We start from the raw sequence: 118,218 nt of genomic DNA, 5'->3' as shown, positions 1-118,218 counted from the left end.
TCATTAATGCGTTTGAGCCAATCAGTTGTGTTGTGACAAGGTAGGGGTGGTATACAGAGTGGTATAGCCCTATTTGGTAAAAGACCAAGTCCATGTTATGGCAAGAACAGCTTACATTTGCAAAGAGAAATGACAGTCTTTAAAACATGAAGGTCAGTCAATCTGGAAAATGTCAAGAACTTTGAAAGTTTTTTTTGAGTGCTGTAGTAAAAACCAAGCGCTTTGACAACTGGCTCTCATGAGGACTGCCAAAGGAAAGGAAGACCCAGAGTTACCTCTGCTGCAGAGAAGTTCATTAGTTACCAGCCTCTGAAATTGCAGCCCAAATAAATGCTTCAGAGTTCAAGTAACAAACATTTCAACATTAACTGTTCAGAAGAGACTATGTGAATCAGGCCTTCATGGTCAAATTGCTGCAAAGAAACTACTATTTAAGGACACCATTATGAAGAGACTGGCTTGGGCCAAGAAACACTAGTAACGGACATTAAACTGGTGGAAATCTGTCCTTTGGTCTGATGAGTCCAAATTTGAGATTTTTGGTTCCAACAGCCATGTCTTTCAGAGATGCAGAGTAGGTGAACAGAGGATCTCTGCATGTGTGGTTTCCACTGTGAAGCATGGAGGAAGAGGTCTGATGGTATGGGGTGCTGTGCTGGTGACACTGATTTATTTAGAATTAAAGGCACACTCAACCAGCATGACTACCACAGCATTCTGCAGCGATACGCCATCCCATCTGGTTCGCGCATAGTGGGACTATCATTTGTTTTTCAACAGGACAATGACCCATAACACACCTCCAGACTGTGCAAGGGCTATTTGACCAAGAAGGAGAGTGATGATGCTGCATCAGATGACCTCCACAATCACCCGACCTCAACCCAATTGAGTTGGACTGCAGAGTGAAGGAAAAGCAGCCAACAAGTGTTCAGCATATGTGGGAACTTGATTTGTTTAACACTTTTTTTGGTTACGACATGATTCCATGTGTTATTTCATAGTTTTGATGTCTTCACTATTATTCTACAATGTAGAAAATAGTAACACGAAAGAAAAACCCTGGAATGAGTAGGTGTGTCCAAACTTTTGACTGGTACTTTACAGTTGAAGTCGGAAGTTTACATACACTTAGGTTGGAGTCATTAAAACTCGTTTTTCAACCACTCTGCAAATTTGTTGTTAACAAACTATAGTTTTGGCAAGTCGGTTAGGACATCTACTTTGTGCATGACACAAGTAATTTTTCCAACAATTGTTTAGAGAGATAATTTCACTTATAATTCACTATATCACAATTCCAGTGGCTCAGAAGTGTACATACACTAAATTGACAATGCCTTTAAACAGCTTGGAAAATTCCAGAAAATTATGTCATGGCTCTAGAAGCTTCTGATATGCTAATTGACATTATTTCAGTCAATTGGAGGTGTACCTGTGGATGTATTTCAAGGCCTACCTTCAAATTCAGTGCCTCTTTGCTTGACATCATGGGGAAGAAAAAAAAATCTGCCATGACCTCAGGAAAAAAAAAAACCTCCACAAGTCTGGTTCACCCTTGGGAGCAACGACTGAAGGTAAGTATAAACACCATGGGACCACGCAGCCGTCATACCACTCAGGAAGGAGACGTGTTCTGTGGCAGCATCATGTTGTGGGGGAGCTTTGCTGCAGTAGGAACTGGTGCACTTCACAAAATAGATGGCATCATGAGGAAGGAAAATTATGTGGATATATTGAAGCAACTTCTCAAGACATCAGTCAGGAAGTTAAAGCTTGGTCGCAAATGGGTCTTCCAAATGGACAATGACCCCAAGCATACTTCCAAAGTTGTGGCTTCCACTATTGTTCTGACATTTCACATTCTTAAAATAAAGTGGTGATCCTAACTGACCTAAGTCAGGGAATTTTTACTAGGGTTAAATGTCAGGAATTGTCTAAAACTGAGTTTAAATGTATTTGGCTAAGGTGTATGTAAACTTCCGACTTCAACTGTATATATATGTGTATGTGTGTGTATCGAAAACAGAGTATATAGAAGTGCCTCCATAGTACTGCATACTTGTTTACATTGGTTGACGCATGTGCAGTCGTCCACCACTGCGCACACAGTATGTAGCTACAGGAGCAGTGAGATTTTAAACATACTGACAATCTAGCCAAGGAGGTTAGGGAAATGAATCACAACATCACGTGTGAGGCACCAATCCAGTCTAACAAGTATGTCTCCATTTCTTTCTGTTTCGTAAAATAAGTTGATGCAACCTAGACGATAACACATTCAATTTGACCTCTGGCTTCTAGCTAAATACTGTTAGCTACCTTACTTGCTATCTATTCAGATATTTCTGTTGAGAAAGTCAGTCAGAAGAGCTGTCAGGTGACCTGCCCCTTAACAATGTGCCTCTTAGCAACCAATCAGGGCCCAGGACACACAGGCCAGAGAGCGTTTGAGAGGCTGGTTTATGTTACCCCTAGACCACGTGTCAAATTTATTTCACAGGGGCTGAGTGTCTACAGGTTTTCGCTCCTCCCTTGTACTTGATTGATTTATTAAGGTTACTAATTAGTACGGAACTCCCCTCACCTGATTGTCTAGGTCTTAAACAAAAAACCTGCAGTCACTCAGCCCACCATCGAATGAGTGTGACACCCCTGCTCAAGACTCTCAGGATCCGGTAGGGAGAGGAGTGTACAACTTGAAAGGGTTGTGAGATAATAGTTACCAGCAGGGAATTCGTGACAATGGTTTTAACCATGTTTTGAGGCTGCATAGTGTTTGTTTACGATTCCTTTACAAACATTGGAGTGAAACAAGCTTATATTTTGGATTCTGATGGTGTACAACAGTTGAACTAAGCTCATGAGGCATTTATAAATTATCCTTCAAGAATCAATGGGCACATTTCATTAATTCAAAAGTCCAACAATGGATGAAGCAACTGTAGATTACCCCTTTAAGTTAGGTTTTCCCAAACTCGGTCCTGCCCCCAATGCATGTTTTGTTTTTTGCACTAGCACTACACAGCTGATTCAAATAACCAAAGCTTGATGATGAGTTGGTTATTTGAATCAGCTGTGTAGTGGTAGGGAAACTCTGCTTTAAGGGTTTATAAACTGACATTATGAAAATGATATAATACTGCCAGTATGTTTTAGTATTCTCCCTGACATTCACCTTTCTGTCCCTACTCATTTATCAACAACATGGACGAAAAAGCAACATGGGACCGATTCTACACAGAAAACAAAAGCTAGACCTTTGAATGGTTCTTTGATTTTGACGCAATCCGGCACTTCATCCTGCCCATGCCACATTCCCAACTCGGATGCCTTACTTAGCGTCCTCGACATGGGCTGTGGTACCTCTGGCCTAAGACCCTGCATACACAAAGACTCTCCCTGGCCAGTGCAGATGACCTGTGCTGACATCTCCCCTATTGCTGTGCGCCTAATGTAGGAACACAGAGCAAACAAAGCCATGCAACCTCAGAATCCTTCCTCGAAGATGGACTTGGTTCTGAGAGCCTGGACCTCATTCTAGACAAGTGCACCATAGATACCTTGCTACAGTCTAGGGAATGGGGAGCCAAGGTCAGCCAGGTGCTAAAGCAGTACCTGGAGGCATTGAGGAACTCTGGGTCTCACCTCTGGTTTTCAGACGATGACCCTGATGCCAGGATGTTGTGGTTGGAAAAAGAGGGCTGGGAGCCAGGGGTGATGGCTGCCAATGTGGGAGTGCAGGAGGAGGAGGAGCTAAGGGGAGTGACATATTACTGCTACCACGTTAACCCGTCCTATAGCACAGTAGCTAGTTGGTTGTTGAAGTCTGTCTGTTGTTCCATTGAGGTATAGTCAGTATAGTATAATAAGTAATTTCTTGATACAACTGACCGAGTCTCTTATCTGGACATTTCTTTCTATGTCTACACAATATGAAGAGGTCTTGTGAAGTGCTAGCTGTCCACTATACTATGAAACTATTACTGTATTTATTTGATTTGACCTTTATTTAACTAGGCAATTCAGTTAAGAACCAATTCTTATTTACAATGACGGTCTACCCCGGCCAAACCCTAACCCGGACTGTAGACTGGCCTTTGAAAAGAAATGATTCAGAAGGACAGTTCAATGCAAGTATTTAACGTTTGCGATGGTAATGTGTACATACAATGCTCAGTGTAACTGACTTGTAACATGGTCAGTAGTAGATTATTTTTGTAACTTGTGTTTTACCCCTTTTTCCTACACTAACACAGTCCTTTTTTGTATTTATGAATTCATTTGAAAAAAATCAGCTTTTTATCTCAGGTTAAAAATAAGCAATAGTTGTGTGAAATTCTCATAAGAAAATGAAAGACAATGTCCTTTAGGAATATTTTGTAAGGTTTTTGAAAATGCTGTAGAAGTTGGCAGCCTCTTCAGTCTCATCCAGTAAAGCGCCCTGACAGAATTTAGGAGGGAAGAACTCCCGGGGGTCCAGGATCCCAACGACAATGTTGAAGAAGCTGTGAGTAAAAAAAATGAAAAGATTATATAATTATAACATAATGGATATCTGTAGATTTAACAACAGTCAAATCCATGCTTGAGGGGAGTTATGTGTTAATCATTCATAATGCTTTTATTATTATACAATTATGGATTCTATGTTTCCATAAGTATCACACAAGCGAAATGAAGACATTCTTTTGATTGCTTTCAGGAACACATAATGGACTGAGGAAGTTTCTCAGAACGAGGATATGGAACAAAGACTACATAGACCATGTATTGATGTCAAATATGACACTACACACACACATTATATATATATATATATATACAGTACCAGTCAGAAGTTTGGACACACCTACTCATTGAAGGGTTTTTCCTTAGTTTTACTATTTTCTACTTTGCAGAATAATAATGAAGACATCAAAACTACAAAATAACACATATGGAATCATGTAGTAACCAAAAAAAGTGCTAAACAAATCAAGTTCCCACATATGCTGAACACTTGTTGGCTGCTTTTCCTTCGCTCTGTGGTCCAACTCATCCCAAACCATCTCAATTGGGTTAAGGTCTGGTGATTGTGGAGGCCAAGTCATCTGATGCAGCACCATTACTCTCCTTGGTCAAATTCCCCTTACACAACCTGGAGGTGTGTTATGGGTCATTGTCCTGTTGAAAAACAAATGATAGTCCCACTAAGCGCGAACCAGATGGGATGGCGTATCGCTGCAGAATGCTGTGGTAGCCATGCTGGTTGAGTGTGCCTTTAATTCTAAATAAATCATACAGTGTCACCAGCACAGCACCCCACACCATCAGACCTCTTCCTCCATGCTTCACAGTGGAAACCACACATGTGGAGATCCTCTGTTCACCTACTCTGCATCTCACAAAGACATGGCTGTTGGAACCAAAAATCTCACATTTTGACTCATCAGACCAAAGGAGAGATTTCCATCAGTCTAATGTCCATTACTCGTGTTTCTTGGCCCATGCCAGTCTCTTCTTATTATTGGTGTCTTTTAGTAGTGGTTTCTTAACAGCAATTCGACCATGAATGCCTGATTCACGCAGTCTCTTCTGAACAGTTGATGTTTATGATATGTCTATTCCTTAAACTCTGTGAAGCATTTATTTGGGCTGCAATTCCTGAGGCTGGTAACTCTAATGAACTTCTCTGCAACAGAGGTAATTCTGGGTCTTCGTTTCCTTTGGCGGTCCTCATGAGAGTTTGTTTCATCATAGCCCTTGATGGTTTTTGTGACTTCACTCAAAGAAACTTTCAAAGTTGTTGAAATTTTCCATATTGACTGACCTTCATGTCTTAAAGTAATGATGGCCTGTCTTTTCTCTTTGCTTATTTGAGCTGTTCTTGTCATAATATGGACTTGGTCCTTTACCACCCCTACCTTGTCACAACACAATTTATTGGCTCAAATGCATTAAGAAGGAAAGAAATTCCACAAATGTACTTTTAACAATGCACACCTGTTAAGTGAAATGCATTCCAGGTGACTACCTCATGAAGCTGGTTGAGAGAATGCCAAGATTGTGCAAAGCTGTCATCAAGGCAAAGGGTGGCTACTTTGATGAATCTCAAATATAAAATATATTTTCATTTGTTTAACACTTTTTTGGTTACTACATGATTCCATATGTGTTATTTCATAGTTTTGATGTCTTCACTATTATTCTACAATGTAGAATATAGTACAAATAAAGAAAAACCCTTGAATGAGTAGGTGTGTCCAAACCTTTGACTGGTACTATATACAAAAACTGTCATATTTAATTCACTGCCCAATAATAGACACACTAACCTTGAAAGCATCCAGCCGGTCTTGTCCGTGTAGTATGCAGAGCTGACAGGTATGCACCCAAACTCAGTGAAGGTACTCACCCACTTGTCTTTACCTGGTGATGAAATTGATCCAAAGTCAGAAAGCCACAATCAGGGAGTAGAAATGTGATTTGAGAACAGAATCACAAATCTGAATTGCCATGCAACAAATAGTTGCTAGGAATGTTTCTTGGTATTCCCTCGGAGAGAGGAAGGCCACAAATAAGAGGCAAGTATTTAACAAACGGCCTTGTCCATTTCCTTACCACTTGGGGTTGCAACTTCTCCATACCAGGTGTTGACCAGCAGACCTTGTCCTGGACCAGAGGAGCTCCCTAAGATCACCTGGCCCAGCAGAGCAGCATCGGAAGGGATCTCCATAGGGTGGAAGTCCTCCCTTTTCAGCCTCTCCTTCTTACAGGTTTTGTTCCTGTGGTTAATCGTATACATGACACCCTGGGAGAAGTCAGAGGAAAAGCTGGTTTGTATGATGTTTGAATTGCAACATTTACCTGGAGCCAACTCTGCAAATAGCACTGCTGGGTGATATAAAAGTCATAATCAATCAAACAATAATACTCTTAGCAAAAATGTTTATCTTTAATTTACAATCTGTAGATTTGATTTGATTTGATTTGGATCTCTTTTCGTCCCCATTTGGACTCATCTTCCAGGAGTCCTTAAACATTCAAATACAATTTAGAATACGAACACATTTTCACATATAACACACTACTACAAACATACATGATATACTAACATAATAACCCAATGAAGAATCAATATTTTGTAGATTCAGTATTCATCTACTATAGTCCCGCAACATGTCTATGTATTATATTTAAATGTTTTTAAAATAATGTTTAAATGTATATATTGAAAGGTTTCTGGTTTGCTCAGATAATTTATTCAATTTCTTTATTGCTCTAAATCGAAATGTTATTTTGCCTATTTCTCTTTTCTGTCTAGATAACGCATAGATGGTGGACAATCTATTCCTAGTATTTACGGAATGTCAGTCTCTTACCAAATGAATACCGTTGTGAATAGAAGTTGGCCGTTTAAAATTATGTATATTATGAAATAAAATAAGCATGTTTTTTTCAATTACCTTGTCGATTGATGACCAACCAAGAACACTGCGCATGACTGCAACAGAAGAACCATATCTCCACCTTAAAACAATCCTTGCTGCTTTGTTCTGTGCAATCTGCAGTCTCCTAACTTCACTTGATGATGCATTTCCTCAGACCACAGAACAGTAGTTCACCTGATTCTCAATTAATGCTTGTGTTATTTGCTTAAGAATTTTTCCTGGTTTTAATAATTATTTTACATAGATAATTATTTGAGACGACCATGAAGAGCAGTTGTCTAGCTGCACTCCCAATAGGTTGGTTTCTGCCGCTTCTTCAATTTGAACTCCTCCCATACTTAATTGTATCCCATGCTGTTTTGGAAACTATGAGAATAGAACAATTCAGAACTTTTGTGAAACATCACGGCACAGTTGAAAAATAAATGACAAATATAAATCAAAACGGGATGTTCTTCAGCTATAGATGGGAGGGGTTGAAGTTAGCTGAAGTGTGGGACTAAAAACAAACAAAAGATAACTATTGTAAAATATACTGTGTCCGTAAAATACAGTATGTATAAACTAGAAGTAGAAGCCTGAGTGTTGTTGTCCATTAGTTTACTCCAATTAGGGGAGGGGTGGCAGGGTTAGGTGAAAATAATAAAGGAAAATATATTAAATATATATTTTATATATATATATATTTACTAAAGAAATATATAAGGGATTGAAAACGATGCAGACAATCACATTGATTGAAGCCACAATCTATCTGCAATATTAAAGCTGCTCTACCCCCCACCACCCTGCCCAAAAACTAACAAAAACAAATTCTGCGAACCGTTACATTTGACAAAATGAAGACGTTTTAATATGAAAAATTGTAAATTTACAGCTCACTTTGAGCAAATTTTGGAATTTGCAATTAACTCGATTAAAAACACTTTATCGTTTGACAGCCCTAGCATGACTTGGATTTTTGTGTACCGGTATGTTGAATAAATGGCTGTTGTGAATACATGGTTATTGTTGTGAATAAGTGTTTGTTACCTCTCTGAAGAGCAGAAGGGCATCAATGCCAAATGTCTTGTTCTCATAAGAGCCAACCTCCTTGAAGCGGATACGCTTGAGCATCGCATCATAGGTGTATTTTGCATTTGCATAAAACTTCTCATTTGCCTGAAAGGACAGGAGTGTGACAGGGATTATTATAGCAGAGTAGAAAATTATTATGGCTGAGTATATCAATATTATAGCAGATTATATCATTATTATAGCAGAGTATATCATTATTATAGCAGATTATCTCATTATTATAGGAGATTATATCATTATTATAGCAGATTATATCATTATTATAGCAGAGTATATCATTATTATAGCAGATTATATAATTATTATAGCAGATTATATCATTATTATAGCATATTATATCATTATTATAGCTGAGTATATCATTATTATAGCATATTATATCATTATTATAGCTGAGTATATCATTATTATAGCAGATTATATCATTATTATAGCAGATCATATCATTATTATAGCAGATCATATCATTATTATAGCAGATCATATCATTATTATAGCAGATCATATCATTATTATAGCAGATCATATCATTATTATAGCAGAGTATATCATTACAGCATATTATATCATTATTATAGCAGATCATATCATTATTATAGCAGATCATATCATTATTATAGCAGAGCATATCATTACAGCAGATTATATCATTATTATAGCTGAGTATATCATTATTATAGCAGATTATATCATTATTATCAAATCAAATCAAATCAAATCAAATTTTATTTTTTTTATTTTTATTTGTCACATACACATGGTTAGCAGATGTTAATGCATGTAGCGAAATGCTTGTGCTTCTAGTTCCGATGCAGTAATAACGAGCAAGTAATCTAACTAACAATTCCAAAAAAAACTACTGTCATACACAGTGTAAGGGGATAAAGAATATGTACATAAGGATATATGAATGAGTGATGGTACAGAGCAGCATAGGCAAGATACAGTAGATGATATCGATACAGTATATACATATGAGATAAGTATGTAAACCAAGTGGCATAGTTAAAGTGGCTAGTGATACATGTATTACATAAGGATGCAGTCGATGATATAGAGTACAGTATCAACGTATGCATATGAGATGAACAATGTAGGGTAAGTAACATTATATATATCATTATTATAGCAGATTATATCATTATTATAGCAGATCATATCATTATTATAGCAGATCATATCATTATTATAGCAGAGTATATCATTACAGCATATTATATCATTATTATAGCAGATCATATCATTATTATAGCAGATCATATCATTATTATAGCAGAGTATATCATTACAGCATATTATATCATTATTATAGCAGATCATATCATTATTATAGCAAATTATGTAATAATTGCCATGTTAATACAGTATTTGCTTTTATTTTTTATTTGCTTTGCTTTTTTTGTGACCAAATTAATATTTTTGATTTTGTAATTTTACAAGTCAGGATATCAATATATATATTTTTTATATTTACAGCCATATTTATGTCAAAATATTCCTTCTGGTATTATCATCATGGGAACTCCATAGCCATGTATTCCCGCCTACTGTGGAGAGACAAAGCACAGACTTACCACAGAGAGGGCTCCGGTCAGAAGAGGGGGAGACCCTGAGAGAGGGAGGGGTGTGAATTAGTGAATTATTTATCAATTTTCTTGTGTTAAATGCACAATTTAGCCATAAAAAGGGACCTATACACTATAAACATAGAAGAAAACATCTACCAACTTTTCCAGCTCTGCTCTGCCTACAGTACAGGTTGTGTACAGTACAGGTTTTAAATCAGGGTTATACTGTACACAGTGGCTAATCTTTGACTGGAGGCATCCATTCATAACACTGCAGCTCTTAGGTTTACTACTCAATTTACAACACAATTGCTCTCTCTCTCACACACACACACATACACACACTCTTTCTTTTACTTACTGCATGTATGAGGTGCCTGAGCCAGGCAGCCCACTACAAGGCACATCAACAACATGAAGGTCCTCATGCTTCCAAATGTTCCACACACTCACTCACACACACCAATAAGCAGACTGACTGCTGCAGGAGCGCTTAGTCACTTCCTTATAAACAGTACGAAACTGAGGCTCCAGATCCTAGGGCCAGCACTGGATTCAGGTTTTCCTTTTCACCAGAGAGGCCCAGAAATCCCTGTCCTATGAGACCAAAGAATAATATGTTTCCATAGGCCAGGCTAATGCTGCGTTCATAACCAAGTGGGAAGTGGGAATTTACCACATACAACTGAGAAAAATCCACTTCAATGGCCCTCCAACTGGTAATTACTAGTGGGAAACTCGTCTATCATCCTGAGCACCCACTTCTCCCACATGCTCCAATCTGATGTCACCTACTTAGGGAATTACCTCGATACCATCATTTTCTGCAATTAAATGCAACATCAAATATGTATTCATAAAATTAATCTATGAATATGTTTTTTGGACACTAAAATTAGTTTACAAGCATGATAGCTGTACTTTTAGTTTAAGGTTTACACAGCTTGTGGAATCAGCGTTTCTCAACGAGTTCAAAAGCACAGTAACAAAAAACAAAAACATGGTATTTACAACTTCACAACTGGTAAAGATGGCATTTCATATGGCTTTTATGGTGTGATAGGTACGTTTCTACAAAAAACACCTTCCTATGAATACTTGTTTGTGTCACAGTTGGTCGGTGGCACCCATATTGAGGAGGACGGGCTCGTGGTAATGGGTGGAGTGGAATCAGTGAAACGCTATCAAACACATCAAACACATGGTTGGATGCCATTCCATTCGCTCCATTCCAGCCATTATTATGAGCCGTTCTCCCCTCAGCAGCCTCCACTTTGGACGTACTGTCAAGGCAGGTGCTATTGTACCTGTTTCCCTTCAAGCAAATGAGCTGGTGCCACAAACTAATCAAAACAATCATTTTGATTGTGTAAATAAACTTGATCGGTATCTCAAAGTCCCCCCAACTGTAAGTACTGTATTTCGGGGCTTGTTATCTAAATAACCATTGTTGAAGGAGGAAGCTAGTAAAGCCTGTAATGGTCAGGAATAAAACAGGTCACGAGTGCTAATAGCAACATCTGTGACATCACGGTCATATGATCTCGAGAAGGTGGGCGAGTCACCTGATGCAAGGAACTAGACCATCTGAACGTATACCTCATGAATATTATACAAGCCATCCTGGGTTGTATTCATTAAGGCACACAGCTGAAAGTGTTTTACAATGTTTATGCAACAGAAAACAAAATGAGCGTTTCTTATTGGACAAGTCTAAGTAGTCCCTCTCTGTTAGAGTCAGTTTTCTTCCATTTGGTGCTTATTGAATACAGCCATGGTGCACTAAGAGAGATGTTACAAGGTACCACTGAATTAACAAATCATTTGGAGACTCATTTGTTTGTTGTTAATGTCAGGCGCTAAACTGGTTTATCTAAACAGAGCGTGGCACTACTTCCTTGTTTGGTTGAACCGTTCGAGCTACAATCCATCCAATGTTTGGTTTAGACAGCTGAAAGGAAACACAGTAACACAGTAGCAGTTTCTGTGATCTGATTGAATACAATATAAACTTCCATTGAAGAGTGTTAACATTACACACCCACCTTCCCTGCTATATGCCTCCTTCCTCAGCAGAAGACATGGGAAGCAGAGTGGCACACGGGAAGCGTGCTGGGCTCATAACCCAGATGTCGATGAATCAAAACCATCCTCTGTTATCCAGTTGGATTCTAGCTATAAAGTGCAAACAGGGATGAAAAAAGCCTCCTTTCACGGGCAGGCCTCAGACCTTCCCATGCAGATTCTTTTTCACTACTTCTGACAGTTCATACAGTTATTTCCTGTTTAACCGTGACCTAGTGACCGAATGGATAAGGCTCTGGCCTCCTAAACCAGTGATGGAGACTCATCATCAGAGTCTCATCTGGGATGGATGAAAGCAGAGTGGCGCAATGGAAGCGTGCTGGGCCCACGACGCAGAGGTCGATGGATCATCCTCTGCTAAGCAAGTTTTACTTCAACTAGCCCATATCAACATCCATTGAAGCATTTCAACATTACACACCCACCACCCACCTTCCCTGCTATATGCCTCAAAAGACAAATAAAACAGATCAATGTCAAATGAAATCAAACATGTAGACGCTGAGATTCCTAGTCTTTTTGTAGGCTACAACAGAGAACAGACCTTAGGTGATAAGCACCTAGATACAAGAGAGTGGATTCAAGGGTCACAAAAACACTTACAGTACATTGAATTTTATTTGAAGATACAGTACAGGCTGAATTTCAACAGAATCTCAACAGTTTTCTGTGGTGAGGTCAGTAAAGGTTCAGACAATTCTCACTTCCAGAAATGGAATCACATGTCACTGAATGTGTTTCACTACACTGCTGTTTTCACCACAGGGTCAACCCTGCTGTACAGTCACCTGAGACATATGCTGACACACAAACGCACGCACACACACCGCACCGCACGCACGCACGCACACACACACACACACACACACACACACACACACACACACACACACACACACACACACACACACACACACACACACACACACACACACACACACACACACACACACACACACACACACACGCCTTGCACCTCCTGTCCATTTTAGCAGTGTTGTTGCTGAGCTTCACACAGTCGAACAGCATGAAGGGCTCCACTGTCACACAGTCCACCACCTCATCCCCTCCAAAATCTGAAACAACAACCACCAGCTGTCTAAGTTGGGGAAAGTTCACTTCTTCGAAATAATATTTTTTTCAATACGATCACAGTGAAGTTTTTAAAAAAACTTCTAGTGTAAAGCACACTCACTTTGTATGAAATAAAGATGAGCAATAATGACTCTATACTGTTATTGTAAATGAGAATAGAATTTAACACTTCTACAAGAATGTGGATGCTACCATGGTTATGGATAATTCCGAATGAATTGTGAACAATGATGAGTGAGAAAGTTACAGAGGGTCAAAATGATTCTCCCAAAACCATTACTGGTCATGGCGAGAGGTACAACATAATCTGAAACACAACCAAAACCTATTGCAACCGCATCCAACAAGTTTGCAGAGTCACAACTTTGACATAGTCATTGTGTGCTAGGAATATGGGACCAAATACTAAACCTTTGATTACTTTTATAAGAATATTTAGGGGTGTCAATCATTTTGACCCCTACCTTTTGGAGAAAAAAGTATTACTTGTTAAACAAAATCTCTCCCTCTCAGCAATTAGTGTTGAGATAAAATAATATAATTTCATCCAAAATTATATACAGCATAAAATATAGTTCGGTATTTGAATTATTTATTTTATACAGTCATTATTGTTCATCTTTACCAGGGGTGTCAATACTGTACATAAACATCTATTTGATTTGGTGAAGTCTGGCTTCAATATTCATTTAAAAAGTCAATCAAATTATTCCTATTTTGAGTGGGAATAATTGTGTGTGTGGGTGGTGGTGACATCTGGAAAAGTATAGCAACATTTCATTTTGAACTGTGTTATTAGCGTGGCCGGGCGGGTCATGTTTCGGAGGACGCATGACTCGACCTTCGCCTCGTAATTCGGGGAGAAAATGGGTGTAAATGTATTCTTTGGCTTGTAGCCATACCACCCTGAACATTCCTGTTAACTGGAACTACAGGGGCCTAGCCTGAACCATGGAAAACAGCCCCAGACCATTATTCCTCCTCCACCGAACTTCACAGTTGGCAATATGCATTCAGACAGGTAGCGTTCTCCTGGCATCCGTGATTAATCATTCCAGAGATCACGTATCCACTGCTCCAGAGTCCAATGGCGGCAAGCTTTACACCACTCCAGCCGATGCTTACGCATGGTGATCTTAGGGCGGCAGGGTAGCCTAGTGGTTAGAGCGGGGAACTAGCAACCGAAAGGTTGCAAGTTCAAATCCCAGAGCTGACAAGGTACAAATCTGTTGTTCTGAACCGGCAATTAACCCACTGTTCCTAGGCTGTCGTTGAAAATAAGAATTTGTTCTTAACTGACTTGCCTAGTAAAATTTAAATTAAAAAATTAGGCTTGTGTGCGAGGGCTGGGCCATGGAAACCCATTTCATGAAACTCCCTGGCAAACAGTTCTTGTGCTGACCTTGCTTCCAGAGGCAGTGTTGCAACCAAGGACAGACAATTTTTATGCGCTTCAGCACTTGGTGTACTTGTTCTGTGAGCTTGTGTGGCCTAACACTTCGCGGCTGAGCCATTATTGCTCCTAGACATTTCCACTTCACAACAACAGTACTTTTGATTGGGGAAAGCGCTAGCAGCGCAGTAATTTGACAAACTGACTTATTGGAAAGGTGGCATCCTATGACACCACTTCCTGTGTGGGTGGAGGAAGAGGAAGTGACCCGAGTGGAAGAGTTGAATCCTGTCTGCGCACTGAGGCTTGCTCTGGGACCATTTCTTTCCCCGGTCTTGCTTTTAGGCTCTGACCTATTGTCCAACCCATCGTCACTAAGCTTAAAGAGATTGTTTTGACTGTACAGATACTCCATGTTTTCCTTATGCTGAACACTGCTATCTTTGTTGCCACTATTGTCGAGGGGAGACCCAGTGCTGTTCACAGACAATTTTTCAAATAAAGACCCAATGCTGCTACCAAAGATTTTTATGACTATACCAAGATAGACCACAGCCAGTCATTTCCAATGGGAACACATGAGCCATAGTGGGCAGAACAAGCAAGGAGGGGGGCAGAGCTAAGCACAAGCTAGCAAGATCCTATTGGCGCATTCTAGCATCATCTGCATATTTTCGTTAGGAAACGCCTACTCTGTGAAGTGCGCATGTGCAATAACTCAATTCTCCTTTGCACTCCTTCTAAAAAAAATGCAATTTAAAAAAAACTTTTGCAAAGGTTAAAGTTTACAAACCTTAGTCCACTCTGTTCATAACATATTCTAATTTTGGAAACAGAAAACTGTATTGAGATCAAATGTTTCATTGATGAGAACATTTACAGAATGTCGGCCAAAATCCATCTTGTTCAATCTTCTCCCACTGCCCGCCAGTGGGCTTCCTCTCACTGCCCGCCAGTGGGCTTCCTCTCACTGCCTGCCAGTGGGCTTCCTCTCACTGCCCGCCAGTGGGCTTCCTCTCATTGCCCGCCAGTGGGTTTTCTCTCACTGCCCGCTAGTGGGCTTCCTCTCACTGCCCGCCAGTGGGCTTCCTCTCACTCCCTATTTGGAAGTCAGTGGAAACACCAAGCGGATGCTTCACATTTAAACATCCAGTGAAATATCTGTCTCATTACACTGAGGCATGGTACTGCCTGAACATCCCCATCACCTGGGAGAAACCATCTAGAGTGAACCGCACCACTCTTTCCTCCACAACGTATCTGTAGCTGTCCGGGATGAACCACCCCTTGTCTGGGTTCAGGAATGGTTTGACCCACAGTAGATTCTTTACCTGGGTTATCAGACTCTCTTGGCTTTCTGCATGGCAATAGGCATACCAATCTGGCTTGTTCCACTGTCTTCTGAGGGGTGCCCAGCTACTTGTGATTGACAGACAGGGAGTAGGCTGCCTTGAGGAAGGTTTGTAGCTCCTGTTTGCTAGTGACCATGCCCTCGTCTGTTTTGGTGGGTTGGCCAAGTGTTTGTCCGACGGGGGCATTTTACCCACACAGGAGAGAGACAGGGATGAGAGAGAGAAAGACATAATAATGACATAATATCAAGTAAAATGTTAACAGGCAGTCGTGCTACAGTGCTCACCTATAGCAGTAAGCTCCAGCCTCTCTAGAATACTTATTTTCTTACTTATTCAACACAAGCGCCAAAAAACAACAACCACAAAACAGAGAAAGAGAGGACTCAAAACATTGGTCAGCGCGTATAGCGAGGCATACTGGCTGTACATCACTGCCATTTTGGCTGCCTCAGCTGCTTAGAGGAGATGATGGCCACTGTCACCAAGGAAACAGTGCTCCAGACATAAATACATACACTAAGGTCATGCAGGGGTCAGAGATATTAGAAAAATATCATCAATATCATAATATCATAAATCATCAAATTTATGCTGATGTCAAAGTGTATCTTTAGGACACAAGTTATTGCATTGGTTAAGACTGAGTGCTCCACAAGTCAATACTGGTCTTAAACACATGGAAGTCTAAATGTGGACCCAAAGTGTTTGAGATGCCATCAGTCCAGCAACTGTGGGGCATATATTTTGGGGGTTTGGGGTTTTGGGAACTCATATTTGAGGCATTTTCACATCTACAGTTGAAGTCGGAAGTTTACATACACCTTAGACAAATGCATTTAAACTCAGTTTTTCACAATTCCAATTTCACAATCATAGGAAAAATTCCATGTCTTAAGTCAAATAGGATTACCACTTTATTTTAAGATTGTGAAATGTCAGAAAAATAGGAGAAAATTATTTATTTAAGCTTTTATTTCTTTCAACAAATTCCCAGTGGATCAGAAGTTTACAAACACTCAATTAGTATTTGGTAGCCTTCCACAAGCTTCCCACAAATAGTTTGGGTGAATTTTGGCCCATTCCTCCTGACAGAGTTGGTGTAACTGAGTCAGGTTTGTAGGCCTCCTTGCTCACACACGCTTTTTCAGTTCTGCCCACAAATTTTCTATAGGATTGAGGTCAGGGCTTTATGGCCAATGCAATACCTTGACTTTGTTGTCCTTAAGCCATTTTGCCACAACTTTGGAAGTATGCCTGGAGTCATTGTCCATTTGGAAGATCCATTTGCGATCAAGCTTTAACTTCCTGACTGATGTCTTGAGTTGTTGCTTCAATATATCCATATAATTTTGCTACCTCATGATGCCATCTATTTTGTGGTGTGCTAATGAACACAACCCAGAATTCGCAGGATTACGAGGCGAAGGTTCCCCTATCTAGAGGTTTCCTCCAAACATAACGATGGTCATTATGGCCAAACAGTTCTATTTTTGTTTCCTAAGACCAGAGGACATTTCTCCAAAAAGTATGATCTTTGTCCCCATGTGCAGTTGCAAACCGTAGTCTGGCTTTTTTATGGCAGTTTTGGAGCAGTGGCTTCTTCCTTGCTGAGCAACCTTTCAGGTTATGTTGATATTGGACTCGTTTTACTGTGGATATAGATACTTTTGTACCTGTTTCCTCCAGCATCTTCACAAGGACCTTTGCTGTTGTTTTGGGATTGATTTGTACTTTGCGCACCAAAGTACGTTCATCTCTCGGAGACAGAACGCTTCTCCTTCCTGAGCAGTATGACGGCTGCGTGGTCCCATGGTGTTTATACTTGCGTACTATTGTTTGTACTTTCAGGCGTTTGGAAATTGCTCCCAAGGATGAACCAGACTTGTGGAGGTCTACAATTTTTTTTTCTGAGGTCTTGGCTGATTTCTTTTGATTTTCCCATGATGTCAAGCAAAGAGGCACTGAGTTTGAAGGTAGGCCTTGAAATACATCCACAGGTACACCTCCAATTGACTCAAATGATCAATCATCAATTAGCCTATCAGAAGCTTCTAAAGCCATGACATCCTTTTCTGGAATTTTCCAAGCTGTTTAAAGGCACAGTCAATTTAGTGCATGTAAACTTCTGACCCACTGGAACTGTGTGACACAGTAAATTAGAAGTGAAATAATCTGTTTGTAAACAATTGTTGGAAAAATTACTTGTGTCATGCACAAAATAGATTTTAAATATAATTTTTTGTTTGTTTTATCTTTATTTAACTAGGCAAGTCAGTTAAGAACAAATTCTTATTTACAATGACAGCATACACCAGCCAAATCCGGATGATGCTGGGCCAATTGTGCACCTCCCTATGGGATTTCCAATCACAGCCGGTTGTGATACAGCCTAGATTCAAACCAGGGTGCCTGTGGTGACGCCACTAGCACTGAGATGCAGTGCCTTAGACCACTGCGCCACACGGGAGCCCTAAACATGTAGAAAGCCTATCTTTCACATAGTTCAGCTCTCACATTTAAGTGTAGGCAGTCGTCCTGTGTAAGTGACTGCGATGTGCTAATAGGAATCCACTGTTTCTGTCATACCCGTTTTTATTATCGTTGCAATTTTTTTTATTCTGTCCAGTGGTGATTTTAGCATGTCAATCTTGGTGGGGCAAACTCCACAAAAAGTTTTCCGATGCATGCCAGCAAAGTCACTACGCAACACAACACTAAGCAATACATTAGTTGCACCATAACGGTGACAAACAGTGCCCACAAACTGTTAGGGACAACATAAAGCTGTCCCTTTTCAGCACCATGGAGGGAATCCTTGCCACCTCTGCACCTGGCTATCAGCGGAGCCTTGTCTGGCAGAAAAACAGTTAATTCGGCCTTATTTACTGCCTTTAAAAAAACATAGCTGATATGGCTGAATTGCTTAAACAAATGTGGTTTCTACTGACAATTGAGACGTACAAACTATGGCATAAGGGAATGACGAGCGGATAAGAGGCAATCCATAATTTCACTTAAGACATTATAGAGCGAGCTAGGACGGACGTAGTCAATATAACTATTTGTTCAGCACTTTGAAATGTACATCAACCAAATTTAAAACATGGATTGTTTTTACAGTATTCTCCCTGTACACCAGGTCAGAACAGTAGGATAAATGAAGGGGCCATATAAGCAGACAATGGTAGCTCTTACAATATTCAATGATTACATTTCTCTAAAACAGGCTATAGGCTACATGTGCACCACCAAGTCAGAAAAGTAGACTAAGTTATGAGGGGGGAAGGGACCAAATGATTAGGGTGAGGCACATGGGCTACTAACAGCTTACTACACAACATATACTTTGTAATACTTTCTTAGCTACAGTATACATATCTCCCTTGCATATTACATCATTATGCAGCAGCATTCAGGGCTCCCAAGTGACGCAGCGGTCCAAGGCACTGCATCTCAGTGCTAAAGGCGTCACAGAAGACCTTGGTTTGATTCCAGGCTGTATCACAATTGGCCGTGATTGGGAGTCCATTAGGGTGGACCTTGAGCCTACTTGGATGGGCAATTCAAATGTAAATCTGTGGCAACACCCAAAGGGCTTGAATTAATTATATATACTACCAGTTAAAAGTTTGGACACACCTACTCATTCCAGGATGCCCTGTCTCGACGCTATAACCCCTATAACCCCATGGTACAGAACAAGACTCCTCGGCAAGCTCTGGCTGGTCTTCTCCAACCACTGCCTGTCCCTCACCGTCCCTGGTCCCATATATCCCTGGATTTTGTCACGGGTTTCCCCCCGTCTGAGGGCATCACTGCCATCCTGACTGTGGTCGACTGGTTTTCCAAAGCCGCCCAATTCATTCCTCTCCCCAAACTACCCTCGGGCAAAGAGACGGCCCAGCTTATAGTGCAGCATGTCTTCCGGATCCACAGACTCCCGGTGGACATGGTCTCCGACCTGGGTCCGTAGTTCTCGTACCAGTTCTGGAAGGCGTTCAGCTCGCTCATTGGGTTGTCGGCCATCCTGTCTTCCGTATCCAACCCCAGTCCAACAGCCAGTCAGAGCGAGCCAACCAAGATTTAGAGACGACACTTCACTGCCTAGTCTCCGCCAACCCTACCACCTGGAGTCACCTGTAGTCAGTACGGGTTGAGTACGACCGCAACACCCTTCATTGCTCTGCCACGAGTCTTTTGATGTTCGAGTGTTCCTTGGGATATCAGCCTCCGCTCTTCCCTGAGCTAGAGGAGGAAGTCAGCAATCCCTCTGCCCAGATGTTCATCCGCTGCTGTCGCCGTACCTGGAAGAGAGCCAGGGCTGCTCTGTTGAAGACCATTTCCAGGTATAGGTGACAAGCGGATTGCCACCGGACCCCTGCTCCACTCTATCGGCTCAGGCAGAGGGTGTGGCTCCTCCGGATGGAGTCCCATAAACTTTCCCTCCATTTCATCGTTCCATTCCCCATCTCTAGAGTAATTAGCCCCACTGCTGTTTGTCTTTTGTTACTCCGTACCCTCCTTATTCAACCGACTTTCCATGTGTCTAGGATTAAGCCCGTGTCTCACAGCCCTTTATCTTCTGTTTCCAGGCCCACCCCTCCTCCCTGTGTCATCGATGGCCATCTGGCGTACACGGTGAGCCGCCTCCTGAGTGTTCGACCACGGGGCAGGGGTTTCCAGTACCTTGTTGACTGGGAGGGTTATAGCCTGGAGGAGAGGTGCTGGGGACCCGATAGAGACATCCTGGACCCAGCCCTTATCGCCAACTTCCACCGCCAGCACCCTGGCCAACCAGGTATGCGCCCAGGTAGGATCCCAGGTATGCACCCAGGTAGGAGGCCAGGTGGCGCCCCTAGAGGGGGGAGTACTGTCACACCCTGATCTGTTTCACCTGTCTTTGTGATTGTCTCCAACCCCCTCTAGGTGTCGCCCATGTTCCCCATTATCCCCTGTGTATTTATATCTGTGTTCTCTGTTTGTCTGTTGCCAGTTCGTCTTGTTTGCCAAGTCAACCAGCGTTTTTGTCTCAGCTCCTGCTTTTCCCAGTCTCTCTTTTTCTCGCCCTCCTGGTTTTGACCCTTGCCTGTCTTGACTCAGAGCCCGTCTGCCTGACCACTCTGCCTGCCCTTGACCTTGAGCCTGCCTGCCGACCTGTACCTTTTCCCCACCTCTGGATCATTGACCTTTGCATACCCTGACCCTGCCTGCCGACCTGTACCTTTTCCCCACCTCTGGATCATTGACCTTTGCATACCCTGACCCTGCCTGCCGTCCAGTACCGTTGCCCCACCTCTGGTTTACTGACGCCTGCCTGCCTTGACCCGTCTATTGTCTGCTCCTATTGTATTATTAAACCATTGTTAATTCAACATTGTCTGCATCTGGGTCTTACCTTCTTACCTGATAGCTGGGAAGAGACACACACCGGCACACGCTAACTTACTCACTCTACACACACATACATTGTAATGTAATATTGTGGTATTGTAGATGTTTAGTGGTAGAGTAGTGTGTAATAATGTATTGTAGATGTGTAATGGTGTAATAATGTGTTGTATTATAGATGTGCAGTGGTAGAGTAGTGTGTAATAATTTGTTGTATTGTAGCTATGTAGTGGTGTAATAATGTGTTGTATTGTAGCTATGTAGTGGTGTAATAATGTGTTGTATTGTAGATATGTAGTGGTATGTAATAATGTGTTGTATTGTAGCTATGTAGTGGTGTAATAATGTGTTGTATTGTAGCTATGTAGTGGTGTAATAATGTGTTGTATTGTAGATATGTAGTGCTATGTAATAATGTGTTGTATTGTAGATGTGTAGTGGCAGAGTAGTGGTTTAATAATGTGTTGTATTGTAGATGTGTAGTGGCAGAGTAGTGGTGTAATAATGTGTTGTATTGTAGATGTGTAGTGGCAGAGTAGTGGTGTAATAATGTGTTGTATTGTAGATATGTAGTGGCAGAGTAGTGGTGTAATAATGTGTTGTATTGTAGATATGTAGTGGCAGAGTAGTGGTTTAATAATGTGTTGTATTGTAGATGTGTAGTGATGTAATAATGTGTTGTATTGTAGATATGTAGTGGTGTAATAATTTGTTGTATTGTAGATATGTAGTGGTGTAATAATGTGTTGTATTGTAGCTATGTAGTGGTGTAATAATTTGTTGTATTGTAGATATGTAGTGGTGTAATAATGTGTTGTATTGTAGATATGTAGTGGTGTAATAATGTGCTGTATTGTAGATATGTAGTGGTGTAATAATGTGTTGTATTGTAGATGTGTAGTGGTGTAATAATGTGTTGTATTGTAGATATGTAGTGGTGTAATAATGTGTTGTATTGTAGATATGTAGTGGTGTAATAATGTGCTGTATTGTAGATGTGTAGTGGTGTAATAATGTGTTGTATTGTAGCTATGTAGTGGTGTAATAATGTGTTGTATTGTAGCTATGTAGTGGTGTAATAATGTGTTGTATTGTAGATATGTAGTGCTATGTAATAATGTGTTGTATTGTAGATATGTAGTGCTATGTAATAATGTGTTGTATTGTAGATATGTAGTGCTATGTAATAGTGTGTTGTATTGTAGATGTGTAGTGGCAGAGTATTGGTGTAATAATGTGTTGTATTGTAGATGTGTAGTGGCAGAGTAGTGGTGTAATAATGTGTTGTATTGTAGATATGTAGTGGCAGAGTAGTGGTTTAATAATGTGCTGTATTGTAGATGTGTAGTGGTGTAATAATGTGTTGTATTGTAGATATGTAGTGCTATGTAATAATGTGTTGTATTGTAGATATGTAGTGCTATGTAATAGTGTGTTGTATTGTAGATGTGTAGTGGCAGAGTAGTGGTGTAATAATGTGTTGTATTGTAGATGTGTAGTGGCAGAGTAGTGGTTTAATAATGTGTTGTATTGTAGATGTGTAGTGGCAGAGTAGTGGTATAATAATGTGTTGTTTTGTAGATGTGTAGTGATGTATTAATGTGTTGTATTGTAGATGTGTAGTGGTGTAATAATGTGTTGTGTTGTATTGTAGTGGTAGAGTAGTGGTGTAATAATGTGTTGTGTGATGTACTCTTTTATTTTACCCTTACCAGTTTGGGTGATGTAATTGCCTTAATTTTGTTTGGACCCCAGTAAGAGTGGCTGCTGCCTTGGCAGGAATGAACAGGGATCCATAATAAACCCAGGAAGAGTAGCTGCTGCCTTGGCAGGAACGAACAGGGATCCATAATAAACCCCAGGAAGAGTAGCTGCTGCCTTGGCAGGAACGAACAGGGATCCATAATAAACCCCAGGAAGAGTAGCTGCTGCCTTGGCAGGAATGAACGGGGATCCATAATAAACCCCAGGAAGAGTAGCTGCTGCCTTGGCAGGAACGAACAGGGATCCATAATAAACCAAGGGAGAGTAGCTGCTGCCTTGGCAGGAACGAATAGGGATCCATAATAAGCCCCAGGAAGAGTAGCTGCTGCCTTGGCAGGAACTAATGAGGATCCATAATAAACCCCAGGAAGAGTAGCTGCTGCCTTGGCACAAATGAATGAGGATCCATAATAAGCCCCAGGAAGAGTAGCTGCTGCCTTGGCAGGAACTAATAGGGATCCATAATAAGCCCCAGGAAGAGTAGCTGCTGCCTTGGCAGGAACTAATGAGAATCCTTAATAAACCCCAGGAAGAGTAGCTGCTGCCTTGGCAGGAACTAATGTGGATCCATAATACACACACACATAACACACACAGACACACAGAGACACACACACACACACATGTATATATGCACTTCAATGCTCCTCTCCTGTGCTGTTCTTTCCTCAGGTGTTCTGTGAGCGGTGCCGACCCACTACCCCCACCCCCTCTACAGTCAAGTGACTATCTGAGCTGCTCTGATCCACTACCCCCCCCTCTACAGCCAAGTGACTGTCTGAGCTGTTCTGACCCACTCTCCAATCTCCATAGACAACCATGGGCAATAGAATGGCCTTACTGAAGAGCTCAGTGACTTTCAACATGGCACCGTCATAGGATGCCACCTTTCCAACAACCACTGAGTGTTGAAGCGTGTAAAAATGGTCTGTCCTCAGCTACAACACTCACTTCTGAGTTCCAAACTTCCTCTGGAAGCAAAGTCAGCACAAGAACTGTTCGTTGGGAGCTTCATGAAATGGTTTCCCATGTCTCAGCAGCCGCACACAAGCCTAAGATCACCATGCGCAATGCCAAGCGTCGGCTGGAGTGGTGTAAAGCTCGCCGCCATTGGACTCTAGAGCATTGGAAATGCGTTCTCTGGAGTGATGAATCACGCTTCACCATCTAGCAGTCTGAATCTGGATTTGGCGGATGCCAGGAAAACGCTACCTGCCCCAATGCATGGTACTAACTGTCAAGTTTGGTGGAGGAGGAATAATGGTCTGGGGATGTTTTTCATGGTTCAGCCTTGGCCCTTTATTTCCAGTGAAGGGAAATCTTAACGTTACAGCATCAAATCAAAAAAATCAAATCAAATGTATTTGTCACATACACATGGTTAGCAGATGTTAATGCGAGTGTAGCGAAATGCTTGTGCTTCTAGTTCCGACAATGCAGTAATAACCAACAAGTAATCTAACTAACAATTCCAAAACTACTGTCTTATGCACAGTGTAAGGGGATAAGGATATGTACATAGAGATATATGAATGAGTGATGGTACAGAGCAGCATAGGCAAGATACAGTAGATGGTATCAAGTACAGTATATACATATGAGATGAGTATGTAAACAAAGTGGCATAGTTAAAGTGGCTAGTGATACATGTAATTACATAAGGATGCAGTAGATGATATAGAGTACAGTATATACGTATACATATGAGATGAATAATGTAGGGTATGTAAACATTATATTAGGTAGCATTGTTTAAAGTGGCTAGTGATATATTTTACATCATTTCCCATCAATTCCCATTCCCAAGTGGCTGGAGTTGAGTCAGTGTGTTGGCAGCGGCCACTCAGTGTTAGTGGTTGCTGTTTAACAGTCTGATGGCCTTGAGATAGAAGCTGTTTTTCAGTCTCTCGGTCCCAGCTTTGATGCACCTGTACTGACCTCGCCTTCTGGATGATAGCGGGGTGAACAGGCAGTGGCTCGGGTGGTTGTTGTCCTTGATGATCTTTATGGCCTTCCTGTAACATCGGGTGGTGTAGGTGTCCTGGAGGGCAGGTAGTTTGCCCCCGGTGATGCGTTGTGCAGACCTCACTACCCTCTGGAGAGCCTTACGGTTGTGGGCGGAGCAGTTGCGGTACCAGGCGGTGATACAGCCAGCCAGGATGCTCTCGATTGTGCATCTGTAGAAGTTTGTGAGTGCTTTTGGTGACAAGCCGAATTTCTTCAGCCTCCTGAGGTTGAAGAGGCGCTGTTGCGCCTTCTTCACGATGCTGTCTGTGTGAGTGGACCAATTCAGTTTGTCTGTGATGTGTATGCCGAGGAACTTAAAACTTACTACCCTCTCCACTACTGTTCCATCGATGTGGATAGGGGGTGTTCCCTCTGCTGTTTCCTGAAGTCCACAATCATCTCCTTAGTTTTGTTGACGTTGAGTGTGAGGTTATTTTCCTGACACCAGACTCCGAGGGCCCTCACCTCCTCCCTGTAGGCCGTCTCGTCGTTGTTGGTAATCAAGCCTACCACTGTTGTGTCGTCCACAAACTTGATGATTGAGTTGGAGGCGTGCGTGGCCACGCAGTCATGGGTGAACAGGGAGTACAGGAGAGGGCTCAGAACGCACCCTTGTGGGGCCCCAGTGTTGAGGATCAGCGGGGTGGAGATGTTGTTGCCTACCCTCACCACCTGGGGGCGGCCCGTCAGGAAGTCCAGTAACCAGTTGCACAGGGCGGGTTCGAGACCCAGGGTCTCGAGCTTGATGACGAGCTTGGAGGGTACTATGGTGTTAAATGCCGAGCTGTAGTCGATGAACAGCATTCTCACATAGGTATTCCTCTTGTCCAGATGGGTTAGGGCAGTGTGCAGTGTGGTTGAGATTGCATCGTCTGTGGACCTATTTGGGCGGTAAGCAAATTGGAGTGGGTCTAGGGTGTCAGGTAGGGTGGAGGTGATATGGTCCTTGACTAGTCTCTCAAAGCACTTCATGATGACGGAAGTGAGTGCTACGGGCGGTAGTCGTTTAGCTCAGTTACCTTAGCTTTCTTGGGAACAGGAACAATGGTGGCCCTCTTGAAGCATGTGGGAACAGCAGATTGGTATAGGGATCGATTGAATATGTCCGTAAACACACCAGCCAGCTGGTCTGCGCATGCTCTGAGGGCGCGGCTGGGGATGCCGTCTGGGCCTGCAGCCTTGCGAGGGTTAACACGTTAAAATGTTTTACTCACCTCGGCTGCAGTGAAGGAGAGGCCGCATGTTTTCGTTGCAGGCCGTGTCAGTGGCACTGTGTTGTCCTCAAAGCGGGCAAAAAAGTTATTTAGTCTGCCTGGGAGCAAGACATCCTGGTCCGTGACTGGGCTGGTTTTCTTCTTGTAGTCCGTAATTGACTGTAGACCCTGCCACATACCTCTTGTGTCTGAGCCGTTGAATTGAGATTCTACTTTGTCTCTATACTGACGCTTAGCTTGTTTGATAGCCTTGCAGAGGGAATAACTGCACTGTTTGTATTCGGTCATGTTTCCGGTCACCTTGCCCTGATTAAAAGCAGTGGTTCGCGCTTTCAGTTTCATGCGAATGCTGCCATCAATCCACGGTTTCTGGTTAGGGAATGTTTTAATCGTTGCTATGGGAACGACATCTTCAATGCATGTTCTAATGAACTCGCACACCGAATCAGCGTATTCGTCAATGTTGCTGTCTGACGCAATACGAAACATATCCCAGTCCACGTGATGGAAGCAGTCTTGGAGTGTGGAATCAGCTTGGTCGAACCAGCGTTGGACAGACCTCAGCGTGGGAGCTTCTTGTTTTAGCTTCTGTTTGTAGGCAGGGATCAGCAAAATGGAGTCGTGGTCAGCTTTTCCGAAAGGAGGGCGGGGCAGGGCCTTATATGCGTTGCGGAAGTTAGAGTAACAATGATCCAAGGTTTTTCCCGCCCTGGTTGCGCAGTCGATATGCTGATACAATTTAGGGAGTCTTGTTTTCAGATCAGCCTTGTTAAAATCCCCAGCTGCAATGAATGCAGCCTCAGGATGTATGGATTAAAGTTTGCAAAGAGTCAAATAAAGTTCGTTCAGAGCCATCGATGTGTCTGCTTGGGGGGGAATATATACGGCTGTGATTATAATCGAAGAGAATTCTCTTGGTAGATAATGCGGTCTACATTTGATTGTGAGGAATTCTAAATCAGGTGAACAGAAGGATTTGAGTTCCTGTATGTTTCTGTCATCACACCACGTCTCGTTAGCCATAAGGTATACGCCCCCGCCCCTCTTCTTACCAGAAAGTTGTTTGTTTCTGTCTGCGCGATGCGTGGAGAAACCCGCTGGCTGCACCGCCTCCGATAGCGTCTCTCCAGTGAGCCATGTTTCCGTGAAGCAAAGAACGTTACAGTCTCTGATGTCCCTCTGGAATGCTACCATTGCTCAGATTTCATCAACCTTGTTGTCAAAAGACTGGACATTGGCGAGAAGAATGCTGGGGAGTGGTGCACGATGTGCCCGTCTCCGGAGTCTGACCAGAAGACCGCCTCGTTTCCCTCCTTTACGGAGTCGTTTTATTGGGTCGCCGGCTGGGATCCATTCTGGTGTCCTGGTTGAAAGGCAGAACACAGGATCCGCTTCGTGAAAGTCATATTCTTGGTCGTACTGATGGTGAGTTGACGCTGATCTTATATTCAGTAGTTCTTCTCGACTGTATGTAATGAAACCTAAGATGACCTGGGGTACTAATGTAAGAAATAACACGTAAAAAAACAAAAAACTGCATAGTTTCCTAGGAACGCGAAGCGAGGCGGCCATCTCTGTCGGCGCCGGAAGTTGTGACATTCTAGACGATTCTGTGCTTCCAAATGTTTGGAAACAGTTTGGCGAAGGCCCTTTCCTATTTCAGCATGACAATGCTCCTGTGCATAAAGCCAGTGGTGTAAAGTACTTAAGTAAAAACATAGTAAAATATAGAAAGTAAAAGTACTACTTACAGTTGAAGTCAGAAGTTTACATACACTTAGGTTGGAGTCATTAAAACTTGTTTTTCAACCACTCCACAAATTTCTTGTTAACAAACTATAGTTTTGGAAAGTCGGTTAGGACATCTACTTTGTGCATGACAGATACATTTTCCAACAATTGTTTACAGACAGATTATTTCACTTATAATTAACACTGACACAATTCCAGTGGGTCAGAAGTTTACATACACTAAGTTGACTGTGACTTTAAACAGCTTGGAAAATTCCAGAAAATGTCATGGCTTTAGAAGCTTCTGATAGGCTAATTGGAGGTGTACCTGTGGATGTATTTCAAGGCCTAGCTTCAAACTCAGTGCCTCTTTGCTTGACATCATGGGAAAATCTAAATAAATCAGCCAAGACCTGAGAACAAAAATTGTAGACCTCCACAAGTCTGGTTCATCCTTGGGAGCAATTCCAAAAGCCTGACGATACCACAAAGCACACATCAATAGTACACAAGTATAAACACCACGGGACCACACAGCCATCATTCCGCTCAGGAAGGAGAACGTACTTTGGTGCAAAAAGTGCAAATCAATCCCATAACAGCAGAAAATGACCTTGTGAAGATGCTGAAGGAAACAGGTACATAAGTATCTATATCCACAGTAAAACAAGTCCTCTATCGACATAACACGAAAGGCCGCTCAGCAAGGAAGAAGCCACCGCTTGCGTTCAGCCACAAGAGCATTAGTGAGGTCAGGCACTGATGTTGGGCGATCAAGCCTGTCTCGCAGTCGGTGTTCCAATTCATTCCAAAGGTGTTCGATGGGGTTGAGGTGAGAGTTCTGTGCAGGCCAGTCAAGTTCTTTCACACCAATCTCAACAAACTATTTCTTTATGGACCTTCCTTTATGCAGTGGTTGAAACAGTACCTTATGGTCATTTGAGTTAAAGTAAAGATTTGTTAGAAAATTACTCAAGTAAAAGTGAAAGTCACCCAGTAAAATACTACTTGATTAAAAGTCTAAAAGTAGTTGGTTTTAAATATACGGAAGTCTCAAAAGTAAATGTAATTGCTAAAATATACTTCAGTTCAAAAGAAACAGCATGAATCATTTAAAATTCCTTATATTAAGCAAACCAGATGGCACACACAAAAAACAAAACAATTACGGATAGCCAGGGGCTCACTACAACGCTCAGACATAATTTACAAATGAAGCATTTGTGTTTCATAAGTCTGCCTGATCAGAGGCAGTAGGGATGACTCTTGATTAGTGCGTGAGTTTAAATATTTTCCTGTCCTGCTAAGCATTTAAAATAAATATGAGTACTTTTGAGTGTCAGGGAAAATGTATAGAGTAAAAAGTACATTATTTTCTTTAGGAATGTAGTGAAGTAAAAGTAAAAGTAGTCAAAAATATAAATAGTAGAGTGAAGTAGACACGCCAAAAAAGTACTTACAGTTTAAGTCGGAAGTTTACATACACCTTAGCCAAATACATTTAAACTTAGTTTTTCACAATTCCCAACATTCAAACCTAGTAAAAATTCCCTGTCGTAGGTCAGTTAGGATCACCACTTTATTTTAAGAATGTGAAATGTCAGAGTAATAGGACGTACTGACAAATTCTCTAAAATGACGGAGGCAGCTTATGGTAGAGAAATTAACATTAAATTCTCTGGCAACAGCTCTGATGGACATTCCTGTAGTCAGCATGCCAATTGCATGCTCACTCAAAACCTGAGACATCTGTGACATTGTGTTGTGTGACAAAACTGCACATTTTAGAGTGGCCTTTTATTGTTCCCAGCACAAGGTGCACCTGTGTAAGGATCATTTTTGATTTAAATCAGCTTCTTGATATGCCTCACCTGTCCATTGGATGGATTTTCTTGGAAAAGGGGAAATGCTCACTAACAGGGATGTAAACAATTGTATGCATAAAATTTAAAAGAAATACACCACATGACCAAAAGTATGTGGACACCTGCTCGTCAAACATCTCATTCTAAAATCATGGGAATTAATATGGAGTTTGTCCCCCCGTTGCTGCTGTAACAGACTCCACTCTTCTTTCCACTAAATGTTGGAACATTGCTGCAGGGACTTGCTTCCAGGCCGGTGTTAACCTGTCACCTGAGGGCAATGGGTTGATCTAGGTTTGAAATTGTGTTCAAAGACCATCGATAATGGACAAGGAATTCATCTTCGTTACAAAGTATTATGATTTATTAACCATGTGGCAAAATAGTATATTGTCTTTAATTGAGTAGGCAAATATACATTCATGTTTGGAGCTCATTCATTATTTCAATTTCTCTTCATACATGAAGGTTTCCTATCAGCTACATATTATAAAATAATTTTAAGAAACACTGAAAACTGATATTAAAAGGCTACCTGGGCTGTAGAATGACCATAGATCTATTATGTGTAGGGAAAGGAGGCTGTAGTGTATTGGGTAGGGTAGGCACCGGGGTTCGGCTCAGACTGCGGCTGGGTCACAGGGGTCATTAGAAGTACTTGATAGGGTTAATCAGAAGTACTCGATGGGGTCGCTGTGGGCTTTGGACTCCTGCAGGCTGGTCAGCTCCAGTTTGCTTCCGGCGTGTGGCAGCATTTTATACACGCGCAGGTGGACATGGTCTTCACCACCAACATGAACCTGTAAGACACAAGAGAGATGAGGTCAGAGTCAGGCAGTTGGACACAGTGGTAAGAACAGAGAACAGGTCAAATCAAATTGGTCACACACACATTTGCAACAGTATAGATAGCAGATGTTATTGAGAGTGTAGCGAAATGCTTGCGCTTCTAGTTCCGACAGTGCAGCAATATCTAACAATTCCACAACTACCTAACACACACACACAAATCTAAGTGAAGGACTGGAATAAGAATATATACATATATGGATGAGTGTTAGAGGTCTCTAACAACTGACCAGTTACATCCATCCATGTCTCATGGAACATGTGAAATGGAATCCAGTATCAATGCACTGAAATGCAGTCTGTGTCCACTGGCCACTTGGCTTACAGTGTAACAATGTAGGCTACTGAAAGGGTACTGTCAAATAAACCACCCTCTTTAGTTACACATTACAGTGCCCTTTTTACTGGGTAATTATTCCTGTAATTAAAGTGTACCATGTATTGTAATGACCCATTACTACACTATTTACCCTGTACTAGCGTTACATAACCTTTATTTAACTAGGCAATTCAGTTAAAAACAAATTCTTATTTACAACGACGGTCTACACCGGTCAAACCCGGAAGACAATTGTGTGCCGCCCCATGGGACTCCCAATCACGGCCAGATGTGACACAGCCTGGATAGGGCTAAGAAGTGTGTACTGTAGGGCTGTACCTTAGGGCTGAGGTTAGGAAGAATGAGTAATTGCAATACTTGTTACACTGTAATTACATACCACAGTAATAAGGGGACAGTAATGTAAAGCGTTACGTAGCAAGAAATAATCTGAAACCTTGATGAAGAAGTTGGTCCCTGCCACCAACTGAGTCTTGTAAATTTTCGCTGTGAAAACGTCAAAATTCCTCCCCGTTTTCTGCTCTGCATGCGGCTTCATCTGTGGGCAAAAAACATGGTTATCTTTTAGTAGCTACAATTTTAGTAGACTACATTTGGTGGGGAATGGCGTTCATTACTCGATCTACACAGACAGTCCCCTTTCCTCTCTCACCTCATCACAAATCTTCTGCACCTCCTCAGTGGCATCCTTTGGCCCAGTTGTTCCTCCACACAATGGCATCTTTACTGTCAGACTGACCGAACACCGTCACTGAAACTATCGCACGTTATACCAAATACCACATTCGCCCACTTAAAAACACCAAAGACAAAACCAGAAGTCACATGTTTCACCGGATATTAAATCTGAAGCATCCGGTTGAAATGTCCACTCCCCACCAAATAGAGAGAGGCTATTCGGACCATTGAGGTATACGGAGAATATATCGACAAGCCTGGTGCTCAGATTGATTATTGGAGAGAGATTCTATGCTGCTAGTTTTATGTCATGAATATGTAGATCCACCTCGAGCGAACTGCGATATAAAGTTTTTTTTTCTCAAAGTTGCCGGGATGTCACGTGTCCTACTCATATCAGTACACTCTAACAATTTAAGCATTACGAAACGTTTATTCGATCAAATACCCCACGCGTAAGAAATAAGACATACATTTTTTTGTTTACCAAATTCGACACTCATTGACCTCCATACAAAAACTCCTGGCTTGGTGGGCGAAATAACTGCCAAGCGACTGCTTCATAATTATAGATCCGGTGAAATCGGTCTCATTGTCCTTTCTGTGCGTATACCAACACAGTCTACCCTTAATATGCTACATGAACAAATAAGCACAATGTTTTTCGGTACTAATAGCACAAACTCAATAGCAGAGGCCTGATGCCACGCCCCTTCTTAATCTCTAAACGCGACGCGCCCTGAGTTTGTGCTGTTAGTACAAAGAAACAACTGCTTATTTGTATGCACATATCTATTTTACGGTGAGAACGCGAGGTAAATTATAGGACAAGAAAATACAAATAATCTAGTATTCACTGTATTTCGGTCGGCATAACTCTAAACTCTTAATTTATTTCAATCAGTTACGGATATTGGTTCATCTTGTAGACAGGGAGTGATATGTATTCGCTTGGCCAACAGTATCAAAGATGTTCTACAAGATGTTCTCACCTATCTGTGACAGTATCTTGTATTCTAACGTTAGCAACCCTAGGGAACATTGGGCTTAGATAGCTGTTTGCCGTTAATTATGTAAAATGTTTTCAGTAATACCAAATCGTGGAAGCACATGGAAATACATTTATTTCATGACTTAAAGGAGTCACCTGGACAAAAAAGGTCTAAGGCCTCGCACTTTACATGCGTAAACAAACAACTAAATAGGTACATAACACTTAGCATGTCTTGAGGCCTTATACCTTTTTTGTCCAGGCCTTGGGTGAATTATGTTGCCTCTGCTGTACCTCTAGCCATTGGACAAGGGCAAGGCTAGTGGTAAGAGCAGCTGACTGTCTCTTTACAGCTCACACTCTCAGGTCAGTTCCGGTACCTATTTAGTTTGTGTTTGTTTACACATGTAAAGTGTAACAATTTTTTTTCTAAAAAGATAACATATGCCAGTCCTGGCTGCCTCATGTTAATTGTATATTATTGTAATCAAAAGTCACAGCGGAGGACATGGACCTAACCGGAATAGGTGACCATATTGCAGCTAATGGCAGGGGTGAGTATCCCCCTAAATAGAGCTTTACCCTGGGGCATCTGACCCTAAAACAGGGTTTCTCCACCACCACCCCCAGAAGTTTCACATTTTTGTTTTAACCCCAATGTAATGATGTGCACTTAGTTGGGAAGCAAGTTCAGGGAGTGAGTGTTTCAATAAATAAACACAATGATGGTGACAGGTGTGCGCCATAACGAGCAGCCTGGTGACCTAGAGGCCAGAGGGGGAGCACACGTGACACCTAAACAGCCACGCCTGATTTAATTTGTCAAAGGCTTGATAATTAGTTGACTAATTGAACCATGTGTGCCAGTTAAGGGTTAAACATGAAGTGAAAACGTCTGGAGGGGCCGAGGAGAGGTTTGGGAAACCCTGCCCTAAAGGAACCCCAAGGGAGATGCCAAGAGCGAAATCTCACTTGGGGGATTTCTCAAGGCTAGGATCGTTACACTACTCCTTCAGTTCAGAAAACACAACCTGTGCTTCTTTATCACAAATCCCTCACACCTTAATTAACAGGACATGCTTTTGACCCTCAAACACTGTCCTTCTTCTGCTCATCAAATCAAAGTTTATTTGTCACGTTCGCCGAATACAACAGGTGTCACCTTACAGTGACATGCTTACTTACAGGCTCTAACCAATAGTGCGGCCCGTCAGGAAGTCCAGGATCCAGTTGAAGAGGGAGGTGTTTAGTCCCAGGATGCTTAGCTTAGTGATGAGCTTTGAGGGGACCTTGGTATTGAACGCTGAGCTGTAGTCAAGGAATAGCATTCTCACATAAGTGTCCCTTTTGTCCAGGTTGGAAAGGGCAGTGTGGAGTGCAATAGAGATTGCATCATCTGTGGATCTGTTTGGGCGGTATGCAAATTGGAGTGGGTCTAGGGTTTCTGGGATAATGGTGTTGATGTGAGCCATTACCAGCCTTTCAAAGCACTCCATGGCTACAGACGTGAGTGCTACGGGTCTGTAGTCATTTAGGCAGGTTGCCTTTGTGTTCTTGGGCACAGGGACTATGGTGGTCTGCTTGAAACATGTTGGTATTACAGACTCAATCAGGGACATGTTGAAAATGTCAGTGAAGACACCTGCCAGTTGGTCAGCACATGCCTGGAGCACACGCCCTGGTAATCCGTCCGGCTCCGCAGCCTTATGTATGTTGACCTGTTTAAAGGTCTTTCTCACATCGTCTACGGAGAGCGTGATCACACAGTCATCCGGAACAGCTGATGCTCTCATGCGTGCCTCAGTGTTGCTTGCCTCACAAGTGAGCATAGAAGTGATTTAGCTCGTCTGGTAGGCTCGTGCCGCTGGTCAGCTCGCGGCTGTGCTTCCCTTTTGTAGTCTGTAATAGTTTGCAAGCCCTGCCACATAAGACTAGCGTCGGAGCCGGTGTAGTATGATTCAATCTTAGTCCTGTATTGACGCTTTGCCTGTTTGATGGTTCGTCATAGGGCATAGCAGGATTTCTTGTAAGCTTCTGGGTTAGAGTCCCACACCTTGAAAGCGACAGCTCTACCCTTTAGCTCAGTGTGAATGTTGCCTGTAATCCATGCCTTCTGGTTGGGGTATGAACGTACAGTCACTGTGGGGACGACGTCCTCAATGCACTTATTGATGAAGCCAGTGACTGATGGGGTGTACTCCTCAATGCCATCGGAAGAATCCAGGAACATGTTCCAGTCTGTGATAGCAAAACAGTCCTGTAGTTTAGCATCTGCTTCATCTGACCACTTTTTTATAGACCGAGTCACTGGTGCTTCCTGCTTTAATTTTTGCATGTAAGCGGGAATCAGGAGGACAGAGATGTGGTCAGATTTACCAAATGGAGGGTGAGGGAGAGCTTTGTACGCGTCTCTGTGTATGGAGTACAGGTGATCTAGATTTTTTTCCCCCTCTGGTTGCACATTTAACATGTTGATAGAACTGATTTAAGTTTCCCTGCATTAGAGTCTCTGGCCACTAGGAGCGCCACCTCTGGGTGAGAGTAGAAAATGGTAGGAGGGGGTATTTACCTGATGTTGGGTTGAAGCCAGGTCGCTTGACCCTAAGGAAATCACACTACACACAACAACCCCGAGAGAGTAAGGGCCTCATCAAGGCTAACGTTGCGCCTACTTGTCAGGCAGCATGACTACCTTGTTAGGACATTTCTAACTAGTACTAAATGCAGTAGTAATAAACTGACCAATTTTAGCTGGCTCACTGACTTCAATTTCAATTTGGGATTAAATACAAAGTGGTGCTATAAAACGTTCAAATCCTCAGACCGACTGACTAACCTCAGCCTCTGTCTTGAAGGCATGAACTCTTAGGTTGCATGTTTTGAAAATAGATTTAAAAATGTTATATTACTTCCAAAATAAGAGGAACCACAGCTAATGTACATTTAAACCACATAGTTATGCACATGTAGTCTAACGACATATACAGTTGCTTGCAAAAGTGTTCACCCCCTTGGCATTTTTCCTATTTTGTTGCCTTACAACCTGGAATTTGTTTAGGGGGTTTGTATCATTTGATCTCTGATTAATGCCCTCCTTGCTTGGTCTGTGAGTTTTGGTGGGTGGCCCTCTCTTGGCAGGTTTGTTGTGGTGCCATATTCTTTCCATTTTTTAAATAATAGTGCTCCGTGGGATGTTCAAAGTTTCAGATATTTTTTTATAACCTAACCCTGATCTGTACTTCCCCACTACTTTGTCCGTGACCTGTCTGGCATGCTCCTTAGTCTTCATGGTGCCGCTTGCTTAGTGGTGTTGCAGACTCTGGGGCCTTTCAGAACAGGTTTATATATACTGAGATTATGTGACACTTAGATTGCACACAGGTGGACTTTATTTAATTAATTATGTGATTTCTGAAGGTAATTGGTTGCACCAGATCTTATTTAGGGGCATCATAGCAAAGGGGGTGAACACATATGCACCACCACTTTTCCATGGAACATTAAAAAAAAAAAAAACATTTTTTGAAACAAGTTACTTTTTTCATTTCACTTCACCAATTTGGACTAGTTTGTGTATGTCCATTACATGAAATCCAAATAAAAATCAATTTAAATTACAGGTTGTTATGCAACAAAATAGGAAAAATGCCAAGGGGGGTGAATACCTTTGCAAGGCACTGTACAGTACCAGTCCAAAGTTTGGACACACCTACTCATTTCAGGTTTTTCCTTTATTTTTCCTATGTTTTGGGTTCTTGAACCAGCAATCCACCTCTCTAATCTCCAGGCCAGTGGTTCCCAAACTTTTTATAGTCCTGTACCCCTTCAGACATTCAACCTGCAGCTGCATACCCCCTTTAGCACCAGGGTCAGCGCACTCTCAAATGTTGTTTTTTTGCCATCATTGTAAGCCTGCCACACACACACTATACATTTATTAAACATAAGAATGAGTGTGAGTTTTTGTCACAACCCGGCTCATGGGAAGTGACAAAGAGCCCTTATAGGACCAGGGCACAAATAATTATATAATAATAATCAATAATTTGGCTATTTATTTAACCATCTTACATATAAAACCTTATTTGTTCATCACAAATGGTGAATAACTCACTACAGGTTAATGAGAAGGGTGTGCTTGAAAGGATGCACATAACTCTGCAATGTTTGGTTGTATTGGAGAGAGTCTCAGTCTTAAATCATTTTCCACACACAGTCTGTGCCTGTATTTAATTTTAATGCTAGTGAGGGCCGGGAATCCACTCTCACATATGTACATGGTTGCAAAGGGCATCAGTGTCTTAACAGCGCAATTTGCCAAGGCAGGATACTCTGAGCGCAGCCCAATCCAGAAATCTGACAGTGGCTTCTGATTAAATTCAATTTTCACAGAACCGCTTGTTGCAATTTTGATGAGGCTCTCTTGTTCAGATATTGTTAAGTGGACTGGAGGCAGGGCATGAAAGGGATAACGAATCCAGTTGTTTGTGTCATCCTTTTCGGGAAAGTACCTGCATTATTGCGCACCCAACTCACTCCGGTGCTTAGCTATATCACATTTTACATTGTCTGTAAGCTTGAGTTAATTTGCACACAAAAAAATCATACAATGTTGGAAAGACCTGTGTGTTGTCCTTGTTAATGCAGACAGAGAAAATCTCCAACGGTTAATGTGATTGGATGTTAATTATCTGACTAGGCTACCTGTATTTGACATGGTGTTGTTATTTCGCTGAACACTAGATGGTTTCATTTTTTTGGGGGCAGTGAAACGAGGCTACTCAGGCGAGAAAACAACCTCACCCAAATGTTTAGCCCTGTTGGAAAATATAAATGGACTGTTTGAAAATGTGAAGAATTTTTAAATAAAAATATATATATTTTTGTATTTTAAAAAAATCAATCAATCACATTTTTATTGGTGTAACCCCGACGGCATTGTGCGTACCCCAGTTTGAGAATACCTGCTCTATGCTACTTACCACACCTTGGTGGTTTGATTTGATGTCTAATTTTGTGATATCATCTTGCAGTCTGACTCTCTATGTAGTGTTGAGAAGGGCTTCTACGATGGTGTCTTCCTGGAGGAAGACGATGACGTCATCCTTCGTCAAACATGTCCATACAAAGACCAATCATGTAATTATTCTTACAGTTTCAATAGCTTTAATGTCACTCAGTTTAGAACTTTTTTCTTTCATTCCTCTCACCTCGTTGTCTAGGGTTACATTGAAAGGAAAAACCAGCAGACACTAGGCCCTCCATGGAATGAGTTTGACACCCCTAATGTAGACTAACCTACCCGCAGAGCCTACTGCACTATATGCCTATCTGCGAACTGTTGGCTAGAGCGCCCGTGCCAAGACCAGAGGAGGCACATTTGCTCTTTAATGCAACAGTTTGTGAAAAAAAAACTATCGGTAGAGTTGAAAATGCAATAGAAACACATTGAACATTAGATTTTTATTCGGGACATGAAAACTCAAGCGACGTCATCACACACTGATTTTTATCTGCAACAAGTCGGTTTGGTGGGAAAATGCACATATTTTCTTTCTGCAGATTTTTAGAATATTCACATGAAAATCTGTCTGCAATTGGATGGAAACCTAGCTGCTGCTAAACGATATGAGTGGTGTAGGTAAGTGATGAAGTGAAAACCTATAGGAGGATAGCTCTCTACGAGGTGGGATGAGCATGAAATGACAACAGGCTGTTCAACACTGAGCCATGCTGACTGACAGATGGCGTGGATTGGTACATGGCAATTCAGTCCCACATCATGTGTTATCACATATTTGGCTAAATGATTATCCATAGTTGCCTCTTTTGATCCAGCCACAGCAGTCTGTAAATGGACTGTTACCTTGGAGACAACATTAAGATGCTAAAACTTTTACATTCCAATTGATCTTTGCCGGTGACATTTTCTCACATCTTATATATATTTTTCTCTCTCTCTCTCTCTCTCTCTCTCTCTCTCTCTCTCTCTCTCTCTCTCTCTCTCTCTCTCTCTCTCTCACATGCCAGGCAGCTGTTCACCAACTAATTTTATGCCTTACACAACTCAGCACATATAGTATGTATTGCTCCACCTTTTTTTTTTTTTTTTTTACCTATGTCTGGATTCTACAGGGATTTTAAATTGGGACTGTAACTCCATACTAAATCTAATTCCATCTCCTGTATAGTTCTGCCCTCTCTATAGATTATGCTGATGCCCCACCGTAAGAACCTGTAGCTCTTTACTGGTTCTGTGGGAGGTGACGTGGCCACAAATCAGTGCCTGGGACACCTTACAGTGCTACCACTGTCTGAACAACAGCCAAAGGGTGGTCAAGACATCTACTGCAACTTCATCTTTAGTGTGTCTGCTCTGCTGCACCTGGGAGATAAAGGTATGGCACCACACTCCCAACAGTCACGTATGCTTAAACATACTTCATTGTTTGTGTGTTTCTTAAAGTGGCAATCAGCAGTTGAAAGTATAAAAAAGCGGTGTCCCCGCCTGCTTCATTAAAAAGCTGAAGGATGGGGCTGAAAAATGTAGCCACTCTCAAATTCATAGAGCTGTGGATGCAAGGACTGACCATCACGCCTCCTTCTCAAAGCCCATTGGAGGAGACGACCCAAGGTTCCTCGCCTCACACCTCCTCCAATGGTTTTTGAGAAGGATGCGAGTGGAGAGGATGTGAGGAGTTAAGCAGAGATGAATTGGGACAGAGTTCATGTCATTTGTTTTGGTGGAAACAGATGTTGAATGATACATTTATTCTGTTTGCACTTATCTTCTACTTGTGCTCTTTCCACAGATGGCTCTGGCTTGCTGATGACATCTGATCTGATCTGACTCCTTGCAATTTGACTCCTGTATTACTGACTATATTAAATAAAACTTCCAATGCCAAATTGAAATATTTTTTTGATTCTGTAATTGATAGACAATGGTACTTCCCAATCAGACAATTACAAAAATAATGAATCTGTTTTCCTCAGTGCAATGTTTGGTGAATGCATGGTGTTGTTTTCTCCTCAGTCCTCCTTTGAATGCTGTGTGTAGTGATTCAGTTCTAAACGACCATCATCGAGTTCATCAAATCAAATGTACATTGTCAAATCAAATCAAATGTTATTGGTCACATACACATGGTTAGCAGAAGTTAATGCGAGTGTAGCGAAATGCTTGTGCTTCTAGTTCCGACCATGCAATAATATCTAACAAGTAATCTAACAATTTCACAACAACTACCTTATACACACAAGTGTAAAGGAATTAATAAGACTATGTACATAACAATATATATGGATGAGCGATGGCCGAACGGCATAGGCAAGATGCAGTAGATGGTATAGAGTACAGTATATGCATATGAGATAAGTAATGTAGGGTATGTAAACATTATATAAAGTGTTGTTGTTTAATTCCGTAAAACCTCCATCCGAGATTTCGGGAAAACCAGGGAATTTAAAAAAAAAAGTTCCAATAATTTTGCAAGGTTAGTCATGCACATATCCAGTTTTTTTTTGTTAATGCCGGTGGGGTGCTATGATGAGGCATCGCCAATAGGCGGGACTTTGAGACAGTGGATTGAGCTAAACCATTGCATTGTGAACCACATTGCAGAGCACACGTGAGTTAGTACGGCTCTAGCGATCAACAGAAATGACAGTAGCCTAAGCCGCAACAGGCATCTATTTTAACTTGGTGCTAAGTGCAGGCGGTAGTTCGTTGCACGGGCAGAAATGTGCATTTGGGACCTGTAGCATCAACTCCAACGGATCGCCTTTCTGAAACTTATGACTTCATTTTTCGCATAATTTTTTGCGTCTTTTTCCAAGGACTTGCAAGTGCATGCATGGGCTTTATCGTTTGGTTTAGGGGCTACCAAAAAGGCTATACCCTAACAGTTAGATCATCGGAACAGCCAGCCTACATGGTCTGGTAATTTGTTTATTAAAGGTATCCTGGCACACAGTCTGACATTATTGACTGGGCAGACATTTCGTGTGATGGGACTCTCCAAACTCTGAAGGTAAGACATCTATCTCTAGTCTACAGCAGAGTGCAGGGTTATACACCTGTGATGTAATGCGTGGTCCGCGTTATTTTATAACTTTTACACATGACTGATTTCTCGTGGTTTGGACGGCTCTTGGCATCATTTAACTCACTTTTCTCTTTATACCTCATAAGGCGAGCTTGTGGAGGGTTATTTGAAAAGAGGCAAGCTGTGACGCAAGTTATATTTGAATAGTGTTTTCTTTTCCAATGGCTCTTTCAATGATCCCCAAGTTGCGCAATGCTATTTGAGCAATAATTTGATATGATTTACGGGCAATCGCGCAAGAGAGGGTTAATCATGTAAACTCATGCAGTGGGTATGTACTGTGCTTCATACATCATAACCACACACATTGCACCATGTAATCAAATCATCAGTGAGCAGTAGGCAGTGACGCGTTATTGCATTCTCTAGCAAACCGCACCTTTGTGGTTTTCACAGTAGCCGAGTACCAGGGTGAGAGTATTCTCACGCCTATTGGATGAAATAGATAGGCTATATTTGTGTATGAGACAGACAGGGTTATCATGTTAAGACTGCCATAGATAATGTTACCACAGCTGTTTAGTCTGGGCTGTCTATTCTACCCCCTGTTGTAATTAGTGAGGTACAATAGCAGCTATAGACCTCATTACATCATTGTTCAACACGGAGAAACTAATTGTATGGCTATTCATCTATACTGAACAAAAATATAAACGCAACATGCAACAATTTCAAAGATTCTTCTGAGTTAGAGTTCATATAAGGAAATCAGTCAATTGAAATGAATTCATTAGGCCCTAATCTATTGATTTAACATACTGGGTGGTGGCGCATCCATGGGTGGGCTTGGGAAGGCCCACCCACTGGGGTGCCAGGCCCAGCCAATCAGAATGAGTTTTTACCCCATTACATGATCTGGCAACAGCTCTGGTAGACGTTCCTGCAGTCAGCATGCCAAATGCACACTTCCTCAAAACTTGGACATCTGTGGCATTGTGTTGTGTAACAAAACTGCACATTTCACAGTGGCCTTTTATTGGCCCCAGCACAAGGTGTACCTGTGTAATCATCATACTGTTTAATTAGCATCTATGCAACACCTGCCAGGTGAATGGATTATCTTGACAAAGGATAAAATGCTCACGAACAGGGGTGTAAAAAAAATTCTGTCACAAACCATGAGAGAAATATGCTTTTTGTGCGGTATGGAACAATTCTGGGATCTTTTATTTCAGCTCATAAACCACGGGACCAACACTTTACGTGTTCCGTTTATATTTTATCAGTGTATGATTGAATAGCGAGGTAAAACGAGGCATTGTTATGACCTGGTAATATATCTTGCTACACTAATATCACTCATAGTCCTACATCATATTCGAATCAAATTTAATTGGTCACATACAGATGTTAATGCAAGTGTAGCAAAATGCTTGTGCTTCTAGTTCCGACCGTGCAGTAATATCTAACAAGTAATCTAACAATTTCACAACAACTACCTTATACACACAAGTGTAAAGGAATTAATAAGAATATGTACATATAAATATATGGATGAGCGATGGCCGAACGGCATAGGCAAGATGCAGTAGATGGTATAGGGTACAGTATATACATTAGAGATAAGTAATGTATGTAAACATTATATAAAGTGGCATTGTTTAAAGTGACTAGTGATACATTTATTACATCCAATTTTTAATTATTGAAGTGGCTAGAGATTTGAGTCAGTATGTTGGCAGCAGCCATCCCATGTTAGTGATGGCTGTTTAACAGTCTGATGGCTTTGAGATAGAAGCTGTTTTTCAGTCTCTCGGTCCCAGCTCTGATGCCCCTGTACTGACCTCGCCTTCTGGATGATAGCTGGGTGAACAGGCAGTGGCTCGGGTGGTTGTTGTCCTTGATGATCTTTTTGGCCTTCTTGTGACATCGGGTGGTATAGGTGTCCTGGAGGGCATGTAGTTTGCCCCTGGTGTTGCGTTGTGCAGACCTCACTACCTTCTGGAGAGCCTTACGGGTGTGGGCGGAGCAGTTGCCGTACCAGGTGGTGATACAGCCCGCCAGGATGCTCTCGATTGTGCATCTGTAAAAGTTTGAGTGCTTTTGGTGACAAGCCAAATTTCTTCAGCCTCCTGAGGTTGAATAGGCGCTGCTGCGCCGCCTTCACCACGCTGTCTGTGTGAGTGGACCAATTCAGTTTGTCCGTGATGTGTACACCGATGAACTTAAGACTTACTACCCTCTCCACTACTGTGCCATCGATGTGGATAGGTGTATGCTCCCTCTGCTGTTTCCTGAAGTCCACAATCATCTCCTTTGTTTTGTTGACGTTGAGTGTGAGGTTATTTTCCTGACACCACACTCTGAGGGCACTCACCTCATAACTGTAGGCCGTCTCGTCGTTGTTGGTAATCAAGCCGAACTACTGTAGTGTCGTCTGCAAACTTGATGATTGAGTTGGAGGCGTGCATGGTCACACAGTCATGGGTGAACAGGGAGCACAGGAGGGTGCTGAGAATACACCCTTGTGGGGCCCCAGTGTTGAGGATCAGCGGGGTGGAGATGTTGTTTCCTACCCTCACCACCTGGGGGCTGCCCGTCAAAGTCCAGGACGCAGTTGCTCAGGGCGGGGTCTCGACCCAGGGTACAGGGTATAAGCACACGTGCAATAACTATTAGGTCTGTTATTCATAAGCGGTTTTGAGTGCTGCTACCCACCACTGATTACAGCATAGAAATCCCTATAAACAGTGATATGAATCAGCTATGAGCATTAGTTTACATTCCAGTCTGTGCACCATGCTATGTGTGGCTCCGCAGGTCAAACCCAGGCTTACTTTGTTTGGGTATCGATCCACCGGCCTCATTAGTGGGTTTTGACCAGAGCGACGCCCCATCTTGACAAGGCTTCGCTCCAACGCTTAACTTTTCCGCGTCTCCAACGCTGCGCTTGAAATATGCATAAAGTTCAACCTTTTCTACCGCTCCGCTAGTAGGGTCCTTCGCCGCTCACCTTCCCACAATCCTCTGCACATTTTCTCTGTGTGCCCTTGTTGAAAATGAATGGGGGTGGAACTTCTCCTGAATTCCCGTTTGGAGAAAACCCTGCATTACTCTGTGTGTGGGAGCTCAGACAGGGGCGTGGGCGGCCTGACTCCACCGGCTCTGTCAGGCGCTTTCCTCCAACCGCCCACAGAGCAGCGGGGATTAGGACAGGGCCTGGTGTTCTGGATGTTTTTTTGTTCTGCAGCCTCACTGATTTGACCCGCTAGGATGTTTTCTGTCAGACTTAAAGCTGCAATATGTAACTTTTTGGGCAACCCGTCCAAATCCACATAAAAATGTGAGTTATAGATCTGTCATTCTCATTGAAAGCAAGTCTAAGAAGCGGTAGATCTGTTCTATGTGCACAATTTCTATGCTTCCCGTTTTCTATGCTTAAGTTTCATGTTGGCTTCTTTTACTTTCGGTTTTGTTCACCAGCTTCAAACAGCTGAATATACAATACTTTTGGTTATGGAAGAGATATTTAACAGCGGGTAGATGGTACATTGATTATCTACACTACACTTGCTTGTTTTGTCACATTAACTGAAATTCGGCGTTGTAACAACCAAAGCCTTTAAGGCTTTGACTTGTAAGTCTGTCTGTCTGGGGTTTTCAATAAAGCCTCTGACAAAGAACATTATAGCAATACAGTGTGATGATGAGAGATATACACTATATGGCCAAACGTATGTGGACACCTGCTTGTCGAACATCTCATTCCAAAATCATGGGCATTAATATGGAGTTCATTCCCCCATTGTTGCTATAACAGCCTCCACTCTTCTGGGAATGCTATCTACTAGATGTTGGAAAATTGCTGCAGGGACTTGCTTCCATTCAGCCAAAAGAGCATTATTGAGGTTGGCCACTGATGTTGGGTGAATAGGCCTGGCTTGCTGTCGGCGTTCCAATTAATCTCAAAGGTGTTTGATGGGGTTGAGGTCAGGGCTCTGCAGGCCAGTCAAGTTCTTCCACAATGATCTCGACGAGTGGTGGAAAAAGTAACCAATTGTCATACTTGAGTAAATGTATAGATACCTTAATAGAAAGTTACTCTAGTAAAAGTGAAAGTTATTAAAATACTACTTGAGTAAGTCAAAGTATTTGGTTTTAAATATACTTAAGTATCAAAAGTAAATGTAATTGCTCAAATATACTTAAGTATCAAAAGTAAAAGTATAAATTATATTAATCAAATCAAAATGTATTTGTCACATGCACTGACTAAAACAGGTGCAGACCTTACTGTGTAATGCTTACTTACAAACCCTTAACCAACAATGCAGTTTTAAGAAAAGTAAAGTTAAGAAGATATTTACTAAATAAACTAAAGTAACACAATACAATAACGAGGCAACAGTATATACAGGGGATACAGGTACCGAGTCAATGTCTTGGGGAACAGGTTAGTTGAGGTAATATGAGGTATAATATAATATTGAGGTAATATGTACATGTTGTTAGGGGTAAAGGGGCACACTGTTTTTAAAATGTATGGATAGCCAGGGGCACACTCCAACACTCAGACATTATTTACAAAAGATGCATTTGTGTTTAGTGAGTTCACCAGAGGCAGTAGGGATGACCACGTGTTCTCTTGATAAGTGCATGAATTTGACAATTTTCCTGTCCTGCTAAGCATTCAAAATGTATGGGTACTTTTGGTTGTCAGGGAAAATGTATGGAGTAAAAAGTACAATATTTTCTTCAGAAATATAGTGGAGTAAAAGTTGTCCAAAATATAAATAGTAAAGTACAGATACACCAAAAAACTACTTAAGTAGTACTTTAAAGTATTTTTACTTCAGTACTTTACACCACTGATCTCAACAAACCATTTATGTATAGACCAAACTTTACACTATGCATTCGGGCAGTTAGCATTCTCCTGGCATCCGTCAAACCCAGATTAGTCCCTCGGACTGCCAGATGGTGAAGCGTGATTCATCACTCCAGAGAACACATTTCCATTGCTCCAGAGTCCAATGGCGGCGAGCTTTACACCACTCCAACCGACGCTTGGCATTGCGCATGGTGATCTTAGGCTTATGTGCGGCTGCTGGGCCATGGAAACCCATTTCATGAAGCTTCCGACAAACAGTTTTTGTGCTGACGTTGCTTCCAGAGGCAGTTTGGAACTCGGTATTGAGTGTTGCTACCGAGGACAGACGATTTTTACCCAGGGTGTCCACATACCATGAGGTGTATATGTACAGGTCTTCTAAAGTCAAACCTCATCAGCTTGTTCTGGTGAGATTCTGTTCAAGTTGCATGACGAGCTGAGTGTGTATGTTGTTGATTAGCTGCTGCAAGTATTTTAATATTGGGTAACATGCTTACTCTGCTCTTTTTGCGAATCAGTTTCTGATTGAGAGAATTGCGCCATCATGTAAAATATGTTTTTATCCATCCACTGTCCTTGCTCCCTTTAGTAACCACACATAGTATGCAGCACTTTCAATACAAAATCCCTTTGCAAAATCAAATCAGACAACTGGTCAAAGAGCATTAGCTCAGGAGTTAACGCAAGTCTTCAGATCTCAGGCAAGGTAACGCATTGGCTCATTCACTAATTGGCTACCCTGTAACTATTCCCCAGGTCATTGCTGTAAATGAGAATGTCTTCTCAGTCAATTTACCTGAACAAATAAAATAAGGGTTAAATAAATCCATAAAAGCACCTCCATTACATGTGGCATGATAGAACCTACAAAGAGTCATTTGATTGATGATCCACACCTCAGCAGCAGGAACAAAAGGAATTCAGCAAGGGTGGGTGTGATGTGCAGTTAGAAAATAGATCTCTCCCCGTATAGACAGTAACTCACCTCCTCTCTCCCGTTTCTGCAGGCACAATGCCTCTCCCAAAGCCTTCTGTATACATGCTTAACATTTTGCTTGTCTCCAGAGGTTCCTAGAGCAGCCAGCGACCTCTGACTTGCGTCAACGCCGCCATGCCCCAGTGCCTTGTTAGGCAAACTGGCCTTAATTGGATTCTTTGTAAAGGGCTAATTTATGCCAAAGGACTGAGATCTGGTTAGAGGAGGGATAGAGGGGCGAGGGAGAAAGAAAGTGGTGGTGGTGGGGGGGGGTGGTAGAGAAGGAAAGAGAGGGATTTAGGACTGGGGGAGAGTGAGAAAGAGAAGGATGGAGGAAGGAAGTACAGAAGCTGATCAGTAGAAAGACAGAGGAAGCAAAATCAATCTCAGGAGAGCAATATAAACCAACAAGGAAAGTAATTACAGGGAAGCAGCTAACCAGAGGCATGCAGTCGCATCACTGGGGTACGCTTCACTGCCTCCTCTCCTACTCTCTCCCTCTCTCTCTTCCACGCTCTTTCGTTTTTTCTTTCTTTCTTTCCCTTTCTGTTTCTGTCCCCACCCCCACACACACATTCCTGAGAGGACCTGGGCAATTTCATCCTGTCAGTGCTCCTTTCACCTTAAAGGGCAAAGATGGAACGCCTGGGAGAGAGAGACACTCGTAACAGCTAAAGGTCAGGCTGTCCATAATTAAAGCAGCCAGGTGATACATAGTCAATGAGGTGGCTGGGAGAACAAATGGAACGACAATGGGTGACTACACAGGAGTATCTGCCCTGTTGAGTAGTAAAAGCAGAGTATTGATGCTTATTCTGACTAGAGTGCACTGTCTACATCCAGTATCTGCAACAGGTGTGAGTGTATACACTTCACTTGTTTAAATGAATTTACCATACTCCTGTAATAGAGCGTGTGTTCGTACATTTCATTATTCCTGTTGTGACCTCAGTTTATGTCTGTGTCCACAAAAATACACACAGAGACCCTTCTATTGCTCAGTGTTTATCTAATAGCTAGATACAAATGTAGACTTTTCAGAGTTATCTTCATTCCTATCATGCCCCAAGTCTCCATCTTACACACAGCCATAGTAGAGATGGAAGAGCAAGCAAGACACCCTACTCTGAGTTTTTTTTTTGGTTCAATGAAAGTCAATGAACTAAGTAGACCAGACCCAGCTGCTATTGCATTGGTGTCTATGGGAGACCCACCCCATTAAGTAGACCGGAACTGACAATTATTTTCAATGGTAAACAGCCGGAGTGAACTATCTTCATTTATCCACCATCTTTGGCCCTAGTACTAACACGGTAAGTGGTGGTTTTCCTCTCGGTTTTGGGGGATGTGTCATAGAGATAGATTGAGGACTCTAGATGGATATAACATGGAGATTGATGTTCATGGACATTATTGAGTCCTCTATCTATCTCTATGGGTAATTCATTCACTCTTTACATAATTCATTGGCTGCTTGGTTGATATGAAACCGTTATTACTTACTGTGAATCAAATAAAATGTTATTAGTCACATGCGCCGAATACAACAGGTGAAATACTTACTTAAAAGCCCCTAACCAACAATGCAGTTAAAAAATACGGATAAGAATAAGAGATAAAAGTAACAAGTAATTAAAGAGCAGCAGTAAAATAACAATAGCGAGACTATATACAGGGGGGTACTGATACAGTCAATGTGCGGGGGAACCAGTTAGTTGAGGTAATATGTACATGTAGGTAGAGTTATTAAAGTGACTATGCATAGATAACAACAGAGAGTAGCAGTGGTTTAAAGTGGGGGCGATGGGGGGCACTGCAAATAGTCTGGGTAGCCTTTGACAAGATGTTCAGGAGTCTTATGGCTTGCGGGTAGAAGCTGTTTAGATGCCTCTGGGACCTAGACTTGGCGGCCCGGGACCACTTGCCGTGTGGTAGCAGAGAGAACAGTCTATGACTAGGATGGCTGGAGTCTTTTACAATTTTTAGGGCCTTCTTCTGACACTGCCTTGTATAGAGGTCCTGGATGGTAGGAATCTTGGCCCCAGTGATGTACTGGGCCGTACGCACTACCCTCTGTAGTGCCTTGCGGTCGGAGCCTGAGCAGTTGCCATACCAGGCAGTGATACAACCAGTCAGGATGCTCTCGATGGTGCAGCTGTAGAACCTTTTGAGGATCTCAGGACCCATGCCAAATCTTTTCAGTCTTCTGAGGGGGAATAGGTTTTGTTGTGCCCTCTTCATTACTGTCTTGGTGTGACGGCACTATGCTGTTGAACGCTGAGCTGTAGTCAATGAATAGCATTCTCACATAGGTGTTCCTTTTGTCCAGGTGGGTATGGGCAGTGTGGAGTGCAATAGAGATTGCATCATCTGTGGATCTGTTGGGGCGGTATGCAAATTAGGGTGGGTCTAGGGTTTCTGGGATAATGGTGTTGGTGTGAGCCATGACCAGCCTTTCAAAGCACTTCATGGTTACAGACGTGAGTGCTACGGGTTGGTAGTCATTTAGGCAGTTTACTAGAGGTCTACCGATTCTGATTTTTCAATGCCGATACCAATTATTGGAGGACCAAAAAAGCCGATACCGATTTAATAGACCGATTTTTATTTATTTATTTGTAATAATGACAATTACAACAATACTGAATGAACACTTATTTTAACTTAATATAATACATCAATAAATTCAATTTAGCCTCAAATAAATAATGAAACATTTTCAATTTGGTTTAAATAATGCAAAAACCAAGTGTTGGAGAAGAAAGTAATATGTGCCAATATGCAATATGTATGTGCCATGTAAAATATGTGCCATGTAAAAAAGCAAACGTTTAAGTTCCTTGCTCAGAACATGAGAACATATGAAAGTTGGTGGTTCCTTTTAACATGAGACTTCAATATTCCAAGGTAAGAGGTTTTAGGTTATAGTTAATATAGTATTTATAGGACTATTTTTTTCAATACCATTTGTATTACATATACCTTTGACTATTGGATGTTCTTATAGGCACTATAGTATTGCCTGTGTAACAGTATAGCTTCCGTCCCTCTCCTCGCCACTACCTGGGCTCGAACCAGGAACACATTGACAACAGCCACACTCAAAGCAGCGTTACCCATCGCTCCAGAAAAGCCACGGCCCTTGCAGCGCAAGGGGAATAACTACTCCAAATCTAAAAGTGAGTGACGTTTGAAATGGTATTAGATGCTGCTCAGTCAGACTGCTCTATCAAATCTGACTTAATTATAACATAATAACACACAGAAATACCAGTCTTTGGTCATTAATATGGTCGAATCCGGAAACTATTATTTCGAAAACAAAAAGTTTTATTTCAGTGAAATACGGAACCGTTCGGTATTTTATCTAACAGGTGGCATCCCTAAGTCTAAATATTCTTATTACATTGCACAACCTTCAATGTTATGTCATAATTACGTACAATTCTGGCAAATTAGTTCGCAATGAGCCAGGCGGCCCAAACTGTTACATATACCCTGACTCTGCGTGCAATGAACGCAAGAGAAATGACACAATTTCACCTGGTTAATATTGCCTGCTAAACTGGATTAGTAGTTATAACTAGTGCTTATGATTGGTTGTTTTTTATAAGACAAGTTTAATGCTAGCTAGCAATTTACCTTGGCTTCTACTGCATTCGCGTAACAGGCAGGCTCCTCGTGGAGTGCAATGGTTAGAGCGTTGGACTAGTTAACTGTACGGTTGCAAGATTGGATCCCCTGAGCCTACAAGCTGAAAATCTGTTGTTCTGCCCCAGAACGGTTAACCCACCGTTCCTCGGCCGTCATTGAAAATAAGAAAGTGTTCTTAACGGACTGGCCTAGTTAAATAAAGGTATTGAAAAAAAAATAAACATCTGAAATTGGCGCCCAAAAATACAGATTTCCGATTGTTATGAAAACTTGAAATCGGCCCTAATTTATCGGCCATTCCGATTAATCGGTCGACCTCTACAGTTTACCTTAGTCCCTGTGCCCAAGAACACTATGGTGGTCTGCTTAAAACATGTTGGTATTACAGACTCGGACAGGGAGAGGTTGAAAATGTCAGTGAAGACACTTTCCAGTTGGTGTTTATTCTTTCAGTGAAATACAGAATCGTTCTAAATATTCTGTTATATTGCTGTTACATTGCACAACCTTCAATGTTATGTCATAATTATGTAAAATTCTGGAAAATGAATTACGTTCTTTGTTAGGAAGAAATGGTCTCTACACAGTTCGCAACGAGCCAGTCGGCCCAAACTGCTGCATATACCCGGACTCTGCTTGCAATGAACTCAAGAGAAGTGACACAATTTCCCTGCTAACATGCATTTATTTTAACTGAATATGCAGGTTTAAAAAAATATACTCTGTGTATTGATTTTAAGGAAGGCATTGATGTTTTTGGTTAGGTACATTTGTGCAATGATTGTGCTTTTTTCGCAATAATTTGTTAAATCATCACCCGTTTGGCGAAGGTGAAGTTCGATGGTAAATTAACAGGCACCGCATTGATTATATGCAACGCAGGACAAGCTAGTTAACCTAGTAATATCATCAACCATGTGTACTTAACTAGTGATTATGTGAAGATTGAGGGTTTTTTATAAGATAAGTTTAATGCTAGCTAGCAACTTACCGTGGCTCTGCAGCCACAAGGTCCTTTTGATGCTGTAGTTGGCCAGCCTGTCTCCTCATGGATTGCAGTGTAATCGGCGTCCAAAAAGGCTGATTACCGATTGTTATGATTAATCTGTCGACCTCTAGTATGTACGTATGGTCACTGTGGGGACGACGTCATCGTTGCACTAATTGATAAAGCCAATGACTGATGTGGTGTACTCTTCAATGCCATCGGATGAGTCCCGGAACATATTCCAGTCTGTGCTAGCAAAACAGTCCTGTAGCATAGCATCTGCTTCTTCTGACCACTGTTTTTATTGATCTAGTCACTGATGCTGCCTGCTTTAATTTGTGCTTATAAGCAGGAATCAGGAGGATAGAATTATGGTCATATTTTCCAAATGAAGGGCAAGGGAGAGCTTTGCATGCGTCTCTGTGTGTGGAGTAAAGGTGGTCCAGAGATCCTTTTTCCCTCTGGTTGCACATTTAACATGCTGATAGAAATTTGGTAAAACGGATTTAAGTTTCCCTGCATTAAAGTCTCCGGCTACTAGGAGCGCCGTCTCTGGGTGAGCGTTTTCTTGTTTGCTTATGGCGGAATACAGATAACTTTTCCTGTACTTGAGTGAGCTTGCCCGGGGGAGAAAATGTAACCAACTGAGTAGTCCCAAAAGTGCAAACCCTCAATCAAGGCTCAATCAAAAGAAATGTATTTGAAAAAGCAAATTAATATTATTTAATCCCAGGTCTGTACTGGCGTTTTGAGTGAGGATATTTTGAGGATGTCCTCCTGGGATAGTCAAAGCTTATCTCGGTCTATAATGCATGTATCATATTGGCTATAGTGAACCTGGCTGTGTTCATCCTCTGCCCGCGGGGTAAGAAAGAGGCCCATATTTGCATTGTGGGGAGTTGAATGATAGCTGGCTGAGAGACGGTTAGCCTGCCTCAGGGACCACGACAACCCATCAACAACAGGAAGCAAATTTTGAAACTCTCAATTCAGCACTGCGGGGAGTTAGAGAAACGGAAGAGAGGAACGATGAAGAGGGAGAGAGAGAAATGAGAGAAAAACAGAAGTGTCTTGGCATAGTGCCTTGTGGGTAGTTACCGTATCCAGGCCGCGGCGAGTCATTTCTCAGTTGATCTGTCACTCTCGTCTTGCTCTGGGTGCGTGTGTTCTCAGCTCACACATCTTTCAGCATAGAAATAGGAATATCAAATCGAATCAAATTTTATTGGTCACATACACATGTTATTGCAGGTGAAGCGAAATGCTTGTGTTTCTAGCTCTGACAGTGCAGTAGTATCTAACAAGTAATATCTAACAATTTCACAACAATACACACAATACACACACATCTAAAAGCATGGAATTAAGAATATATAAATATTTGGACAAGCAATGTCGGAGCGGTACAGACTAAAATAGGGTACAATGGAATAGAATACAGTATATACATATGAGATGAGTACTGCAAAATATGTAAACATTATAGTGTGTGTGTGAGGAGATAACGCTAAGTGAGAGAATGTGTTAAACATACTGTGTCTTGGTGATTTCAATGAGGAGTATGAAGAGGAGATATCAATATCAGCTAAACTCATTGTTCATGTAATCCTTATTCATGTAACAACTTATTCAAAGCACAAACACACACACATGTTTGTTTTACTATCTTTGTGGGGACGAAACAATTGATTCCCATTCAAAATCATTCTTTCCCTAACCTCTAACCCTAAACCCAAATTGAACCCCTAATTGTAACCTAAAACGGCCTTTTTCCTTGTGGGGACCAGTGAAAATTTTCCTTGTTTTACTATCCTTTGTGAGGACTTCTGGTCTCCACAAGGATAGTAAAAACACACACCCACAGACTTCCGGCATTTGTTATGTTACTTATGTAGTTGTCACATCTGGTAGAGGACAGAAGTTGAACAGGAAGAATCTGTATAAAGAAATGAAAACATACAGGCTTTCATACGACAATGCCTGCCATAATATACATGATTATATAGAAGACCTGTGTTCAAATACTATTTTAAATATGTTGTCTGTGCATGATTGAGCTTGCCTGGCAAAATGTTCCTATGTATTTGCAAGATTTCAAATAGTATTTGAATCCAGGTCTGTTTTCTGCAGCTGTGTTCTGTCTACAGTGAGTGCATTTCACAATCAAGAAACATAGTTTCTCTGAAGAAACTTCCCTCTTTTATTTATGTATTCATAAGTATGACAGGGAGTGTGTTGCTTTCCCCCACACAAACTTTAGGGATTGTTGTCACTAGTTTTTGGAATCGATCTCTGTTGTCTTCTACTCCCCTTTCTCATCATCTCTCCATCTCCCACTCTATTTTCCATGTCTTTCTTTCCTACACACTTTCCCTCCCGTTTTCCCTCCATTTCTCTTTCCATCCCTTGCTCCCTGTCTCTCACTCACTCTCTCCCTCCCTCTGGCGATTCTCATCACTAATCTCTGTTAGCAGCAGTAACCTAACATCCCTCTCTACCATGCCTGTCCCAGAGATACCGCAGCCCCGGGCAGGATGTGTGGCCCTTCCTGATCCTCGTACTCGACACTCAAAATAGAAACTAGCTTTCAGAAGGTGCCTATATAGAGGTCTATATCTGTCATGCAAGAACAACAGCCCCTCCTCTGCACCACTTCCTGGACTTGAACCCCAGTGGGTGCTGGGTAGAAGGCGGTGATATATTTCTCCCAACGCCAACCACTGATACAGGGTCAGATACCTTTACATCTTCCGAAATGGATTAGGGTTGAGGCAGCCTGTTGCAATTCAAGGTAATGTGTGCATTTCTTAAAATACCTATTCAGATTGGGGAAAGGGTCACTTGGCAGGGTCTGGAGTGGGGTGAGCGGGGTCTGGTACATATAGAATACTCATTAGTCTGAATTAAGGAATGCATCCTTCCTCTGGTTCCTTTACAGTGGAGGCCCATGGCTATTACCACTGATGACATTAATCATGAGCCTTTTCCCGGAATGCTGGGGAGAATCTATTCTAGACCAATCAATGGCAGTATGTGTGGGAGGCATGGGCATATCACATCAGCCCTGGGGATTTACTGCTGACATTTGCATTGGCTCATCATGGGATTTTCAATACCATGATGGATGTCATTGATGGTGCAAGGAGGGTGTGTGTGTGCGCATATGTGTGTGTGTGTGTGTGTGGTGGTAGGGCAGGTGTCTCTGTGTGTGTGTGTGTGTGTGTGTGTGTGTGTGTGTGTGTGTACGCATAAATCAGTGTGTCCGCATCCATGTGTGTATGCGTGCTGGTATGTGTCTCTACGTGTGAGTCACTGTGTGTGTCCCGTTTATGCGGTGGTGTATCCCACCCTATACTGTGTATCCTGAGGGAAAGCCAGTCTAGTAGGTCTGTCTATGAGAGCCTTGATGAAAAGCGTTGATGAGGTCAGTCAGGCCTGCAGCTATCATCAGCAGCCATGGGTAATTTAGAACGGGTAATTTCAGCCTTTGGTGATAAGGGAAAATGGACCCATCATATCTATTGTGTGGTTGAAGGACCGTTGAAACGGTGAGGTCCGAATGTCGAGGGCAATTCAGAGGAGGGCAGGTCCTTGTGTCTATGGAGAGAGGCTGGTTGGTGGATAAATATGTGGCGTCGTTGCAGTCACGTAGGTTGTCAGATCCCACAATGCAAGGAGAAATCAGAGGAACCAATACTTGTACGTGAATATGATATTAGTGAAGATGATACCAATCCAACAGGTGCAGAGTGACTGTAAAAAAGACAACTGGCAACGTCACCCTCCTCACAGGATCAGCCTGCGCTTGAAAGAACAAGGTGCCAACAGGGAAGAATAGAGAAGTGACTTGTGGTACCACACATTTGGAGGCCACAATTTCTGCTCTCTTTCCATTTTTCATAAATATAGTCCACACTGGTACACTTCTGGGGTTTTCTCTAGCTTCCTCAATTCAGCACACTAGTTGAAGTGTCACTTTCAACTACTTAGCTGCAACTGAAACGTGAAAAGTGAGACTAGAGAAAGTTTGTGGCAGGATGCAGCGTTGGCTATAAAACAGATTTGAGCCAACAACACATTACCATATTTACTGACAGGGTTGAATCCTTGTTGATGTTCTCAGGTTACAAATTCATGTATTTATATAACCGTGATAGACCAGAAGTGTTGGTTTTATTGGCGCGACTATAGTATGCATTGGTTGAAGCACAATGTTAAATTAAAATCTAATAACCAGCAGCATACCCCGCTGCATCCCACTGCAGGCTTGCCTCTGAAGCTAACCAGGGTTGGTCCTTGTCGGTCCCTGGATGGGAGCCCAGATGCTGCTGAAAGGGATGTTGGAGGACCAGTAGGGGTCACTTGTCTTCGGTCTAAGTATACTGAACAAAAATATAAATGCAACATGCAACAATTTCAAAGATTTTACTGAGTTACAGTTCATATAAGGAAATCAGTCAATTGAAATGAATCAATTAGGCCCTAATCTATGGATCTTATATTTCCTACCTTAAAAAAAGGCAGGACAAAGACACATCAATGGGACTCAAGATCTCGTCACAGTATCGCTGTGCATTCAAATTGGCATCGATAAAATGCAATTGTGTTCGTTGTCTGTAGCTTATGCCTGCCCAAACCATAACTCCACTGCCACCATGGGGAACTCTCTTCACAACATTGACATCAGCAAATTGCTCGCCCACACAACGCCATACATGTGGTCTGCGGTTGTGAGGCCGGTTGGTCGTACTGTCAAATACTTTAAAACAACGTTGGAGGTGGCTTATGGTAGAGAAATTAACATGAAATGCTCTGGCAACAGCTCTAGCGGACATTCCTGCAGTCAGCATGCCAATTCGCGCTCCCTCAACTTGAGACACTTGTGGCGTTGTGTGACAAAACTGCACATTTTAGAGGGGCCTTTTATTGTCCCCCAGCACAAGGTGCACCTGTGTAATGATCTTGCCGTTTAATCATCTTCTTGATATGCCACAACTGTCAGGTGGATGGATTATCTTGGCAAATGAGAAATGCTCACGAACAGGGATGTAAACACATTTGTTCAAAAAATTTGAGAGAACAAAGCTTTTTGTGTCTATAGAAAATGTCTAAGATCTTTTATGTCAGCTCATGAAACATGGGACCAACTCTTTACATGTTGCATTTATATTTTTGTTCAGTGTAGCTCTCAAGGCAGTGAAGGGGACATTTTGGGACGTTAAACCGGTGTCCTGACTCTCTGTGATCATTAAAAAATCTCATGGCATTGATTGTAAGAGTAGGTGTGGTAACCCTGGTGTCATGGCAACATTCTCAACCTGGCCCCCTAATCATCCCCCTAATTTTATATATTACTCCTCACCTCTCCAGCTGATGTGTGGTGAGAGTTCTGGAACAAAATGTCTGCTGTGCATTACTAAACTTTGATGATCTTCATCAGATGACACTCATAGGACTTCATGTTATACAATACATGTATGTTTTGTTCGATAAAGTTCATACACTGCTCAAAAAAATAAAGGGAACACTAAAATAACACATCCTAGATCTGAATGAATGAAATATTCTTATTAAATACTTTTTTCTTTACATAGTTGAATGTGCTTACAACAAAATCACACAAATTATCAATGGAAATCAAATGTATCAACCCATGGAGGTCTGGATTTGGAGTCACTCAAAATTAAAGTGGAAAACCACACTACAGGCTGATCTAACTTTGATGTAATATCCTTAAAACAAGTCAAAATGAGGCTTAGTAGTGTGCGTGGCCTCCACATGCCTGTATGACCTCCCTACAACGCCTGGGCATGCTCCTGATGAGGTGGCGGATGGTCTCCTGAGGGATCTCCTCCCAGACCTGGACTAAAGCATCCGCCAACTCCTGGACAGTCTGTGGTGCAACGTGGCGTTGGTGGATGGAGCGAGACATGATGTCCCAGATGTGCTCAATTGGATTCAGGTCTGGGGAACGGGCGGGCCAGTCCATAGCATCAATGCCTTCCTCTTGCAGGAACTGCTGACACACTCCAGCCACATGAGGTCTAGCATTGTCTTGCATTAGGAGGAACCTAGGGCCAACCGCACCAGCATATGGTCTCACAAGGGGTCTGAGGATCTCATCTCGGTACCTAATGGCAGTCAGGCTACCTCTGGCGAGCACATGGAGGGCTGTGCGGCCCCCCAAAGAAATGCCACCCCACACCATGACTGACCCACCGCCAAACTGGTCATGCTAGAGGATTCTGTCACGTCTGTCACATGTGCTCAGTGTGAACCTCCTTTCATCTGTGAAGAGCACAGGGCGCCAGTGGCGAATTTGCCAATCTTGGTGTTCTCTGGCAAATGCCAAACGTCCTGCACGGTGTTGGGCTGTAAGCACAACCCCCACCTGTGGACATCGGGCCCTCATACCACCCTCATGGAGTCTGATTCTGACTGTTTTAGCAGACACATGCACATTTGTGGCCTGCTGGAGATCATTTTGAAAGGGCTCTGGCAGTGCTCCTCCTTGCACAAAGGCGGAGGTAGCGGTCCTGCTGCTGGGTTGTTGCCCTCCTATGCTGACAGACACAGCAAACCTTCTTGCCACAGCTCGCATTGATGTGCCATCCTGGATGAGCTGCACTACCTGAGCCACTTGTGTGGGTTGTAGACTCCGTCTCATGCTACCACTAGAGTGAAAGCACCGCCAGCATTCAAAAGTGACAAACATCAGCCAGGAAACATAGGAACTGAGAAGTAGTCTGTGGTCCCCACCTGCAGAACCATTCCTTTATTGGGGGTGTCTTGCTAATTGCCTATAATTTCCACCTGTTGTCTATTCCATTTGCACAACAGCATGTGAAATGTATTGTCAATCAGTGTTGCTTCCTAAGTGGACAGTTTGATTTCACAGAAGTGTGATTGACTTGGAGTTACATTGTGTTGTTTAAGTGTTCCCTTAATTTTTTTCGAGCAGTGTATTTATAAACAAAAATCTGAGTTTACATTGGCGCGTTATGTTTAGTAGTTCCAAAACATCCAGTGATTTTGCAGAGAGCCACATCAATTTACAGAAATACTCAGAATAAACAATGATAAAAGATACAACTATTATGCATGGAATTATAGATGCACTTCTCCTTAATGCAACCGCTGTCAGATTTCAAAAAAGCTTTACCGAAAAAGCACACCATGCAATAATCTGAGTACAGCGCTCAGACAACAAATCAAGCCATACAGATATCCGCCATGTTGTGGATGTAAAGGATGTGAAATGGCTAGCTAGTTAGCAGTGGTGCGCGCTAATAGCGTTTCAATCGGTGACGTCACTTGCTCTGAGACCTTGAAGTAGTGGTTCCCCTTGATCTGCAAGGGCCGCGGTTTTTGTGGAGCGATGGGTAACGATGCTTCGTGGGTGTCCGTTGTTGATGTGTGCAGAGGGTCCCTGGTTTGAGCCCGGGTATGGGCGAGGGGACGGACTAAAGTTATACTATTACATGGAGTCAACAGAAGTCAGAAATAACATTATAAATATTCACTTACCTTTGATCTTCATCAGAATGCACTACCAGGAATCCCAGTTCTACAATAAATGTTTGATTTGTTCGATAAATTCCATCATTTATGTCCAAATGCCTCCTTTTTGTTTGCGCGTTTAGCCCAGTAATCCAAATTCATGACGCGCAGACCAGACAAAGTAAAAAATATTAACAACTGGGCATATATTAACAACTGGGCCCGAGTAGCAGGCAGTTTACTCTGGGCACCTTATTCATCCAAGCTACTCAACACTGCCCCCAGCCATAAGAAGTTTAAGCTAGTTAGGGAGATATGAGTCTTCAGCTTCAGTGATTTTTGCAGTTCGTTCCAGTCATTGGCAGCAGAGAACTGGAAGGAAAGGTGGCCAAAGGAGGAATTGGCTTTGGGGGTGACCAGTGAAATATACCTGCTGTTAAAGTCTACTGGTATTGTAAGTATAAAAGCAAAGCTTGCTTGCATATAATAACGTAGTGTAATGGGGTAATGTCTTAGTGTGGGGTGGGAAGAATGCAATACATGACCTTGTATGAGGAACAAATCATGTTATTTTTGGAGCACGTGCTCTAAAGCTGTGTTCACATTGGCAGTTTAGATGTGACTCGAATCCTATTTATTTGCATATTTGAATCAAATCTTTTCTTTTTCCTGCAGTCTGACCAACCAAAAAGCACATGGAATTGGATTTTTAAGCCACGTTTGATTTGAAGTCAGATACAAATCTGATTCCTGGCCATGTGACTTGTGTCTGAATGGTCAAATCTGATTTATTTTTCCTCAAGTGGTTTTTAGACTGTTATTTGGAATATCTTGTTGTATGCTAGCAACTCTGTTGACAGTTTGACACGAACTTGTGGTAGCTAACTAGCTTGTTAATTGTTTACAAAAAAATGGTGAATGTGCTAGAAAGCTACCCAGCTAGCTAGTTGACTGCTGTGGCTAGCTATAGCTAGTTGACTGCTGTGGCTAGCTATAGCTAGTTGACTGCTATGGCTAGCTATAGCTAGTTGACTGCTGTGGCTAGCTATAGCTAGTTGACTGCTGTGGCTAGCTATAGCTAGTTGCTAGTTGACTGCTGTGGCTAGCTATAGCTGCTGTGGCTAGCTATAGCTAGTTGACTGCTGTGGCTAGCTATAGCTAGTTGACTGCTGTGGCTAGCTATAGCTAGTTGACTGCTGTGGCTAGCTATAGCTAGTTGACTGCTGTGGCTAGCTATAGCTAGTTGACTGCTGTGGCTAGCTATAGCTAGTTGACTGCTGTGGCTAGCTATAGCTAGTTGACTGCTGTGGCTAGCTATAGCTAGTTGACTGCTGTGGCTAGCTATAGCTAGTTGACTGCTGTGGCTAGCTAGCTATGGGAATACCCTTTTTCAGCTTCAGAAAATGCCTACCTCTCACTTGTTTTTAATAGAGGTATGGGTCCCACTACTGGGCTAACTGTGTGGCAGCAGCACCTCTGTCATCCTGATTTCACTGACTGATGGTTAAAGGCTTTGAGGTCTCTTGCACTTGCTCGCTCTCTCGCTCTCGCTCTCTCCCGCTCTGAACCCCTGTGTATGTTTGTGTAAGACTGCTTGTGAAGCCTGTAATTGAGTGTGTCCACCCACCTCTCTGCAGCAGAATCAGTCAAGGGAAGAAGTCTTCTTTCTTTTGTGACACACACTTCGGCTGCAGTGCCATCGTCCATTCCTATGCAAACCATACACCAAAGATCACCCTTTTTGCTGGTGCAGAAACACGCACACAAACATGACACGCACACAAACATGACACGCACACAAACATGACACGCACACAAACATGACACGCACACAAACATGACACGCACACAAACATGACACGCACACAAACATGACACGCACACAAACATGACACGCACACAAACATGACACTCACTCAAACATGACACTCACTCAAACATGACACTCACTCAAACATGACACGCACACAAACATGACACGCACAGAAACATGACACGCGCACACACACACACACACAAACCCTCCATCTCTACCCACTATGCAGTGGAGACCTAATGCACATACATACACACTATCTAAAAGCAATCAAACCTCAGAGCTAATGTGAATTCCTGGGAACCGGAGCCAGAACATACAGATGTAGGATCTTAATCTGATCACCCTGATGCAGGAGAGCTTTCCTGCAATGCAAGAAATGTAAAACTTGTAGTATTTGTGGTTTAAAAAGGCAAACTGTCTTAAATGAAGATCCAAAATCTGTATGCTCTAACCTCATCTCCCCACTGTGCTTAATAACAGTTAAGTTGGGCCTATTTTATCTCCTGACTGGTGACAAAAGTTGTATTTCATTACCCCATAAATGTGGCAACAGTGTGACCTCATGGAATGCACTCTCTCTCTCTGGCTTGTGTGTGTCTGTGTATATGGGGAAGGTAGGCATGAGGATTTGTTGCCATCCCGCTGAGCAGTACCTAACTAAAATAGCATACTAAGAAAAAAACAGAATGTGGAACCACAGGGTGAGATGATTGACATGCCTTGTATTCTTTCCCCTGTGTGCAAGTTAATGACTGCAATGCTATTTCAGGAAGTGATAAGATGTGGTTTTCCGGGTGAAAGGGGGTTATTGCAAGAGTTGTATCAGCTGCTTGTTGTCTGTGGGTTTTTATCAGTCACATCCCATACGGTAAAAAAAATATTTCAAATACATGTATATTTGTTACATCTTTGCTCAACTGCATGTAAAGCATTTAAATGTATTCCAGATATGCATGTACATACATTTTGAATCTTTGCTCAAATGCTTGGAAATTTTCCAGAAATGCATGGCTATGACATCTAGTCTACATGGTGGCCAAAGTGCTTCCTAATTTGACTTCTTAAATGACTCTTTATGTATTGTTCAATGGAGATACTTTTTCTGGCCACCAAGCCAAAACGTTGGCAGTGATATATATATATATATATATAATTAAAATTCTGATGGTGAGGAAAAAATGGTCATCTGAATCAGGGTTAGTTTGGCAGCTGGGGTGAAAGAGGAGCGATTATGATAGAGGAACCCAAGTCTAGATTTAACTTTAGCCTGCAGATTTGATATGTGCTGAGAGAAGGACAGTGTACCATCTAGCCATACTCCCAAGTACTTGTATGAGGTGACTACCTCAAGCTCTAAACCCTCAGAGGTAGTAATCACGCCTGTGAGGAGAGGGGCATTCTTCTTACCAAACCACATTACCTTTGTTTTAGAGGTGTTCAGAACAAGGTTAAGGGTAGAGAAGGCTTGTTGGACACTAAGAAAGCTTTGTTGTAGAGCATTTAACACACAATATCCGGGGAGGGGCCAGCTGAGTATAAGGTTGTATCATCTACATATAAATGGATGAGAAAGCTTCCTACTGCCTGAGCTATGTTGTTGATGTAAATTGAGAAGAGCGTGGGGCCTAGGATTGAGCCTTGGGGTACTCCCTTGGTGACACGAAGTGGATGAGACAGCAGATTTGACTTTATACACTGCACTCTTTGAGAGAGGTAGTTAGCAAACCAGGCCAAAGACCCTTCAGAGACAACAATACTCCTTAGCTGGCCCACAAGAATGGAATGGTCTACCGTATCAAAAGCTTTGGCCAAGTCAATAAAAATAGCAGCACAATATTGATTAGAATCAAGGGCAATGGGGACATCATTGAGAACCTTTTAAGGTTGTAGTGACACATCCATAACCTGAGCGGAAACCATATTGCATACCAGAGAGAACTCTATAGACATCAAGAAAGTCAGTTGATTATTAACAGGTTTTTCCAACACTTTTGATAAACAGGGCGAAATAGAAATAGGCCTATAACAATTAGGATCAGATTGATCTCCCTCTTTTTAAATAAAGAATGAACCGTGTCTACCTTCCAAGCAATGGGAACCTCCCCAGAAAGGAGAGACAGGTTAAACAGGTCGGAGATAGGCTTGGCAATGATAGGGGCAGCAACGTTAAAGAAGAAAGGGTCTAAACCATCTGACCCAGATGTTTTTTTGGGGGTCAAGTTTCAGGAGCTCCTTTAGCACCTTGGACTCAGTGACTGCCTGCAGGGAGAAACGTTGTTGCGGGGCAGGGAAAAAGAGGAAGAAGCATCGGGGATAGTCGCATTAGAAGGGGTGGGAGATGAGGAAATGTTGGACGGGTAAGGAGGCATGTCTGAGTCAAATAGGAATCCTGACTTAATGAAGTGGTGGTTAAAGAGCTCAGCCATGTGCTTTGTTGTCAGTAACAACCACATCATCAATTTTAAGGGACATGGGCAGCTGTGAGGAGGAGGTTTTATTCTTCAGGTCTTTAACCATTTTCCAGAACTTCCTGGGGTTAGACCCACAGAGAGAGGACTATACTTTATAGGCAACATGGTCTCATAAGAATATGTCAGAATAGTGATGCTGAACCATTGTAGTTATTATACTGTATGTCACTTGATCTGTTGGTTTTCTGGAGTATGCTGTTTTCAAATGTAACCTAACCACAATCCATCAGTATCCAGACATGTTATTGTTCTAATTCCATTGTTTTGTTTTAGTCAACATTTCCTGTATACTTCCTGGATATCTTGCATAACTAGATCAGAGTGACATACTGGCAACGCTTCAAACCCTGCAACAATTTTTTTTTGCTTGCTTACTATGCTCTCATTTCTTTGTACAGGAGTTGCATTTCTTGGGTGAAATGTGTTTCTGTGCAATACCTTTTAATCTTCTCTATCTTCACCTTCTTTGTTTTGTGCCCAGGAGTGCATCTGAATTGGGAAGAGAGGATAGAGGACAAAGAACACTGGGAAACCAGAGGAAGAGAGGAGGAGGAGAAAAATGGAGGCCATATCTTTAGATCAGTCTGCGACGGTGGATGAGCTGGTGGAAGCATGCATCCAAGCCTTTGGTCAGCCAGTCTCTTTATTTGTCCATGAGCACTCAAATATACATGCTACTCAATGTCTAAATAAACAACATATACTCTTTGTGCAATCAGAATAACATTTCCAGGAACAGATTGCAAGGAGAAGAAGATAAATAATATATTGTTTCCCATATGTCCATGCACCACCTAAAGTAGCTAATGTTGTCGGTCTCAAATCAATAAGAATTGGTTGTCTTATTTGCAGTAAGACTTGTAAAATTTGTCTAAAAGGACTTACAGGGCTGTTGAGTGATGAGCACTGCATCTGTCCTCTTTCAGATGAGACGGGCACTTTGAAGGACCCCTCCCTAGTGCGTATGTTTCTTATGATGCACCCTTGGTACCTTCCCTCCACCGACATGGCAAAGAAACTACTGCTCAAGTATCCTTCACCATTTTTATTTGACCTTTTATTTTACTAGGCAAGTCAGTTAAGAACAAATTCTTATTTTCAATGACGGCCTAAGAACAGTGGGTTAACTGCCTGTTCAGGGGCAGAATGACCGATTTGTCAGCTCGGGGAGTTGAACTTGCAACCTTCCGGTTACTAGTCCAACGCTCTAACCACTAGGCTACCCTGCCGCCCAACCATTAGGCACCTGCATACGGCTTATCACGTCTTGTCAGCTACTGTAAGATCAACAGATACTCTTTAAGGTGCCAGTGAATGGAATGGAAAGGGTAAGATGGATGGAATGTTCCTAGCGGGCAAAACTGACGTATTTTGTTGTCAGGCCATGGTCAGGTTGTGTGCTGATTGTAAAAGGATGTTTTAGTAGATGTTTTATGTACCTTAACTGTTGATCAGATCACAGGAGGACAGCTGCACTGCTGAGCTCAGGACAAGAATCTGCCACTTGGTGAAGTAAGACACGTTCACAATTGCTTTTGTTAATAGGTTGGGGAAGTTTCTTAATGGCTTACCTCTCCCTCACTATGTCTCTGTGTTTCTCTCTCTCTCTCTCCCTTCTCTCCCTTCTCTCCCTCTCTCCCTTCTCTCCCCTCTCTCCCTCTCTCCCTCTCTCTAGGTACTGGATCAGTGAGTTCCCAGCGGAGTTCAATCTAAACCCAGAGCTGGCAGAGCAAATCAAAGACCTCAAGGACCTCTTGACCACTGAGGGGAACGAGCGCCAGAGTCAGCTCATCGACATCGACAGCGTGTACGTGTCCCCACATTACACTTCACTAAAGTGTGTGTGTCTATGAAGTGTGTCCCCTTTCTACTGTAATTTCTCCCTCCACCAGCTTCCACCAGTGTGTAAGTGTCCCCATGTTACACACATTTCAAAGTGATTTTGCCGTATAAGAAATACTCAACGGAGATCTAAAAAACAAAACCGCGTTAAAACAGACGAAGGTTTATAAAACAGCAGGAAGTTCAGTGCCTATGTTCCCAGGCCTATTTTCTTTACGGGTCATCTGTCTGTCTGTGACCCTGGTATCCCTAGTTGGTCATTAGGGTATATCTATTGCTATGGTGTGCTTTCATGGGACAGCAGAGTTTCATAAACAGTTGTATTTCTTCTCTTGCATCTTCTGTGGTGTCGTCTTTCTTCCTAGTTTCATTGCGGAGACTTGATTCAGCATGCTGTATTTTGTTAGCCTGGGATGCAAGACTGAATATCGCTCTGTTTCAGAAACATAGTGAAACAATGCCTTATTACGTTTGGATTCCAGGTTTGCATTTTGTGTGCTCGGCTTATATATGACAGTAACCTTGTGTGCTTTTTGTCCCTCTCAGGCCGTCATACAAGTGGAAGCGTCAGGTGACCCAGAGGCAGCCATCCATGTCTAAGAAGAGGAAGATGTCTCTGCTGTTTGACCACCTGGACTCCAGCGAGCTTGCCACACACCTCACCTACCTGGAGTACAAGTCCTTCTGCAAGATACTGGTATGTGGGGCTGTGGGGAGCAGTGTGTCTGTCCACCAGATCTGGGTTCAAATAATATTTGTTTTCTTTCAGATTCTTAAACCTGCACTTGACTGAGCTTGCCTAGTGGAATGGAACTAATGGAATAGTCCCAAAAGTGAAAGTCCCATCTATCTGGCACTCCAGGCAGGCTCCATGAAACACTCAAAGTATTTGAAAGAAAACACATACTCTTTGAACCCTGGTTTGTTGTCCAAACTGCCTTTTGCATTGGTCATTCAACATGTTGACATATATGTAAGTTTAACAGCTTCTGTAGGCCCACTGAATACATTACCCCCCCACTCCCCCCCTCCAGTTCCAGGACTACCACAGCTTTGTGATGCATGGCTGCACGGTAGACAACCCCATCCTGGAGCGCTTCATCACCCTCTTCAACAGTGTGTCTCAGTGGATCCAGCTGATGGTGCTCAGCAAGCCCACCGCCCCCCAGAGGGCTGCAGTCATCTCCCACTTCATCAGGGTGGCTCAGGTATGTAGGCTGGGGCACATTGGGGTTTTCCTTATGTTATTCAGTCTTGTTCTGAGGGAAGCTATTAGTCTGAGTGACAATCTGTTTGTTCTATTATGTCATCTACTTGTCACGCATTGTCATGTTTGGTTGGACAATGACAGCATTGGAGCTGGCAAGAGCACAAACAGATCTGGGACCAGGCTAGGATGCTCTGTCTCTAGGGCCGAAGCAAATGTGACTGGTTAGTAGGAAAGTCATGTGACTGGTTAAATTCAGACAAATAATCCCACTTGGTTATGGTTAGGGGTTGGTTCCTGGGCCACTTAAAGCAGTGACATGGATCGTAGTAAAGCCTCAGGGGTTGAGATGAGAGAGGAGTTCTGTCATGGAGAGGGATAGGGAGGACAGGGAGGGAGATGCCAAACTACCCTTACACAAAACCGGTGGTTACGCTTCGATTGTTAGGAACGGTGTTCGTAGACAATTATTGCCCATTATTCCTAACATAACTCATCTAAGTGTGCTTACCAGTAGTGTTATTTTCACAGTACTGCTACTACCAAACGGGAGGCTATATTTGGATTTGTTAGAGAAGAAAGTTTAGAAGAATGTTTGGAGTGTGCCTCCCTCATTCCCCAACGCCACTCTCTCCTCTCCAAAACAAACTCTCCATGATTTATTCACTGACGCCACAGTAGGCTCACCCCCCCTTTCTCAACCCTTGCCAAATATGCCCAAGCTCAAATATCCCAGCTGGGTGCTCGCTAGCTAGTTTAGCACCCCGACTGAGTTTGCTAAATAAAACACTTTGCCTTCCGAAATATTCAAGGATCAAAGAATTCTCTCTCTCAGTTATTTGGGATAGTGAGAAAAAATAAATAATAATATATCTATATATATATATATATACCCACCTAAAAGTTGGGTGGGAGTATTTTCCAAAGCTGTGATCCCACTCCAATAGACCCCAGGGAAGGGTTACCTCCTTCCTGCTTCCTCACTCTCCTTTCACACCCTCCCTCCTCTGTCACTCTGCATATCCTCCCTACCACAGCAGTATTCCTCTATTCATCTATCTTCTGATTTTATTCTGGGTTTCGTCTGAATTAGTTTTCTCTGGAGTCTTTCTTGCCCTTGTTTTCTCTCTTCTCTCTCCCGTAACGTCTCATCATTATCCGTAGGCTTTTTCCCATACATCCCTTTTTGTTTGTCAACATATTGCTTGCCTGTATTTCCCATCATACAGTGGGGCAAAAAAGTATTTAGTCAGCCACCAATTGTGCAAGTTCTCCCACTTAAAAAGATGAGAGAGGCCTGTAATTTTCATCATAGGTACACTTCAACTAGACAAAATGAGAAGAAAAAAAATCCAGAAAATCACATTGTAGGATTTTTAATGAATTTATTTGCAAATTATGGGGGAAAATAAGTATTTGGTCACCTACAAACAAGCAAGATTTCTGGCTCTCACAGACCTGTAACTTCTTCTTTAAGAGGCTCCTCTGTCCTCCACTCGTTACCTGTATTAATGGCACCTGTTTGAACTTGTTATCAGTATAAAAGACACCTGTCCACAACCTCAAACAGGCACACTCCAAACTCCACTATGGCCAAGACCAAAGAGCTGTCAAAGGACACCAGAAACAAAATTGTAGACCTGCACCAGGCTGGGAAGAGTGAATCTGCAATAGGTAAGCAGCTTGGTTTGAAGAAATCAACTGTGGGAGCAATTATTAGGAAATGGAAGACATACAAGACCACTGATAATCTCTCTCGATCTGGGGCTCCACGCAAGATCTCACCCCGTGGGGTCAAAATGATCACAAGAACGGTGAGCAAAAATCCTAGAACCACACGGGGGGATCTAGTGAATGACCTGCAGAAAGCTGGGACCAAAGTAACAAAACCTACCATCAGTAACACACTACGCTGCCAGGGACTCAAATCCTGCAGTGCCAGACGTGTCCCCCTGCTTAAGCCAGTACATGTCCAGGCCCGTCTGAAGTTTGCTAGAGAGCATTTGGATGATCCAGAAGAAGATTGGGAGAATGTCATATGGTCAGATGAAACCAAAATATAACTTTTTGGTAAAAACTCAACTCGTCGTGTTTGGAGGACAAAGAATGCTGAGTTGCATCCAAAGAACACCATACCTACTGTGAAGCATGGGGGTGGAAACATCATGCTTTGGGGCTGTTTTTCTGCAAAGGGACCAGGACGACTGATCCGTGTAAAGGAAAGAATGAATGGGGCCATGTATTGTGAGATTTTGAGTGAAAACCTCCTTCCATCAGCAAGGGCATTGAAGATGAAACGTGGCTGGGTCTTTCAGCATGGCAATGATCCCAAACACATTGCCCGGCAACGAAGGAGTGGCTTCGTAAGAAGCATTTCAAGGTCCTGATGTGGCCTAGCCAGTCTCCAGATCTCAACCCCATAGAAAATCTTTGGATGGAGTTGAAAGTCTGTGTTGCCCAGCAACAGCCCCATACATCACTGCTCTAGAGGAGATCTGCATGGAGGAATGGGCCAAAATACCAGCAACAGTGTGTGAAAACGTTTGACCTCTGTCATTGCCAACAAAGGGTATATAACAAAGTATTGAGAAACTTTTGTTATTGACCAAATACTTATTTTACACCATAATTTGCAAATAAATTCATTAAAAATCCTACAATGTGATTTTCTGGATTCTTTTTTCTCATTTTGTCTGTCATAGTTGAAGTGTACCTATGATGAAAATTACAGGCCTCTCATCTTTTGAAGTGGGAGAACTTGCACAATTGGTGGCTGACTAAATACTTTTTTGCCCCACTGTACATCAGTTATTGTATATGCCCATCATTAAGTTGTTTGTTACAATGCCTCACACAGACAGCTTTAATGCAGAACATCACTTATGTCACACAGTGGAACGCTTCGGCATATCGACAAGGGACGCTGATATTCCCTGTGCTATTGATACCTTTCACTGTTAGTCAGTGTCACTGTTAGTCGGTCTTTATACAGCAGTTTAGTAGAGCCTCCAGCCTGAAAGGCTACCACAGAGCTTTGCCCATTGATTGGAGCGACCGGGCGGGTATATGAGCTTAACCAAATAATGCCCGCTGGCAGTCCTTCCAAACAGCTGCGACCCCATTGATTTTCACTGGATGTCATGTGGGCTGAAGGGCAAGGCTTTGCCCCTACGGAGCTCCATTCACAAAGTACTACTGTAACGGTGACACAATGATTAGAATGTGTGCTGCTCTGCCTACTGTTTCAATGGTATTATTAGACCCTGCAATATTCTAGTGTAGCCAAGGAGCGCCTCTTATTGCTTCTCTGTGTGTGTGTGTGTGTGTGTGTGTGTGTGACCTTCCCAGGTTTTTTGTTGTGTCTATCCACTCCCCTCTCCCTCTGATTTCTCTCTCTCTCTTCTTCTCCTGGCTCCTTATCAATCTCTCTCCCACTTCTCCTCCTCAGTCTCTCTTAAATCTTTGTTGTCACTGGCTCTTACTTCCCTTTTTTCCCCATGTCTCTCTCTCTTGATGTTTCTCTCACACAGTGCAGCATGTCTCTCTCTGAATGTTTACATTTTTCTGTCTGTTAATCACTTGAAGTTCAGGTAGGTCTAGGCTAGTTAATCATTTAGAGTTCAGGTAGGTCTAGGCTAGTTAATCATTTTAAGTTCAGGTAGGTCTAGGCTAGTTAACCATTTGGAGTTCAGGTAGGTCTAGGCTAGTTAATCATTTGGAGTTCAGGTAGGTCTAGGCTAGTTAATCATTTGGAGTTCAGGTAGGTCTAGGCTAGTTAATCATTTGGAGTTCAGGTAGGTCTAGGCTAGTTAATCATTTGGAGTTCAGGTAGGTCTAGGCTAGTTAATCATTTGGAGTTCAGGTAGGTGTTCAGGTAGGTCTAGGCTAGTTAATCATTTGGAGTTCAGGTAGGTCTAGGCTAGTTAATCATGTGGAATTCAGGTACAGTAGCAAACTAAGGAAAGTAGGAGGGGTAAAACAGTACATCTCTCTCCATCTTCTCATCTCTCTCCCGTAGAAACTGCTCCAGCTTCAGAACTTCAACACTCTGATGGCCGTGGTGGGGGGGCTCAGTAACAGCTCTATATCTCGCCTCAAAGACACCCAATCACACATCAGCAACGAGACCAACAAGGTGAACTAACATCTCATGCCTTATCTACACTCCATGCTATCGCTTTACAAACAACTTGGTGTTACCACCACTATTACGATCTGAAAACAGAAAGGATTTAGAAACGTTAGCACACATTAACCCACATATGCCCCATCCTCTTCTCCTTCACCCTTCCTCCCTCCTCCATCCATCCCCTCAGGTGTTCAACAGCCTGATCGAACTGGTGACGTCGTGCGGCAACTACAGCCAGTACCGACGTCGCTTCTCCGACTGCACAGGCTTCCGTTTTCCTATCCTGGGCGTGCACCTCAAGGATCTGATCGCCGTGCACGTGGCGCTGTCCGACTGGGCCGACCCTGACAAGAGCAGGGTCAACCTGGCCAAGAGCCAACAGCTGTATGTTATCCTCCAGGAGTTGGCTCTGATCCAGACCACGCCACCCAGCATCGATGCCAACACAGACCTACTTAACCTACTTACGGTTAGTGTCTCACAGCCTGGTCCCAGATCTGTTTGTGCTGTCTTGCCGAGTTTGCAAACCTCTGGCAATTATCTATTACCATGGTGAACTAGAGAACATACAAGAATATGCATAATTGACAATGAAATAATATGGTTATGTATGCAGGAATTACCTTCAGTTAAGGACTTCCAAGAAAATGTTAATGAGAGAGAGAGGTTGGAACTTAAGAATGTATTTTATGAGAGAGAGAGAGAGCTAGAGAGAGAGCTGGAGAGAGAGAGAGAGCTGGAGAGCGAGAGAGAGCTAGAGAGAGAGAGAGCTAGAGAGAGAGAGAGAGCTAGAGAGAGAGAGAGAGAGCTGGAGAGAGAGAGAGAGAGAGAGAGCTGGAGAGAGAGAGAGCTGGAGAGAGAGAGAGAGCTGGAGAGAGAGAGAGAGCTGGAGAGAGAGAGAGAGCTGGAGAGAGAGAGCTGGAGAGAGAGAGCTGGAGAGAGAGAGCTGGAGAGAGAGAGCTGGAGAGAGAGCTGGAGAGAGAGCTGGAGAGAGAGCTGTAGAGAGAGAGCTGGAGAGAGAGAGAGAGCTGGAGAGAGAGAGCTGGAGAGAGAGAGCTGGAGAGAGAGAGCTGGAGAGAGAGAGAGAGAGAGAGAGAGATCTAATTCCAGATGCATAGATAGAATCAATGATGGTGTGTGGCTAGGAGGAGGACTGTCACTCAAAATTAGGGAATATATTGAAAGTGACCTGTTGGGAGTGCAAGGATGGAGAGGGAGCTTGATGGCCTAATAGGAATTGCAAATTCCAATAGGTTCCACTGGGAAATAGCTAATGACTACCTCGAAAGGGCATTCAGATTTCTGCTATTCAAATGTATTCCCCCTTCTGTTCCTCTGATGATAATGCTTATTTTACACCGTTAGACTGTGATATTGTCATTTCCATTCCAGTGAAAAGTGATAGTGAATACTCTCATGATTCCTGTGTGTTCTTCTGGCTAAGATCCAAAGGTGTACTGCACTCTGGCTTGCACAGTGAAAAACTATTCTCTATTTCTGGTTTTCAGCTACCCAGTGGGCAAAAACTGGTTGAATCAACATTGTTTCCATTAAAATTCAACATCCAAAAACAACGTGTCATAACATAAGGGAATTTAGTGTTGTTTTTTTTCACCCAGCACTTAACCTAAATCTAATGACATGGTGACATTAATGTTGGATTCACGTTAGTTGACAACTCAACCAAATGTAAATCAAATCTAGACATTGAGCTGACGTCTGTGGGTAGACTTTCTGTCTCTCTCTGTCTCTCTCTCTCACACACACACACACACACACACATTCTTAATTGCCATTCATGATTCAACCTCCTATCACCCACTTCCTATTGGGATATGTAAAGGTTGATTTCCTGTCAGGTGCCTTTATTAGCCCGGTTATCTAGAGGGAGATCGATACCGCCAGGTGCTGTTTGAGTTGCACGGACTCCACATGGTGTTGAAAGCGTTCCACAGGGATGCTGGCCCATGTTGACTCCAATGCTTCCCACTGTTGTGTCAAGTTGGCTGGATGTCCTTTGGGTGGTGGACCATTCTTGATACACACGGGAAACTGTTGAGCGTGAAAAACCCAGCAGTGTTGCAGTTCTTGACACAAACCGGTGCGCCTGGTACCTAGTACCATATCCCGTTCAAAGGCATTTAAATCTTTTGTCTTGCCCATTCACCATCTGAATGGCACACAGACACAATCCGTGTCTCAAGGCTTAAAAATACATATTTAACCCGTCTCCTCCCCTCTATCTACACTGGTTGAAGTGGATTTAACGAGTGACATCTTGTTCACCTGGTCAGTCTATGTCATGGAAAGAGGAGGTGTTCTTGAATGTTTTGTACCTGCTCGTCAAACATCACATTCCAAAGCAGGGCAGAAATGTTGACGAACTGATTTTGTTGGAAAGGTGGCATCCTATGACAGTGCCACTTTGAAAGTCACTGAGCTCTTCAGTACGGGCCATTCTCCTGTCAATGTTTGTCTATGGAGATTGCATGGCTGTGTGCTCGATTGTTTTCAGACCTGTCAGCAACAGGTGTGGCTGAAATAGGCAAATCCACAAACTTTTGTATATATAGTGTATATCAACAAATACAATTTATACACATCAAATAGAATAATCAGGTAACAGTTGAGAAATGAAATATTCAAGGCCTCATGTGTATGACATGGCTATTGTGTGTCTAATATTATGACAGGCCAGGGTTTAATCTGCAGCAATATGTCTACGTTTTCTCCTAAAATAATGCAGATTCTCTCCTGAACTGGTAGTTCAACAAATCCATTCTTTCTTCAAATTTCAGGAGATTTAAACCTCTGATTGGAGCAGTGGAGGACATGCTGATCATTCTCTAGTTCATCTGACCGTCCATGTTTTTTAATGGCGCCATGTCTCTTTGGCCAGGCTAAGATCAGTCTTTACATTGTTCATGTCTTCGTTTGTTTGAATTCTTTCATCTTGACGGGGTGTTGTGCTATTTTGAAATCTATATTTATAATTTGGTAACATTGAAGTTTGTGATGAAATGTAATTTAATTTAGCCAATAATTAGTGCTTGTATTTTGGTTATAGATTTCTATTGGTTTGAATTTGGTTATTGATGGTTGAGGGGGTGCGGTGTTTGAATAAGAAAGATTTGTGATGATAACATTCTGGATCACAGTGTGTTAGGTTAGGTATTTCTGTACACACCTAGAATATTTTTACAAAATTCCAGGTGTAAAATTTCAGTGGGGCAATTATCCCATGATGTATATTTGAAATTGGAAGGGGGTCCCCAAAATTAGCTGCCATATAGCAGGATTTAAGTTATGACGAACTAAAATGATAATTGGTGGGTTGAATGTGGACAGGGTATTTTTTAATTGCAAAATATGCTCTGTGTGCTTTCTTTTTTTAAAATTAGAGACTCTGTTGACAATCATTTAATGAGTTGAAGGACACCTGTGGAAGTGGTCGATACTCAATCATATAATTCACTGGCTTTATACGGTTTATTCAACTTCAGCCTTCGTTTGGATAGATGTTAGAAGATGGAGTTAAAAGTCAATACGTCTGTGAAACCATGGCAATACGGTTTACTGTGGAGAGCCAATGTTAACTCGCCAAACAGGCTTTAAGCCTCCTCGTCCAATCAATACATTTCTTTAGGTTTATTCATCATCCTTAAAAGGAAAATGATTCCATGATTATTTATTCGATATGAGAGAGAGCTGTGATCCTCTGGAAACAACAATACATTCTTCTCCTCCTCTCCTCTGTTGTCATGGTATCCACATGCAGTAGCTATATTCATCAAGTTGTCATGTTTTGCAGGTGTCTCTGGACCAGTACCACACAGAAGAGGAGATCTACCAGTTGTCTCTACAGAAAGAGCCACGCAGTGCTAAACCGGCGGTGAGAGCTAGGGGCCAATAGGGGCCAATGTGTTCTTCCAGCTTATATCTTATTGAACTTCTATGTGTTCTTATAACTTATATCTTATTGAACTTCTTCTATGTGTTCTTATAACTCATATCTTATTGAACTTCTTCTGTGTTCTTATATCTTATTGAACTTCTTCTGTGTTCTTATATCTTATTGAACTTCTTCTATGTGTTCTTATAACTTATATCTTATTGAACTTCTTCTATGTGTTCTTATAACTTATATCTTATTGAACTTCTTCTATGTGTTCTTATAACTTATATCTTATTGAACTTCTTCTATGTGTTCTTATAACTCATATCTTATTGAACTTCTTCTATGTGTTCTTATATCTTATTGAACTTCTTCTATGTGTTCTTATAACTTATATCTTATTGAACTTCTTCTGTGTTCTTATAACTTATATCTTATTGAACTTCTTCTATGTGTTCTTATAACTCATATCTTATTGAACTTCTTCTATGTGTTCTTATAACTTATATCTTATTGAACTTCTTCTATGTGTTCTTATAACTCATATCTTATTGAACTTATTCTATGTGTTCTCATAACTCATATCTTATTGAACTTCTTCTATGTGTTCTTATAACTCATATCTTATTGAACTTCTTCTATGTGTTCTTATAACTCATATCTTATTGAACTTATTCTATGTGTTCTCATAACTCATATCTTATTGAACTTATTCTATGTGTTCTCATAACTCATATCTTATTGAACTTATTCTATGTGTTCTTATATCTTATTGAACTTCTTCTATGTGTTCTTATAACTTATCTTATTGAACTTCTTCTATGTGTTCTTATAACTCATATCTTATTGAACTTATTCTATGTGTTCTTATATCTTATTGAACTTCTTCTATGTGTTCTTATAACTTATCTTATTGAACTTCTTCTATGTGTTCTTATAACTCATATCTTATTGAACTTCTTCTATGTGTTCTTATAACTCATATAGGAAGTCAACGTATTCTTGTTATAGTTTATAGGAAACGCAGTTCTTATTGTACAGCTTATAGGAAACCTAATCATGTGACTTAAACACTGTTGTTCTCAACTTTCATTGCTTCTAGGAAGTCTCTGGAGAACTCTCTCGTTTGGGAACTCTCTCTTCCCAGAACTATCTTTGCTGAAATGACAACAATTTCCGCTTTATAAGTCATTGCTTTATGTTCCCGTCTTTTCATTGGTTTGGCAGAACTCCGGCTCCTCCCCCGCGCCTGCCCCCCAGCCATCGATGATTGACGAGTGGGCTGCGTCGGTGAAGCCCAAAGCCGACCCTGCGGTCATCAACAAACACATAGAGAAGATGGTGGATGTACGTTACGCTATGATTCTCACATCTAGCCTGGTTTAAACAGATTGAATGCTGTCCTCAATGGTGAGCGCAGCATTTAGTCTGGTTCAACTCGCATCCAATTGATGGCTAATTACAACTTGTTGAGGCCATGTAATTGGCTTGGAACATAGTCGTTATCCTCACAGCTACCCTGTTATTAATACACAATGAGTCCCAGTCATGACAACCGTAGTACTCTGTTTTGATATGCTATGGTGATGTGTGTTTCCTCGGTTACAGTCTGTCTTCAAGAACTTTGACACTGACGGGGACGGTCACATCTCCAGGGAGGAGTTTGAGATCATCAGGAACAACTTCCCCTACCTCAGCAAGTTTGGAGAACTGGACAAAAACCAGTGAGAGACAAAAGCAGCATCCCAGCAACTGTTAACCATCGGCTACGTAGCAACAATCACGAATAACTGATATTGTAACCGTAGGCTATGTAGCAACAGTCACGAATAACTGATATTGTAACCGTAGGCCACGTAGCAACAATCACGAATAACTGATATTGTAACCGTAGGCCACGTAGCAACAGTCACAAATAACTGATATTGTAACCGTAGGCTATGTAGCAACAGTCACGAATAACTGATATTGTAACCGTAGGCCACGTAGCAACAATCACGAATAACTGATATTGTAACCGTAGGCCACGTAGCAAGAGTCACGAATAACTGATATTGTAACCGTAGGCTACGTAGCAACAGTCACATATAACTGATATTGTAACCATAGGCTACGTAGCAACAGTCACATATAACTGATATTGTAACCGTAGGCTACGTAGCAACAGTCACATATAACTGATATTGTAACCGTAGGTTATGTAGCAACAGTCACATAACTGATATTGTAACCGTAGGCTACGTAGCAACAGTCACTTATAACTGATATTGTAACCGTAGGTTATGTAGCAACAGTCACATAACTGATATTGTAACCGTAGGCTACGTAGCAACTGTCACTTATAACTGATATTGTAACCGTAGGCTACGTAGCAACAGTCACTGATAACTGATATTTTTACCATATATGTTATAGTATTACACCATTAGATCAGGAAAGAGACACATCTTGTTAATCATCTCATTATCTCTTTTCCCTCACTCTCTCTTCCTCTCTCCCCCTCATTCTCGCTCTCCATTTCTCCCTCTCGCTCTTGCTCTCTCTCTCTCTCCCTCTCTCTCTCTCCCTCTTGCTCTCCCTCCCTCTTGCTCCCTCTCTCTCTCTATCACTCTCTCTATGCCCCTCACTCTCTCTATCCCCCTCACTCTCTCTATCCCCCTCACTCTCTATCCCCCTCATCTCTCTATCCCCCTCACTCTCTCTATCCCCCTCACTCTCTCTATCCCCCTCACTCTCTCTATCCCCCTCACTCTCTCTATCCCCCTCACTCTCTCTATCCCCCTCACTCTCTCTATCCCCCTCACTCTCTCTATCCCCCTCCTCTCTCTATCCCTCACTCTCTCTCTATCCCTCCCTCTTGCTCTCTATCCCTCCCTCTTGCTCTCTATCCCTCCCTCTTGCTCTCTATCCCGCCCTCTTGCTCTCTATCCCGCCCTCTTGCTCTCTATCCCGCCCTCTTGCTCTCTATCCCGCCCTCTTCCTATCCCGCCCTCTCCCCTCTTTCCCTCCCGCTCTCCCTCTTTCCCCTCCGCTCTCCCTCTTTCCCTTCCGCTCTCCCTCCCTCCCTCTCTCCCTCCCTCTCTCCCTTCCGCTCTCCCTCTTTCCCTTCCGCTCTCCCTCTCTCCCTTCCGCTCTCCCTCCCTCTCTCCCTCCCTCTCTCCCTTCCGCTCTCCCTCCCACCCTTCCTCTCTCCCTTCCGCTCTCCCTCTCTCCCTTCCCTCTCGTTTTCTCTCTCTCCCTTTTACTCTATCCCTCCCTCTTGCTCTCTATCCCGACCTCTCGCTCTCGTTCCCTCTCTCTCCTTCCCTCTCCCTTCTGCTCTCCTTCTCTCTCACTTCCGCTCTCCCTCTTTCCCTTCCGCTCTCCCTCTTTCCCTTCCGCTCTCCCTCTTTCCCTTCCGCTCTCCCTCTTTCCCTTCCGCTCTCCCTCTTTCCCTTCCGCTCTCCCTCTTTCCCTTCCACTCGCCCTCTTTCCCTTCCGCTCTCTCCCTTCCGCTCTCTCCCTTCCGCTCTCCCTCTTTCCCTTCCGCTCTCCCTCTTTCCCTTCCGCTCTCCCTCTTTCCCTTCCGCTCTCCCTCTTTCCCTTCCACTCGCCCTCTTTCCCTTCCGCTCTCTCCCTTCCGCTCTCCCTCTCCCTTCCGCTCTCCCTCTCTCCCTCTCTCTTCCTCTCTCCCTTCCGCTCTCCCTCTCTCCCTTCCGCTCTCCCTCTCTCCCTTCCGCTCTCCCTCTCTCCCTTCCGCTCTCCCTCTTTCCCTTCCGCTCTCCCTCTTTCCCTTCCGCTCTCCCTCTTTCCCTTCCGCTCTCCCTCTTTCCCTTCCGCTTTCCCCCGCTCTCCCGCTTTCCCCCGCTCTCCTCTCTCCCTCTCTCCCTCTCTCCCTTCCGCTCTCCCTCTCTCCCTTCCGCTCTCCCTCTCTCCCTTCCGCTCTCCCTCTCTCCCTTCCGCTCTCCCTCTCTCCCTTCCGCTCTCCCGCTTTCCCTTCCGCTCTCCCTCTTTCCCTTCCGCTCTCCCTCTTTCCCTTCCGCTTTCCCCCGCTCTCCCGCTTTCTCCCGCTTTCCCCCGCTCTCGCTCTCTCTATCCCTCTCTATCCCTCTCGCTCTCTCTATCCCTCTCGCTCTCCCTCTTGCTCTCTATCCCTCCCTCTCTCTCTCTCCCCTCCCGCTCTCCATCCCTCTCACTCTTGCTCTCCCTCTTGCTCTCTATCCCTCCCTCTTGCTCTCTATCCCTCCCTCTTGCTCTCTATCCCTCCCTCTTGCTCTCTATCCCTCCCTCTTGCTCTCTATCCCTCCCTCTTGCTCTCTATCCCTCCCTCTTGCTCTCTATCCCTCCCTCTTGCTCTCTATCCCTCCCTCTTGCTCTCTATCCCTCCCTCTTGCTCTCTATCCCTCCCTCTTGCTCTCTATCCCTCCCTCTCGCTCTCGCTCCCTCTCCCTCTCGCTCTCGCTCCCTCTCCCTCTCGCTCTCGCTCCCTCGCTCTCACTCTCTCGCTCCCTTTCCCTCTCGCTCACTCTCTCTCCTCCCCCTCTCTCTCATCCCTCTCGCTCTCGTTCCCTATCGCTCTCCATCGCTCTCCCTCTCGCTCTCTCTTCCTCTCGTCTTGCTCTCCCTCCCTCGCTCTCCCTCCCTCTCGCTCCCTCTCCCTTCCGCCCTTGCTCGCTCTCTCCCTCCCTCTCGCTCTCTCCCTCCCTCTCGCTCTCTCCCTCCCTCTCGCTCTCTCCCTCGCTCTCCCTCCCTTCCACTCTCCCTTCCGCTCTCCCTCTTTCCCTTCCCGCTCTCCCTCTCTCCCTTCCCGCTCTCCCTCTCTCCCTTCCCGCTCTCCCTCTCTCCCTTCCGCTCTCCCTCTCTCCCTTCAGCTCTCCCTCTCTCCCTTCCGCTCTCCCTCTTTCCCTTCCGCTCTCCCTCTTTCCCTTCCGCTCTCTCTATCTCTCTCGCTCTCTCTATCCCTCTCGCTCTCCCTCTTGCTCTCTATCCCTCCCCCTCCCTCCCGCTCTCCATCCCTCTCACTCTTGCTCTCCCTCTTGCTCTCTATTCCGCCCTCTTGCTCTCTATTCCGCCCTCTTGTTCTCTATTCCGCCCTCTTGCTCTCTATCCCTCCCTCTTGCTCTCTATCCCTCCCTCTCGCTCGCTCTCGCTCCCTCTCCCTCTCACTCCCTCCCTCTCGCTCTCACTCTCTCGCTCCCTTTCCCTCTCGCTCACTCTCTCTCATCCCCCTCTCTCTCATCCCCCTCGCTCTCGTTCCCTATCGCTCTCCATCGCTCTCCCTCTCGCTCTCTCTTCCTCTCGCCTTGCTCTCCCTCCCTCGCTCTCCCTCCCTCTCGCTCCTTCTCCCTTCCGCCCTTGCTCGCTCTCTCCCCCCGTCTCGCTCTCTCCCTCCCTCTCGCTCTCTCCCTCCCTCTCGCTCTCCCTCCCTTCCGCTCTCCCTTCTGCCCTCGCTTGTTCTCCCTCACTCTCGCTCTCTTTCATTCTTCCTCTCGCTCCCTCTCGCTCCGTCTCGCTCTCTCTCCCTATCGTTCTCTCTCCCTATCGTTCTCTCTCCCTCTCGCTCTCTCTCCGTCTCGCTCTCTCTCCGTCTCGCTCTCTCTCCGTCTCGCTCTCTCTCCGTCTCGCTCTCTCTCCGTCTCGCTCTCTCTCCGTCTCGCTCTCTCTCCGTCTCGCTCTCTCTCCCTATCGCTCTCTCTCCCTATCGCTCTCTCTCCCTATCGCTCTCTCTCTCTATCGCTCTCTCTCTCTATCGCTCTCTCTCTCCTATCGCTCTCTCTCCCTATCGCTCTCCCTCCATTCCTCTCGCTCTCCCTCCATTCCTCTCGCTCTCTCTCCCTATCGCTCTCTCTCCCTATCGCTCTCTCTCCCTATCGCTCTCTCTCCCTATCGCTCTCTCTCCTATCGCTCTCTCTCCCTATCGCTCTCTCCCCCTATCGCTCTCCCTCCATTCCTCTCGCTCTCCCTCCATTCCTCTCGCTCTCTCTCCCTATCGCTCTCTCTCCCTATCGCTCTCTCTCCCTATCGCTCTCTCTCCCTATCGCTCTCTCTCCCTATCGCTCTCTCTCCCTATCGCTCTCTCTCCCTATCGCTCTCCCTCCATTCCTCTCGCTCTCCCTCCATTCCTCTCGCTCTCCCTCCCTCTCGCTCTCTTCCTCGCTCTCTTTCATTCTTCCTCTCCCTCTCGCTCTGTCTCGCTCTCTCGCTCCGTCTCGCTCTCTCGCTCCGTCTCGCTCTCTCTCTCCGTCTCGCTCTCTCTCTCCGTCTCGCTCTCTCTCTCCGTCTCGCTCTCTCTCTCCGTCTCGCTCTCTCCCTCTTCCTCTCTCGCTCTCTCTCTCCCGTCTCGCTCTCTCTCTCCGTCTCGCTCTCTCTCTCCGTCTCGCTCTCTCTCTCCGTCTCGCTCTCTCTCTCTCTCTCTCCGTCTCGCTCTCTCTCTCCGTCTCGCTCTCTCTCTCCGCCTCGCTCTCTCCCTCTTGCTCTCTCGCTCTCTCTCTCCGCCTCGCTCTCTCCCTCTTGCTCTCTCTTCCTCTCTCTCCGTCTCGCTCTCTCTTCCTCTCCGTCTCCCTCCCGCTCTCGCTCTTTCTCCGTCTCGCTCGCTCTCGCTTCCTCTCCATCTTGCTCTCTCTTCCTCTCCGTCTTGCTCTCTCTCCCTCTTGCTCTTGCTCCCTCTCTCACTCTCCTCCCCCTCCCTCCTTTCCCCCCTCCCTCCTCTCAATTCAGTTCAAGGGGCTTTATTGTCATGGGAAACACATGTTTACATTGCCAAAGCATGTGAAATATATAATAAACAAAAGTGAAATAAACAAAAATGAACAGTAAACATTACACACAGTTCCAAAGGAATAGAGACATTTCAAATGTCGTATTATGTCTATATACAGTGTTGTATCGATGTGCAAATAGTTAAAGTACAAAAGGAAAATACATAAATATAGGTATTTGTATTTACAATGGTGTTTGTTCTTCACTGGTTGCCCTTTTCTTGTGACAACAGGTCACAAATCTTGCTGCTGTGATGGCACACTGTGGTATTTCACCCAGTAGATATGGGAGTTTATCAACATTTGATTTGTTTTAGAATTCTTTGTGGATCTGTGTAATCTGAGGGAAATATGTGTCTCTAATATGGTCATACATTTGGCAGGAGGTTAGGAAGTGCAGCTTAGTTTCCACCTCATTTTGTGGGCAGTGGGCACATAGCCTGTCTTCTCTTGAGAGCCATGTCTGCCTACTGCACCCTTTCTCAATAGCAATGCTATGCTTACTGAGTCTGTACATAGTCAAAGTTTTCCTTAAGTTTGGGTCAGTCACAGTGGTCAGGTATTCTGCCGCTGTGTACTCTCTGTTTAGGGCCAAATAGCATTCTAGTTTGCACAGTTCTTTTGTTAATTCTTTCCATTGTGTCAAGTAATTATCTTTTTGTTTTCTCATGATTTAGTTGGGTCTAATTGTGTTGCTGTCCTGGGGCTTTTGTGGGGTCTGTTTGTGTTTGTGAACAGAGCCCCAGGACCAGCTTGCTTAGGGGGCTCTTCTCCAGGTTCATCTCTCTGTAGGTGATGGCTTTGTTATGGAAGGTTTGGGAATCCCTTCCTTGTTGGTGGTTGTAGAATTGAACAGTTCTTTAAAAGGGTTTTGATAATGTGCATCGGCCTAATTCTCCTCTGAATGCATTATTTGGTGTTTTACGTTGTACACAGAGGATTTTTAGTTGTTGTTGCAGAAATCTGCATGCAGAGTCTCAATTTGGTGTTAGTTCTATTTTGTGAATTCTTGTTTGGTGAGCGGACCCCAGACCTCACAACCATAAAGGGAAATGGGTTCTATAACTGATTCAAGTATTTTTTTTTTAGCCAGATCCTAATTAGTATGTCGAATTTTATGTTCCTTTTGATGGTATAGAAGGTCCTTCTTGCCTTGTCTCTCAGACCGTTCACAGCTTTGTGGAAGTTACCCATGGCGCTGATGTTTAGGCCGAGGTATGTATCGTTTTTTTGGGTGCTCTAGGACAACGATGTCTAGATGGAATTTGTATTTGTGGTCCTGGCAACTATTACTATTATTTGGAATACCATGAGGCCGGATGCTGCAGATTGTTCTAGAGCCCTCGCCAATTCGTTGATGTACCGTGCCTTCAGAAAGTATTCAGACCCCTTGTCTTTTCCCACATTTTGTTACGTTACAGCCTTATTACAAAATAAATACTCAATCTACACACAATATCCCATAATGACAAATCAAAAACAGTTTTTAAACGTTTGTAAAAAAAATATATATAACAAAAATATATATATACTTTATCTACATAAGTATTCAGACCCTTTGCTATGAGACTCGACATTTATCTACATAAGTATTCAGACCCTTTGCTATGAGACTCGACATTTATCTACATAAGTATTCAGACCCTTTACTATGAGACTCGACATTTATCTACACAAGTATTCAGACCCTTTACTATGAGACTCGACATTTATCTACATAAGTATTCAGACCCTTTACTATGAGACTCGACATTTATCTACATAAGTATTCAGACCCTTTGCTATGAGACTCGACATTTATCTACATAAGTATTCAGACCCTTTGCTATGAGACTCGACATTTATCTACATAAGTATTCAGACCCTTTGCTATGAGACTCGACATTTATCTACATAAGTATTCAGACCCTTTGCTATGAGACTCAACATTTATCTACATAAGTATTCAGACCCTTTGCTATGAGACTCGACATTTATCTACATAAGTATTCAGACCCTTTGCTATGAGACTCGACATGTATCTACATAAGTATTCAGACCCTTTACTATGAGACTCGACATTTATCTACATAAGTATTCAGACCCTTTGCTATGAGACTCGACATTTATCTACATAAGTATTCAGACCCTTTGCTATGAGACTCGACATTTATCTACATAAGTATTCAGACCCTTTGCTATGAGACTCGACATTTATGTATATGTTTTTGCTGTTGGTTCTTTGTTATGGAGCCAAATAGATTGGTGAAGTGGTTTATCCATACATCTCTGTTTTGGATAGATAACTCTTTGTGTTGTTTGTTTCTTCCTTCAATTTGTTTTTGCATTCTTCATCAAACCATTTGTCATTGTTGTTTATTTTCTTCAGTTGTCTGCTTAATCTTTTGATTTGATATGGGAGCTTAGAGGTCAAATATACTGTTTAGGTTTTCTGCTACCTTCACGATTACAGTGAAACATTATGTCCAGGAATTTGTTTCCTAACAGTTTTTTGGTAGGTTTCTACACTACCTGCCTTCTATAGTATTTCTTAATATTATGCAGTTCCTTTGGCTTTGATGCCTCATGATTGAGTATTACTCTGTTCAAATAGACTGATTTTGCTGTGGTCTGATAGGGGTGTCAGTGGGCTGACTGTGAACGCTCTGAGAGACTCTGGGTTGAGGTCAGTGATAAAGTCATCTACAGTACTACTGCCAAGAGATGAGTTATAGGTGTACCTACCGTAAGAGTCCCCACAAAGCCTACCATTGACTATGTACAAACCCAGCGTGCGACAGAGCTGCAGGAGTTGTGATCTTTTTGTTGTTGTTGGTTGTTTTGCCGTAGTGGCTAGGAGGGTATATTTGGGAGGGGAGGCTGTCAGGTAGGTGTTTCTGCTCTATACCAAATGAGCGTACCCCCTGAGTCCCTTCCCTGTTTCACTGCTGGTAGTTTGGTTGATGGGACTACCAGCTCTCTGTAACCTAGACAGCAACCAGTGGGCCCGTTTTCTCTATACCACATTTATTTTAGATGAAAATGTCTGTATTCCCGGGTTCCCTGGTATTTCTGGGTTCCCGGCTCTTTAGGCCAATAGCAGATGACCTTTCTGTCTCTCTCTCTCTTTCTCTCTTCTCCCCTTCCTCCTCCCCACCTCTCCCTCCCTCCAGAGATGGGCAGATCAGCCGGGAAGAGATGATCGACTACTTCATGAAGGCCAGCTCTCTGCTCAACTGTAAGATGGGCTTCATCCACACCTTCACAGAGACCACCTACGTCAAACCCACCTTCTGTGAACACTGTGCTGGCTTTGTGAGTATCTTATCCACTGGTCAGTTATTTATTTATTATTTATTTCAGCTTTATTTAACCAGGTAGTCCAGTTGAGAACACCTTTATTTAACCAGGTAGTCCAGTTGAGAACAAGTTCTCATTTGCAACTTCGACCTGGCCAAGATAAAGTGTAGCAATTCGACACAATACAACAACAGAGTTACACATGGAATAAACAAAACATACAGTCAATAATACAGTAGAACAAAGAAAACAAAAAGTCTATATACAGTGAGTGGAAATGAGGTAAGATAAGGGAGTTAAGGCAATAAATAGGCCATGGTGGCGAAGTAATTACAATATAGCGATTAAACACTGGAATGGTAGATGTGCAGAAGATGAATGTGCAAGTAGAGATTCTGGGGTGCAAGGGAGCAAGATAAATAAATAAATACAGTATGGGGATGAGGTAGGTAGATAGCCCATCTGTACACTGCCCATCTATGTACAGGTGCAGTGACCTGTGAGCTGCTCTGACAGCTGGTGCTTAAAGTTAGTGAGGGAGATATGAGTCTCCAGCTTCAGAGATTTTTGCAATTCGTTCCAGTCATTGGCAGCAGAGAACTGGAAGGAAAGACGACCAAATGAGGAATTGGCTTTGGGGGTGACCAGTGAGATATACCTGCTGGAGCGCGGGCTACGAGTGGGTGGTGCTATGGTGACCAGTGATCTGAGATAAGGTGGGGCTTTACCTAGCAGAGACTTGTAGATAACCTGTAGCCAGTGGGTTTGGCGACGAGTATGAAGCGAGGGCCAACCAACGAGAGCGTACAGGTCGCAATGGTGGGTAGTGTATGGAGCTTTGGTGACAAAACGGATGGCACTGTGATAGACTGCATCCAGTTTGTTGAGTAGTGTTGGATGCTATTTTATAGATGACATCACCGAAGTCGAGGATTGGTAGGATGGTCAGTTTTACGAGGGTATGTTTGGCAGCATGAGTGAAGGATGCTTTGTTGCGATATAGGAAGCCGATTCTAGATTTCATTTTGGATTGGAGATGCTTAATGTGAGTCTGGAAGGAGAGTTTACAGTCTAACCAGACACCTAGGTATTTGTAGTTGTTCACGTATTCTAAGTCAGAGCCGTCCAGAGTAGTGATGCTGGACGGGCGAGCAGGTGCGGGCAGTGATCGGTTGAAGAGCATGCATTTAGTTTTATTTGCGTTTAAGAGCAGTTGGAGCCACGGAAGGAGAGTTGTATGGCATTGAAGCTCGTCTGGAGGTTAGTTCATACAGTGTCCAAAGAAGGGCCAGAAGTATACAGAATGGTGTCGTCTGCGTAGAGGTGGATCAGAGAATCACCAGCAGCAAGAGCGACATCGTTGATATATACAGGGAAGAGAGTCGGCCCGAGGATTGAACCCTGTGGCACCCCCATAGAGACTGCCGATTTGACACACTGAACTCTATCAGAGAGTTGGTAAACCAGGCGAGGCAATCATTTGAGAAACCAAGGCTGTCGAGTCTGCCAATAAGAATGTCGTGATTGACAGAGTCGAAAGGCTTGGCCAGTTCGAGGAATACGGCTGCACAGTAATGTCTCTTATCGATGGTGTTTATGATGTCGTTTAGGACCTTGAGCATGGCTGAGGTGCACCCATGACCAGCTTTGAAACCAGATTGCATAGCAGAGAAGGTACGGTGTGATTCGAAATGGTCAGTAATCTGTTTGTTAACTTGGCTTTCGAAGACTTTAGAAAGACAGGGCAGGATAGATATAGGTCTGTAGCAGTTTGGGTCTAGAGTGTCACCCCCTTTGAAGAGGGGGATGACCGTGGCAACTTTCCAATCTTTGGGAATCTCAGATGATACGAAGGAGAGGTTGAACAGGCTAGTAATAGGGGTTGCAACAATTTCGGCAGATAATTTTAGGAAGAGAGGTTCCAGATTGTCTAGCCCGGCTGATTTGTAGGGGTCCAGATTTTGCAGCTCTTTCAGAACATCAGCTATCTGGATTTGGATAAAGGGGAAATGGTGGGGGCTTTGGCGGGTTGCTGTGGAGGGTGCCAGTGAGTTGACCGGAGTAGGGGTAGCCAGGTGGAAAGCATGGCCAGCCGTAGAGAAATGCTTATTGAAATTCTCAATTATAGTGGATTTATCGGTGGTGAAAGTGTTTCCTAGCCTCAGAGCAGTGGGCAGCTGGGAGGAGGTGCTCTTATTCTCCATGGACTTTACAGTGTCACAGAACGTTTTTGAGTAAGTACTACAGGATGCAACAAATTTCTGTTTGAAAAAGCTAGCCTTAGCTTTCCTAACTACTTTGTTCCTAATTTCCCTGAATAGTTGCATGAAAAGTTGCATATCACGGGGGCTATTCGATGCTAATGCAGAACACATTAGCATGTGCTGGTCAAGGGCATACAGGTCTGGAGTGAACCAAGGACTATATCTATTCCTAGTTCTACATTTGTTGAATGGGGCATGCTTATTTAAGATGGTGAGGAAGGCACTTTCAAAGAATAGCCAGTCATCATCTACTGACGGGATGAGGTCAATGTCATTCCAGGATACCCCGGCCAGGTCAATTAGAAAGGCCTGCTCGCAGAAGTGTTTTAGGGAGCGTTTGACAGTGATGAGGGGTGGTCGTTTGGTTGCAGACCCATTACGGATGCAGGCAATGAGGCAGTGATCGCTGAGATCTTGCAAACAGCAGAGGTGTATTTGGAGGGCGAGTTAGTTAGGATGACATCTATGAGGGTGCCCGTGTTTACAGATTTGGAGTTGTACCTGGTAGGTTCATTGATATTTTGTGTGAGATTGAGGGCATCAAGCTTAGATTGTAGGATGGCCGGGGTGTTAAGGACGTCCCAGTTTAAGTCACCTAGTAGCACGAGCTCAGAAGATAGATGGGGGGCAATCAATTCACATATGGTATCGAGGGCACAGCTGGGGGCAGAGGGAGGTCTATAGCAAGCGGCAACAGTGAGAGACTTCTTTCTTGAAATGTGAATTTTTAGAAGTAGAAGCTCGAAATGTTTGGGTACAGACTTGGAAAGTAATACAGAACTCTGCAGGCTATCTTTGCAGTAGATTGCAACACCACCCCCTTTGGCAGTTCTATCTTGGTGGAAAATGTTTTTGTTAACGATGGAGATTTCAGTGTTTTTGGTGGTTTTCCTAAGCCAGGATTCAGACACGACTAAGACATCCGGGTTGGCAGAGTGTGCTAAAGCAGTGAATAGAACAAACTTAGGGAGTAGCCTTCTAATGTTAACATGCATGAAACCAAGGCTTTTACGGTTACAGAAGTCAACAAATGAGAGCACCTGGGGAGTGGAACTTGGGACTGCAGGACTTGGATTAACCTCTACATCAACAGAGGAGAAGTAGGATAAGGGTACGGCTAAAGGCTATACGAACTGGCCGTCTAGCACGTTCGGAACAGAGAGTAAAAGGAGCAGGTTTCTGGGAACGATAGCGTAGATTCAAGGCATAGTGTACAGACAAAGGTAAGGTAGGATGTGAGTACATTGGAGGTAAACCTAGGCATTGAGTAATGATGATAGAGATAGTCTCTAGAGACGTTTAAACCAGGTGATGTCATTGCATATGTAGGAGGTGGGACAACATGGTTGGTTAAGGCATATTGATCAGGGCTAGAGGCTCTACAGTGAAATAAGACAGTAATCACTAACCAGGACAGTAATGGACAAGGCATATTGATATTAGAGAGAGGCATGCGTAGCCAAGTGAACATATGTGTCCAGTGAGTGGTTGGGCTGACTGGGGACACGGCGATTCAGACAGTTAGCAGGCCGATGCTAACAGTTAGTAGGCCGGGGCTAAACAAGCTAGCAGTTAGCAGACCTGGGCTGGCAAGCTAGCTGTTTGCAGACCGGGTTAGCAAGCAAGCAGTTAGCAGGGGCTAGCAGTTAGCAGACCGGGGCAGGCAAGCTAACAGTTAGCAGACCGGAGCAGGCAAGCTGGCAGTTAGCAGATGGGGACAGTTTTTGCCTCTTCGTGCGGTGACGTCGATAGACCAGTCGTGGAATTAGTAGGGTTCCAGGTAGCTCTAGGTAGCTAGCAGGCCTGGCAGGTTAGCAGAATGGGCCTTCTTCAGCGGGCGTCGCGCCTGTGGGGCTTGTTGGAATCCTTTGGCAGATTATGTCGGTATTCCAGTCGTAGAGGATCGGCGTTGTTCCGTGTCCCGTACCGGCAGTAGAAGGGGACTAGATATTGTAGCCCGGGAGTGGGCTTCGGTGGTAGAACAGGAGCCCTGGCCGGGCTAGCTTCAGGCTAATTGGTGCTTGCTCCGGGATGGAAACACTAGCCAGGAGTGGTCACCCGGGATTGCAGTTAGCTAGTTGCGAAGATCCAGATAAAAATGTTCAGAGTTTGCGGTAGGAATCCGGGGATATGGAGAGAAATAGGTCCGTTATGCTCTGGTTTGAGTCACGTTGTTCGAAATGGCGAGAGCTTTCCGAGCTAGAGGTTAGCTGATGACCGCTAGCAATGGTTTGCTGACTGATAGCTGGTAGGTAGTTAGCTGGCTAGCTTCAGTTGAGGTATTTCAAAGTAAATATAAATACTTTAGAAAAAAAAGCAGATCCACACCACATTGGGTGAGGCGGGTTGCAGGAGAGTATTTAGAAGTTGAGGTTTAGGAAAATATTTTAAAAAGATATGCAAAGAAAAATATGTAAAAAGATGTATACAAAGGACACGACAGGACAAAGACGATTGACTGCTACGACATCTTGGTAGTAAATGGTAGTTTGACCATCCATCCTCCCTCTAAAGTACAATACAGACTCATACAGACCAATTACCACAATGTCTTAAAATAGATGATTTCAATCACAAAAGAGAGCCTTGGTCAAAATTGCTAGGATTTTGTATAGCTCTCTATTCCTCTACTATTCCCTACTGTCTTCAATGCATTTTTAATTGGATTGATTAAATTGATTGGTGAAAGGGCCGTTTGGACAGAATGTCATTGATGACCATTGATGGCTCTCGAGTGGCACAGCGGTCCAAGGCACTGCATCTCAGTGCTAGAGGCGTCACTACAGACCCTGGTTCGATCCCGGGCTGTATCACAACCGGCCGTGATCGAGAGTCCCATAGGGCGGTGCACAATTGGCCCAGCGCTGTCCGGGTTAGGGAAGGGTTTGTCTGGGGTCGCCGTCATTGTAAAATAAGAATTTGTTCTTAACTGACTTGCCTAGTTAAATAAAGGTTCAATGAAAAAAAAATGAATGGACACGCCCTGTCGCTTTGAGTATTCTGAGATATTTTTGTGAAAGTTCTGGACAGTAACCGCATGTATTATTCTGTATTAATATTGGGTCTGGTCTATTATTTGGAGATACAGCACTGGGATGGTGAGGTAACACAGTAGGCAGATAATTGGGTCCTTGACAAGCCTGGTTTTTCATGTGCTTGTGTGAGGAGACACACCGAGTGGTGTCTGAGTTCTTCAGAGGAACTCTCTGTTGCCTCACACATGGCCAGTGAGTCAGCAGAGTGTGTAATGAGAGCCAGTGATGGCTTTATACCGAGGTGACTGGGTGACCTCTCCAACAGGTGCACAGAAAGAGAGAGATGAGGTGCAGCACATCAACAAACACACACAGCGTCTGACTCATACACACTTTTTAATTTTTAAAATTATTTTTAAACACCCTTACACTTACCCCACCCCCACCCCCACCTTCTACACACACTGATGATTCACACAAGGGATCTAAGTGGAATTTCCAAGCCCTTCTGGGAAAATTGTAATAAAAAAATAAATGGAGGGAGGGAGAAAAGATTAGCTCGGTAACAGTGTGTGGCAGAGCGACAGGGCCACCAGCTACTTCCTGCCTGCCTGCGTGCTTTCCTGTTGGCTTCGGGTCAAACAAAACAATTCAACTTCCCATTTTTCTGCACTGGAAAAAACAAGCCACCCGCCACCGTTATGGAGTGGATCAGACTTCTCTTCACAATCCAACATTGTTTTAATGTCTCTCTGACAACCACCACTGTAGTCTCATCACATACTTACTGAAGCTTCCTGTGAATGGGTGTTGGTACTCACGGTGTAGTTCAACGCTGGGAGATAAAGGACAGTGCAATCCCAACTGGCATCCTCTTCCCTATATTTGACCAGGGCCCATTTGGTATGTAGCCAGGGAGGGAGAGAGTGTTGTTATGCTCTAGGGGCTAGAGATATTGGTTATACAAGGGGTCAGTTGTAAGGATTGGTGTTTAGTTCTCTACAAAGCCATATCTGTGGATGTGGGATGTAGCCCTTTTTCTTGGTGTCTGACTGATGAGAGGTTTTTATGTCCTGTTGGTCTAGTTTAGGAAAGCAAATGTATACTCTTTGAAGCCATGTCTGGTCAGGGTTTTGGTGCCATCGAGGCTTGTTTGTGTTCGTTTGTCGGTCCCTGCAGTATGTGTGTGTGTGTGTGTGTGTGTGTCCGTCCATGTGTGTGTCCGTCCATGTGTGTGTCCGTCCATGTGTGTGTCCGTCCATGTGTGTGTCCGTCCGTGTGTGTGTCCGTCCGTGTGTGTGTCCGTCCATGTGTGTGTCCGTCCGTGTGTGTGTCCGTCCTGTGTGTGTGTCCGTCCTGTGTTTGTGTCCGTCCTGTGTTTGTGTGTCTGTCTGTCCGTGTGTGTCTGTCCGTCCATGTGTGTGTCCGTCCATGTGTGTGTCCGTCCATGTGTGTGTCCGTCCATGTGTGTGTCCGTCCATGTGTGTGTCCGTCCATGTGTGTGTCCGTCCATGTGTGTGTCCGTCCTGTGTTTCTGTCCATGTCCTGTCCTGTGTTTGTGTGTCTGTCCGTCCGTGTCTGTCCGTCCGTGTGTGTCCGTCCGTGTGTGTCCGTCCATGTGTGTGTCCGTCCATGTGTGTGTCCGTCCATGTGTTTGTCCGTCCATGTGTTTGTCCGTCCGTCCGTGTCCGTCCGTCCGTGTGTGTCCGTCCGTGTGTGTCCGTCCATGTGTGTGTCCGTCCATGTGTGTGTCCGTCCATGTGTGTGTCCGTCCATGTGTGTGTCCGTCCATGTGTGTGTCTGTCCATGTGTGTGTCTGTCCATGTGTGTGTGTGTCTGTCCGTCCGGGGTGTGTGTCCGTCCGTGTGTGTGTGTGTGTGTGTGTGTGTGTGTGTGTGTGTGTGTGTGTGTGTGTGTGTGTGTGTGTGTGTGTGGGGTCGGGATATTCTCTGTCCTCAGATCTCTGGTGTGGCTGTGATCTCCTGGACCAGTCTTTCATGTCATTGTTCCCCCGCGGTGGGCTCCTAGTGCCTGCTTGATCTCACTCTCCCACTACCTCCCTTCTCTTCTACCTCTCTCTTTCTACCTCTAATGCTCATTTTCTCTTTCTCTCTCACACTTCCTATCAGTAGCTCGGTTTCCGTCCAATTGTTGACAGATTTTAATCTGCATTTTTGAATGTTTTTCCATCAAATTAACTCAGATAAAAGTAGTGCACATATAATAACTTTTGCGGTTAAATTCCCATGTCCCGAAATAAAAAAATACAGGCCATAAATACAGGCTATAAATACAGTGGTTTTCATCGCATTTTCAACTCTAAAATGTTGTGTTATATAGTGAATGTGCCCACTCTGGTCTTGGCACGTGCACTCTAGCCTACAGCTACCGGATACAGTGAGGGTATAGCCTACAGCTACCGGATACAGTGAGGGTACAGCTACCAGATACAGTGAGGGTATAGTCTACAGCTACCAGATACAGTGAGGGTACAGCTACCAGCTACAGTGAGGGTATAGTCTACAGCTACCAGATACAGTGAGGGTATAGTCTACAGCTAACAGATACAGTGAGGGTATAGTCAGCTATAGTCTGAGGGTATAGTCTAGCTACCAGATACAGTGAGGGTATAGTCTACAGCTACCAGATACAGTGAGGGTATAGTCTACAGCTACCAGATACAGTGAGGGTATAGCCTACAGCTACCAGATACAGTGAGAGTACGGCTACCAGATACAGTGAGGGTATAGTCTACAACTAACAGATACAGTGAGAGTACGGCTACCAGATACAGTGAGGGTATAGCCTACAGCTAACAGATAAAGTGAGGGTACAGCTACCAGATACAGTGAGGGTATAGCCTACAGCTAACAGATACAGTGAGTCTACAGCTAACAGATACAGTGAGGGTATAGCCTACAGCTAACAGATACAGTGAGGGTATAGCCTACAGCTACCAGATACAGTGAGTACAGCTACCAGATACAGTGAGGGTATAGTCTACAGCTAACAGATACAGTGAGGGTACAGCTAACAGATACAGTAAGGGTATAGCCTACAGCTAACAGATACAGTGAGGGTACAGCTACCAGATAGTGAGGGTAGTCAGCTACCAGATACAGTGAGGGTATAGTCTACAGCTACCAGATACAGTGAGGGTACAGCTACCAGATACAGTGAGGGTATAGTCTACAGCTAACAGATACAGTGAGGGTATAGTCTACAGCTACCAGATACAGTGAGGGTATAGTCTACAGCTACCAGATACAGTGAGGGTATAGTCTACCAGATACAGTGAGGGTATAGTCTACAGCTACCAGATACAGTGAGGGTATAGTCTAGCTACCAGATACAGTGAGGGTATAGTCTACAGCTACCAGATACAGTGAGGGTACAGCTACCAGATACAGTGAGGGTATAGTCTACAGCTAACAGATACAGTGAGGGTACAGCTACCAGATACAGTGAGGGTATAGCCTACAGCTAACAGATACAGTGAGGGTACAGCTACCAGATACAGTGAGGGTATAGCCTACAGCTAACAGATACAGTGAGTCTACAGCTACAGATACAGTGAGGGTATAGCCTACAGCTAACAGATACAGTGAGGGTATAGATACTGACAGCTACCAGATACAGTGAGGGTACAGCTACCAGATACAGTGAGGGTATAGTCTACAGCTAACAGATACAGTGAGGGTACAGCTACCAGATACAGTGAGGGTATAGCCTACAGCTAACAGATACAGTGAGGGTACAGCTACCAGATACAGTGAGGGTATAGTCTACAGCTAACAGATACAGTGAGGGTACAGCTACCAGATACAGTGAGGGTATAGCCTACAGCTAACAGATACAGTGAGGGTATAGTCTACAGCTAACAGATACAGTGAGGGTATAGTCTACAGCTACCAGATACAGTGAGGGTACAGCTACCAGATACAGTGAGGGTATAGTCTACAGCTACCAGATACAGTGAGGGTATAGTCTACAGCTACCAGATACAGTGAGGGTATAGCCTACAGCTACCAGATACAGTGAGAGTACAGCTACCAGATACAGTGAGGGTATAGTCTACAGCTAACAGATACAGTGAGGGTACAGCTACCAGATACAGTGAGGGTATAGCCTACAGCTAACAGATACAGTGAGGGTACAGCTACCAGATACAGTGAGGGTATAGTCTACAGCTAACAGATACAGTGAGGGTACAGCTAACAGATACAGTGAGGGTATAGCCTACAGCTAACAGATACAGATGAGTGGGGTATAGCCTACAGCTACCAGATACAGTGAGAGTACAGCTACCAGATACAGTGAGGGTATAGTCTACAGCTAACAGATACAGTGAGGGTACAGCTAACAGATACAGTAAGGGTATAGCCTACAGCTAACAGATACAGTGAGGGTACAGCTACCAGATACAGTGAGGGTATAGTCTACAGCTAACAGATACAGTGAGGGTACAGCTACCAGATACAGTGAGGGTATAGCCTACAGCTAACAGATACAGTGAGGGTACAGCTACCAGATACAGTGAGGGTATAGCCTACAGCTAACAGATACAGTGAGGGTACAGCTACCAGATACAGTGAGGGTATAGTCTACAGCTAACAGATACAGTGAGGGTATAGCCTACAGCTACCAGATACAGTGAGGGTATAGTCTACAGCTAACAGATACAGTGAGGGTACAGCTACCAGATACAGTGAGGGTATAGCCTACAGCTACCAGATACAGTGAGGGTACAGCTACCAGATACAGTGAGGGTATAGTCTACAGCTACCAGATACAGTGAGGGAGGGTACAGCTACCAGATACAGTGAGGGTATAGTCTACAGCTAACAGATACAGTGAGGGTATAGTCTGACAGCTACCAGATACAGTGAGGGTATAGCCTACAGCTACCAGATACAGTGAGGGTACAGCTACCAGATACAGTGAGGGTATAGCTACAGCTACCAGATACAGTGAGGGTATAGCTACAGCTACCAGATACAGTGAGGGTACAGCTACCAGATACAGTGAGGGTATAGCCTACAGCTACCAGATACAGTGAGGGTACAGCTACCAGATACAGTGAGGGTATAGCCTACAGCTACCAGATACAGTGAGGGTACAGCTACCAGATACAGTGAGGGTATAGTCTACAGCTAACAGATACAGTGAGGGTACAGCTACCAGATACAGTGAGGGTATAGCCTACAGCTAACAGATACAGTGAGGGTATAGTCTACAGCTACCAGATACAGTGAGGGTACAGCTACCAGATACAGTGAGGGTACAGCTACCAGATACAGTGAGGGTATAGTCTACAGCTACCAGATACAGTGAGGGTACAGCTACCAGATACAGTGAGGGTATAGCCTACAGCTAACAGATACAGTGAGGGTACAGCTACCAGATACAGTGAGGGTACAGCTACCAGATACAGTGAGGGTACAGCTACCAGATACAGTGAGGGTACAGCTAACAGATACAGTGAGGGTATAGCCTACAGCTACCAGATACAGTGAGAGTACAGCTACCAGATACAGTGAGGGTATAGTCTACAGCTAACAGATACAGTGAGGGTACAGCTAACAGATACAGTAAGGGTATAGCCTACAGCTAACAGATACAGTGAGGGTACAGCTACCAGATACAGTGAGGGTATAGCCTACAGCTAACAGATACAGTGAGGGTATAGCCTAGCTACCAGATACAGTGAGGGTATAGTCTACAGCTACCAGATACAGTGAGGGTACAGCTACCAGATACAGTGAGGGTATAGCCTACAGCTACCAGATACAGTGAGGGTATAGTCACAGCTACCAGATACAGTGAGGGTATAGCCTACAGCTACCAGATACAGTGAGGGTATAGATACAGTGAGGGTATAGTCTACAGCTACCAGATACAGTGAGGGTATAGTCTACAGCTACCAGATACAGTGAGGGTACAGCTACCAGATACAGTGAGAGGTATAGTACAGCTAACAGATACAGTAGTCTACAGCTACCAGATACAGTGAGGGTATAGTCTACAGCTAACAGATACAGTGAGGGTATAGCCTACAGCTACCAGATACAGTGAGGGTATAGCCTACAGCTACCAGATACAGTGAGGGTACAGCTACCAGATACAGTGAGGGTATAGTCTACAGCTACCAGATACAGTGAGGGTATAGCTACCAGATACAGTGAGGGTATAGTCTACAGATACAGTGAGGGTATAGCCTACAGCTAACAGATACAGTGAGGGTATAGCCTACAGCTAACAGATACAGTGAGGGTATAGCCTACAGCTACCAGATACAGTGAGGGTACAGCTAACAGATACAGTGAGGGTACTGCTACCAGATACAGTGAGGGTATAGTCTACAGCTACCAGATACAGTGAGGGTACAGCTAACAGATACAGTGAGGGTATAGCCTACAGCTACCAGATACAGTGAGGGCATAGCTACAGCTACCAGATACAGTGAGGGTATAGTCTACAGCTAACAGATACAGTGAGGGTACAGCTACCAGATACAGTGAGGGTATAGCCTACAGCTACCAGATACAGTGAGGGCTACAGCTACCAGATACAGTGAGGGTACAGTGAGGGTACAGCTACCAGATACAGTGAGGGTATAGTCTACAGCTACCAGATACAGTGAGGGTATAGCTACCAGCTGAGGGTATAGTCCAGCTACAGATACAGTGAGGGTACAGCTACCAGATACAGTGAGGGTATAGTCTACAGCTACCAGATACAGTGAGGGTACAGCTAACAGATACAGTGAGGGTACTGCTACCAGATACAGTGAGGGTATAGCCTACAGCTACCAGATACAGCGAGGGTATAGCTACCAGATACAGTGAGGGTATAGTCTACAGCTAACAGATACAGTGAGGGTATAGCTACCAGATACAGTGAGGGTATAGCCTACAGCTACCAGATACAGTGAGGGTATAGCAGCTACCAGATACAGTGAGGGTATAGTCTACAGCTAACAGATACAGTGAGGGTATAGCCTACAGCTAACAGATACAGTGAGTCTACAGCTACCAGATACAGTGAGGGTATAGCCTACAGCTAACAGATACAGTGAGGGTATAGTCTACAGCTACAGATACAGTGAGGGTATAGTCTACAGCTACCAGATACAGTGAGGGTATAGCCTACAGCTACCAGATACAGTGAGGGTATAGCCTACAGCTAACAGATACAGTGAGGGTATAGTCTACAGCTACCAGATACAGTGAGGGTACAGCTACCTACCAGATACAGTGAGGGTATAGTCTACAGCTAACAGATACAGTGAGGGTATAGCTACCAGATACAGTGAGGGTACAGCTACCAGATACAGTGAGGGTATAGTCTACAGCTACCAGATACAGTGAGGGTACAGCTACAGCTAACAGATACAGTGAGGGTATAGCTACAGCTACAGATACAGTGAGGGTACCAGATACAGTGAGGGTACAGCTACCAGATACAGTGAGGGTATAGTCTACAGCTACCAGATACAGTGAGGGTATAGCCTACAGCTACCAGATACAGTGAGGGTACAGCTACCAGATACAGTGAGGGTATAGTCTACAGCTAACAGATACAGTGAGGGTACAGCTACCAGATACAGTGAGGGTATAGTCTACAGCTACCAGATACAGTGAGGGTACAGCTACCAGATACAGTGAGGGTATAGCCTACAGCTAACAGATACAGTGAGGGTATAGTCTACAGCTACCAGATACAGTGATGTATAGTACAGCTACCAGATACAGTGAGGGTATAGCTACAGCAGATACAGTGAGGGTATAGTCTACAGCTACCAGATACAGTGAGGGTACAGCTACCAGATACAGTGAGGGTACAGCTAACAGATACAGTGAGGGTATAGCCTACAGCTACCAGATACAGTGAGGGTATAGTCTACAGCTACCAGATACAGTGAGGGTACAGCTAACAGATACAGTGAGGGTACTGCTACCAGATACAGTGAGGGTATAGCCTACAGCTACCAGATACAGCGAGGGTATAGCTACCAGATACAGTGAGGGTATAGTCTACAGATACAGTGAGGGTATAGCCTACAGCTAACAGATACAGTGAGGGTATAGCCTACAGCTAACAGATACAGTGAGGGTATAGCCTACAGCTAACAGATACAGTGAGGGTATAGTCTACAGCTACCAGATACAGTGAGGGTATAGTCTACAGCGACCAGATACAGTGAGGGTATAGCCTACAGCTACCAGATACAGTGAGGGTATAGCCTACAGCTAACAGATACAGTGAGGGTATAGTCTACAGCTACCAGATACAGTGAGGGTATAGCCTACAGCTACCAGATACAGTGAGGGTACAGCTAACAGATACAGTGAGGGTATAGTCTACAGCTACCAGATACAGTGAGGGTATAGCTACAGCTACCAGATACAGTGAGGGGTACAGCTACAGCAGATACAGTGAGGGTATAGCCTACAGCTACCAGATACAGTGAGGGCTACAGCTACCAGATACAGTGAGGGTATAGATACAGTGAGGGTACAGCTAACAGATACAGTGAGGGTACTGCTACCAGATACAGTGAGGGTATAGCCTACAGCTACCAGATACAGTGCTAGATACAGTGAGGGTATAGCTACAGATACAGTGAGGGTATAGTACAGCTACAGATACAGTGAGGGTATAGCCTACAGCTAACAGATACAGTGAGGCTACCAGATACAGTGAGGGTATAGCCTACAGCTAACAGATACAGTGAGGGTAGTATAGTCTACAGCTACCAGATACAGTGAGGGTATAGTCTACAGCGACCAGATACAGTGAGGGTATAGCCTACAGCTACCAGATACAGTGAGGGTATAGCCTACAGCTAACAGATACAGTGAGGGTATAGTCTACAGCTACCAGATACAGTGAGGGTACAGCTACCAGATACAGTGAGGGTATAGTCTACAGCTAACAGATACAGTGAGGGTATAGTCTACAGCTACCAGATACAGTGAGGGTATAGTCTACAGCTAACAGATACAGTGAGGGTACAGCTACCAGATACAGTGAGGGTATAGTCTACAGCTAACAGATACAGTGAGGGTATAGTCTACAGCTACCAGATACAGTGAGGGTACAGCTACCAGATACAGTGAGGGTATAGTCTACAGCTACCAGATACAGTGAGGGTATAGTCTACAGCTACCAGCTACAGTGAGGGTATAGTCTACAGCTAACAGATACAGTGAGGGTATAGCCTACATAATGAGATTATTATGGACAAAAAAAGCTGTTGTCTTTACGACAGCCAATCCATGATTGTGTCACCAGAATAACCTTACTGAGTGGCGCAGGGGTGTAAGGCACTGCATCTCAGTGCTAGTTGCATTACTACAGATCTCGGGCTGTATCACAACTGGCCGTGATCCTGGAGTCCCATAGGGCAGTGCACAATTGGCCCAGCGTCGTTAAGGGTTGTGGGAGGGTTTGGCTGGGGTAGGCCGTCATCGTAAATAAGAGCTTGTTGTTAACTGACTTGCCTAGTTAAATAAAGGTTCAATTCAAATACATTTGAAATAAGACCCCTGATATTAATTATAAAGGAGCATCTAGCTTCAAGCAACCACTTTCACCATCCTGTAAAGTTCATCGTAACGTATTTCATCTGGAGCCTAATAAACTGCATGCTTCTTGGCACATAAACTGCTTTGTTTCTACCTGTCTCTCTTTCTACCTCTCCCTCTCTCTCTACCCACAACCACCTGCTCCTCCTCTGTATTTTTCATCCTCTTCTCTCTCTTTCCTCCTTGTTACTCTGCCTTCATCTGTCACTTCCCCCACCTCCCTCTGTCTCCTTCATGTTCCAAGAATCTCATGAAAAGAAGTGACAAATTACTTCTCTCTCTCTCCAGATATGGGGCTTCTACAAACAGGGATACAAGTGTAAAGGTAAGAGTATCAATACATGTATCTAACTTGAATAGTTCAAATAGCCCCAACATGTCTATGAAATAAATAAATAAAATAATTCTGCCCCAACATGTCTATGAAATAAATAAATAAAATAAATCTGCCCCAATATGTCTATGAAATAAATAAATAAAATAATTCTGCCCCAACATGTCTATGAAATACATTTTTTATGAATTCTTCCGCACATGGCGCCATTGAATTACCAATTCCCTTTGTCATCATCGATTGCAAACAATCATCACTCAAACCCAAAGGTGGCTTTGAGCTTAATGTCAACGGCATGGCAACCATGGCAAATATATCAGAGTACATGACATTATCTGCTGACAGGGCTCCCTATGTCAACACGTGAACAGAGCACAAAGGATCATCATTAAATGTGTTGTCATTGGGAGCCCTGACTGAGGATAATGTAAGGTCGTCTGACCATGTGTTGACATTGGGAGCCCTGACTGAGGATAATGTAAGGTAGTCTGACCATGTGTTGTCATTGGGAGCCCTGAATGAGGATAATGTAAGGTAGTCTGACCATGTGTTGTCATTGGGAGCCCTGAATGAGGATAATGTAAGGTAGTCTGACCATGTGTAGTCATTGGGAGCCCTGACTGAGGATAATGTAAAGTAGTCTGACCATGTGTTGTCATTGGGAGCCCTGACTGAGGATAATGTAAAGTAGTCTGACCATGTGTTGTCATTGGGAGCCCTGAATGAGGATAATGTAAAGTAGTCTGACCATGTGTTGTCATTGGGAGCCCTGAATGAGGATAATGTAAGGTAGTCTGACCATGTGTTGTCATTGGGAGCCCTGACTGAGGATAATGTAAGGTCGTCTGACCATGTGTTGTCATTGGGAGCCCTGAATGAGGATAATGTAAAGTAGTCTGACCATGTGTTGACATTGGGAGCCCTGAATGAGGATAATGTAAAGTAGTCTGACCATGTGTTGACATTGGGATGAGTCACATGGCAGACTTCCATTAGCTCCAACTCTCCTTTAAGCGTACACCTGCACTCTCTCTGTACTACACTCAGTAGACTGTGTCTGTCTGTCTGTCTCTCCCAAATGGAACCCTATTCCCTATGTAGTGTACTATTTTTATCCCGAGCACTATGGGCCCTGGTCAAAAGTTGTGCACTTCTTAGGGAATAGGGTGCTATTTAGGGTGCTGGGTGTGAGTCCAGTTGTGAGTGTACCAGGCTGCTCTACTCTGCTGAGGGCCTTGTGTGGAATTCAATGAGAAGTCCCAGCCATTCATTTCCATTACCATCGTTGGCCCCAGTCACCGAGTGGGGGAGGCGGTGGCAGCGGATAATTGAAATGAATTGGCGCAGAACAGTAATGATGAGTGTCTGACGTGTGTGTGTGTGTGTGTGTGTGTGTGTGTGACAGAGAGAGAGTGTGTGGAGTCTCGATCAGTCTGGATGGTATATGGGAGAGAATACATTTTGTTAAAACTAACTTTCGCTGATGCTGACGTTTTACTGAGCGTGTGTGTAAATTAATGAGTATAGGTGTGTGTAAATGAATGAGTATAGGTGTGTGTGTATATCTAGGTATGTGTTTCATTACTCTGAATTTCTCTCACTGACCCCCTGGACATCCCTGCTCCCCCTTTTCTCCCTGCTCCTAGAGGGTCCTTTGTTGCCAGCTGTTGTCAGGGTCTGTCTGGCTGTGTGTGTGTGTGTATCTGCACTGCGTGTAAGCGCACCTACCTCTCACCACTCACTCTTCCCTTTGCCCCAATGATTCTATTTGCACCCCTCCCTCTATATCCAACTTTCCCTCTCTCTCTCCTTCTCAACCTTGCATACTTCATCTAACGCTCCACCCCTTACTCCCCATCTCATCCTGCATTCTTCCCTCATTCCCTATCTTCCTTCTCACCCTTACTCTCTACCTATCTCCTCCTCTTTCTCTGCTCATCTCTCACCCTCTTCCTCTTTCTCTCCCTCTCTATCCCCTCCTCTTTCTCTACCCATCCCCCCCTACTCACTCCCTCCGTCTCTCCCTCCCTTCCTCGGACAGCGTGTGGAATTAATTGTCACAAGGCGTGTCGAGGTCGTCTGGCTGTGGAGTGTCGTAAACGGACCAAGAGCATCAGCCATGAGCATGCCCCCTCCCTTCAGGCTCGCTCCTACAGCTTCCCGCCCCTGGCCAACACCCCACCAAGCCTACAGAACACAGGTGAGAGACCCCCTCCCTTCAGGCTCGCTCCTACAGCTTCCCGCCCCTGGCCAACACCCCACCAAGCCTACAGAACACAGGTGAGAGACCCCCTCCCTTCAGGCTCGCTCCTACAGCTTCCCGCCCCTGGCCAACACCACACCAAGCCTACAGAACACAGGTGAGAGACCCCCTCCAACCCCCAATCTGGTTTCACTAATACAATGGCCATATCTGACCACGATTCTTCAGATTTGGTGTCACTCAAAAACAGGTCCACCGGGAATGTGCCTGGCACAAATGCCTAGTAAATCAGGTCCAAAATCTGATTTGAAAACGGGTCCACCATTAGCATGTAGTTGAAATGAATGATTGGGTCATTGTTAGTTTTGTTCGAGGATCCCTTTCACTCATTTTACCATGCTCACTATTCAAAGTGTGTGTAATGTTTCTCCCCAAATAGTTGAGACACACAAAGACATTTGGGGCATTCTTACCAGCCTGTGATTTGCAATGTAAATGTGACACAAATCACAGCAATGTAATGAGCGGAGGAATCATACATCAATCAATCAAATGTATTTATAAAGCTCTTCTTACATCAGCTGATGCCACAAAGTGCTGTACAGAAACTCAGCCTCAAACCCCAAACAGCAAGCAATGCAGGTGTAGAAGCACGGTGGCTAGGAAAAACTCCCTAGAAAGGCCAAAACCTAGGAAGATACCGAGAGAGGAAACAGATTCTGAGGAGTGGCCAGTCCTCTTCTGGCTGTGTCGGGTGGAGATTATAACAGAACATGGCCAAATGTTCAAATGTTCATAAATGACTAGCATGGTCAAATAATAATAATCACCATGGTTGTAGAGGGTGACACAGGTCAGCACCTCGGGAGTAAAATGTCAGTTTGCTTTTCATAGCCGATCATTCAGAGTATCTCTACCGCTCCTGATGTCTCTAGAGAGTTGAAAACAGCATGTCTGGGACAGGTAGCACATCTGGTGAACAGGTCAGGGTTCCATAGCCGCAGGCAGAACAGTTGAAACTGGAGCAGCAGCACGGCCAGGTGGAGTGGGGACAGCAAGGATTCATCAAGCTAGGTAGTCCTGAGGAATGGTCCTAGGGCTCAGGTCCACAGAGAGAGAGAGAAAGAAAGAAAGAAAGAGAAAGAAAGAGAGAGAATTAGAGAGAGCATACTTAAATTCACACAGGACACCGGATAACAGACTGACCCTAGCCCCATGACACAAACTACTGCAGCATAAATAATACATCCAGGCACAATTAAGCCGCTGGGAATGGACGGTTCCCTCTGTATAGCGCTGTGTTATAGAATTATATTGTTTTAGAGTTGTATGCCGTTCAACAATGCCCTTGTCTAATGGGGAGAGTATGCAATGATGTTCATGGGTGGACGAGACAGTAGACAGTAGTAACCATGGTCACTGAACTCTTCTGTGTCTGTCTGTCTCTCTCTTTCTCTCTCTCTCCTCTGTTGCTCGCTCTCGCTCTCAGTGATTGTAGAGGAAGATCTCCAGGCAGTGGAGGAAGGTGTGTTTGATGTCCATCTATAACCAGATGATAACCAATAGGCAGGCCTGGCCTGATATGTCCCTTCAGGTAAAATGCATTCTGTAGCTACTATAATAGCTACACGAGCCAATGACTGAAGTAGCCTAATGTGATTTCAATGAACAATCAATTCACGTATTCAAGTACCGGTAGTCAGATTAATGAATGACTTCTCTTTTTATAACTTTCCTAGAAGTCCTACGTACTCTGGCATTCATACAGCCAAACACTGCCAGGAGGAAACAACAGTGGTCGGGAGCCAGAAGCCTGCTGGGGTCTGCTCAGCAGGGTACAACGTTACATAAAGCAGATATAAATGTATCATCAAGTACAGATTATGATTGTTTGTCGTCTAAAAGAGGGAATCGTTTCAGCTCTATCCATTCCATTTCTATCTGCAACATTCAGACTGCCATTAGGTAGAACAGATATGATTGTCTGTCGTCTAAAAGAGGGAATCGTTTCAGCTCTATCCATTCCATTTCTATCTGCAACATTCAGACTGCCATTAGGTAGAACAGATATGATTGTCTGTCGTCTAAAAGAGGGAATCGTTTCAGCTCTATCCATTCCATTTCTATCTGCAACATTCAGACTGCCATTAGGTAGAACAGATATGATTGTCTGTCGTCTAAAAGAGGGAATCGTTTCAGCTCTATCCATTCCATTTCTATCTGCAACATTCAGACTGCCATTAGGTAGAACAGATATGATTGTCTGTCATTCCATTTCCATTCCATTTCTATCTGCAACATTCAGACTGCCATTAGGTAGAACAGATATGATTGTCGGTTGTGTAGAAGAGAGAACATTGTCCACTTTATTCAAGGCATGTCACTCACACACAGAGCGAGAGAGAGATGCCGCCACATAGTGGAAAAATACTGCAAATGCAAACCTTACATTTACTCAAGATTTCAACTCCCTCAATATAAGTGAATTTGTACAAAATGTCTTTCTGTGTTAAATCTATATTTTAAAATGTGGATGTAAGCCCATGTTTTCATATCTCTTACCTAGTTTACCTAACACTGAATATAGAAAATAAAATCACATTGTGTTTAGTGTGATGTTATTACCTTCGAGTCTAAGTGGTATGTTTTAGCTATGCATTTAGCTATATGTTGTTATTATTATGTCTATATTAATAACCTAAACGATGTCTCTCCAAAATATAAGAGGTGCTGTTATTGCCAAGATAGAATCCATAGGCCACATGCCACCTGGACTTCCAACTGCTTTCTCTGGGGAGAAAAGCTTCGCTTTGTCTGAGTAGCTTGTTTCTTTGTAAATGTAATGCGAGAAACTTTATAAAACACACGGTATGTTCGATGTCCGAGATGAAACGTTTCGGCTCCAGAACGACTGCTGCTTTCGTGGATTGGTTATCAAACCGCTATCTAGCACAACAACAGCAACTCAAATGGACTGTGGAACGTACATCCTGCATTTGAATAGCATTTGAATGCTGTTGTGCTTTTGTCCTCCTGTTTACCTGAATATCAATGCTTTTCCTATGGTAATTTGACTGTGGTGTGTATGCACGGTATACTGTTGTAATACTGTTATGTTTCAGTGCACCCACACACGACCTTTCCTCTCAGTAACTTTCAGTGTAGCTTGAAACGGTGAATGTTATATATTGTCCTGAGAATTGACATCTATTTTAACGTCTATTTTAATACGAGACATGTAAGTCCATTGTCTTATCAAGCATGCTTCAAGGGGATCCACATTTGCCAAAATGTCTGTTAAGTGTATTTTTAATGTCGCACGTATATATATATATATTTTTTCATTTTTTTAATGGCAACATGAAATCCTGTAGGCGAGAGATTCTCCTCAACGTATTAGTTTTGGGGTCTGTATCCTCTGAGGGATAGTCCCACAATGTTAGCTGTTTGTGTATCTTTGAAGGAATTGCTTCCTCTGGCTTTCATTAATACAGTACAGTATATCCTGCTTCTTTACTTATGTCCAAAACTACACTGCCAGCCCTACCATGGCAGTTTCCCCTCTGGACAAGGGTATCATTTGTTACAGTAAGGGAACTAATGCTTTCATCTGATGTCATGTTGGTAACTCTGTTGGCATGTCTCTGCTGTTTCTCAGTGTTAAATGCAGAATGCATCACTCTCTGCTATTTGTTTTAAGAAGGATGCACAACATGATAGGACTAATAGCACAGCAACCCAGTGACGCGCCGTGTGTGTTTGTGACTCTTACCGAATCCATTCCCGCCACACATTCCTTGTCTAAAGTTTATATCCGACCCACTTTCCCTGCCATCGTGTATTGGAATTCTTAACCAGCCGGCCATGTGCTCTGTTATTACCAAAGAAACAAAGGGCTCTATTCAATCCGTATTACAGAAGTTACAGCGCGATTGAAATTTAAAGGCAATGTTCCCGCGTTAGCCAAGACTGCATTCACCGTAAACGTAGTATGTGCCGACTCAATCGGAAATTAAGTTTACATTTCTATCCGGCAATCTGTAAAGCTCCAGCTTCTCCCTCATGTGGGTGCTAGCAAGCAGGCAAGGTAGTGCTAGATACCAACATCCAATCAAGTAGGGTATGGAAGCTATAGTGAGCTTTGCTTGGACAATAGCGTTGCGAGTATTTGCATAAAGTTCAGCTTTCCCCAACTTTAGTCCTGCCTTGTTCATGCTCCCTCGCCCATGTTCACATCGCCCAACAGTCCCCCCCCTCCCACACACACACACTTCACTTCCCTCCTTTGAAAATGAATGGGGCTCCGTTGTTTCATCACCCCCCAATTTGTTATGTGGAAATGCACTATTTGATTCCTCAGCTTCCATCTCGCACATTGATTCATGCAGCTATTTCATCTGACGTTATTGTATTGAATATTTCTGAGTTCTCTCATGTGGGATGAATGGAGAGTTCAGTCTCTTAGTCTCTGGTGCTTTATTGACTGAGCGTGGATGTTTCACTTAATTTCTTAGCTGTGGTGTAATTACATTAGCAGAGTTGTCAAGGACTGTCTGAACTGATGGTCAGACTGTCCTTAGAACACACACACACCGAGGCCTGTGTTAACGCCTGCACTCAACACTAATCAAATGAATTAGGTATATAGTGAACTGATTACATCACAGTGCTCTTGTTGTGATTTTGTCAGACTTTTCACCTTGGTTTCCTCTGTCTGAAGAGAAACCAATAACATTACGGTGATAGCAGTTTGATTTGTAATCACTCAAAGCTTAGATGCTCAATAGTTGTGTCTTAAACATACACAAGCATATTGGTAGTCATATCTCACATATTTGCCTCTATTCTCAAAATCCCTATAAAAAAATCACAATTTTATCCAAACACTCAACCCACCCTCATATACCTACTTCTAACATCCCTGCGTGTGGCCACGGTAACAGTATGATAGGCCCATGATTGATACTTTCCACTCAGCTACATGAAGGCCCGGCCTGCTCCGTCGTTTAGCTGTGGCCCTGACTAGTATTGATCTCAGTGACGGAAATCGAATAGTGCCGGAGCTAATTACATTGTAATGAAGGCTGCAGGAAATAGCCTCACGTTGTTAGCCAATCTCCATCATCGACCTTGATGTGAAGGAATTCCGTTTGGATCAAAAATGGATTCTCAGATCCTTGAGAAGACTGGTACAGTAGAACAAGCCCTGTTGCTCTTCAGTCTACAATGTTTCAAACCTACGGTGTCCATATTAGGACAGCTTCAGTCTCAGCAGTTGAGTTGAGGATGTCCTAATGTGGACACCGTACAGGCCCTATTTTGATATTCTGGTGTGGAGTGCACTTTAGGGCTGCGATTAATTTAGCTTGCCCGGTACAATGGAAGGAATGGAATAGTAAGGCACATCTCAAATACTATTTAAATACTGTATGTATTTCACCCAGCTCTGACTCATATGCCATCAGAATAATAGATGCTTATTAAAGAAAAGTACACTGAGTGTACCAACATTAGGGAAACACTTTGCTAATATTGAGTTGCACCCCCCCCTTGCCCTCAGAACAGCCTCAATTTGTCAGGGCATGGACTCTACAAGGTGTCGAAAGCGTTCCACAAGGATGCTGGCCCATGTTGACTCCAATGCTGTCTGGATGTTCTTTGGGTGGTGGACCATTCTTGATACACACGGGACACTTGAGCTTGAACAACCCAGCAGCGTTGCACTTCTTGACACACTCAAACGGGTGTGCCTGGCACCTACTACCATACCCTGTTCAAAGGCACTTAAATCTTTTGCCTTACCCATTCACACATACACAATCCATGTCTCGAAACGTAAAAATCCTTCTTTAACCCGTCTCCTCCCCTTCATCTACACTGATTGAAGTGGTTTTAACAGGTGACAACAATAAGGGATCTTAGACTGACCAGGCGAATCAAGGTGAAAACTAAGTCATGGAAAATGTTCCTCATGTTTTGTACACTGTGTATATTGATTTGTAGTCTGTTTAGTTGACATGGACGTGGATAATTGATTTGTAGTCTGTTTAGTTGACATGGACGTGGATCATCTTGAGTGACTGACAGGGATTTGATTCTATGTAGACTGTGTACATGTGTAAATTATATTCTCATGTTCACCATGTTAAAACACATTGATTTAATGTCTACTCAAACAGTTTAAGGAATTAGAAAACATACTCATACATGTACATTTAGTCACAACACGGGCCCCCCTAGTGGCACAGACACGTATATGCACCCCCAGCAGTGTTACTAGTACCAGGATAGACCACTTGATGGTGCTGTTGAGCTGTTAAAAGGGGTGGGCACTCACTCAGGGGCACAGTCATTGGGTAGAAAGAGCATTGCACGTAGAGGAAATGCATAATACATGTTCTGTCACGAGGAAAGGGTAGCATTCCTATAAACACAAGTTAATAAACGTTTTGGATTAATGGAATCAGTAAATTTTTGCACTTAAACCCCCCCCCCACACACACACACACAGGTTTGCTGGGTGTAAAGTCATTAAATATTAAAAGAAAACCAACAGATTTATTTTACTCTGTTATCACTGCTCGGTTATCACTGCCTGCCATTTATTCTCTCACCCCTCCTCCGTAGTGATGTATGAGTTTGTTGATTGGTTTGGGGAGGGAGAGAGGAGGATCTTGAGTGGCATGGGCTTAATAAGTATGTTCCCAGTCTGTCTCTCTATGGGACCTGTAACACCACTGGGATATGGACTATTTGTTATGCCACACACTTTCCAGATAGAGCCTCAGTCTTTATGATTAGAGAGGGGATCTTTAATTAGTTAACAGTAGCTTCTCATCCTGTCCACATTTTAAAATTAAAAAAAAAAAAAAAGGTATTTCTGACAGTATCTTCCTTTTTTTGGTTGGTGAGTACACTCTCACAGACAGACCGTATTTACACTGACAGACCGTATCTTCCTTTTTTGGTTGGTGAGTACACTCTCACAGACAGACCGTGGTTGGTGAGTACACTCTCACAGACAGACCGTGGTTGGTGAGTACACTCTCACAGACAGACCGTGGTTGGTGAGTACACTCTCACAGACAGACCGTGGTTGGTGAGTACACTCTCACAGACAGACCGTGGTTGAGTGAGTACACTCTCACAGACAGACCGTGGTTGGTGAGTACACTCTCACAGACAGACCGTGGTTGGTGAGTACACAGACAGACCGTCACTCACAGACAGACCGTGGTTGGTGAGTACACTCTCACAGACAGACCGTGGTTGGTGAGTACAGACTGGTTGGTGAGTACACTCACAGACAGACCGTGGTTGGTGAGTACACTCTCACAGACAGACCGTGGTTGGTGAGTACACTCTCACAGACAGACCGTGGTTGGTGAGTACACTCTCACAGACAGACCGTGGTTGGTGAGTACACTCACTCACAGACAGACCGTGGTTGGTGAGTACACTCTCACTCTCAGACAGACCGTGGTTGGTGAGTACACTCTCACAGACAGACCGTGGTTGGTGAGTACACTCTCACAGACAGACCGTGGTTGGTGAGACCGTACACTCTCACAGACAGACCGTGGTTGGTGAGTACACTCTCACAGACAGACCGTGGTTGGTGAGTACACTCTCACAGACAGACCGTGGTTGGTGAGTACACTCTCACAGACAGACCGTGCTGCAGCCTTAATTGCACGAGACTCATTGCAAAACGTCCCAGTGCTCCTCACTCTAGGGTGCTAGTCTGCTAGAATCCTCATTATAAACTGGGTGGTTGGAGCCCTGAATGCTGATTGGTTGAAAGCCGGGGTATAAGAGACATCATAAAAGGGAATCAGTTAGTAGTATAAAGTGTGTATTTCTAGTATTTGTCTTTCAGCTCCAGAAACCCAGAGGGCCCTAAGACTGTCCTGTCTGATCCCGCCTCCCCAAAACACACACACACACACACACTCTCATATCTTCATGTCTTCTCATTTAGATCTTTTCATTTAACAGAGTTGGTTGGGTTCGAGTTGAGAGAAAACCGTCACTGATACCGCAACGACCGTCAGTGGCCGGCCGGGATTGACACATAATCAATAACACTGCATCGGCTACTGAGACAGGGCGCATATTTAATATCCCTCAAGCTGCAGGATTGGAAGGCGAGGAGGAGGGGCTCGCCGCTCGCTTCTTGCCTGGGCCGTGCATTTGAGTGATGGACCGGCAGATTGGATCTCCCGACCGAGGGATCAGCGATAGCATGCCTCTGACTTATCTAGTTACAGCTCCAGGCTGAGGCGCCGCTGGGCCCGGGCCTGTTGTCAATAGCTACCCGGGAGGAAGATGGGCAAAAAAGAAGAGCAGCTTATTCCCTATTTGTTTATGGCTCTGTATGTCCCCTCCGACCCCTCTGTCCCCGCTGACCCCTCTGTCCCCGCTGACATCTATCCGTAGATTTCCTGACCGACCTTCCCCTGTCTCAGGGCAACACCACGGTTCTGGTGATTGTGGATCGGTTCTCTAAGTCCTGCCGTCTCCTCCCGTTCACCCCTACGTCTTCCGGCACTACGGGGTGCCGGAGGACATCATTTCTGATCGGGGCCCCCAGTTCACGTCCCGAGTATGGAGGGCGTTCATGGAGCGTCTGGGCGTCTCGGTCAGCCTGACCTCCGGTTATCACCCCGAAAGTAATGGGCAGGTGGAGAGAGTAAACCAGGAGGTGGGTAGGTTTCTGTGGTCGTACTGCCAGGACCGGCCAGGGGAGTGGGCGAGATACATCCCCTGGGCTGAAATGGCCCAGAACTCACTACGCCACTCCTCTACTAATGTGTCCCCTTTTCAGTGTGTGTTGGGGTACCAGCCGGTCCTGGCACCATGGCATCCGAGCCAGACCGAGGCTTCTGCGGTGGAGGAATGGGTGCAGCGCTCCAAAGAAACCTGGAGGGCCGTCCAGGAATCCCTTCAACAGGCTAGTGGACGGCAGAAAAGGAGTGCTGACCGCCACCGCAGTGAGGCCCCCGTGTTTGTACCAGGGGACAGGGTCTGGCTCTCGACCCGAAACCTGTCCCTCCGGGTGCCCTGCCGGAAGCTTGGGCCGCAGTGTGTAGGGCCGTTCAAAGTCCTGAGGAGAATAAACGAGGTGTGTTATCGATTACAACTCCCTTCCTATTATCGTATTAACCCCTCGTTTCATGTGTCTCTCCTCAGGCCGGTGGTAGCTGGTCCCCTACAGGACGGTGAGGTGCTGGAGGTCCCTCCTCCCCCTCTGGACATCGAGGGGTCCCCGGCGTATACGATACGGGCCATTCTGGACTCGAGACGCCGGGTGAGGGGCCTGCAGTACCTCGTGGACTGGGAGGGGTACGGTCCGGAGGAGAGGTGCTGGGTACCCACCAGGGACATTTTGGATCCGTCAATGTTGAGGGATTTCCATCGCCTCCATCTGGATCGCCCTGCGCCTCGTCCTCCGGGTCGACCTCGAGGCCGGTGTCGGCGCGCTGCGGGAGCCACGCGTCAAGGGGGGGGTACTGTCACGATTATGTGTTTATTGAGTGCACCTGTTTTGAGTTAGGTAGTTAGTAGTAAGGCTTTATTAGTCAGCCGGCCCGCATGGTTCCTTGTGCGGGATTAATTATTGTGATCGTCTGTTTGGTGTACTTGTGCACTGGACAGTTTAAGTCCCCCTGTTTGGGGCATTTGTTTGTTCAGTACGCCCTGCGTTTTCGTGAGGGTTGGCTTATGTTTGCTGTTTCTCTGTGCATTAAAATAGCACTCCCCTGAACTCTGCTTCCTGCGCCTGACTCCTCACCCACTACACTCAGACCGTTACAGTCTGTACCAACTCCATGATGTCTCATCAGTTCATGCAAACTACAATTTTTGAGGATATAGCGAGTGGATGAATGTACAGTATGTTAAAAAGACATTTCTGATATCAGCTAGATTATACAAGATTTACTCGTCATATTAATGACGATTTCTGTCTGTCTCAGAAACCAGATTGATTCACTAAAGAAAGACAAGGCCTCGTCTTACAACATCACCAGACAGAGCTTCTTTATAACACCACAGAGCTTCTTTATAACACCACAGAGCTTCTTTATAACACCACAGAGCTTCTTTATAACACCACAGAGCTTCTTTATAACACCACCGAGCTTCTTTAACACCACAGAGCTTCTTTATAATACCACAGAGCTTCTTTATAACACCACAGAGCTTCTTTATAACACCACAGAGCTTCTTTATAACACCACAGAGCTTCTTTATAACACCACCGAGCTTCTTTATAACACCACCGAGCTTCTTTATAACACCACCGAGCTTCTTTATAACACCACAGAGCTTAAACTTTATACAACCACGAAAACTTCTTTATAACACCATGTGTCTCGCCACTTCCTTTATAACACCATCTTTAGCCTGAACCTTATAACACCACACTGGCCATGAAGGTAACCCCACATGAAGCTCATAAACTGGCCATGAACAACCCAAAAACTGGCCATGATTTGAAGGACACCACACTGGTCATGTGTCTCGCCACTGGCCATGGAAGGTCGATGGCCATGAAGGTCAACTGATTCCATCTTTGAGCCTGAACCTCTTATGACTCCACCACACTGGCCATGGTTATGAAGGTCAATAACACTGGCCATGGTTAAGGTCAACCACACTGGCCATGGTTAAAGGTCAACCCACACTGGCCATGATTATGAAGGTCAACCACACTGGTCATGAAGGTCGACCCACACTGGCCATGAAGGTCAACCCACACTGGCCATGAAGGTCAACTACAATGGCCATGATTATGAAGGTCAACTACAATGGCCATGATTATGAAGGTCAACCACACTGGCCATGGTTATGAAGGTCAATAACACTGGCCATGGTTATGAAGGTCAACCACACTGGCCATGGTTATGAAGGTCAACCACACTGGCCATGGTTATGAAGGTCAACCACACTGGCCATGGTTATGAAGGTCAATAACACTGGCCATGGTTATGAAGGTCAACCACACTGGCCATGGTTATGAAGGTCAACCACACTGGCCATGGTTATGAAGGTCAATAACACTGGCCATGGTTATGAAGGTCAACCACACTGGCCATGGTTATGAAGGTCAACCACACTGGCCATGGTTATGAAGGTCAACCACACTGGCCATGGTTATGAAGGTCAACCACACTGGCCATGGTTATGAAGGTCAACCACACTGGCCATGGTTATGAAGGTCAATAACACTGGCCATGGTTATGAAGGTCAACCACACTGGCCATGGTTATGAAGGTCAACCACACTGGCCATGGTTATGAAGGTCAATAACACTGGCCATGGTTATGAAGGTCAACCACACTGGCCATGGTTATGAAGGTCAACCACACTGGCCATGGTTATGAAGGTCAACCACACTGGCCATGGTTATGAAGGTCAACCACACTGGCCATGGTTATGAAGGTCAACCACACTGGCCATGGTTATGAAGGTCAACCACACTGGCCATGGTTATGAAGGTCAACCACACTGGCCATGGTTATGAAGGTCAACCACACTGGCCATGGTTATGAAGGTCAACCACACTGGCCATGGTTATGAAGGTCAACCACACTGGCCATGGTTATGAAGGTCAACCACACTGGCCATGGTTATGAAGGTCAACCACACTGGCCATGGTTATGAAGGTCAACCACACTGGCCATGGTTATGAAGGTCAACCACACTGGCCATGGTTATGAAGGTCAACCACACTGGCCATGGTTATGAAGGTCAACCACACTGGCCATGGTTATGAAGGTCAACCACACTGGCCATGGTTATGAAGGTCAACCACACTGGCCATGGTTATGAAGGTCAACCACACTGGCCATGGTTATGAAGGGAGGTCAGCAAAGTATTTCTGAAGAAGTTTCTTCCCCAAACATTTTGAAATCTCTTCTCCTTTTCAATTTTTAACTCTATTTCCTCCTCCTTCCTTCATCCTTTCTTTCCTCCCCCTTCATCCCTCGCTTTACATTCTCTCTTCTTTGGTTCAACCGGCAGCGTCAGCCCACCTCCTGCTTATAGTACTGAAGAAAGAAAACACTGCCTTCTTGCCCAAAAAATAGTCACCGTGCTTCTTCATACTTAGCTGTGTAACCCACCTCGACGGTGGACACGGAACGCCAAGTAGCGGAACTAATACACCAAAATGCTCCAAGTTAAAGACTCAGAAGTTATTCAGACAAACTATTTCCCCCCCTTCCTCTCATCAGATCAGACACGTATGAATATAATTGTGCGCCCAGAGAGATGGACGAAAGGGACTGTGTGTGGTGGTGGTGGTGGTGGTTGAGATGACGACTTTGACAGAGAAACAGACAGGGGGAAGCAATTATCCACAGGGTTAAGATGTGTTAAGAGGTATTTAAATTGAAGTGAACCCGTTGTTACGGTTACGATCAGTTCACCTCACTTAGATTTATTAGACTGCAGAGCTAAAGAGCCAAACCTCTTTAGTTGTTTTAAGAGAAAACACCTGGGAGACATGTAAAACCATGGGTTTATTAAAGACCACTTAGACTCTGTTTATGACAGCCAGCTAACACCTCCAATGGATGGATTTAGACATTGCAGATGTAGGATCTTAATTTGATCACACTTTTGTTTATGAGAATTTGTAGTGTATTTGATTTTTAAAAAGGCTTCTTAATTTCCACTTTGAAATGTCAGTCTTGTATCAACCTCTACAAAAATGTAAGACCCAGATGCAGACATATCGAATTAACAATGGTTTAATAATACAATAGGAGCAGACAATAGACAGGTCAAGGCAGGCAGGCGTCAGTAAACCAGAGGTGGGGCAACGGTACTGGACGGCAGGCAGGCTCAGGGTCAGGGTCAGGGTAGGCAGAGTGGCCAGGCAGTCAGGGTCAGGGTAGGCAGAGTGGCCAGGCAGTCCGGGTCAGGGTCAGGGTAGGCAGAGTGGCCAGGCAGTCAGGGTCAGGCAGGCAGTCAGGGTCAGGGTAGGCAGAGTGGCCAGGCAGTCAGGGTCAGGCAGGCAGGCAGTCAGGGTCAGGCAGGCAGTCAGGGTCAGGCAGGCAGGCAAGCTCAGGGTAGGCAGAGTGGCCAGGCAGTCAGGGTCAGGCAGGCAGGCTCAGGGTCAGGGTAGGCAGAGTGGCCAGGCAGTCAGGGTCAGGCAGGCAGTCAGGGTCAGGCAGGCAGTCAGGGTCAGGAAGGCAGGCTCAGAGTCAGGACAGGCAAGGGTCAAAACCAGGAGGGCGAGAAAAACAGACTGGGAAAAGCAGGAGCTGAGAACAAATACTGATTTGATAAACAAGACGAATTGGCAACGGACAAACAGAGAACACAGGTATAAATACACAGGGGATAATGGGGAGATGGGCAACACCTGGAGGGGGGTGGAGACAATCACAAGGACAGGTGAAACAGATCAGGGTGTGACAAATTCACATTTCCTGTTGCTGCAGGATTATTTTCCTGCAGTAGCAAACTGTCTCAAATTAAGATCCTACATCTGTATATTGGTTCCTGTAGGTTTATAGGGTCTTTGGCTACAGTAGTATAATAGCTATTAGCTGTTTGTCAATAACACAGGGACTACTTAATAGACAAATTAACCTGTCCTCAGATCTACCCATTCATCAACATTATATTGAATCTATTTTCTTGCCCAATCCTATGTACAGTGCCATGAGACACCACAGATTTAGGATCTTAATTTGAGCCAGTTTGCTACAGCAGGAAAATAAACCTGCAGTAACAGGATATTTGAATTGTCATGTGGATTATAATTAATGGACATTTTTGTAGGGGTTGATACATTTTTCTTGAAGGAAAATCAGTGGATATTGCACACTTCAGAATCCTTTTTAAACATTAAATACACGTTTTATCCTACATTGCAGGAAGGTTTTCCTGCAACAAGGTGATCAGATTAAGATCCTACATCTGTTTTTCTTCTGAACATTTCCTACACACTAAGCCTGGTAAAGGGATCACCACTTTCCCATTGACCATGTGGTTCCATGGAGCCTGTGGTGGGTTTCTTCCAGCCACCCTGGGTCATGGCAGGTTTAATCCCAGGCTAGGAGATCCTGACCTGGGAAGATGGTCTCAGAGGTCCCCCTGCCCTACCAGGCACGAAGGCTGGTCTGGAGAGTGTAAATAGTATGACTGATCAGGCCAGAGCTCGGTCTGAGGCTGGCCCTATCCCGTCTCTCTACTCTCTAGCTCAGCTTTAATTGCTTTGAAGCTCAGTGCTCACCTCCGGGAGCTCGACAGGTATGTTTTACAGAGTTTTTGGGAGACCGACTTTAATAAATTATTCCAGGCAGCCCTCTCTTAGCCTCTCCCCACTGCAGAGGAGAGGGTAGAGAGAGAACCAGTTGGACAACGGTTGGGAAGGGGTCTTGGTATGGGGAATTGGAGAATAGGTATAGCATGAAATTGCCCTGTTAGGACTTCTACTGCTCTGATGTCTGTTTTGTATTTTCACTGAACGGTTCAGTTTAGGATTTAGTGAGGATAGACTGATCCTAGATCTGTGTACCCAAGGGCATGTTCTACCAGGCTTGACCAATTGGTGCATCGGGATTTTATCAAGCTTTTTGAATGAGATTATAATAAATAACAGTCACCTGTAATGAAATTGATCCTTTATGTTTAATTAAATCAATACATGCAATTCGGGTAGAGCTGGCGGGAATGGGCGTCCATTTTCTTATTCTCAGTGTGTTCACTTTTGTGATTGTGAAGTCATTCATTAGCTACCTTCTGCAGCAGCCCCTTTGCAGTGAATTGCGCTAAATTGTACATCAGCCGTGACAATCACATAATTGGCTAAGTATTGTCCAATTCGACCTTTAGCGCCTTTAATACTTCAAAAACGATCGTGTCCACACCACTTCTCAGCGGGATCAGTTGTTTAGCAGAATGCTAACGTGCTAACGGTTGCTAGGCAGTGAGCAGTGAGTTCTTATTCTGTGGGGTGTTCATAATCGCTCTAGCATGACTGTGGGTGTTCCAAACAGATGGGCTAATTATCATACTAATTGTAACCAGCCATACACCATTGCAAAAAAACAAAAAAGGGCTTCAATGCCTTCTTTCATTTTCTCCACCACTCTGTTCTTTCTACAATGTCTTCTTTCATTTTCTCCACCACTCTATTCTTTCTACAATGCCTTCTTTCATTTTCTTTATTCTTTCTATGCCTTTTTCATTTTCTCCACCACTCTGTTCTTTCTACAATGTCTTCTTTCATTTTCTCCACCACTCTATTCTTTCTACAATGCCTTCTTTCATTTTCTCCACCACTCTGTTCTTTCTACAATGCCTTCTTTCATTTTCTCCACCACTCTGTTCTTTCTACAATGGCTTCCTTCCCGAACAGTGATATCATTATTGCCGGGGTTCTTTAGCTCGGAGGGAAATGCTGGCTACCAATGGTACCACTTACCGTGCACAACACATATTATTATCCCTTCAATTAACTTAATACTGACGAAAATATAGGTTGGTCATCTCCATCACTTAGTTCAAATAATTGTATTTAAAATAGTAAAAAGCTACACTTAGAAATGGCCAGGCACAATGGAATCAATGGATAGTTCCAAAATGGCCAACTCCAGTCATCAGACATGAGCCAAGGTCATCGTGGCATTAGATCTGACCTCAAGTCAGTCCCTATCCACTGCACTGAAAGCCTAGGTTGTGTCTGCAGAAGGTAGCTAATGAATTAATTTCACAACCACAAACAGATCTGGGACCAGGTTTGTCTGTCACATCATTGTGTGTTCCAGGAAATATCCTGGTTCTGGCTTGATGTGGTAAAGTTCCCCTCTGTCTGGTTTGAGGAAGTTATGCAAAATGTAACTAAAGCTCTGGTCAGCAGGACATGGTTCTAACTGGTACCAGTGTATCAGAGTCCTGAAGAGAGGAGTTGATTACACATTATGTCCAGATGTCTTTATCATCAAGGTAAAATGTAACTAAAGCTCTGGTCAGCAGGACATGGTTCTAACTGGTACCAGTGTATCAGAGTCCTGAAGAGAGGAGTTGATTACACATTATGTCTAGATGTCTTTATCATCAAGGTAAAATGTGTTGAATGCACTTTCAAATAAATTAAAGTTGAAACTTGAAATAGAATAAGACAAACTCTAGACCGATACTGTCAATCTGCAACAAGAATTTACTTGATCATCAGAAAAGACATCTTCATTAACCAATAAAAAACTACAGTATAGTTTATATACATGTTCAATTAAAGAAAGAAAATGACATTGATACCTCTGTTAATATAACTACAGACAACTCATTTACAGATGTGTTAAATGTCTATGTTGAGAACACACCCTGTAATAAAACAACCAAGTATAATTATCAAGAAAAAAAGCTGACGAGAAAACAGTGTTAATGTTAACGGGACGAAGTTAATAAAACACATTGAATTAGGTTGAGAAAACAAATACTGTACCAGTACAGATTATTCATCAAAATTGAAAAGATAAATATAACGAGAACATTTGACAGAATTAGAGTTCTTGCTTTGTTATCCTCATATCCTCCTCTTCTTTCTTGGGAGACCCCTCTTT

At 43.7% G+C, this 118,218-nt stretch overlaps 3 protein-coding genes and 2 long non-coding RNA genes across 9 annotated transcripts; 3 read left to right on the top strand and 2 right to left on the bottom strand.

Moving 5' to 3' along the window:
• Positions 1-4,122: 4,122 nt before the first annotated feature.
• On the bottom strand, positions 4,123-10,594 carry LOC112214783 (ependymin). 2 transcript variants are annotated; one of them, XM_024373797.2, is made up of 6 exons: positions 10,440-10,593; positions 10,085-10,119; positions 8,466-8,594; positions 6,604-6,793; positions 6,318-6,411; positions 4,123-4,508 (listed from the first exon to the last, which is right to left on the bottom strand). In XM_024373797.2, the coding sequence occupies exons 1-6, from the start codon at positions 10,504-10,506 to the stop codon at positions 4,370-4,372; spliced, it is 654 nt and encodes a 217-aa protein (XP_024229565.1). In that variant the 5' UTR covers positions 10,507-10,593; the 3' UTR covers positions 4,123-4,369. The 2 variants fall into 2 exon arrangements, with proteins under 2 accessions (XP_024229565.1, XP_024229566.1); XM_024373798.2 differs by lacking the exon at positions 8,466-8,594 and having other exon boundaries at positions 10,440-10,594.
• Positions 10,595-30,317: 19,723 nt separating this feature from the next.
• Positions 30,318-32,092, bottom strand: LOC112214781 (cystatin-B). The gene is made up of 3 exons (XM_024373796.2): positions 31,817-32,092; positions 31,601-31,702; positions 30,318-30,775 (listed from the first exon to the last, which is right to left on the bottom strand). Exons 1-3 carry the CDS (start codon positions 31,883-31,885, stop codon positions 30,647-30,649), a joined length of 300 nt encoding a protein of 99 aa, XP_024229564.1. The 5' UTR covers positions 31,886-32,092; the 3' UTR covers positions 30,318-30,646.
• A 934-nt stretch (positions 32,093-33,026) lies between these two features.
• LOC112214782 lies at positions 33,027-38,769 on the top strand. The gene is made up of 3 exons (XR_002948152.2): positions 33,027-33,199; positions 33,328-33,387; positions 37,867-38,769. It is a non-coding gene; the product is annotated as an uncharacterized LOC112214782 (long non-coding RNA).
• A 91-nt stretch (positions 38,770-38,860) lies between these two features.
• Positions 38,861-39,712, top strand: LOC112214974. The gene is made up of 3 exons (XR_002948180.1): positions 38,861-38,912; positions 39,025-39,231; positions 39,646-39,712. It is a non-coding gene; the product is annotated as an uncharacterized LOC112214974 (long non-coding RNA).
• A 708-nt stretch (positions 39,713-40,420) lies between these two features.
• LOC112214780 (RAS guanyl-releasing protein 2) lies at positions 40,421-104,259 on the top strand. 4 transcript variants are annotated; one of them, XM_042298403.1, is made up of 18 exons: positions 40,421-40,866; positions 63,662-63,809; positions 64,107-64,209; positions 64,636-64,692; positions 64,856-64,987; positions 65,569-65,719; positions 66,057-66,230; positions 70,248-70,364; positions 70,546-70,827; positions 74,170-74,250; positions 75,481-75,600; positions 75,862-75,977; positions 84,143-84,284; positions 99,387-99,423; positions 101,474-101,574; positions 101,655-101,712; positions 103,125-103,229; positions 103,375-103,888. In XM_042298403.1, exons 2-17 carry the CDS (start codon positions 63,740-63,742, stop codon positions 103,181-103,183), a joined length of 1,800 nt encoding a protein of 599 aa, XP_042154337.1. In that variant the 5' UTR covers positions 40,421-40,866; positions 63,662-63,739; the 3' UTR covers positions 103,184-103,229; positions 103,375-103,888. The 4 variants fall into 4 exon arrangements, 3 of the variants coding, with proteins under 3 accessions (XP_042154337.1, XP_024229561.1, XP_024229562.1); XR_006078950.1 differs by lacking the exon at positions 101,655-101,712 and adding an exon at positions 103,952-104,259 and having other exon boundaries at positions 40,422-40,866; positions 101,474-101,632; positions 103,375-103,879; XM_024373793.2 differs by lacking the exon at positions 101,655-101,712 and having other exon boundaries at positions 40,422-40,866; positions 101,474-101,632.
• Positions 104,260-118,218: the final 13,959 nt, after the last annotated feature.

Source organism: Oncorhynchus tshawytscha, linkage group LG15 (genome assembly GCF_018296145.1).
Source record: "Oncorhynchus tshawytscha isolate Ot180627B linkage group LG15, Otsh_v2.0, whole genome shotgun sequence".
Lineage (NCBI taxonomy): Eukaryota > Metazoa > Chordata > Actinopteri > Salmoniformes > Salmonidae > Oncorhynchus > Oncorhynchus tshawytscha.
This window is presented reverse-complemented; position numbering and strand designations above follow the sequence as displayed.

What these genes read in the sequence shown, in the direction of transcription:
- LOC112214783 (XM_024373797.2), bottom strand. Translation starts at nt 10,506, where the DNA reads ATGAGGACCTTCATGTTGTTGATGTGCCTTGTAGTGGGCTGCCTGGCT. An exon ending in TGACCGGAGCCCTCTCTGTG is followed by an intron (nt 8,595 to 10,084) that starts GTAAGTCTGTGC and finishes CTGTCCTTTCAG; the next exon opens with GCAAATGAGAAGTTTTATGC. An exon ending in ACCGGCTGGATGCTTTCAAG is followed by an intron (nt 4,509 to 6,317) that starts GTTAGTGTGTCT and finishes TTTTACTCACAG; the next exon opens with CTTCTTCAACATTGTCGTTG.
- LOC112214781 (XM_024373796.2), bottom strand. Translation starts at nt 31,885, where the DNA reads ATGCCATTGTGTGGAGGAACAACTGGGCCAAAGGATGCCACTGAGGAG. An exon ending in TGCAGAAGATTTGTGATGAG is followed by an intron (nt 31,703 to 31,816) that starts GTGAGAGAGGAA and finishes TTTTGCCCACAG; the next exon opens with ATGAAGCCGCATGCAGAGCA. An exon ending in GGACCAACTTCTTCATCAAG is followed by an intron (nt 30,776 to 31,600) that starts GTTTCAGATTAT and finishes TGTGTCTTACAG; the next exon opens with GTTCATGTTGGTGGTGAAGA.
- LOC112214780 (XM_042298403.1), top strand. Translation starts at nt 63,740, where the DNA reads ATGGAGGCCATATCTTTAGATCAGTCTGCGACGGTGGATGAGCTGGTG. An exon ending in AGTCCTTCTGCAAGATACTG is followed by an intron (nt 65,720 to 66,056) that starts GTATGTGGGGCT and finishes CCCCCCCTCCAG; the next exon opens with TTCCAGGACTACCACAGCTT. An exon ending in ACCAAGCCTACAGAACACAG is followed by an intron (nt 101,713 to 103,124) that starts GTGAGAGACCCC and finishes TCTCGCTCTCAG; the next exon opens with TGATTGTAGAGGAAGATCTC.